At 46.7% G+C, this 141,395-nt stretch overlaps 7 protein-coding genes across 15 annotated transcripts; 4 read left to right on the top strand and 3 right to left on the bottom strand.

The window, feature by feature from the left end:
• Positions 1-11,719: 11,719 nt before the first annotated feature.
• On the bottom strand, positions 11,720-31,248 carry LOC129406073 (cytosolic phospholipase A2-like). The gene is made up of 5 exons (XM_055143848.1): positions 31,245-31,248; positions 30,520-30,762; positions 24,955-25,139; positions 13,743-13,938; positions 11,720-11,886 (listed from the first exon to the last, which is right to left on the bottom strand). The coding sequence occupies exons 1-5, from the start codon at positions 31,246-31,248 to the stop codon at positions 11,720-11,722; spliced, it is 795 nt and encodes a 264-aa protein (XP_054999823.1).
• A 26,673-nt stretch (positions 31,249-57,921) lies between these two features.
• On the bottom strand, positions 57,922-80,994 carry BET1L (Bet1 golgi vesicular membrane trafficking protein like). Of its 5 annotated transcripts, none has more exons than XR_008630664.1 (6): positions 80,267-80,422; positions 79,137-79,228; positions 78,799-78,855; positions 78,550-78,649; positions 59,951-60,038; positions 57,922-59,852 (listed from the first exon to the last, which is right to left on the bottom strand). XR_008630664.1 is itself a non-coding variant. In XM_055141714.1 (6 exons), the coding sequence occupies exons 1-6, from the start codon at positions 80,827-80,829 to the stop codon at positions 59,773-59,775; spliced, it is 615 nt and encodes a 204-aa protein (XP_054997689.1). In that variant the 5' UTR covers positions 80,830-80,984; the 3' UTR covers positions 57,922-59,772. The 5 variants fall into 5 exon arrangements, 4 of the variants coding, with proteins under 4 accessions (XP_054997689.1, XP_054997690.1, XP_004602949.1 ...); XM_055141714.1 differs by lacking the exon at positions 78,550-78,649 and adding an exon at positions 80,720-80,984 and having other exon boundaries at positions 80,267-80,454; XM_055141715.1 differs by lacking the exons at positions 78,550-78,649; positions 78,799-78,855 and adding an exon at positions 80,720-80,994 and having other exon boundaries at positions 80,267-80,454.
• SCGB1C1 (secretoglobin family 1C member 1) lies at positions 68,567-69,905 on the top strand. Its single transcript, XM_004603155.2, has 3 exons — positions 68,567-68,621; positions 69,143-69,342; positions 69,805-69,905. Exons 1-3 carry the CDS (start codon positions 68,567-68,569, stop codon positions 69,835-69,837), a joined length of 288 nt encoding a protein of 95 aa, XP_004603212.1. The 3' UTR covers positions 69,838-69,905.
• ODF3 (outer dense fiber of sperm tails 3) lies at positions 71,879-74,595 on the top strand. Of its 2 annotated transcripts, XM_004602893.2 has the most exons (6): positions 71,879-71,987; positions 72,176-72,376; positions 72,832-72,933; positions 73,110-73,231; positions 73,820-73,960; positions 74,506-74,595. In XM_004602893.2, the coding sequence occupies exons 1-6, from the start codon at positions 71,879-71,881 to the stop codon at positions 74,593-74,595; spliced, it is 765 nt and encodes a 254-aa protein (XP_004602950.1). The 2 variants fall into 2 exon arrangements, with proteins under 2 accessions (XP_004602950.1, XP_004602951.1); XM_004602894.2 differs by lacking the exon at positions 73,820-73,960.
• A 77-nt stretch (positions 80,995-81,071) lies between the features above and the next one.
• On the top strand, positions 81,072-86,455 carry RIC8A (RIC8 guanine nucleotide exchange factor A). Of its 2 annotated transcripts, XM_004602891.2 has the most exons (10): positions 81,074-81,330; positions 81,539-81,586; positions 81,677-82,264; positions 82,701-82,792; positions 83,233-83,383; positions 84,237-84,332; positions 84,423-84,567; positions 84,654-84,798; positions 85,190-85,309; positions 85,806-86,455. In XM_004602891.2, the coding sequence occupies exons 1-10, from the start codon at positions 81,247-81,249 to the stop codon at positions 85,924-85,926; spliced, it is 1,590 nt and encodes a 529-aa protein (XP_004602948.2). In that variant the 5' UTR covers positions 81,074-81,246; the 3' UTR covers positions 85,927-86,455. The 2 variants fall into 2 exon arrangements, with proteins under 2 accessions (XP_054997686.1, XP_004602948.2); XM_055141711.1 differs by lacking the exon at positions 84,237-84,332 and having other exon boundaries at positions 81,072-81,330.
• Positions 86,456-87,033: 578 nt separating this feature from the next.
• On the bottom strand, positions 87,034-118,258 carry SIRT3 (sirtuin 3). 3 transcript variants are annotated; one of them, XM_004602890.2, is made up of 7 exons: positions 118,099-118,258; positions 110,214-110,405; positions 109,901-110,133; positions 107,839-107,939; positions 96,845-97,006; positions 91,903-92,112; positions 87,034-88,917 (listed from the first exon to the last, which is right to left on the bottom strand). In XM_004602890.2, exons 1-7 carry the CDS (start codon positions 118,179-118,181, stop codon positions 88,897-88,899), a joined length of 1,002 nt encoding a protein of 333 aa, XP_004602947.1. In that variant the 5' UTR covers positions 118,182-118,258; the 3' UTR covers positions 87,034-88,896. The 3 variants fall into 3 exon arrangements, with proteins under 3 accessions (XP_004602947.1, XP_054997688.1, XP_054997687.1); XM_055141713.1 differs by having other exon boundaries at positions 117,857-118,227; XM_055141712.1 differs by lacking the exon at positions 96,845-97,006.
• A 104-nt stretch (positions 118,259-118,362) lies between these two features.
• PSMD13 (proteasome 26S subunit, non-ATPase 13) lies at positions 118,363-131,247 on the top strand. The gene is made up of 13 exons (XM_004602888.2): positions 118,363-118,666; positions 119,562-119,640; positions 121,729-121,763; positions 121,845-121,900; positions 122,099-122,142; positions 122,333-122,419; positions 124,907-125,078; positions 127,172-127,251; positions 127,328-127,453; positions 129,097-129,159; positions 129,735-129,815; positions 129,949-130,065; positions 130,785-131,247. Exons 1-13 carry the CDS (start codon positions 118,572-118,574, stop codon positions 130,878-130,880), a joined length of 1,131 nt encoding a protein of 376 aa, XP_004602945.1. The 5' UTR covers positions 118,363-118,571; the 3' UTR covers positions 130,881-131,247.
• The last annotated feature ends 10,148 nt before the right edge of the window (positions 131,248-141,395 follow it).

The raw sequence follows: 141,395 nt of genomic DNA, 5'->3' as shown, positions 1-141,395 counted from the left end.
TGAGTTGGCAGAAACAGCCTCCCAGTGACCCTTTCTTTTCTCTTCTCTTCTTGCTTTATGTCCTGCTTATCCTCTGTTTCGAAGGCTCCTTCAGTCTGTGGGGATGAGGCCACCCCCATGCAGGGGGCTGACTCCTCAAATTCTACCAGTATAGACTCTGACCATCCTGCTCCCCTACCTGAGCCCTCCCGCTCAGAGGTGCATCCGAGGCTTTATCCTGCGGTTTCTGGCATCCCCGATCCCTCTCTTCTGGCACCTGAACCCCTGCCCCTGGAGGATAGGGCTATCCTGGAAGATGAGGTGGCGAGGTATCAGCCATCAGCCCCTTGGCCCCCGTCAGGAAAACAGCCACCCCCTTGTCTGTCCCATGCCACTCACTGCCTTCTTTAATTCCCCACATGACGCCAGTGAGGCATCCCGCCAACTTGCCCAGGACACTGACGCCTAACGCGCAGTCCTCCAACAGAAGCAGGAATATGTCCAACTTGACTCAAATAAGGCAGCTGGATAAGCTGGAGAAGGCCCTGCAGCCTTCTATCCTCTCTCAAGGACCTAGTAAGAAAAGCTCAGTCTCTCTCCTTCATCCCACCACACTCTAGCCTTATACATTCCGTTATGCTCCGATGTCGATCCCACCACCCAAAAAATAGGGCTTACTATAGGGGCTGCCTTCAAACAGCTTGCCATTCAACCAGCGAACCCACTCCTTCTCCCATGACTGGGGCACCTCAACACACCCATTTTTCTTACAAAAAAGAAAAACAGCAGTTAGCGACTGCTACGGGATCTACGAGCAGTAAATAAAACCATGGTCATTTTCGGGGCACTTCAACATGGACTGCCTATCCCCAGGAGCCATTCCTTCAGAAACGTATAAGACAGTACTCGATTTAATAGACTGCTTTTTCTCAATTCCCTTGCATCCTGATGATCGCCCCTGCTTTTGCTTTTGCCTTTAGTTTGCCAGCTACCAATTAGAAAAAGACCAATGTACATTGGAGCAAACCCATTGTCAGGGGGATAAGACCAAAGATGACATGGACACCCATAGGGCAGGTTGGGGAGTCTTAGTGTGAACGTGGTGCAAGGTGTGCACCCGCATGAAAGAAGGACCGGTTCGAGCGAGTGCAGGAGTGTGACTTGTGTGTGTGCCCTTAGCGTGTGTGTATTTGTCTTGTAGGAAGCCAGATGTAGGGAGCCATTTTATAATCCTGACTCTTATGTTCAAGTAAGACAGAGCCTGGCTCTTCTCAAACAGAGGCTTACTTAAACTTCCTGCCATTGCTGACCTTGCTGACCTTACTGCTTCGCCATTGTTTACCTATAAATGGACATGTCATGATCTATGATTGACTACTACCTGTACGGGGGTCCAGGCACGTATACCATACCACTGCCTCCCAGCAGGCAAGTATAAATGCTGTAGCTGCCAGTGAATAAACTCTCTCTCTCTCCTCTTTCTTGTTGCTCTCTGCGTCTGCATCTGTTCATTCGGCTGTGTCCCCTCCTCAGCCCCACAAAGGGTCCTACCTGCTGGACAGGGCGGGGCCCCCACAAGCATTTGTGTATTTGTCTCATTATCTTTCTTAGTTCTGCTTATTATTATCAGCAGAGAAGGCAGGAAAATGCAAGATCATGTGGTTAAGAGTTTAATAATAAGAAGATACTAGTTCCCAGCCTCAGAACTAGTCTTGACCAAGAAAGAAAAATGCTAGCATCGGACCGCTTTAGGTTTCAACAACTTTGAAAAGGTTTTGCCGGCTTATATCAACAAAACCATTTTCTTTTTTTTTTTTTAATTTATTTATTTTTAATTAGAGAATCACCGTGAGGGTACAGTTACAGATTTATACACTTTTGTGCTTATACTTCCCTCATACAAAGTTTGGGAACCCATCCCTTCACCAGTGCCCATTCTCCACCACCCGTAAACCCAGTGTCCCTCCCACCCTCCCCAATCCCATCTCCCCCCCACCCCACCCTGCCACTGTGGCAAGGCATTCCCTTCTGTTTTCTCTCTCTAATTAGCTGTTGTGGTTTGCAATAAAGGTGTTGAGTGGCCGCTGTGCTCAGTCTCTAGCCCTCATTCAGCCCGCAACTCCCTTCCCCCACATGGCCTTCGACTACAATGTAGTTGGTGATCGCTTCTCTGAGTTGACCTTTCCCTGGAACGTGAGGCCAGCCTCGAAGCCATGGAGTCAACCTCCTGGTACTTATTTCTACAGTTCTTGGGTGTTAGTCTCCCACTCTGTTATTCTATATACCATAGATGAGTGCAATCTTTCTATGTCTGTCTCTCTCTTTCTGACTCATTTCACTCAGCATGAAACTTTTCATGCCCATCCACTTGACTACAAAATTCTTGACCTCCTTTTTTCTAACAGCTGCATAGTATTCCATTGTATAGATGTACCAAAGTTTCCTCAACCAGTCATCCGTTCTGGGGCATTCGGGTTTTTTCCAGATTCTGGCTATTGTAAACAGTGCTGCGATGAACATACATGTGCAGATGTTGTTTCGATTGTACTTTTTTGCCTCTCTGGGATATATTCCCAGCAGTGGTATTGCTGGGTCAAATGGGAATTCAATATCTAATTTTTTGAGAGTCGTCCAAATTGTTTTCCAGAAGGGCTGAACCAGTCGGCATTCCCACCAGCAGTGAAGAAGGGTCCCTTTCTCCCCACATCCTCTCCAACAGCGGTTGCTTTTGTTCTTTTGGATGTGTGCTAGTCTCTGTGGTGTGAGGTGGTATCTCAAAGTTGTTTTGATCTGCATCTCTCTGATGATTAGTGATGCAGAGCACTTTTTCATGTGCCTTTTGGCCATTCGTATTTCTTCCTTGGTAAAGTTTCTGTTCATTTCTTCGCCCCATTTTTTGATGGGGTTGGATGTTTTCTTCTTGTAGAGTTCAACCAGTGCTTTATATACCATTGATATCAACCCCTTATCTGATGGGTATTGTGTAAATATCCTTTCCCATTCTGTGGATAGTCTTTGTATTCTGGTCACTGTATCTCTTGCGGTGCAGAAGCTTTTTAGTTTAATGTAGTCCCATTTGTTGATCTCTGTTTTTACTAGATTGCTTAGTTCCGTGTCACCTTTGAAGATACCTTTATCTTCAATATCGTGGAGGGTTTCGCCGACCTTGTCTTCAATGTACCTTATGAAAACCATTTTCTTGACCCGTTTTTAACAAGCAGGAAACTGGCTGATCAGGCAGAGAAATGGGGAGCAATGCTCCCAATTGGCCGACAGGGCTCACTTTGCCCTGGGGACTACCCCCTCCTTTCTCAGCCTATCGCTAGGTGCTGTGGGAAAAGGCTGTGGTTCCAGACTGCGACCTTCCCCCTGCAGGGTAAGGCACAGCTTCCACCGCCCTTCGGAGCACAGGAGCCAGACGGTCTCTCGGGACTCAGCACAGTGACGCAGACCAGGGAGGACGGCCGCAGCGCTGGGGAGCAACTTGGCTCCTTTCCGGAAGGCAGCTGTCACCTGCCCAGAAGCATGTGACTTGCTTTGAAGGTACCACCTGGCTGCAGGTTCGTCTGCTAATGTCCTGTAACCCTCGTCACGGGGATACGTGCTCTGCCCAGAGCTAGACCCTCGCTGAGAAGCTGGCTTGGTGCCAGTCGGTTTCTCCCCTTCTCTGGGCACTCACTCAAGATACAGCAGCTCCCTCCGTGCTCCGCGAGTGCTTTTCCCTCTGCAACCCCCTCCAGTGAACTGGCGACTACTGCACTGGAAAGAACTTACTGGGCAGGGAGTGGTGGGGGGTGTGGGGGGGCGCCCTGTGCCCTGACACCCTGATGGCAACAAGTGCAACAGCTCGTGAAACAAGCGACAAGAATCCAGTTCTCTCATTGCATAAAGATTTCTTTACTGCATATACGTATATGTGCACACATAAATAAAAAAATAGTGTTGTCTCAGAATATGAGTAAGTCCAGCCAGTGAACATCATTCACACACGAAACAGTCTTACTTTCTCAGACTGCAACTGTTAATTGGTCTACAAAGAAACCACATTTTTAAAAAAAAAAAACAGGATGCATAAAATACTTGATAAGGAATGTCCTGGAAAAAGACAGTGTATGGCCCTAACTTCTGCCTCAGGAAATCTGTACTGACAGAAAATGCAGCAAAGTGTATTTTTACATAATCAATATCATTTGTCTGCATGCCAGGGAAGGGAATTCTCTTCACGCAGAAGGAAGCCACTTCTCTTCAGTCAGTCTGGTAAGTACTGGGGTGAGTACTAGAGTAGTACTAGGGTAAATACTGGTGTGGGTACTGAGGCAGGTACTGGGTTGGGCACAGGGTATTAGTATGGGCACTGGGGTGGGTACTAGGATGAATACTAGGGCAGGTATGAGGTGCGGACTGTGGTGAGTACTGGGCTGGGTGGGTACTGGGGTCAGTGCTGTCTTTTCAAATCCAGTTGTCAGGCATTTTGCACCATCCCGCTGGGCCCCGGCGCTGACTAGGCGAAGGGTTTGCTCAGAGAATCCTTGTTGAAGAAGAGTCTGGCCTCCACGTTGCTGAGGGACACGGAATAGCGAGAAGGGTTCTGCCTCCTGTAGGAGATGCTCTCGGCGATGGCTGTCTGGATTACCTGCAGACAGTAAGCACAGGAATGAGGGCTGCCCGGAGCACAGGGAGCTCAGGGTCTGGCTCAGCAGAAGCTAAGGGCACCTCCCCAGACAGCCAAGGCTCTGCGCCTGTATGTGGCAGCGCTCCCCTCAGGGGGTCCCGTCCAGGATGGCTCTGGGAGTACACTGGGGTACATTCAGGCACCTGGTGACCAGCCCCTGTTCTGTACCGCCTGGGGAGGAAGGCACAGTGCTGACAGAAGTCAACGCACTCTAGGATTCTCCTCAGGGTCAGTGGAGTAGAAGTGGGGGACCTCAGGGAGCCAGATGAGGCGGGGACGGTGCTGAGGAACTTCCCAATTCCCAGTCAGCAGTCAGTCAGAAGGAAGGATGCCTGCCTGGAGAAGGCCGGTCTGACCCAATGGGGCTGAGATGGTCTTGGGGAGCAGCCACTGCACCCGGGGTGAGGTGTCAGCACATCTTCTGAGACCCTTCTAATTCCATAGGCCAGAAAGACTGAGACTGGCCAGAGGAAAGACAAAGTTATGGAGGTGCTCAAGAGCCCACAGACCTGAACATGGACTGGCCCTTTGGCTGGGGTCACGGTGGCCAGAAGGGGGTGCAGGGAGGAAACACAGCAGACCTCTGGGAGTGAAGGACATGGGTCTGCGAGTAAGCTGCTCCTCAGTGCAGATCAGAGACTTCCTGCTTGGGGGCCCTGGATCATCTTTGGATCTTCGTCTCTGCGTCACTGTGCCATTGGGCACCAAATGTCACGGCAGTCTGGGCCACACTGACCCACTGCAGAGAGACACTCACGTACAATCAAATCAAGTACATTCCAAGTACTTGGAGAATGTTTTCTTTCGTTATTTGGTGTCTGGACCATACCTGGACCATACCGTACTGCTCCTAGCAGTACATGGGGACTGGACCCAGGCTTCCTGTCTGCAAATCTGACCGGTCGTTGGAGTTAATCTCCCGGGCCCAAGTCCATGGGGAGAAGGCAGAGATGAGGACCGATGACTAGGGGACCGACTGGGACGGGACCGTGACAGGTGTTTCTAGCGAACAGGCCATTATTACAAAAGAAAACGAGTACTTACCTTTGTAAACGGAGAATGCAAATGCAATTAGACAGTGCCATGTGACAACTAGGTGGCAGTGTAGCATTAGGAAAACGACCATCGTTTTCAAGTTACCGCAGAAAACACCCCTTTGTGTTGATATAAATAAAAGATGCTAAATCCAGAGCTACGTCAATTGCCCAGTGTGAGTTCAAACTGTGGGTGCGTGATGCGTGGTCAAGAGCCGCGTCCACACCTCAGCCAGCCGACAGCAACAAATGAAGGAACGGGGCCAAAGCGGGCTGGTAATCAGTAACAGTTTTTTTTCTGTCTTACAGTGCCAGTTGCTAGTTATACAGAAACCACGGAGGGTGGGGGTACACATAGGTGTGGCTGAACATTATCATAACAATAAACAGATATAAAGTCCTTCCCTTCAGACGAGGTTCTTCTAGGAGATTCAGGACAAACTCTCATCTGGGGGTTCAGCATTCTCGAGTACTAGGATATCCACTCGAGGGCGAGATACCACCTAAGGTGTAAGGGTGTACTACTTTCTCCTTTCCTTAGCTAATGATTTATTTAAACAAAATACTACATTTACTCCTTACTAATATTTATAGTCATTTTATATGAACAGAGCAAGAAATATATTAACCTTAGGGGCTGGAGCAATAGCACAGTGGGTAGGGCGTTTGCCTTGCACGCGGCCAACCCAGATTCGATTCCCAGCATCCCATAGGGTCCCCTGAGCACCACCAGGGGTAATTCCTGAGTGCAGAGCCAGGAGTGACCCCTGTGCATTGCCGGGTGTGACTCAAAAAGAAAAAAAAAAGAAATATATTACCCTTACACAGTAGCTCTTCCTGGAGGCACCTGGCTTCAAGGATTACAGTTAGGGTTTATACCCCAGACCACAGTCCTCAGGTCAGGTTAGTCTTTCCTAACCCTAGCAGGGTCCTTGCTGAGTTACTTCTTTTTGGGTTCTGACAGAGTTTGTCCATGACTCTGCTCTTAACTTAGTATACTCCTATGGTGCTTAGCCTGTCCCTTTTCATGCCAGGGTGGCCTGAGTCCATCCAAGTCCTTCTCAGGACCCTCCTTTTGGGAGTGTTAGGAAGAAAGGGCAACTGAGGCTTGAGTCAAGTAAATATGATGGATGCCCAGGAGTCAATATTTTTTTTATAAATTTTATTGAATCACCATGTGATTACATAGTTCTCAGGATTATGTCAGTTATACAATACTCAAACACCCTTCCCTTCACCAGTGCCCATATTCCATCACCAACCACCCCATTATACCTGCCGCCCCCTCCCGCCTCCCCAGTCCCCGCCCTTGAAAGTGATAAATTTCACTTCGTTTACGCTTTATCTTGGTTACATTCCATGTTTCAACACATAACTCACTATTGTTGCTAGGGTTTCCCCCCAAAAAAGAAAAGACAGTCCTACTGTCAAGGAAGCATTTGATAGCTCTCCATTGCTGAGAATGTAGAGATATTAAGTCCCGCTGTTTGTTACATAACTTTTTTATTTTTCCCCCCTCGTCCCACGCCGAGTTCCCGCCTGTTTAGTAATCACCACGCTGCCTGACAAAGGGAAAAAAAAACGAAAATGATGGTTATTTCCCGTCATCAGCCGGCGTGGGGCTCTGGCTTAGTTGATAGTCTGGTAGAATGTCTGCCAGCAGTTTCTGGAACCAAAAGTAATACACTGGTATCGGCCCTGGCTCGAGATTCCACCAGCATCCCGCTGTTCCAAGTACATAATAATTTATTCCCTTGTATCCCATTCCCACGCCACCAGGTCCGTGTCAGCTTTTTTTTTTCTTTTTGGGTCACACCCGGCGATGCACAGGGGTTACTCCTGGCTCTGCACTCAGGAATTACCCCTGGCCGTGCTCAGGGGACCATATGGGATGCTGGGATTGGAACCCGGGTCGGCCGAGTGCAAGGCAAACGCCCTACCCGCTGTGCTATCTCTCCAGCCCCTCCGTGTCAGCTTAATGGACATCATACTATGGTTAACGCCATGCCGCATTTCTTCCCAAGAAAGAAGGATATTTCTTCTCAGCCGGCGTGGGGATATGGCTTAGTTCAGTCTATAGAGATGGCTACCACTTTGATTGCCTTCAATATTTCAGCAAAAGACTTACTATTCTTGTTAGGATTTCCCACCAAAGTCCAACCAGTTAAAAAGGAACCATTTCATATTGGTTATGATTAAATGACATTAGGTCACGCGGCCATGGCAGCGGCCTTGCGGCTTTGAATTTCTGTATAAAGTCCAGGGAAAGTACAGCCAGAAATTACACGTCACTACAAACTTTAATCCTATTATGGTCCCCCCAAAGTCCAACCCGTTACAAAGGAACCATTTCATATTGCTGATGATTAGATGACATTAGGCTGCCACGGCCGCGCGGTTTTGAGTTTCTATATAAAGTCCAGGGAAAATTCTGCCTAAGATTCTATCGCTACAATCTTTTATCCTTCAACAAAAAACTCAGTACTGTTGTTTGGAGTTTCCCCCCACGGTAAGCCCTGCTAAAAAGGAACATTTACACGTTGCTGACAATCAAGAGATATTAGGTCGCGCAGCTGCTATCGCAGCCACGCGGTTTTGGATTTCTATGAAGTCCAGGGAAAATTCTTTTGGTAATTGCATCACTTGCTGGCGGCGCCTGGGCCAGTAGCTCCGAGCACACAGTTTGGAGGCATTTTGGGGGCGCTGCTCGTGTCCAAAGTGGTTCAGTTGCCTCTGGGGTCGATCTCGCGTGGCGGCACAAAGGAGCGTACCCACATGGCTCTGTGCTTAAATATCATCGGCACAGGGCGGATCCGGAAGTCCCGCCCCATCAGCTTTCCCGGGCTTCCTGCATAGTCTAAAAACCGGCTGTTGCCTCTCTGCGTTCAAAAAGAAAGAGTTGAGAGAGAAAAGACCATACCCCGCTGGCAGCGCCTGGGCCAGTAGCTCCGAGCACACAGTTTGGAGGCATTTTGGGGGCGCTGCTCGTGTCCAAAGTGGTTCAGTTGCCTCCGGGATTGATCTCACGCGGCGGCACAAAGCCAGGAGTCAATATTATTGGAGTCAATTAACTCCCATGTTATAAAAGCACGGCATCAACTGTCTTCTGTGTCTATACAGAAAGGACATTGGTCTAAAGCAACTAAGCAAAGAACATAAAGAGAAAAAGCAATATAGGATTAAGAGTATTGGGACTGCCTGATGGAATTGGGTGTGCCCTGGGAGCACTTTGAGGGGTGCACTTTGAGGGATGCATCTCAATAAACCTAAGCTCCCTGCAGGAGAAGACACATGCACACAAAGATGCATACACATACTCAGACACAGACAACAGAAACAGAGACACACAACAGAAACAGATGACACTCAGACTAACACAGAACATAACACATATGATAGATATGCAGAGATACACACAGACACAGACACACACACGTGACACTTCTCCCCCGCAAGAATGACAGCACCAAGTTCTAATGTTCATACAGCCCCAGGGAAGCCCACCTTCACTCAGGGGATCTTTGCTTACTTCCCTACAGGCTTGTCTTGGCACCTGCAGAGGCGTGCAGGTGACTGGGCACTGCCGAGAGCTCGGCCTCTACCCAGGGGCCTGATCACGTATCGCCTGGTGACAGGTGCAAAAAGGCAGTCGGAGCTCCAAGCTCTTCCTTCTACAGCTGATTCAGAGCCACTCAGTGGCCCTCTGGGATCTTGCCCGGAAGTGGACCCTGGCCCGAGCTCCACAGGCAGTGCCCACAGCATTCTTGGGATGAAAACCTGCGTGGCGAAGGGGGTCTGGGAAAAAATAGCGACTGATGGGCTATAAGACAGGAGAGCTATTCTGCAATTGCATATTTTTGTTCAGGCTCCAGCTCAACCTACTTTGGAGAATGTAAGTATGTCAACAGAATGATACTGCATTCTTTGGAGCAAGTAGCTTAGAATGCTTTAGATAAACCAGGACTGAAAGCAGTTAGAAGCGCTATTGCGTGTTGTATACACATTCATCGACTGTAGTCAACATATTATATACACGGTCAAAAGAAACTTACATAGGTGTCTATGTGTGTACATAAACGGATGTGTGTGTTCTTCTATTTTCCAAGTGTTATTGGAGATTTATTTTTTTAAATAGCCTAAATATTTTTTTAAAAATAGCCTAAATCTATTTTTCTTTTCATTTAGGAACAAGTGGTTTTACTGAATGTCTTTTAGCTCACAGGATATATAGTTTTGAGTTTATTGGCTTCACATAGATATTATCACTTAGGTTGCTTCCTTTTTTATCAGTACTGTCACTATTACTGTCATCCCGTTGCTCATCGATTTGTTCGAGTGGGCACCAGCAACGTCTCTCATTGAGAGACTTATTGTTACTGTTTTTGGCATATCCAATACGCACGGGGAGCTTGCCAGGCTCTGCCACGCGGGTGAGATACTCTCGGTAGCTTGCTGGGCTCTCCAAGAAGGGCGGAGGAATCGAACTCGAGTCGGCCGTGTGAAAAGCGAACACCTAACCGCTGTGCTATCGCTTTATCAGCACAGGATAACTTAAAACACAAATCTATTCTGAGACTTTCTCCCTATAAATCATAAATCAAAATACTATTTGTCTCAATATTCTTTGCATTTTCACCATCACCAAGGAAACACATAACATACTGATTTTACATGTCCTTCGCTAGTAAAAGAAAAGAAAAAAATATATTTATAAACTGGTATAGGCCATAAACTTTCAGAAGAAGCATGCTTGCTTTATTTATCTATTTACTGCTTTTTGGGTCACATCCAGCGATGATGCTTGGGGGTTAATCTTGACTCTGTGCTCAGGAATTACTCCTGGCGGTGCTTGGGGACCGTATGGGATGCTGAGGATTGAACCCGGGTTGGCCGCATGCAAGGCTAATGGCCCTACTAGCTGTCCTATTGCTCTGGCCCAAGAAGCATGTTTTAAACCCTGGCTTCTGAAACTGTGGGTCACAACCCCATAGAGATCATGCAACTTTGAAAATTTGCTTTAAAATAAAATTATTTATGGGGCTGGAGGGATAGCACAGAGGGGAGGGCATTTGCCTCGCATGCAGCCGACACAGGTTCGATTCCCAGCATCCCATATGGTCCCCCGAGCACCGCCAGGAGTGATTCCTGAGTGCAGAGCCAGGAGTCAGCCATGAGCATCACCGGGTGTGACCCAAAAAGAAAATTAAAATAAAATAAAATAATTTATGGTTTATTATCAGTAAATGACCTGTGTACCAATTTTTTAATGTTCCTCTCTAACTGGGACTATATAAAAATTCATTAGATAAAACGGACGAGAGTGAAAAAGAAGTCCCCTTCTCCTTGAACTGCCATGTAGAATTCTGAAATAAAGTCTGACAAGAAAGTATGAGAGAACCCTCTGCCCAGGCTGTGCACTGTGGTGCCAGAGGCACAGGCCAAGCAGAGACAAACCGCTCCCCCTCCATTTCTTTCTCTCCGCCTCAACTCTTTTCCCAGTGTGCACACCCAGCTGGGCCAATGAGCTTGGCCTGGACAAGCAACAGAGCTCTGTGGGAAACTGATGTGTCCATCCCCAAGGCAGGACGACTGCGAGTACCCAGTGCAGTCCCTGGCTTCAAAGAGAAGAGGTCCCAGGATCTCAGCGCAGACTGACCAGCAATAGCAGTGACAGGAATGACTGACACGGGGGCGGTGACTTGTTGCTGGTTTCTAAAGCAAGCCACAGAGCAGGGGCAACATGAAGGCGTGAGAGCAGTGAGAGTCTCAATTTTTTCTGGTTAACAATACTTCTTACACCCCCTCTCTTGTAGAAACCCTTTAAATTACTTTTCTTCTTTCAATTTATCGTACAGTGGATACTCTAGATACTTAAAGGGGCTAAAGGCTAACCAAGCTATCAAAGAGAAGGATTAAATATGGACTCTGCCAATTCAAAGCCAGAGGGTCACACCAGTGCCAACATGTTCAACAGGAGTATGCCCTGTCTCGCAACGGGAAAGTGACGGACGTGGTCGATGACCACAGGAAATACTCACGTCAATGTTGTTGAGGGTGTTGAAATCCTTTCAAGAGGATCGTGTAGCCTCTTGAAAGCCTGATTCGGATATTGGAAGTTGAAGGCTGAAAATGGTGATTCTGGGTCATCAAAAATATCAAAATCTGCTATTTCTTTCTCTTCCTCGGTTTCTCTGGGAACACCTATGTACCAAAAGTCTCAGATGGAGTTGACTGGAAAAGCACCAAGTTTCTCTCCAATGCAGGGGCTACAACCAATGGCCACTGGGCAGTGGTGGACCCTGCAGTTCCCACCTTTCACACTCTGCCAGTCCCCATGTCCGGCACCCACTGCTAGAAGTCTCCCTCTGCACACGGTTATTCTCCGGCTCTTTGCTCCCGAGCAGCAGGTCCTGTGTTCTGTGCCTGTGACCCCAAACTCAAGAACGCTGGTGAGATTCTTGTGGCGGGGGCGGGGGGGAAAGCAGAACTCTGGGCCGGAAGTTCTGCTCCATGTCCTCATTTCCGGGTGTTGACTAGGACAGCCTCCTGCCCCCCTGCACACCGCCCCCTTCCCTCTTCTCAGACTCTGGTAAACCTGTGCCAACATACTATCTACTTGCCTCGGTGCCCCAGGCATCCCACTGAACTGGCCTCTGGGCAAGTAAGTTCCAGACTATTTTCTGGGCTCCAGCTCCACAGAACTCACAATGCCACCAGTTATGCCTTCCTTGGGTGACATTCGACTCCTATCACCTCCCCTGGCTATCAACCGTCATTCTTAGCTGTCTAGAACAGAGCACAAACTTTTCTTCATCGGCACATCCTCTCAAACCTTCTAGTGCTAGCTCTTCCTTTCTCACCTACATCATTCGGCACTAAAGTTTTGAGGCTTCTAGGCCTATCAGCATGTTGCCTGTCCAGCTCCAGATCAATGTTGCACCAAGTAGACAACGACAAACACCGGAACAATCCAGGGGCAGCAGCAGCCGCCTCTGGTGTAACTGCACGGTGGAGAGAGCTATTCTTTCCTATTTGTTCGTTTAAAGGTAGATTCCCAGGGGCCTGCTGAATAATTTTTTTTTCCCCCTGAGAAGGAGGCAGTGGACCATGTCTGTGTGGGTCGTCTGCTTCTTCCAGAACACAGAAACATTATGACTGTGCCATAAGCCAAAGTTTCAGGCTAAACATGACAATTAAAAATTTGTTTTTTCTTTTTGTGTCACACCCGGTGATGCACAGGGGATACTCCTGGCTCTGCACTCAGGAATTACCCCTTGTGGTGCTCAGGGGACCCTATGGGATGCTGGGAATCAAACCCAGGTCGAGGCAAATGCCGTACCCGCTGTGCTATTGCTCCAGCCCCTAAACATGGCAATTTAAACAGACTAGTCATAGGGCTAGAGCAATTGTACAGCGGGGAGGGTGTTTGCCTTGCAGGTGGCCGACCCAGGTTCGATTCCCAGAATCCCATAGGGTCCCTCGAGCACTGCCAGAAGTAATTCCTGAGTGCAAAGCCAGGAGTAAGTCCTGTGCATCACCAGGTGTGTTTTTTTTTTTTTAAAAAAAGACTACTCAGGTGCTTCTGTTGGGTTACATTAATCTTATGGTCAGTTGAAATTCCCAGTTAACCATAAGATTTTGGTCAATGATGAAAAAAGCTGAAAACAATTTAAAATACTTTAAGGGGCCAGAGAGTACAGTGAGTAGGGTGTCTGACTTACACATGGCTAACCCGAGTTGGGTCCCCAGTACCCCATACGGTCCCCCAAGTGGCCAGAAGCGATCCCTGCGCACAGAGCCAGGAGTAAGCCCCAAGCATTGCTTCACGTGGCCCGAAAACAGAATAAGTCTCTTAATTTCATTTGTATTGCCAAGGAGGACACCTCGGCCCACCCGCAAACATGAGCTCTCCTGCTCAGCCACCTGCATGGCCCCTAAAGAACTTCTGCATGCTTGTTGCAAAGGAGGCCTCCCTACCAAGGCTGACAGGCAAAACTGCAAAACACGCAACAGCTCCACTGACTCATGCTCTCTGCAGATTTCCACACCACACCTACCTGGAGCTTTGTACTTCCTGAAATTGATGTTGGCCAGAACAAAGTGGATGATGGTGGGGCAGTCTGTGTCCATATCAGGGTTCTTGGGCTTGAAGACATAGCACTCCTTCAGTCCTTCCCGATCAGATACATAAGGGTCGATCTTAGGAAAGGGCAGCTTGTACATTTTAGCCCACTTTTCTGCAAGAAGAAGTTCCTGGGCGGGAGAAAGAAAGGAGCATTGGAGAGCTTGTCTTCCTTTTTCCTGCAGGGCTCAGGAACTGACCATGCGCCAACAGCATGCGCCCACTACCATCAACCCAGGGAGACCAACAATAGGACAATGGGGAGGGCGCTGGCCTTGCATGCGATCAATCTGGGTTTGAGCCCCAGTACTCCAAGAGTGAGCTCTGAAAACAGCTGGGAGCCTGAACACAGCATGCGCATGCATACACACACACACACACACACACACACACACACACACATCTTGGGGAAAAAAATCAACAGGAATCCTGATGAACAATCTTCAAAATGTGTGAAAGGCGATCTGAATGCCCCTCAACACACTCATTACAGCATGCCCATTCTTGGCTGAGGGCCTCTGTAGGAGACATCTGAAAAATGACTGATTTAATAATATATTATTAAATAATTCCATATTCAGACATTTTATAAATGTAAAGGACAGATCCCCAGTCACTGGACTGCAGCTGCTGCCAGGTAACATGACCAGGACACATGTGCACGGTAGGCCTGAGAGGGCAGGACCCACAGTGCACATGTGGCCTGCACAGCGGTCTGCATAGTGGCCAGGCAGAGAGTGAGTGCAGACACGGGCTTACAGTGGCGGGAGAGCTGATTTCTATTTCAGTGTGGCCATGTGAAGCAGGACAGGAGCACAGACCATCTTCGGAAGTGAAAGCCGATTCCAGCCTTTCACGGCCAGAGTGAGCCATGGAAATAACAGTGCCTGTCTCACAAGACTGCTCCTAGAATGCCGGATGCAGCACAGCTACCAGAGTTGGCCCCACGCCTGCCTCAGAATTTGTGTGTAGGCACCACCTTCCCCAAATGGGCAGGAAGTCTTTTTCCATGATGTCTAGAGGCCAGTGACAATACGTGTCACCCTGGCATGTACAGCCAAGGTCCAGGGAGGCCCCTGCGCCTCAGAAGAGGCTTTCCAGAACCTTTAAGAATGCAGATCACCAAGTTCTAAGGACAGAGCTGCAAATAACCTTCTAATCAGAGAAGCCATCTCCACAGGGGCAAGCATGCAGAAGCAAGGTCTCAGACTATGAAGTCATCCTTGCTCTCCTGTGCACCCCCACATCTCTCCTGATGCCTTAGATCCTCATTCCATTCCTTTGCTAAAGACATAAACCGCCCCCCCCATTCTGTGACTCAACTTCACTTCAGATTCATAAGCTTGGAAATTCTCTACGTACACATGCTGTTTGTTCTTTACAAATCTGTATGGAGTTAAGGCCTTCCTCATCCAGTCTGAGAAGAACCCAGAAGGGTGAAGGGATGTTTCCCTCACCTAACCATGTGCTATATAAATGTCTGATGCATACTTGGAAAGAGAGGCATAAGGGGGTTGAAACACAAGCAAAGAAGAGGGGGGGGGGAAAGACAGAGAAGTGGGGACAGGGAAATTGCTGAGAGAGGGTGCTTTGGACAAGCAGTCAGAATGACTATTTTCTTGACAACCCATATCACTACACTGCCTGTGTTCTCATGAATGACGACCTGAGTTCCATGTAAGGAGCCGGAGACATGAAAGCAAAACGTTTGCTGTCGGAGATTTATAGCCAGGAGGGTGAGGCAGTTGTCAAATAACTCTTCAGATTTACATATGATAAATGCCATTTAAAAAAGCATTCCCCCTGAGTTTTACAGCATAGCTGGAGAATCTATGCATGTTCAACAGTTTTTGTGGAGCATCAGAGGAAGCTGTTCTTGAACCCTGGCAGGTCAGAGAGATCACCACAATGCGGCAGGCAGAGAAGCCGATGGCTTAGTCACACACAGAGCTCGGGACTCTGCTGCTGGGTGCTCACAGCGTGCTGGGCAACTCTCTCTGCAGTAACCATCCCGACAGGCCTGAGGTCTCTAAGTTACCACAATCACACACCAGTGTGGTCCAGGCAGTTCCCTCTGCCTGAAACAACAGGCCCCAAGTCCACCTCATCTCCATGGAGCCTGTTTCTACAACTCAGCAACTCAGAGGCCATGGAGACTTGGATGACGGGCTCATGGAGTGACAAGCTATGGCAGGCCACATGCTGCTCTGCCATTCTAGGGACCAATGTGCGGAGTATGAGGGGACTGTGCTCAGTGAATAGGGCATGACAGACCCCTACTGGAGACGATTTCACTCATACATAGGACATCAATCACTACAGCAAGGAACCAGCCCAACACAACGAAACTTAATCCTCAGTTGGGTGAGAACTATGGTGGTGAGCGGGAGGACAGTGAAGGGGAAGGAAAGGATGAGGCAGGGTCTTCTTGCTGGTGGAGGGCACCAGAACATTGGGGGTGAAGGAAGTGACAATTACACACATGAGAAGTGTGAATCTAAACTCTTAAAATGCCTTATGATTGCAAACCAATGATAAATCAGTGGTGGGAAAAAAGCACTATCTCCCTACCACTGCAGTAAAGATAAAATTGAGATAGTGTGGGATATGCATTAAAACCTTTCAGTATCTGTACTGCAAACCATAATGCAGAGAGAGAAAGGGGGAGAGAGAGAGAGAGGGAGAGAGAGAGAGAGAGAGAGAGAGAGAGAGAGAGAGAGAGAGAGAGCCTGCTAGAGAGGTGGGAGTAGGGCGGAAGGGAAACTGCAGATGTTGGTGGTAGGAAATGAAAATGTGCACTGGTGAAGGAACAGATGTTGGAACATTGTAGGACTGAAAATCATGAACAACTTTGTAACTGTGTACATCATGATAATTCAATTAAAAAATTTTAAAAATAATGTATATTTAAAAAAATCTGTGGGGGCAGAACACTAGTATAACGAGTAGGGCACATGCCCTTGCATGTGGCTGACCTGGTTTCAATTCCTGGCAACCCATATGGTCCTCCAAGCCCTGAGAGGAGTGATCCCTGAGTGCGAGCCAAGAGAAAGCCCCGAGCACCACTGCGTGTTGCTCTTCCCCATTAATAATAAGCTTAAATAATAATAAACTTAAAATTCTGTAATTTAGATTTTAAAAAAATATTTTAAAATACAGCATCTTTTCGCACTCATCCGTGGAATATAAACTAACAGAATGGGAGACTAACGCCCAAGAGTAGTAGAGACAAGAACCAGGAGGTCTGCCCCACAGCTTGGAAACTGGCTTCACATGCTGGGGAAAAAGGCAGCTGAGAAAGAGAAGGGAACACCAAGTAGAGGATGTTGGGACGACCCATTAGGGTTGAAAGATGCGTGCCGAAAGTAGACTATAGACCGAACATAATGGCCACTCAATACCTCTATGCAAACTACAACACCCAAAGGAGAGAGAAAAAATGGAATGCCCTTCTGCAGAGGCAGGGTGGGGTGGGGGATTGGGGTGGGGGTGGTGGGAGGGATACTGGGATCATTGGTAGAGGAGAATGGGCACTGGTGGAGGGATGTAAACGATCACTGTATGACTGAAATGCAAACACGAAAGTTCATAAGTTTGTAACTGTACCTCACGGTGATTCACTAATAAAAAATTCTAAAAAAAACCCTTAAAAATAAAAATAAAATAAAATACAGCATCTTGGGACTAGCAAGCTACAATCTTGGCAAACTACCAAGAGGATCCCGCCCGCACGGCAGACCTGGCAAGCTACCGTGGCATATTCAATATGCCAAAAATGGTAACAAATCTCACAATGGAGACATTGCTGGTGCGCGCTCAAGCAAATGGATGAGCAACGAGATGACAGTGATACAGTGATTTGGGACCAGAGATATAGCACAGGGATTAAGGGGCTTGCATTCAAGTGGGCCCAATTCAATACCTGAACCAGTGGTAGCCCTGAGCACTGTTAGGGGTGGTCCAACTCTTCCAAATGAAATGAAATGAAATCATATCTTAAACTTAGATAATGGGCTAGAGTGATAGTACAGTGTTTGCCTTGCATGTGGCTGACCCAGGTTCAATTCCCAGCATCCCATATGGTCTCCCAAGCACCACCAGGAGTAATTCCTGAGTGCAGAGCCAGGAGCAACCCCTGAACATCGCTGGGTGTGACCCAAAAAGCAAAAAATAAATTAATTGAAAAATAAAAATATTGTTCTCATTGAAAACTTACAGTTGGATGTTTCTGGTGTTGAGTTTTCACTAGATCCCCTCAATGCCATTTAAAAGGGTTACACATCTGTTCTTACTCATGCATGAAAGAAAAAGGTTTAAGGCAGACAGATTCAATACTTGCTCATAACCAGCAAGCATTAAATATTTCGGTGGAAATTCCACATGCACATGATGAATTGCTTTGGCATATAAAAGAACTTTTATCACTCATACCTTTTTCCTCTCTGACTAGCCAAATTATTCAGTTAGTTCTTGGCAGCATTGTTCATAATTATTCACTCAAGATTATTCAACACCAAAACATAAGAGGAAACTTCACTCTGTGGACTACCTGCGTGAGAAGGAAAAGGAAGGAGCTTTCTAATGTTTACAAACATGACTCAGGGGATGACCACCATGTGTGGACTGTGGGGAGAGGGGAAAGGAATCACCTAGGTCGAGGCCAGGTTATTTTTACACAGAGATGTGACGTGGATTCAGGAAGCCACGGAAACTTTCTCTTTCCCTCTGCAACCCGGATGTGGAAAAGATTAAAAACTACTGATGACAGGGTGGAAAAACCACATCTTCTTTCATGTCTCCTTCCCAGTCCAGACTGAGAAAGCAGGGAGACAGTCAGCAGAGGAGCTGGTCTGAGACATGTTGGGAAGAAAAGGCAGGGAACCCGGCACAGACACACGCCACATACCACAGCCATGGGTGCTGTGAAAACACTCCAGGTGGGCCTCCTGACCTCCCCCAAACATCCCACTTTCACAGATGATCTCTCAATGCAGGTCCACAGTGCTCACTGGGACTCCTGTGGAACATCCTTGGAGGGGACACCTCTGCAATATTTGGGAGCTCTTCTTTTTCTGAATATTGAAAAGTGAAATAGTTTATCTTGAAATACTAATCTGATTAATATTCTTTAAAGAATAAGTACGCTACTGAAACAGAAGTTAGCCAAAAGTACAGACTGATGTTATCTGGTATATTTTTACTGACATCTTAAATTTTTTTGTCAATTTCTTCATATTTTATTTTTAAAATAACATGGGTTTCCGGGGGTCGGAGCGATAGCACAGTGGGTAGGGCATTTGCCTTGCACCCGGCCAACCCGGGTTCGATCCCCGGCATCCCATATGGTCCCCCAAGCACCGCCAGGAGTAATTCCTGAGTGCAAAGCCAGGAGTAACCCCTGAGCATCGCTGGGTGTGACCCAAAAAGCAAAAAAAAAAAAAAATAATAACATGGGTTTCCAAGATCGTATGTGTCTCAAGGATGTAATATTACCACATCAAACCCTCAACTAAGTTTCCTAGTTCGTTTTCGGGCATAAAATATTATTTTAATTTTTTTGACTCATAATTGAGAATATAGCCTTTCCTTAGTTTTAGATATATTATGGCATCATGACTTGATATGTGTGTGTTGCTTTATTTTGAACGGCTATACTTAGTGGTGTTCAAGACTTACTCCTGACTGTGATCAGGGATCACGACTGGAGGTGTTTGTATCACTTGTATCACTTGTCATCCTGTTGATCCTTGATTTGCTCAAGCGGGCAGCAGTAACGTCTCCATTCGTCCCTGTCAAGTACTAGTGAAGCCCAATGGTATCTGCTCACTCCAGGAACACAAAGAGCCTCAAACCGTTTGTTCAGGGTTTTGACCAAGAAGTCTGACCATCTCGTAGGTAGGCTGCCATGAGGTCTTTTAACGTCCCATGGAATCCAGTCGGTAACAGCTCTAGTCCAGTGGTCATCTCTAAATCGTATTACGTGTTCGATCTATCTGATTTTCGACGCCTTGGCAAATGAAACAGTGTCCCTGATTCTTGATCGTCGATGGAGGTCGGAACTCTGGATTCCTTCTCTCACTTGAGTGAAATGTGATATTCCAAGCATAGCTGTTTCGATTCCTCTTTGGGACACCTGAATAGCGTTTTGTATTTTCTCATCCTGTTTTCATAGAGCCCAGGTCTCTGAGGTGTATGTTAGTGCAGGAAGAACGGTGGAATCGAAAGGATATGCCCGGAGCCGGAGGTTCTTCATCCTCTTAACAACTTCTTCAATGCTCCTGAAGACGTTTCACACTGTTCTATTCCTCCTACACAGTTCTGGCACCAAGTCGTTCCTCATGTTGAGTTCTTGACCCAGGTACACATAGCAGCTGCATTCAGAGATGTTTGTTCCATTGAGAGCAAATGGAATGTCAGGAAGTAGTTCGTTTTTCATGAACTTTGTCTTGGTGATGTAGGTGTTTAGGAGATCATATATGGTGCTGGGAATTACACCAGAGCTAGCTGTGTGCAAGACAAGCACTGAAATCCCTGTACTATTTCTGATTTGATACTTATTTTCATATACTGTAGAATGATCACTACAATCACCACTCATGGTTAGTTTTTCTTCTCTTGGCAATTTTCAAATATAAACAGTATTATGAACTATGGTCACCACACTGCATAGTATTAAAATAGCTTGAAGGATAAGAAAAACCATGTAATAAAGAAATACAATGAAAACCTAGTGTGAAAGATATATAGATGCAATATATACATTTAAATACTAACATATATATAACATATATATATATTTCTCCTTACTAATTCTTTTTCTACGAGAACTTTTTTTTTTTTTGCTTTTTGGGTCACACCCAGCGATGCACAAGGGTCACTTCTGGCTCATGCATTCAGGAATCACCCCTGGCGGTGCTCAGGGAACCATATGGGATGCTGGGATTCAAACCTGGGTTGGCCGCGTGCAAGGCAAACGCCCTTCCCGCTGTGCTATCACTCCAGCCCGAGAATGTTTTTTTGTTCCCTACAAACCGGGGATATGTGCTTTCTTTTCTTATTGGGTGGAATGGGGGTGCAGTTTTGGCCACACTGGGTGGTGCGCAGGGCTTACTCCTGACTCTGCACTCAAGGATCATTCCTGGGGTGTTCAGGGGGCTATATGAGGTGCCAGGGATTGAATCTGGGTCAGCTATGTGCAAGGTAAGTGCCATCCCACTGTCCTATCTCACTGGCCCCAAGATATGTCCTTTCTATGCTATTTCTTATTACTCCAAATCTATTTTCAGATTTGGGAGCAGTATGCAGCATAAAAAAATTAAAACCTTGAGTCTGTAGTGACAGCACAGCGGGTAGGGCGTTTGCCTTGCATGTGGCCGACCTGGGTTTGATTCCCAGCATCCCATATGGTCCCCTGAGCACCGTAATTCCTGAGTGCAGAACCAGGAGTGACCCCTGTGCATTGCCGGTTATGACCCAAAAAGCAAAAAAACAATAATAATAATAACAAAAAAAATTAAACCTTAACGAAGCAACTGGGCTGGAGCAATAGCACAGCGGTAGGGTGTTCACCTTTCATGCGGCCAACCCATGTTTGATTCCTCCACCCCTCTCAGAGAGCCCGGCAAGCTACTGAGAGTATCTCGCCCGCACAGCAGAGTCTGGCAAGCTACCCATGGCGTATTGGATATGCCAAAAACAGTAACAATAAACCTCACAATGAGAGACGTTACTGGTGGCCGCTCAAACAAATCGATGAAGCAACTGATATAGGGAACAATAAATATTAATTACAATTCAGAGGTTGTGTTTTTTGTGTTATGGCCATCCTCCTCATGGTATCTGAATCTGGGTGAACTCGTAGTGGAAAAATGAGAAACTGACATGGGAAACTAGAGGCAGAACCTCTGAATGAACCATGCTAGAAGCTGGGCAAAGATGAATAGACCATAAATCATAAAGCTATGACCAAAACAAAACAAAGGCCAGATCGATCTGGCTGCCTGAGCAGGAACAGGATGGGGTCACATAACAATTAGGAAATATTTATACAGAACTCAGAAGCATTAGTGTAACAGCAACCATTGTGTGTGTTAGATGAGGACACCATTTCTTAGAATCTGTGTATCCTGCATCTCACCACACAGACATAAGTTCCAGGGGAAGTGCGCTCAGGAGGCAACGCATTTTGGTGTTGGCTAGGTTGAGTGGGCATGTGTAAATAAAACTTGGCTTTCTGTCCTGTTGCTCCAGTGCCTGTGTCTGATCTTGGTCAGATTTCTGTTAAGAAGCTTGATCACTTCACAGGTGTGGAAAGAATTTCCTCTCTTCAATAGTGTGCAGAATTCACAGAGCACTTTGCAGTTCTTGTTGTCAGCAACCTCTTCATTAAGAGGTCACTATAAATATTTTTTCAAAAAAGTAAGAAATTCATGTTGTCTCCATGACTGTACAAGTGTTTTGGGCTGAAATCAATTTGTATGTTTAAATACTTTTATGAGGAGGAGCGTAGGCCTGAAGAGCTCAGTGCTTGCAAGCCACCAGGCTATCCTGACGGTGCCCATGTGGAGGGCATTCAGTGCCAGGGACTGAGCCCAGGGCCTCACACATACTGGGTGTGTGCTCTACAAGTCACATCAAATCCCTGGTCCTTCTTGTCAATCTTGGGGAATGAGTGGATAAAGAAATTATGGGTCATATATACAATAAAATATTACATAGTTAGAAGAAAGGACAAAATCATGCAATTTTGCCACTAAGTGAATGAACTGGAAGGTATCATGCTGAGTGAAGTTAGTCAGAAGTAGAGACAGACACAGAATGATCTTGCTCATCTGTGAGATATAAAGAAACATAGTAAGGTCATAAACATAACCCCAGAACTGTTCTACAGAACTGAGTTTAACACAGTAGAAAGAAGAGGGGGAGGGGGAGGAAAGGTTGAGGAGGAGTGTGTGTGTGTGAGTGGGAACCCTGACACTGGAGGGCAACCAACCTTCTGGTGGACGGTGTGGTACTGGAATACCGAATGCATGAAACCTTATCGTTAACAGTACTGTAAACCACAATAACTAAAATCAAATTTTTAAAAAAGAAACACAATAGGAGCCAGACAGACAGCATAAGGACACTTGCCTTGCACGTGGCTTGGAGCCCAAACCCAGACCGGTGGCACCAGCACTGCCATCAGCCTATCCACTCCCAGAGCAGGCTGATCTGGCTTCAATCCCCAGTGTCATATGTGGGTCCCAGAGCATCACCAGGAGTGGTGCTCTGAGCACAGAGCCAGGTATGTCCCCCTAACACCTACCGCAAAGAAAAGGGAAGCAATGCAAAACAACAGCACCTCAGGGCACACAACAACACACACACAATGAAGAGAGACTAAATGAAAATGCCGATACACTGACAGCTGCAGTCTAAGAACAGAAGCACTTGAGGTGTATTCCAAATCTCCACATTTGTGTACAATGAGCTGAAATATTATGTTTATATTCTTCTATTCTTAATAAAAATAATAATAAACCAATGTGCATTTTAAAACTCTTACAAACAACTAAAATTGTTTTTAGAATTTTCTAGACCCTTCAAGCACCAGCTTGTGAGGGGCTTGGCTCTGACCCCTCTCTGAAAGGATGGCCTTGATACTTGATACTTCCAGAGGTAAATGAACAAGTTTCTGCCTGTGTGATGCTTACCTTTGAGTCACCCACTGATACTACTCAAGGGTCACAAATCTCCCCTGGCCCTGGGTAGCCCTCAATATCCTATGTTCTCATCATAGCAAATTTCTCTAGGCTTTCATCTTTTTTTGCCTGGCACTCTCTAACTCACCCTATTGCCCACTGTCAAGTTAATGATCCTAAAATTCTAATTCTATGAAGTCATTTGTCTGCTGGAAACAGCCCCACTGATGATCTATTTCCAATCATCCGATTTAATTTCTTTTTCCAGCCCTCCCACGGGGTCCTACTGTGCATCCCGTCTAATCATGGTTCCTCATGTGCTAATGGTCCACTCTGTGTCAATTTCACCCTGGAAGCTTAAGTTAGTCCATTCCAGGGCAAACCAAATCTCTTTAATATAATATACTTATATAAAACCAAATTAACTAATATAAAGTTTCTAAATTTCCTTCAAGTGGCTCTGGTGAATAAAAGTATTTCTCCCCTAAATGAAAACATTTTGAGACCAAGAATGACAATTTTATAAATGAATGCATAAATTAAACAGAGACAAATTCAGAATCATAAGACTAAGTTAGTGGTTACCTATTCTGTCCTTCATTGTCAATTGATCCTTCTGCTCAATTTGCCCCTTGCCCATGGCTGCTGATCTAAGAGTCTAAGAGTTTAGTTTTACTCATTCATTTTATTTCTCTATGTACCAAATGTGCGCAAAATCACATGGTGTGTGTCTTTCTTCATCTGACTTATTTCACCTGGCAGACTACCCTCAAGTTACAGGGATGGTTGGTGCAAATGGAAGGGTTTCAACATTTTGTAGAGCTGAGGCTCCCACCACTCCACCTGCATATTTCTGTGTCTTGTGCCTCATGCCCATGACTTCCTGGGGATTTGACTCCATCACATCTGTCATCTCTCCACAGTTCAGCAACACCTTCGGGATGACTCTTACAGACTTGAGTAAATCTGCTCAAGTCTCCTATTCATACACCAGCCTCCACACATTCCATCCTGTCCCCTGCAGAGCAAATCCATCTCTTTCCTTCCTGACATCTTTGAACTGTCATTTTTGCCCCCTAGTCTTTTTGGGCCACACTTGGTGGTGCTCAGAGCTTACTCCTGGCTCTGCTCGGGAATCACTCCTGACAAGGCTTAGAGCATCACACAAGGTGCCAGGGAGCGAGCCTGATCAGACCCACGCAAGGCAAACGCCCTGCCTGCTGTACTATCTCTGTGCTCAGGAGTCACTCCCGGTGGCGCTAGGAGATTCGGACGCTGGCATGCTGGGGAATCAAACACGTCAAACGCGGGTAGGCCACGTACAAGGCGGGACCTTTTCCTGCTCGGTCCCCAACTCCCGCCTGGTTCTGGCGCACTCTCCCCAGGGTCTGAGGCGCGGTGGGGCTGACCCACGCAGAGGGTGAGGGGAGCGCGTGTGTGTTCCCGGGACCCCCCTCCACTCACCTTGAACGGCGGGCTGGAGTCGCTGGGCCGGGCCGAGAAGTCGAAGGAGATGATGAGGTCCACGCCCCACTGCGGCCGCAGGATCAGCGGGTAGGGCAGGTTGAACGTGAGGCCGCTGTCCACCACGTGGATCTTCTTGCTCTTGACGTCCAGGGGCTCGTATATCCGCTCAAATTCGTCAGGGTCTCCGGGAAGGAAACGGAAAGGAACAGAGTGAGGGTTACAGGCCCTCAGGGCTGGCCACGGCCACGCTGGTGGCTCCCTCAGGGCAGGGCCGGGCGGGCCTGGGTCAGTCTCGGCTCCCTCAGGGTGGGACAAGGTGGGCGAGTCTGGCCTGGCTCCCTCAGGGAGGGACAAGGTGGGCCTGGGTCGGCCTGGCTCCCTCAGGGCGGGACAAGGTGGGCGAGTCTGGCCTGGCTCCCTCAGGGAGGGACAAGGTGGGCCTGGGTCGGCCTGGCTCCCTCAGGGCGGGACAAGGTGGGCAAGTCTGGCCTGGCTCCCTCAGGGCGGGACAAGGTGGGCCTGGGTCGGCCTGGCTCCCTCAGGGCGGGACAAGGTGGGCCTGGGTCGGCCTCGGCTCCCTCAGGACTGGACAAGGTGGGCCTGAGTCTAGCCTGGCTCCCTCAGGAAGGGACAAGGTGGGAGAGTCTGGCCTGGCTCCCTCAGGGAGGGGCCGGGTGGGCCTGGGTCCGGCTTGGGTCTCGCGGGTGGGCGCCATCGAGGGCCAGAGACCCCCGGCCGTTCCCTGAGGGCTTCTGTCAAGGGGGACCCCGTCACCTGGGGCCGGCGCCTCTTGGTCACGGCTCGTTCCCTCACTGCCCCGCGTTCTCTCGGACGTGTGAGGGGACAGACGGAGCGTGACCGATGATGCAGCGCCACACCGGACGTGTGAGAAACGCGGTACGTGCTTCCGCGCTTCCAGCGCGGCGAGACACGGACGCCGCTGCGCGTGCCCGTCTCGGCCTGACTAGCCAGGGCGGGGCTGCGCGTGCCCGTCTCGGCGACTGACGGTCTAGCCCCAGACTCCTGGGGGCCCGTGTCCACGCGAGGCGCTGACGCAGCCCAGCACTAGAACAGCCGATTACTGCCAACAGGGGGTGCAGCTGTGTTCCCAAACGTTTGAGCTGGAGCCTGAGGGGCTGTATAGCATCTGTCAAACACCACAGAGAACCTGTCGAGTGCCACCGTCAAGAAGCTAGAACAGCGGGAGGGCGCTTGCCTTCCATGGGGAGACTGAGGTTTGATCCCTGGCACCACGTGTGGTCCCTGACGCCCGCAAGAATGATCTCTGACAGCTGGTGTGGCCCAAAACAACAACAACAACAACAATAAGCCCCACATGATTCCCACCCTTTTGAAGGAGCGCTCGACTGCTGTGGATGCATGGGGATCTATAAGTGAGCAACATCTCATTAAGGCAGTATAGTTCTACGGATTTGTGATCTTTCGTAAATACCTCACACAGATTCCATTTTCAATGTACAATAGTACAAATATTTGGATACTTGTGTTTTGAACTCTGTCCCGAGTTGAGTCTTCATTTCTTATCCCAGATGGTAAGTATTAGAGAAGATACCGTCAATACAAAAACAGGAAAAAAGGTTAATGACTAATAGTCTTTTTGGATATACAAGGATTTAAAAATAGAGGACTAAGGATAACTTCATGACCTGGTAGTGTCTTCTGTTTTCAGAACACTGTTAGTAAGGTAAAGTCACAGGGCAGAAGTAATGCAGTTTTCTCATTTTAGATTGGTCTGATTCTAAGGTACTCCGATTTCCATCTCTGTTATTGTCATTTGATAACCCAAACGTAAGATTCCCCCAACCTAATATCAAGGTTAGAGAAAAGTCTCTAACTTTTGGCCTGGGAGATGCAAGAATAAGAGAAATAACCTTCAAACTAATATTTTGATTAACTGAGTACTTTATACGGTCCTTTGTTCTTTACAGAAAAAGGATTTTAAGACTTCATGACCGAGAGATAATAGTTAACAATAAGCCTTTTATATTTTCATTCCATATACCTCATTTTCTAACTTTAGAAAAAAGGAATAGTTTGAAAAGGGCCTTTTCTTTTTTGTTTTTTTTAGGCCACACCCAGTGATGTTCAAGGGTTATTTCTGCACTCCTGGAGGGCTCAGGGAACCATATGGGATGCTGGAGATCGAACTTGGGTTGGCTGCATATAAGGCAAGCACCTTATCCATTCACTGTATTCTCTCTCTGGCCCATGTAAAAGGGGCCTCTTTGGAGAAAGCACAGCCAGGTCAGAATATTCTGTGCAAATGCAGTCATTGTTAGCATCATTGGTCTGTGAACACCCTGCCCTGCTCATTCTCTGACTAAAATCAATTTGCCATTGTGTATTTTTCACTGGAGAAATACAAAGTGAGTGAAATCAATTTGTAAGGAGATACTAAGTAATAGACTGTAAAGTTCTTTCCAAATAGCACTACCACTGAAAACAATTTTAGATTAAAACACTTCAAAATGGCTTGAAGAGTTGGTGCATAAGCTTGATATATGCAAGTTAAAGCCCCAGGATCATGAAGGCCAGTCGAGCCCAAGCACTGGAGCTCTGAGCCAGAGCACCACACTCCCAGACCTGTACTGCGCCCTGAACCAACAGAATGGCCCCTATGAAGAATTTCCAAAGAGCTCAACAAAAGAATACTTAACTAGTGTGAACCTCTGGAAATAATGGCTGACATTTCTATTTGCTCCTGTTACTTTATGAAAATGGACTGTGATTCTTCCTTCTAAAGTATAGAATTAAATGATGGTATTTTTATATAAGATAGTTGTAGAAAGAGGTTACCAATTAATAACCTTGAGACACACACAGAGGCCTGAGATTTTTAGGTCACACTCAATGATACACAGTGGTTACTGTTGGCACTATGGCTCATGAATCACTCCTGGCAGTGCTGGGGTACCATGTGGGATGCCAAGGGTAGAACCCAGGTCGGCTGCATACAAAGCAAGCACCACACCCACTGTCCTATCTCTCTGGTCCTTGGTTTTATATTTTACTCTACTTTTCTATCATTGTGAACTAAAGTACTTCCATCATTCCAATAATCAAAACTCTGAGGCAGGGCCAAGATGGTTAACTTTCAGGAAGGTGTGGATTCCCTAGTGTAAGATAACAAAGCCTCAGGAAGTTTAGGTTGATTGGGTTCTTCCCACCACAGTGCTCCCTTTCCTCTGTGCTTATTTGTAACTTCTTTCTTTGTGCTCGGTTGACTTATAAGTATTGGTTTTCTCTTCTCCTTAAGTTCTTTGTATAGTATATTCAGAGCAATGTCCTTTTTGTATGGGCACAGGAAGAAAGTGGCCAATGCTATGCTTTTGTTATGTGGGAGTCATTTGACTGTAAATGATACTTTTCTCCTGGGCATCTGTTCTCTCAACCTAAGCCTCAACTGCCCTTACTTCCTAGCACCCCCTAAAGCAGGGTCCGGACAAGAGACTGGACGGACCCAGGGCAAGCTATGTGTTACCCTGACATCAAGATGGGCCTGGCCAAAGTGCCTAATGCTTGACTACAAGTTAAGAGCTTGGTCATGGACAGATGCTGTCATGATCCAAAAAGTAATAACTAGATTTGAACCCTGCTAGGGTTAGGGCCCTGCTAGGAATGATTAATCTGGCCTGAGCGCTGTAGTCTGAGTCTATGGCAAGATCTTCCCAGGAGAGCTGCTCTGCAAGCTTCAATGTATCCCTTACTATGTACATGCAAAAGTAACCCAAGGAGAAAAACACCTGAAGAGGTATTTTGCCCGTGGGCCGTCAGGAAGGGCTTCCTTATGTTGCTTTTGCTTCCTGACCAGGCGGAACTTGGGCCCAGAGGGCAAGGTGGAGAGATATAAATAGGGCTGAAGAGCGTTGTCAGGGGGTCCGGTCAGAATCCAAGAGAAGCAGCCAAGGGTCGAGTCAGAATCCCAGAGAAGTAGTGAGAGGCTGAGTCCGGAGAGTCTGAATCCAGAGAGCTGGGATCCAGGAATGAGGGGCAAGGAAGGAAGAATGTGTGAGATGGGAGAGAGGAGAGATTGAATAAACGGTAACTGATCAGCAACCAGCCTGGTCCTGGTTCTTCCTCCGCCTGCCCATTTCCTACAGCCATTCCGATCCTGTCTATACACAGTGGCTGGAGAGCACAGACCATGGGCGGTGAGAGAGCCGACTGGAGAGCCCCTGAACACACATCCCTCATGCTCAGGGGTAGTTCTTTACACCCTAGGGCTACTGCGTCCAGAGAAGCAAGACTTAGAAAAGTGTTCTGTGAATATAAGCCAGCCGAAGCCAGAGGCAGATGGGGGAAATAAAGCAACTGGAAGAAGGTAAAAGCAATGAAGGAGGCATACAGTTCCTGAGGCTACCAACTTGATCCAGTAAAGATCCAGGACTCCTCATTTAACTGGAATTTCAGATAAACAGCTAATACTTGCCAGGTCCAAGATCCCCAAAGATTACAGGGGCCACACTTTTAGGTGTATTCTACTGGAAGTTCCAACTGGGTGATCCAGGTTCTAGTCAGCAACCCCGACACCCCTGAATCCATACCAAATACCACAAATATGTCAAGAGGCTGTAAAAATTAAGAGCAGACCGCATGCAGGGCTGAGTGACACTTGCAAAACAATTGCATAATATGCAAACAAAGGACACGTCCATTTTTACAACAGCAGCAACTAACAGGAAGCCCACAGGAAAGGGAAGACTTCTGAGTCCAAGGCTGTACCCCGGGTCCAGCGCTGAACTCATTTTAGGTGGAGATGAGAATTCTTTTCTCTGATCTCCCTTTTTTTTTGTTTTGTTTTTGGGTCACACCCGACAATGCTCAGGGCTGACTCCTGGTTCTACACTCAGGAATCACTCCTGGCGGTGCTCAGGGGACCATACGGGATGCTGGGAATCGAAACCATACCAGCCGCGTGCAAGGCAATCGCCCGACCCGCTGTGGTATCGCTCCAGCCCCTCTCTGATCTCCCTTTTTATAAACCTAAATTACGGTGTAACTGGTCAGCTAAGGAAGGGGCCACCTCCTGGAGAGAGTGTGATTGGTCGGCTAAGGAGGAGCCCACTTCCTCAGGAGAGTGTTATTGGTCAGCTGAGAAAGACACCCCTCCCCAATGTGACTGGTGAGCTGAGGAAGAACGTGCCTCCTCTGAAGAGTGTGATTGGTTGGCTAAGGAGGAGCCCAACTCCCTGGTAAAGAGTGATTGGTCAGCCAAGGAAGAGTGTGCCTCCTCAGGAGAGGGTGATTGGTCAGCTGAGGAAGACCCACCTCCTTGGTAGAGTGTGACTGGTCAGCTAAGGAAGAGAACGCCACCTCGGAAGAGTGTGATTGGTCAGCTAAGGAAGAGCACGCCTCCTCAGGAGAATGTGATTGGTCAGCTGAAGAAGACTCACCTCCTTGGTAGAGTGTTACTGATCATCTGAGGAAGAGCAATCTCCTTGGGAGAGTGTGACTGGTCAGCTAGGGAAGAGCACGCCTCCTCGGGAGAGTGTGATTGGTCAGCCAAGGAGGCGCCCGCCTCCAGGCTACCGTGAGGCTCACTTGCTACGGCCGTGTCCAGCTCGTCTTCGTCCAAAGACTCCCGCGTGGCAAAGTCCCTCAGCGGTGAGAGCGGGTACGAGGTGTTGAGGTTGAGGCCCAGCATGAAGTTGTGCACCTTCCCGTCGCAGCCCTCCCTGGTGTTGAAGAGCGCCGAGTCACTAACCAGTGCCATGAGTATGCGCTGCACCCAGCTGGCCTGGCTGTCGCCCTGGAACTCCCTCTCGGCGTCCTCCCTCTTGGTGCCTGCGGAGGAGAGAGGGGATTCGAGGGGATTCTGGGCCTGAGGAGAGCGAGGGGATTTGGGGCCTGAGGAGAGGAGAGCGAGGGGATTTGGGGCCTGAGGAGAGGAGAACGAGGGGATTTGGGGCCTGAGGAGAGGATAGCGAGGGGATTTGGGGCCTGAGGAGAGGATAGCGAGGATATTTGGGGCCTGAGGAGAGGACAGCGAGGATATTTGGGGCCTGAGGAAAGGAGAGCGAGGGGATTTGGGGCTTGAGGAGAGGAAAGCGAGGGGATTTGGGCCCTGCAGAGGAGAGACGAGGGGCGGCCCGCGAGCCTTGCTATCACTATGTCCTCTCTACAGTGCTGGGAATTGAACTCGCACGTCAGCGAATGCTCTGGCCAGCCCACCCCTGTCCATTTCAAGAGCAGGTAATAAGGGGCTGGAGAGATCGTGCAGTGCACAAGGCCTCACGGGTGGCCGATCACGGTTTGATCCCCAGTACCCATCCCCCGAGCCCACCAGAAGGAATGCCTGAGCAGAGAGTCAGGAAAACCCCAGCACCAATGAGTGTAACAACAAAACAAAACAATCCAAAAAACCCAACATATGACCCCCTCACCATTCTAACCACCTCTGTCCAGGCTTCTGGAAACTTACATAAATACACATTCATAGAGAAACTGTGTGTGGAGAGAGATTTTCTTGTCAGAAAGCCCATGTTCAAACTTATTAGTCTCCAATATCTAATTAAAGACAAGCTTCTTGGTTGGTATCCAAAACAGTAGGAAACATACCACCCCAAAGTTTCTAGCTGCTATAGCAAATAAACCTGTCCAAACCAGGAAGTAACCAAATTTTCCGTAAATGAATAACTAAGCTGTGGTACAATCAGACAATGGCATATCCGTGCTACAAAAAAAAAAAAAAAAAAAAAAAGAGCTATAAGCCTGGGGAAAACAGAGAAGATCCTGCCAGGCACAGGACTAAAGTCAAGAAATAAACCTGAGAAGAACCCATAGGCTGCCATCACAAGTCATTCATGAATCATTCATGAAACCACAGAGCTATGGAGGCAGTAGCCCGGGTGTGGGGCCAACAGAAAAAGAAGGAAACAGGAATGAGCAGACCAAGGAGAGAGCATTTCTGGAGAGTGAGCCACCTTTGAGGGTGGCCAGAATCATGGATATGTGTCATTAGCCATTTGTGAAAACCTCAGAAACCCTGAGCATCATTGCGTACAGCCCAAAAAGCTGAGAGAGAGCGAGAGAGAGAGAAAGTGAGAAAGATGAGTGTATGTATGTATGCAGAAAATATAAAATATGTGGAAACAACTGTCTGCTCAGTTATGCTCTGAATCTACAATTACAAATGTCGATTGTAATTGCTCTGAATGCTCTGAATCTACAATTATCAAAGTCAACTTAAAAGGAAGCGAAGAATATTAAGGGCTAATGAATAATCTGAAAAAATAACCGTCCTCTCATCTGCAATGGTAGGAAAAACCAAAGCAGTCACAGTTAAAAGGTTCCTAGCCTTTGCAGTCTAATGATAACCAACCAGTGCTCGAGGGAGGATCCAATGTTCTGAACTGCTACAGCAACTTCCTTCAGAACTGGCAAGCCCTTTTGACGTTTGAAACCAGCATAAAATTATGTCTACAAATGCCACACATGCCTCTGCTGTTGGGCCTAGCTCGTTCAATATGAAGAGAACTGAACCACTGAAAAAATAGAACATTTAAGCTGAAACTGTGAAAAAGGTAGAATGAAGCTCAAAATCCTTCCCACCTAGAATCCTGGAGGCCTGGGCTGGTGTCCAAGGGCAAAGTGCACACCAAGAAACAATCAGTAGGCCAGTGGGGCTGGAGTACATTTGCTCTCCACGCCAGGCCACAGGCCAGCCGGGAGCTTTGTGCCCAGGGCTGAGTTTCCATGCATTAGTTAATGCCTACTCACCAGCCAACGACAAGCCTGTGATGCTGCGTTTTCCAGAAGAGAAACCTTTTTTGCAACTTACCCTGACTCACTCGGGAGCACAAGCCAGCTGAAAGGACTTTAACTTAGTGATGATTCCAGAGGAAGAAACGGGTTCTTCCAAGGTGGAGGAGGTGGCACAAGTGAAGAGCACTAGCCTACCGCATGTGAGGCCCTGAATTTGATCCTGGCACTGAGTGGCTACCCCAACCCCGTGGTTCCAGAGCACAGAACAGGCTGAGCTCTTCAGTATAGCTGGTGAATAGAAATCTTGAACAAGTATGGGCTGAGGATCTGGCTCAGGGGTCTAGAACATCTCAGTATGTATCAGACCCTGGTTTGATGGCTGGCATTGAGAAATATTTATTTTTAGTGTGGCGTAGGTTTTTTGGTTTTGTTTTTTGGTCCACACTTGGCGATGCTCAGGGCTCACTCCTGGCAGGAACCATATGGGGTTCGAGCGATCGAACAGGGTAGGCCACATATGAGGCAAGCATTTTACTAGGTGCACTATCTCTCCGGAGTGACAGTACAGCAGGTAAAGCACTTGCCTTGAATGTGGCTGACCCTCTGATCCCTGGCATCCCAAATGGTCCCCCAAGCATGCCAGGAGTGACTCCTGAGTGCAGAGCTAGGAGTAATCTGGTCTGGCCAGAGCACTGCTGGTGTTGGCCAAAACCAAAACATATATAAAATTGAAAGTATTTAGTGCCTTCTATAAACTAGGTCACAGCCAAACTGTTATACAGCATGTTCAACTTGTTGTTATAGAACTTTCTCTGTTTTGTCTCCATTTTGGGGGTTGTATTTATTGACTACAAATGGCACTTGTTTCTGATTTGCTTGTGTAAAAATACTATACAAAAGGTGGGGGAAACTATCAAAATGTGAAAGTCACTAACTTAGCTCTTAAATTTGCAATAAAATCGTAACCCTTACCTCTTCCCTGTTCCCATGCTATCACTATCATTATAACCATCCTCAAAACTTACATGGTTGATGGCCTGAGTGATAGTAGTGTTTAGTATGCTTGCTTGGCATGTGGTCAATCTGCATTTCACCCCCAGAACCATGCCAGGAGTGATCCCTGAGCACAGAGCCAGGTGTGGCTTTGTGGTAAAGTACATGTCTTATATGTTTGATGTGAGGAATCCCCTCAAAACACAAAAGTCATGGTAACTTTCAAGGTAAGTACCTCAAATAATTCACTTTCGTTAAAAAGTAATTGATGCAATAATTCCTCAGTAACACTACCCCATTTTATCACTGGCCTCTTCCTCAAAGACAGGTACTCGCCTGGGGAAGTAGCTCAAAGCAGTAAAGAGGAAGCATGCTTTACATGCGAGAGTGCAGAGTTCCAGCAGTAAAGAGGAAGCGGGCTTCAGGTTTTACATGCCAGAGTACAGAGGTCCATGCCCAGAATTTTGGAGTGAGCCCTGAACTCCAAGTCCGGAGCAGCAGCCCAAAACCACCCAGTGTGACTCCCCAAACAGGAGGGAAACACACAACACACACACACACACAACTGTCATCATCACTGTCATCCCGTTGCTCATTGATTTGCTCAAGCAGGCACCAGTAATGTCTCCATTGTAAGACTTGTTACTGTGTTTGGCATATCCAATATGCCACGGGGAGCTTGCCAGGCTCTGCAGTGCGGGTGAGATACTCTCGGTAGCTTGCCGGGCTCTCCGAGAGGGGCGGAGAAATTGAACCTGGGTCGGCCACGTGCAAGGCCAATGCCCTACCCACTGTGTTATCACTCCAACCCACACGCAACAACAATGAAATATCATCTCCTACCACAGAGACCAGCACACATCAAAAAGAACAAGAACAGCCAGTGCTCGAGTGGATTTGGGGAGAAAGGGAATCTCCATTGGTGGTGGGAACGCTGACTGGTCCAGCCTTTTTAGAGAATATGGGCATCCCTCAAAACACTAGAAATTGAGCTTCCATATGATCTAGCAATACCACTTTTGAGAATATACCCAGGAGTACAAAACACAACAGAAATGCCATCTGCACTTCTATGTTTATTGCAGCACTATTCACAATAGCCAGAATCTGGAAACAACCCAAGTGCCCAAGAACAGATGGCTGGATAAAGAGACTATGGTACATCTACACTATGTAGCCACCAGGAAAAATGAAGTCATGAAATTTGCCTATAAATGGATGGATAGAGAATATCATGCTGAGTGAACTGAATCAGAAAGACAGGGATAGACATAGAATGACTGCACTCATTTGTGGGACATAAAAAAACATAGTATGAGACTAATACCCAAGGACAGTAGAAACACGGGCCAGCAGGATTGCTCCACAGTTGGGAGCCTGCCTCACGTGCTGGGAAGGAAGGCAGTTGGGATAGAGAAGGAACCACTATGGTAATGATAGTTGGCAATGATCACTCTGGGTAAGAACTGCATGCTGAAAAGAATGTCTTAATGGCCCCTGCCAAAATAGAACAATCTTTAAACTGTTCCCTCTATAGATACTTTTTTTGTAGCATTTTCAGCAGTTTTTCATAACAAATAATACAAAATATATTATTTCAGTTTTGCTTTGGGACAGGGCTTGGGGCTTGGGATAGAAACATCCTAAATTTGGTGGTGGGAAGTGTAGGATAACATGGGATTTGTCCTTTTAGCCTTGCCTTAAGGAACATAGATTACCTTAAAACAATGTCCTTTCTGTATGGACACGGGAAGACAATATTGTGCTTGTAACTTGGGAGCTGATTGACTCCAATAATATTTACTCCTGGGCATCTGCTTTCTTAACTCAGTTGCCCTCAGTTCCTAGCACCCCAAAAGCAGGATCCCGACAAGGGACAGGATGGATCCAGGGCAAGCGGTGAGTTATGTGCTACCCTGGCATCAAAATGGGCCAGGCCAAAGCACCACAATACTCAACTATAAGTTGAGGGCATGATCATGGACAATACTGTCATGATCCAAAGGTAATGATGAGATTAGGATCCTGCTGGGGTTAGGAAGATTAACTTGGCCTGAGGACTGTGGTCTGGATTATATAGTGAATGTCCTCAGGAAGCAATAAACTTTAAGGATATATCTCTTACTGTGCTCATACAGAATGACATTGCTAGAAATATTAGTAGATTTACTATAACTATTTAAGTAGATTACTAGCTCACACCCTGACACACCCTTGTTTGGAATCACACCCTTGAGTAGATCTCCTTAGATGAGATTTCCTTAGATGAGATTTTGTTAATCTCCTCAAGAAATGGTTTTACCCTTCTTTGTTGATTTGTTGATGTTAAACTCACCTTTGTGTCACCACCCTATGTAATTTGCTATATAAACTAAGACTGTGGGGCACTGAGGGGAGATAGAAGAGAAGGGGGAGAAAGAAGAAAAGGGGAGACAGAAGAAGACACATAGGAAGATACAGAAGCAAAGAAGACACAGAAGCAGAGACAGAGCGGTTGGAAGAGACCAGAGGAGAGACTACAGAGACAGAGACAGAGAGACAGACAGAAGCAGGGGAGACACTGAAGGAGAGCTCAAGGCGAAAGAAGTGCGAGTGAGCCGGGGCGAGGGAGAGAAGCAGAACGGGAACGGAGATTGGAATAAACTGCGAGTGAGACCAACCAGCCTGGTCCTCGTTCCTTCCTTCGCCTGCCTCATCATTGCCATCAACCTCCCCGGGGTGGGGAAGCGGCGCGAGACTATCGAACGCGGGCAGCGGGAGAGATAGAGCCCCGCTGGGCTCCCTCTTCTTCTTTTGTGTTTTTACACAACTGTGTTTTTACACAGGGAAGGTGTGCTTGAATGTTGTCACTTGTCACTTGTCATCCCGTTGATCTTTGATTTGCTCGAGCAGGTTCCAGTAACATCTCCATTTGTCCCTGTCACATGCTAGTGTAGCCCAATGATATCTGCTCGCTCCCGGAACAGGAAGAGCCTCAAATCATTCATTCAGGGTCTTGACGAAGAAGTCTGACCATCTTGTAGGTGGGCGGCCACGCGGTCTTTTGACGTCCCATGGAATCCAGTCGGTAACAGCTCTAGTCCAGCAGTCATCTCTGAATCGCATTACACGTCCGGCCCATCTTATTTTTGGTGCCTTGGCAAACAAGACAGCATCCCTGATTCTTGACCATGGATGGAGGTCGGAACTCCAGATTCCTTCTCTCACTTGAGTGAAACGTGATACTCTCTAAGCATAGCTCTTTTAATTCCTCTTTGAGATACCTGAATAGCATTCTCATCCTGTTTGAGTAGGGCCCAGGTCTCTGAGGCATATGTTAGTGCAAGAAGAACGGTAGAGTCGAAAAGATGTGCCCGGAACTGGAAGTTCTTCCTCTTAACCACTTCTTTGACGCTCTTGAAGGCGTTCCACGCTGCTCTCTTCCTCCTGCACAGTTCTGGCACCAAGTCGTTCCTCATGTTGGGTTCCTGACCCAGGTATACATAGCCGCTGCATTTGGAGATGTTCGTTCCATTGAGAGCAAATGGAATGTCAGGGATTAGTTCGTTTTTCATGAACTTTGTTTTGCTAAGACTCAACTGTAGTCTGACCTTTGCACATTCACAGTTGAAGTCGGCCAGCATTTGTGCCGCTTGGCTAATGTTTGGTGTTATGAGAACAATGTCATCAGTGAAGCGGAGGTGGTGTAGTTGCCAACTGTCTATCTTCACTCCCATTCCTTCCCATTCCAGTCGTCACATGATGTTCTCGAGGGTGGCACTAAAGAGTTTTGGTGAAATGGTATCACCCTGCTGAATCCCTCTCATTATGTCAGTGATCACTTCCTTGTAGAATGGTGAGATCCTGGTGATGAATTCATAATACAGCTCGCAGAGGATCTTGATGTACTGAGTTTGAACGCCCTGTTTGGCTAGGGCTTCAATGACTGCTTCAGTCCCAACAGAATCGAAGGCCTTCTTTAAGTTGATGAACGTTAGACAGAGCGGCATCTTGAACTCTCGTGAAACTTCAATGAGTTTGGTCACCATGTGGATATGGTCGATCATGCTGAATCCTTTTTGGAACCTGGCTTGCTCACATGGCTGTCCTTCATAGTGTTCTGCCTATTCTATTCAGGATGACTCGAGTGTTTTAATTTAATTTAATTTGTGTTTGAATATTAAATGTAATAAAATATTGTTAACTACCTTATAAAATGAACTGGAGCAATAGCACAGCGGTAGGGCTTTTGCCTTGCACACAGCTGACCCAGATTCAATTCCTCCATCCCTCTCGGAGAGCTTAGCAAGCTACTGAGAGTATCCCGCCTGCACGGCAGAGCCTGGCAAGCTACCCATGGCATACTTGATATGCCAAAAACAGTAACAACAAATCTCACAATGGAGATGTTACTGGTGCCCGCTCGAGCAAATCGATGAACAATGGGACAACAGTGCTACGGTGCTACCTTGTAAAATAAAATTTAAAAAATTAATAAAAAATTAAAAAAATTTTTTTTGCTTTTTTTGAGTCATACCTGGTAATGCACAGGGGTCACTCCTGGCTCATGCACTCAGGAATTACCCCTGGCAGTGCTCAGGGGACCATATGGGATGCTGAAATTCAAACCCGGGTCGGCCGCATGCAAGGCAAATGCCCTACCCGCTGTGCTATCACTCCATATCCAAAAATTAAAATTTTTAAAAATTTTTAAATTAAAAAAAATAACTATGGGGCCAGAGTAATAGAACAGTAGGAAGGGTGTTTGCTTGCACACCACTGACCTGGGTTCATTCCCTGGCACTACATATGGTTCCTGAACCCCTCTAGAAGTGACCCCTGACCACAAAGCCAGGAGTAAGCCCTAAGCACCACTGAGTGTGGCAAACCCCTCCCCCAAAAGATCATTTATGCTAATTAGCTTATTCTATGAAAAATGGCAAGTCATTAACAGAGTAGCACTTGTTTTTAAAGGTGTGGAACCAGAGAGATAGTGCAGAGGTTTAAGCATTTGTCTTGCATACAGCTGGCTCCAGCTCTATACCCTGGACTGCACATGGTCCCTGGAATACCTCCCAGGAGACATGTGTGATCATAGAGCTAGGAATGAGCCCTGGACACACAAGACACATACACAGCGAACTGCTTAGGACATGGATAAGACACCTAGGTACTGAGTCCTTCCTCTCCCAGGATGGCAGGTGAGCTGACACATAAACATGGGAAAGGCTTGCATCATTCTGAATGTAAGGACCCCAGGTTGTATCCCTCGCTGAACTTATGTATGGGCGTGTGGATACCAGAGATCAGCCTCTCTATCTGAAAACCATATCAGCTGATAATGTCTACAAGGCCACATTCATTTGTAAACTGTCCACCAAACTCTTATTTTAGCCCAGTGCTAACTCATAAATGCTAGCCCAGTACCTCAGAGTGTGTCAAAATTTGGAGATGGGACACTTAAGAAGAAAATAAGATGAGGTCTTTAGTTGGGCCCAGATCTGCAAAGCTGGTGTCCTTCTATGAACAGAGTACAAATAGACACACACAGAGGGCAGTCTTGGGAGCTACTTACAGTTCTGTGATTAAGGGTCACTTTATAATTACAGTGCTCATAGAACCTTGAGGTGCTGTGGATTGAATTGAGGCCCTCCGCATCAAGGCTAGTGCTATCTCGCTAACCCAATATTTTTCTCTGTATCTCTCTGTCTCTTTGTCTGTCTGTCTCTCTGTCTCTCTATGAAAGGCAAACACTTTTTTAGGGGAGAGGGGCCCTGTAGACCACACCTGGCACTCAGGGCTTACTTCCTGACTCTGTTCCCAGGGATTATTCCTGGTGGGCTGAGGGAGACCATGCAGGTGCCGAGTATCAAATTCAAGTCAGTTGCAATCAAGGCAAGTTCCCTATCCACTGTATTATTGCTCCAGTCCCTGAAAAACATTTTCTTGTCCCCACATCTCTTTCTGGCCAACTAGCACAAATTTCCCACAAATCCCTCAGTGCTTGATGATCTCGGTAAAGGTCTCAAGCCTGAGACTCTGCCCAATTCTTTACACATTTTAATGTAACAAGACAGCTAAAACCACTATTTGCACTAATGAATTCTCCTTGGCAAAGTGAAAGATTACTTTAAAATTGAAATAGCCAGGACTGATACCCTGAGTAGAAATAATTGCAATGTATGCTATGGAATTATTAGAAATTTATAGTGGGATCAAAGGAAAACACCTTGAAGAACTTTTGAGTGTTGTAAAGAATGAAGTAATAAATTGGTATGTTTGATAATGAGATTGTTTTGGATTGTGCTTCCCATAGTTAGGATTTTTGTTTTATTTTTTTGTATTCCTTACAGAAAGAGAACCTAATTCCTTCCAACTAAACCATAAAGTTAGCACCCACTGATGAATGGAGCTGGTCTGCAAGCAGAAGCAAAGCAAAGGCAGATTGTCATCACTGTTGGGTAGTGGCATAGCAAGATGGGTTCTACCTTGAAAAGCTCATGGTGGGGGCTGGAGTGATAGCACAGCGGTTAGGGCGTTTGCCTTGCACGCAGCCGACCCGGGTTGGAATTACAGCATCCCATATGGTCCCCTGAGCACCACCAGGAGTAATTCCTGAGTGCATGCGCCAGGAGTGACCCCTGTGCATCACCGGGTGTGACCCAAAAAAAAGAAAAAAAAAAGAAAAAAGAAAAGCTCATGGTGTCCTTAGAATGACTGGAGTAATGACAGGAAGCTAGACAGGCACAGAAACCAGAAACATTGGTATCAGCATTCAACTTGTATAGGGATCACGTTACCTAATTAAGGATGAAAGGGGGCAGGATGAGGAGAGAATAGAGTAAATAGCACACATGAAATTACCCTGTACCTGGAACAAAATGAAGCCTTCAGGGCCAGAGTCAATGTACAATGTACAATGGATAGGGCATTTGCCTTGCCTTGCCTTTCACTGACCCAGTTTGATTCCAGGCAACCTGTTGGAATATAGCTCTAAATATTTTAGGCCTGACTTTGGTTTGTCCTTTCTCCCTTGCTATAAAGACTTTAGCTTTATCTGGTAATAATCTCTAAACAATTCTAGACTACATTGGTATGTCCTGCTCCCCTTGCCACTAGGGAGCTTAGGTATATCAGTCACGACCATCAAGGTGCTTCCTGAGTAACTCCCATTCCTTTGTTTGTCCATAATCACTTCTATGCTCTCTTCCCAAACTAGTTAATCAGATTTTCCCCTAATCAGACTCTGTTAATTTGTAAGGTCAGAACTTGCTAGGACAGTGAACTTGTATTGTAAGTTAATATTGCCTTGCTCCTCTCCTCATGTCTTTTGAATAGTTTACTTTAAAACAATGTCCTTTTTGTATGGACAAAGAAAGACAGTTGTTAATATGCTTTGGTAGCATGGGATTTAATTGGCTTCGAATATTACTCACTCCCGGGCATCTGCTTTCTCGACTTAAGCCTCAGCTGCCCTTACTTCCTAGCACCCCCAAAAGCAGGGTCCCGATTAGGAATGGGACGGACCCAGAGCAAGCGGTGAGTTATGTGCTACCCTGGCATCAAGATGGGCCTGGCCAAAGTGCCTAATGCTTAACTATATGTTAAGAGCTTGGTCATGGACAGGTCATGTCATGATCCAAAAGCAACGATGAGACTAGGACCCTGCTAGGGATAGGAAAGACTAATCTGGCCTGAGCACTGTAATCTGAGATCAAGATGACCCCAGGAGAGCAATTCTATAAGCTTAATGCATCTCTTGCTATGTCCATACAAAATGATTAATATTATGAATGCTTATATGTTAGTTGGACAAGGAGAGGAGGAACACACCCATGGGATTCTGCTCTTGGGCAGGTGTCCTGCTGAAAGTGTATCTGTTCTAGAAGAAGCATCCCCTGAGGGAAAGAACTTTAACCCTATTGATTGTGACCACACCTATATGTAAGCCCCAACCCCTCATACTTGGGGATTTAACTAGGCTGTAAGAGTGGGCTGGGGCAGGGGCGAGTTCCAGTGCCAGATCTGGAGAAGCCAGATCGAGATCCAGATCCAGAGGAGAAAGAGAATGAAGTAGCATTGGGGAGGAAGAAGCAGGAGGAGAATCAGAGAGAATGGAGATGGGAATTGAATAAACTGCAACTGAGACCAACCAGCCTGGCTCTGTTCCTTCCTTCGCCTGCCTCGTCATCGCCATCAACCTCCCCGGGGTGGGGAAGCGGCTGGAGACTACTGAACGCGGGCGGCGGGAGAGACAGAGCACCGCTGCCCAGTGCCCGCTGCTCATGTCCCCTTTCTTTCTTTTTTGTGTGTTTACACAGCAACCCATGTGGTTCCCTGAGTCCCCCCCACCCCCCCTGCCCAGGTGTGATCCCTAAGTGCAGAGCCAAAAGAAAGCCCTGAGTATCCAAAAAAAAAAAAAAAGTCATCATTAAAACAACAAAAGCACTGTCTCCTTGAAGACTCAGTGACTTTTCAGCCAACACTGTGAATTTGCCTCCTGACCCTGAAACATGAGACGGGGCCTAGAACCTTCCTTACTATAATCATTTCACAGCACCTCAGAGTCATGTGACCATAGAGACAAAACCTAGTCCGAAAATAAAGTGATTTCTAGGTGGTTTCACAGACTGGATGAAAGTCTGTCAATAATTCGAGGATGCAGTTCTAAAGATAAATGTGGACTCATCCATACTGGGGAGCTCTGATTTGAAATTGTTAGGATTATAGAAACTAAGATTACAAATACTTACTTCCAAGAGAGTTTATAAGTATTATTTATTAATGGAAAATATTGATAAGGTCTGTATTGAAATGATGATCTGGTTACAAATTGAATATAAACTCAAGGGGCTGGAGCGATAGCACAATGGATAGGGTGTTTGCCTTGCACGTGGCCGACCTGGGTTCGATTCCCAGCATCCCATATGGTCCCCTGAGCACTACCAGGAGTAATTTCTGAGTGCATGAGCCAGAAGTAACCCTTGTGCATCTCCAGGTGTGACCCAAAATAAGCAATATATATATATATATATATATATATATATATATATATAAACTCAATAAAATGTAAACCAGAAACATTGGTATCAGCATTCAACTTGTATAGGGAACACATTACCTAATTAGGATGAAAGGGGGCAGCATGAGGGGGAACAGAGTAAATAGCACACAGGAAATCAATCTGTACCTGGAACAAAATTTATTTACAGCAAAATTTGTTTACAATAAAATTGTAAACCATTAGAATGATTATTGAAACATTCTTATCTAGTGAAGAAATGTTTAAAAGAAGAAGTTATGTGAAAGAAGAACATGGAACTTCATAGAATATTTTACAAATAGTGAGAGTGAATGTGTTAAGTAGATATACATGAACCTGACACCACCTGACGTTGGTAAAAGGCACACTGCTACAGCACCCCACACCACACAAAGTCCAGCTTCTCCAATTAACTCCAGAATACAAGTCAATGGCCAACATTGTAAGAGACATGCAAATGTCCATGGGGTAGTCCTGAGGTCAGAATAGGAACCCAGATAACACTTTGTTCACTCACCATGGTGTTTCTTATTTACTACTGGAATGCCAAATGGACAAACAGTGACTGAAATGTCCACCCACAGACCATACACACATAACTTGGAGAGAAATCTACTCAAAGGGTTTGGTTTCACTAAAAGTTGACAAGAAAAGGCACAGAGTAAAATGAGAAAAGAAATAAACCCACAACTGAGGCTGCTGACCCTGACCTGGCTGTGCTCCTGCTTCCACCTTCCTACTCCCCTCTCCTCCTGCCACCCTCTTGTCTTGCTGGCCACAGTACACTGTCAGAAGGTCTCAAGATGCACACCCATAGGTTCATATTCTACTGCACAGCCTGGCAGAAAAAAGGACTAACCTCAGGAGCTTTGCCTTAAAAGGACCAAACCATGGCCCGGGGATGCCGCATGTGCACTACTAGGGGATCTTGGTGCCAGTTGGTCCAGGTGGGGCAAGAAGCATGGCACTCACCAGTACCGGTCAGTACAAATTACATAACCAAGATGCTACAATATTACTAAAGACTAAATTCTATCAAAGGTTCATAAGTCCTGTCCCATCCACCTCCAGTCCCCAGGGAAATCAGAACATCCTGGGAATGGATGGTGGGAAACTTGCGCAGCAGAGTGCAATTAAGAGAACAGAAATATATATTTAATAGGCTGGGGAGAAGCTGGATAGAACAGTGGGAAGGCAGCTTGCCTTGCACATGGTGAACCTGGGTTCAATCTCCAGCATCCTGTATGGTTCCCCTAGCACCACCAGGAGTAATGCTTTTTTAATTTTTTTGCTTTTGGGGTAACACCTGGTAATGCTCAGGGGTTACTCCTGGCTCTGCACTCAGGAATTACTCCTGGCAGTGCTCAGGAGACCATTTGGGATGCCAAGGATTGAACCCAGGTCAGCCGCGTGCAAGGCAAACGCCCTACTGGACATGCTATCGCTCTGGCCTGAGTAATGCCTTCTTGCAGAGTCAGTAGGGGAAGAGGTCTAGGGAGGGGTCAGTGAGAGCATAGTGGGTAGGGCAGTTGCCCAATGACCCAGGGTTCCATCCTCAACATCTCATGTGGTCTCCCGAACCTGCCAGGAGCGATCCCTGAACACAGAACCAGGAGTAAGTCCTGAGTACAGCTGGGTGTTACTCCCAAAACACCCTGGGGTGGGGGTTGGGGAGGTGTCTGGGGAGTGCATTGAACAAGCTGGAGCACATGCCTCTCATACAGAAGCCCTAGGTTGGAGCACAAGTTCCATCAGTAGCTCTGTCAGAACAGGTACCAGCACTCAGGTGCTTGTCCTCAAGCTGTCAAGATTGAAAGGGACTGGAGACAAAATGGTCGAATTCATAAAAGCCTGTATCAAAGGAAAGCGGAAGGATAAAGAAGGAAAGGAAGCTCCCACAGCATGGGAGGTAGTTTCCTGAAGGATCCCAGAACAAAGGCAAAGGGTGTTTCTCCTTCTACACCTTTTTTAGAAGGATGGGTGAGCATTTTTTTACTGAATTTAAAGAAGATGGGCTGATAAAACACAGGTGAGAATATTGAAATGATTGTTTATCTTCTGGTGCCCAGTCATCTACACTATTAAATCATCTAAGCTACTGGGCAGAGCCTAGGTCAACCAGGTTATTAGGTACCATCTAGGGTCACACTTGTGACATTCAATAACAAAAATTCCTCTTTTTCAGGTCCATCCTCATCCTTCCCGTCTGGTCCTCTTCTGTCCCTGTGAGTTCCACATAATCCTCTGGCACTGCCAAGAATGCCCCCAAGCATTGAGCGGATAGTAGTCCTGGCACTGCCAGGTATGGGGCAGGCAGGAAGGGAGGGAGGAAGGAAAGAAGGGAAAAATGGGAACAGAGAGATAGTGCAGGAGGTAAAGCCTTACACACAGTCAACCCAGGTTAGCGTCTCTGGTACTACAAATGGTCCCCAGAGCACAGATTCAGAAATAAGCCCTAAGCACCACCAGATGTGCCTCCCCCCGAAAAAAAAAAAAACACAACAGAATGGCTAAATTATTGACAACTTTTTTTTTTTTTGGCTTTTTGGGTCACACCCAGCGATGCTCAGGGGTTACTCCTGGCTCTGCACTCAGGAATTACCCCTGGCGGTGCTTGGGAGACCATATGGGATGCCGGGGATCGAACCCGGGTCGGCCGCGTGCAAGGCAAACACCCTACCCGCTGTGCTATCGCTCCGGCCCCAATTATTGACAACTTTTTACAACTAAAGGACAACATTGCAATTCAACTTTGTGTGTATGTACTAGGAAACAGGAACCAAAATAACTATGCTTAGGAATCTGTAATTTCTTGAAAAAAAGGATACAATAAGAAAAAAAGGATACAATATAGTGATGCTGCCGGCAGATATATGGCCCTGGTAATAAGTCTGGGGGAGAGGGACAATAAAACTAAGAATTGCCCTAGTCTATGTGAAAGCCTGAGAAAGAGCAAACACCATACTCTGGGTAAATAGCAGCACCTATGCGATAGGCCCTGTGGAAACACTTCCTCACTCCAATCAACCTGTCTGCACACTTATATATCCTTCTCATCTCCTTGCTCCTCCTCTCCCCTAGCTTTTTCCTCTGCATTCTTTATGCTCTGCCTGAGGCCACCAGGATTGTTTCAAGGTCCATTATCTAGTCATCTTCCATCAGCTAAAGTATCTGTCACTGTAGGATGGCATTGCTGTGTCCTTTCCCCCTTGCCACAAGGAGCTTAGGTTTATCCCAGTCACACCCATCAAAGTGCTCCTGAGTCACTCCCATTCCTTTGTTTATCTGTAACCACTTCTCTATGCTCTCTTCCCCAAACAGTTAATTAGCTTTCTCCCTAATGAGACTCTGTTAATTTGTAAGGTCAGATCTTTCTAGGACACTGAACTTATATTGTAAGTTAATATTGCCTTTCTCCTCTCCTTATGCCTTTTGAATAGTTTACTTTAAAGCAATGTCCCTTTCGTATAGACACAAGAAGACAATATTATGCTTTTGTAACTTGGGATTTAATTGGCTTCAAATATTATTCATTCCCGGGCATCTGCTTTCTTGACTTAAGCCTCAGTTGCCCTCAGTTCCTAGCACCCCAAAAGCAGGGTCCCAACAAGGGACAGGACGGACCCAGGGCAAGCGGTGAGTTATGTGCTACCCTGGCATCGAGATGGGCCTGACCAAAGTGTCTGATTCTTAACTATAAGTTAAGAGATTGATCATGGACAAATGCTGTCATGATCCAAAAGCAACAACAAGACTAGGACCCTGCTAGGGATAGGAAAGACTAATCTGGCCTGAGCACTGTAGTCTGAGATCGAGATGGCCCCAGGAGAGCAATTCTATAAGCTTAATACATCTCTTATTGTGTCCATACAAAATGATTAATATTATAAATGCCTATATGTTTGCTGGACGAAGAGAGGAAAAACACACTCATGGGATTCGCCCTTGGGTGGGTTGTCCTGGTGAAAGAGAATCTGACCTAGAAGCAGCATCCCCTGAGGGAAAGAACTTTAACCCTATTGATTGTGACCACATCTATGTGTAAGCCCCAACCCCCTCAAGCTGGGGGGATTTAACTAGGCTGTAAGAGTTGGGTTGGAGGGAGCTCGAGAGCCGGGAAAGAAGCAGAGAGAGAGACAGGAGTGAATGGAATAATCGGCAACTGATCAATCAACCGGCTTGGCCCTCATTTTCTCCTCCATCTGCCCCATGACCCTGGCCGCTCCCTTCCCCCAGAAAACCCGGGCACGGCTGCCAGGGCTCTCCCCTGGCCACTCCCCTAGCAGATGTTTTTTACATGTCACTAACACAGAGGGGTTTAAATAATACACCCATGGCTTCCCCGTACCACACCTGCAGTCTTCTTAGCAGTCTTCCCTTTCCCACCAACTCTCAGCTGGGAGTGAGGCCTATAGTCGGCCTGCATATGCATTCATTCCTCTGCTCTTTGATACCCAGGCAGTGTTACTCAAACCAAGGGGCAGAGGCAAGGGGAATGCCATAATAAATAAAAAAGTTCCATCAGGTGTTCAAGTCCCCACATCACCTGGCCCTGTGACCACCCAAGTATCAGAATATAATTGCAGAAGCTTCAGGAAATGGTGGGTGGGGAATCAGTGTTTAATGAATGAGTGTCAATGGGTGGAAAATGAAAGTGTCCTGGGGAGTGAATGGGGCAGATATTTGTAGAGAAATGCAAGTGTGATTAATTCTATAGAAATATACCTTTTAATTGGTGTAAATGAACCAGAGATAATACTGGGGTTAAAGTGCTTGATGCAGAAGTGGGAATCCTGGAGCCACAGACTAATGCCCATGTTGGAATCTAGAGGCAACTGATTAAGAACCTCTCAAGACCTACTCTCAGGTGTGGGTGTGGCCCTGGGACGCTGGGAAGTGGGTTGTAGATCCCCACAGCCATTCCTGCTTAATCCTGCAATGCCACACTCTCCCCCACTTCCTACACATACACACATACACACCTGGCCACAGCAGCATCTGAACTTTGCAAAGGATCTGATGGTGCTCCCTCTTTTTTATATGGCTGCAAGACTCCTTGGAGGAATTACTTTAAGGACCATTTATTCTAAGATTTAAGGGTGACTATACCTCGCTAGTCTTGCACTTCTGCAAATCACTTTCCCCTAAAGTAGTTCAAAGTCAACCTCTAAGCAAGGATGTGGCGCTTGGGATGAAGAAATATGCACCCAGTTCTTTAATAGTTTCACTGGAGTCTTGGTAACTGGGTGTGGGGGAAGTGTTGTTAATCTCTCGTTAAACACTTAGCCTAGGAAGAGGAAATAATTTCAGATCTTACCTTGTCTTATTGCATTATTCTGTGGAAAATAAGACCCAGCACACCACCTCACTGCAAGTCTCTGAGCAAAGCATGAGAAAGTGGCCCCTGCTGGAGCATATTTAATACTACATCCCATGCAGTATCCAACCTGCAACACCTGACCTGGTAGGTTCCCAGGTGAGTCATGGCACTATAGAAGGTACAGGAAAAGAAAAAAGATCTTTTCACCAAGTGATTCAGGAGATCTTGTATCATATGAACCCCATATCTAAATCATTTATGCTTTTATATTTTAAAACATGCCTACATGAGGGGGAGGTATACTATGATTCTTGGCGGTGGAATATGTGCACTAGTGAAGGGATGGGTGTTCAAGCATTGTATAACTGAGACTTAAACCTGAAAGCTTTGTAACTTTCCACATGGTGATTCAATAAAAGAATAAATTAATAAAAAATAAAATAAAACATGCCTACATAACAATTCTATATGTCTTCACCATAGGTCTTTGCTGCCTCACTGCAGACACCTCCTTCCTCATAAAGTATAGCCCTTTAAATGCCAACGATTAAGTCTGCTCTCTTTGACCTGGCTTCCCATTGGGGTAGTTTTGTGTCCCCCTATTCAGATCTATTTGAAAATTGTCCTCTGAGAACAGTCCCATCATGTGGTTGACTTAGCAGTTTCTCAACAGGCCACAAAAGGAGAGATTCATACTCAGTCCCACCAAGACTGGCAACCAAAACTGGTTGTGGTCTCAGTCTTTCCCAAAAGTGATGGACCAATCTTGTGTTTCTTGGCCAACACTAGGAAGGCCATGTGCATGATGAGTCCCATTGTCTCTTTTGAGGGAAAATGACCTTATCTAAATTATCTTTCATTTACTTTGCTAATAACTTTATATCACTTTCTATTAGAAAAAAAAACTTGAGTTTTCTGCAATTTTTTTCCAGTACCTTTCTACTTGCTAGAGAGGTGCCACTCATTTGTGATTTGTTTTGGAAAAGTATGATATATCTTTAAAATAAAATAATCTCCTCTTCTGTTCAATATACTCCAGAGAGCCCCGAGAGATGAACAAAATAACAGGAATTCTGGGCCCTACTTCTGGCTATTACTGTTCTGGCTGGAGTGATAGCACAGCGAGTAGGAGTCAAGGTCTGTGCTCCTGAGTTAAAATATAATAAGTTAAGTACAAAGAGATTCTGTCTTTTGAAAGGTTCCTACACCCAGGTATGAAAGTGACACAGTGGAGGTTGGTCCACTGTGAGCCCAACAATTTCCCCCTGAAGATCACTGTTTTCATGGAAGAATGGAAGAACATGACATGGGGTTGATCCTCAATAAGTCAGAGGTCTTGGGCCTCAAACTTCACCCTCAGTGTCTCAGTTTCCTAGTTATAAGACAGAGTGAATCATATCTGTGTTACAAATGAACTTGAAATACACTATCAAAATAGCTCATGCATCTCATGGAAATTATGCTTTATGCATTCATATAAGTGGACAATGGAAACATCACATTTTAAACCTGCAATGCAGGTTCAAAGAGATGACTGAATGGCCTAGAGTATATGCCCAAGGTTTGATTCCCCAACACTGCAGATGGTCCCTGAGCACTACTAAAAGTGACACCCAAGCAATTACCTGGGAGTAGCCCCTGAGCACTATTGTGTATGACCTCCCCAAAATGTAAACAAGAAACTAAATTAAATAAAAACAGCAATTCATAGACCACAAAGATAGCTTAATAAACTGAAGTACATGCTCTGCATGCAGAAAAACAGAATTCATGTCTTGTCCCTGTTCTCAGAGGGAAGGGTCTTAGTTTTTCCCCATTGAGGATGATGCTTGCCGTAGGCTTGTGGTAGATGGCTTTGACTATATTGAGGAAGGTCCCTTCTATACCCATTTTGGCGAGAGTTTTCATCATAAACGGGTGCTGGATCTTGTCAAATGCTTTCTCTGCATCTATTGATATGATTATATGATTTTTATCTTTTCTTTTGTTGATATGATGGATTATGTTGATTGATTTCTGAATGTTAAACCATCCTTGCATCCCCGGGATGAATCCCACTTGGTCGTGGTGTATGATCTTTTTGATGAGTTGTTGAATTCGGTTTGCTAATATTTTGTTGAGAATCTTCGCATCTGTGTTCATCAGGGATATTGGCCTGTAGTTTTCTTTTTTTGTGGTTTCCTTGTTTGCTTTTGGTATTAGGGAGATGTGAGCCTCATAGAAACTGTTTGGGAGGGTTTCTGTTTCTTCAATTTCATGGAAAAGCTTGAGAAGAACTGGCAATAGGTCCTCTTTAAATGTTTGGAAGAATTTGCTAGTGAATCCATCTGGGCCTGGGCTTTTGTTTTTGGGAAGACTTTTGATTACCGTTTCAATTTCCTTGATATTAATAGGACTATTCAGGAACTCCAGGTCTTCTTGGTTCAGCCTTGGGAGATTATAGGAATCCAGGAATTTATCCATTTCTTCTAGGTTCTCTTGTTTCGTGGCATACAGATTTTCAAAGTAGTCTCTGATGATCTTTTGAATTTCATTGGTTTCTGTTGCGATGTCCCCCTTTTCATTTCTGATTCGACTTATAAGTGTTCTCTCTCTCTCTTTCTTTGTGAGTCTTGCTAGTGGTTTATCAATCTTATTTATTTTCTCAAAGAACCAGCTCTTGGTTTCATTGATCTTTCGAATTGTCTTTTGGGCTTCCATGTCGTTAATTTCTGCTCTAAGTTTTATTATCTCTTTCCTTCTGCCTGGTTTGGGCTTCTTTTGTTGGTCCTTTTTTAAGGTCTTGAGCTGTGAAGTCAAGTTATTTATGCGGGCCCTTTCTTCCTTCCTGAGATATGCTTGCAGAGCTATAAATTTTCCCCTTAAAACGGCTTTAGCTGTGTCCCACAGGTTCTGGTAACTCGTGTCTTCATTCTCATTTGTTTCCAGGCACCTTTTGATTTCCTCCTTGATTTCCTTCCTGACCCACTCATTGTTCAACATCGAGCTATTTAATTTCCAGGTGTTTGATTTATTTTTCTGCATCTGTCCATGATTAACTTCTATTTTCAGTGCATCATGGTCTGAAAAAATAGCTGGTACAACGTCTATTTTGTTGATTCTGTTGAGGTATGTTGCGTGGTCCAGCGCATGGTCTATTCTGGAAAATGTTCCATGTGCGCTGGAAAAGAAAGTGTATTCCCTTTTTTTGGGATATAGAGCCCTGTATAGAGCTATTATCCCTCTCTCTTATATATCCACTCTCTCCTCTTCTGTTCAATATAGTACTGGAAGTACTTGCAATAGCGATTAGGCAAGAAAAAAGATATTAACGGCATTCAGGTAGGAAAGGAAGAAATCAAGCTCTCACTATTCGCTGATGATATGATATTATATTTAGAAAACCCTAAAACCTCTACCAAGAAACTCCTAGAAACAATAGACTCGTATAGTAAAGTTGCAGGCTACAAAATCAATACCCAAAAGCCCATGGCTTTCTTATATGCAAATAGTGAGAGAGAAGAAAGCGACATGATAAAAGCTATCCCGTTCACAATTGTGCCTCAAAAAATCAAATACCTCGGAATCAGCTTAACTAAGGAGGTAAAGGACTTGTATAATGAAAACTACAAAACGCTACTTCAGGAAATAAAAGAAGACATGAGGAAATGGAAAAATATCCCCTGCTCATGGATTGGAAGAATTAATATTGTCAAAATGGCAATTCTCCCCAAAGCATTGTACAAATTCAATGCGATCCCTATAGGGATACCCTTGTTATTCTTCAAAGAAATGGAGCAAGCGCTCCTGAAATTCATATGGAACAATAAGCCCCCCACAAATAGCTAAAGCAATTCTTGGGGAAAACAAAATGGGAGGAATCAACCTCCCCAACTTCCAACTCTACTACAAAGCTGTAGTCATTAAAACAGCTTGGTACTGGAACAAAGGCAGAGCGGCAGACCAATGGAACAGGGTTGAATACTCTGACACATCCCCCCAAATATATGACCATCTAATCTTTGATAAGGGAGCAAAAAAGGTGAAGTGGAGCAAGGAAAGCATGTTTAACAAATTGTGCTGGCAAAACTGGACAGCTACATGCAAAAAAATGGCTTAGGCCTCCACCTATCACCATGTACAAAAGTCAGATCAAAATGGATTAAGGACCTCAACATCAGACCAGAATCCCTAAGGTACATTGAAGACAAGGTCGGCAAAACCCTCCACGACATTGAAGCCAAAGGTATCTTCAAAGCTGACACGCCACTGGCCAAGCAAGTGAAAACAGAGATAAATAAATGGGACTATCTCAAACTAAGAAGCTTCTGCACCTCAAGAGAAACAGTGACCAAAGTACAAAGACAATCTACAGAATGGGAAAGGATATTTATGCAGTACCCATCCAATAAAGGGTTGATAACAAGGATATACAATGCACTGGTTGAACTCCACAAGAAGAAAACTGCCAACCCGATCAAAAAATGGGGTGATGAAATGAACAGAAACTTTCCTAAAGAAGAAATCCGAATGGCTCAGAGGCACATGAGAAAATGTTCCACATCACTAATCATCAGGGAAATGCAGATCAAAACAACCATGAGATATCATCTCACACCACAGAGACTGGCCCACATCCCAAAAAACAAAAGCAACCGGTGTTGGCGTGGATGCGGGGAGAAAGGGACTCTTCTTCACTGCTGGTGGGAATGCCGACTGGTTCAGCCCTTTTGGAAAACAATATGGACGATTCTCAAAAAATTAGAAATTGAGCTTCCATATGACCCAGCAATACCACTCCTGGGAATATATCCCGGAGAGGCAAAACGGTATAGTAGAGATGGCATATGTATTTCTATGTTCATTGCAGCACTGTTTACAATAGCCAGAATCTGGAAAAAACCAGAGTGCCCCAAAACAGATGACTGGTTAAAGAAACTCTGGTACATCTACACAATGGAATACTATGTAGCCGTCAGAAAACATGAAGTCATGAAATTTGCATATAAATGGATCAACATGGAAAGTATCATGTTGAATGAAATGAGTCAGAAAGAAAGAGACAGACATAGAAAGATTGCACTCATATGTGGAATATAATGTAATTGAGAAGTACAAGTTGGCAACGATGCAACTTCTGGCAAATATCTCTCTGGACTTAGTTACTAAAATACTAAAATACAGAAACCCAAACCCAAGAGGCTGCTAAGTGTGGTCACTCGACCTCATACCTCTTCATCCTCAGCAATGGAAAACAAATTATCTAATGCTTCCTTTTCAGCAGGTCTGACTTTAGGGGAGAGACTCTCCAAACAATAACAGTGAGTTTTGTTGAAATATTGTATGCAATCAAAGTGAAAGTAAAGTGAAATTTATTAGTTACACAGGCGGGGGGGCTAAGAGTGGGGGGGCTAGGGGCGTGGGGGGGTTAGGGGTGTGGGAGTGCGGGGTGGAGCTATACTGGGATTCTTGGTGGTGGAATATGTGCACTGGTGAAGGGATGGGTATTCGAGCATTGTATAACTGAGACTTAAACCTGAAAACTTCGTAACTTTCCACATGGTGACTCAATAAAAAATTTAAAAAAAAGAACTCTGATATAGGGCATCACAAAGAACAAAGTGGAGAAATGAGAAAAAAACCCTCTCAATTGTATGAAAATTATTAAAACCTTGGGTTCAGCCATCTGAAACTAGGTCTGTCCTTTGGATGTTTTGTAATAAAAATTACCTTTTTTGTGTGTAAAAAAAAAAAAGAAAAACAGAATTCAATCCCCATCACCACCAGGATCAATACCCAAGAACCAAGTCTGAAAGTAGTCCCTGAGCATCGCTAGGTGTGACCTCAGAATTGAATACATATAATACAATCCCCCAATTTTTTTTTTGCTTTTTGGGTCACACCCAGCGACGCACAGGGGTTACTCCTGGCTCTGCACTCAGGGATCACCCCTGGCGGTGCTCAGGGGACCATATGGGATGCTGGGAATCGAACCCGGGTCGGCCGTGTACAAGGCAAACGCCCTACCCGCTGTGCTATTGCTCCAGCCCCATAACCCAAAAAATTTTTAATAAATACACAAAAACTTCAATTCAGCAGTTCACAATTTTGGTTCACATTTTTTTAAAAAGGAAAGAAACAAATGAGTTAGATAGATACAGGCTTTTTCCAAAGCTTCACACTTATCACTCTATCACTGTAATCCCATTACTCATCGATTTGCTCGAGCGGGCACCAGTAACATCTCCATTGTGAGACTTGTTGTTATTGTTTTTGGCATATCGAATATGCCATGGGGAGCTTGCCAGGGTCTGTCATGTGGGTGAGATACTCTCGGTAACTTACCAGGTTCTCCGAGAGGGGTGGAGGAATTGAAGTCAAGTCAGCCACATGCAAGGCAAACGCCCTACCCGCTGGGCTATTGCTCTAGCCAACTTATGTATCTTTAAAAATAAAAACATAATGAGGGCCAGACAGATGACTCTTAGTGCTGGGCTTGCTTGAATTTGACTCTAGTTATCACACGGCCTCCCAAGCTATATCCTTTATGGACCCAAACACTGCTGGGCCGAAGCAGTATCCATGTCACTTGTCTTACCATTAAACTGTCTGATCTGATGAGCTGAATATCGCCAGAAGTTGTCACCAGGCTCCCTGAGTAGTGCCTAGGAGACCACCCCTTAAAAAAAAAACATAGTTTAGGAATAGAAAATAATTTTCTTGATAAATGCAATGTATTTAGGAATACAAAGGAATCTACATATAAATTATATATGTAAATATATATATTATTGCTGAATAAAAAAGTTTGCTAAAGAGGTCAATATTAAGTTATATATATGTTTTATTATATATCTCCTAGGATATAGAACATAAAGTGGCCAAAGTTTACAATACAGGAATGGCATTAAATTAAGCACATGTATCAGAATAAACATATTGGGAAAAGGCTGCCTTATAGTAACTGATGGGAGAAGCTCTGGATTCCTCCTCAGCAGAGTTGTGGCAGGATACATCCACTCTTTCTCATGAGGACAAGCCATGTGTCTTTTCCTTAGAGCCAGAAAACCCCAAACAAAGGGCAGCATGGAAATACTTATGCTCTGATGGTCCTGTGGCATTCATGCTGCAGACAAGCCCTACAGAAGAGTCCTGCCAGCAAAGCAAAGTCACCAAGAACAGGTGAAGACCTGGTTGATCACAAGTGTCCCTATCATCAGTGAACAGTTATTACAAGCTTGTATAACCCACGACTCAGCTCATACTAGTACTTAGTACTAAACACTAGTGACCATGCCACTGTGTTTACAAAGAGGGCCTCAGAGACCCAGACACTAGACCTAGAGATGTAGAAATATTGTGAGTTATGCAAAAATAATGCATTAGCACACCTAACATTTTGCTGGCAGAGAAACAGCCCATTGTTGTTAACTCCAGAAGAGCATAATACCACCAAATCTTCCAAGGCAGACTGGTCTGGGCTGAGAATTCTCAGGCCTTCTCAGAATGGGAACAGCCAGATTCCCTTTTCTGTCTGAAGGCACAGCAGCCCACAGCCATACCCAATGCCCTCCTACATAAAAACAGCTCAACTCCACAATTGAACCTCATCAAACTGCCAAGCCACACATTGTTACAGATTTATAGCTCCAGTACCTCGCTGTCACATACATGGCCACACAATACCTCCAAATTTCCTAGTACTATCAGCCCAGTAGGATCACAGTAAATCTAATGGGAAAGTAGCATAAAAGAAATCAAGCTCACTGAGCCTAAATAATAACACAGAAGGCTCACACCATTGTGAGATATGAACTGGAGTGATAGCACAGCGGGTAGGGCGTTGGCCTTGCATGTGGCCAACTGGGGTTCAATTCCTCTGTCCCTCCTGGAGAGCCCAGCAAGCTACCAAGAGTATCCCGCCCACACGGCAGAGCCCGGCAAGCTACCCCTGGTGTATTCAGTATGCCAAAAACAGTAACAACAAGTCTCACAATGGAGATATTACTGGTGCCCGCTTGAGCAAATCGATGAACAATGGGACGACAGTGCTATAGTGCTATTGTGAGATAGAACAATTATCACAAATTGATTCTTACTGACCCAGATAATCTCCTCATTGGCCACTGTCCAGAACTCACAGCTGCTTCTCCCAAAATGGAGCATAAAATGAGGCCTCCATAACCATGCCACCAGACTCTGTATCAGGCTATTTTCACTTGGGGCACCCTAGAGGGGGATGGGTGAGAGCCCTCCCTGTCCCAAGGGACCCAGCCCTGGCAGCCGATCTCCACAACCCAACCGCTGCCACACTCCAGGCCACTTTCCACATGCTCAGGCTGAGCTTCACATATGAGTGAACATATTCCTAAACTGTGTGGCCGCTTTTGTGGCCATGTGACACATCACAAGACACTCCTTTCACTAAGAAAATGATGGCTGGAGGAATCAGTCGGGATGGGAGATGTGTGCCGAAAGTAGATAATGGACAAAACATGATGACCTCTCAGTGTCTGTGTTGCAAACCATAATGCCCAAAAGTAGAGTATGGGGAATATTGTCTGCCATGGAGGAAAGGTGTGTGTGGGGGGGTATACTGGGGATATTGGTGGTGAGGAATGTGCACTGGTGGAGGGATTAGTGTTTGATCATTGTGTGATTGTAACCCAAACATGAAAGCTTGTAACTATCTCACAGTGATTCAATCAAATTAAAAAAAATAAGACACTCCCTACTCATTTTCCATAATTACCATACTATATATGATTGGAGGCAAGATGACGCCAACGCTACCCAAATCCCTCGCGCTCTCCCGAACCCAGCTCACCATCTTGCCTTAGACAGCGTGCAGCTCAGCATGCCAGGCATGGAACTCTACACGTGATCCCTGCTGGAACTCTACACATGATTTCTGGTGGACATCGCCATCTGTTATGCAAGATTCGGAAATAATGGCATGGGCAGGGCATGGAGAAACCACGGCAGTGTCCACAGCATCGCCACCTGCTCCGGCTGGGCTGAGTCACAGAACCATTGGACGTAGAGCCGTAGCAGCAGTGCGCATAGTGGCTCATCCACTGTGGGGTGCTGTCAGTCAACCACCGGGTGACCTGGGACTCAGCGCAGGTGTTCAACCTGGCACAGACCCTCCGCAATAGGGTCCTGCTCTGCCAGCTGCTCAACAATCTCCGAGCGCACTCCATCAACCTCAAGGAGATCAACCTGAGACTATAGATGTCCCAGGTGCTGCACAGAGACGCAGGCAGGTACATGTTTGTGTACAGATCATTACAACATGACAGTCGACCAAAAGCTTACATTTGGTAGACTGGGAACATCTGTAAAGGCGATTAGAGGCCTCCCCAAAAGCCTTTGTCCCTCTTGGAGAGCCTGGCAAGCTACCGAGAGTATCCTGCCCACACGGCAGAGCCTGACAAGCTACCTGTGGCGTACTCGATATGCCAAAACCAGTAACAACGACAGTCCTCATTCCCCTGATCCTGAAAGAGCCCTTAATATGCCATCAGGCTACACTAGCACGTGACAGGGACGAATGGAGACCTTACTGGCGACCGCTCAAGCAAATCGATGAGCAACAGGATGACAGTGATACAGTGATCTATTTTGATAATTTCATCTGCTTTTGTGTTGAAACAAACAATATGAAGAAAATTTATTTGTGCATGCTAAGGGGATAGACAGGGGTGGTGGGTGGGAAATGGGACACTGGTGGAGTTGCAAAACTCAGAAAACATTGCTATTGAAAACACTGAACACTATACTCATCTTGTCATGAAGAATGTCCAACATAAGATTCATGCTAGAAAATATAAAGTTCAGCTTAGCAACATTCATGGAACAGTTGATGCCACACTCGATGTAGAAATACAAGGTATTTTACTTTTGTTTACTGTACCTTTTATTTTTTTTCTTATTTATAGAATAGGCAGAACACTAGATGAAGGACAACCATGCGAGCAAGCTGGGTTCCTAAGGGGATTCAGCATGACAGACCATATCCACACAGTGACCAAACTCATTGAAGTTTCACAAGAGTTCAAGATTCCGCTCTAACATTTATCGACTTAAAGAAGGCCTTCTATTCTGTTAAGACTGAGGCAGTCATTGAAGCCCTGGCCAAACAGGGCATTCAAACTCAGTATATCAAAATCCTCCGCGAGCTGTACCAGGATCTCACCATTCTACAAGGAAGTGATCATTGATGTAAAGAGAGGGGTGCGGCAGGGTGATACCATTTCACCGAAACTCTTCAGTGCCGCCCTTGAGAATATCATGAAATAACTGAAATGGGAAGGAATGGGAGTGAAGATAGACGGTTGGCAATTACACCACCTCCGCTTTGCTGATGACATTGTTCTCATAACATGAAACATTAGCCAAGTGGCACAAATGCTGGCCTACGTCGACCACAAGTGTGGAAAGGTCGGATTGCAGCTGAATCTCAACAAGACGATGTTCATGAAAAACGAACTGGTCCCTGAAGCTCCATTTTCTCTCAGTGGAACGAACATTTCCGAATGCAGCAGCTATGTGTACCTGGGTCGAGAAATCAACATGAGGAACGACTTGGTGCCAGAACTGTGCAGGAGGAAGAGAGCAGCGTGGAATGCATTCAAGAGCGTTGAAGAGGTGGTTAAGAGAACGAAGAACCTCTGACTCTGGGCACATATTTTCGATTCCACCATTCTTCCTGCACTAACATATGCCTCAGAGACCTGGGCCCTACGCAAACAGGATGAGAATGCTATTAGGGTATCCCAAAGAGGAATCGAAAGAGCTATGCTGGGAATATCATGTCTCACTCAAGTGAGAGAAGGAATCCGGAATTCTGACCTCTGTCGACGGTCAAAAATCAGGGATGCTGTCTCATTTGCCAGGGCATCAAAAATCAGATGGGCCGGTCATGTAATGCGATTCAGAGATGACCGCTGGACTAGAGCTGTTACCGACTGGATTCCACGGGACATCAGAAGACCTCGTGGCCGCCCACCAACTAGATGGTCAGATTTCTTTGTCAAATCCCTGAATGAACAATTTGAGGTTCTTCCTGTTCCTGGAGCGAACAGATATCATTGGGCTGCACTAGCTCACGACAGGGACAAATGGAGACGTTACTGGTGCCTTCTTGAGCAAATCGAAGATCAACGGGACTACAAGTGACAAGTTACTGTACCTTTTACTTTCTTTTTTTATTATTTATTTAATTTTTAACTGAATCATAATGATACACACATTTACAAGGTTGTTCATGATTGGATTTCAGTCATATGATGTTCCAATACCATTGTACTTTTCCCACTACCAATCACTAATGGTTCCATTTCACCTCCTCAGCCCGTCCCACCACCTGCAACTATGGCAGGCACTTTCTCTCTCTCTCTCTCTCTCTCTCTCTCTCTCTCTCTCTCTCTCTCTCTCTCTCTCTTCCTTATACTTTCAAAGAAAAATATCATCTTGGGACACATTCTGAAAACCACTGTTATGTTTTCTCCCAACAGATAAACCAGACAAACCCACTGGGCCCATTGTGGTTGAAGCTCTATTGAAGAAATCTGTAGTGAAAAACTGGAAACCACCTGCAGACAATAGTGGCTCCTGGATCACCAACTATGTGGTGGAAAAGGTGAGGCTAAGGAGGGGGCTGAATGGCAATTGGTGTCTTCAGCCATCTTGGTGACAGCCTGTAGAATTGTGAACCTCACAGAAAATGCTGGCTATTTTCCGGTAGCCAAGGATTTCTTTGCCACCATCACAATTAGGTTTCTCCCACTTGTAGAGTGATGCTGTCTTTGGATATTGAAAGAATCTCAAGTTCTCCAGGTTGGCTTGGTTTACCTGAAAAATTTAAGACAGTTGAAGAGGGAAATCAGTTCACTGCTGACACAATAGAAAAAATACCTCTTTGATTTTCACCCCTTTTTAGCTTTTCTTACCAAATGGATCCTTGCAAACAACTGGTTCAGAAGCAGGGCTGGTCTCGCTTAAGCCAACATCATTCTGTGCAATAATGCGGAACTGATACTGGAGGAAAGATCACACTAATGGTGAAATTGGTAGTGGGACATTTAATGCCTGAAACAACTGTATTATCAACAACTTGGTAAATCACGGTGTTACAAAAAAATTAAATAATGCATTAATTTTGAGACTGTTATTTTGTGAAACAATATGGAAACCAGTCACAAACAACTCAAAGTCTTTTTACACTTAATATTTATCAGAAGGAAGTGTCCTTCTAAGAATTTTGGCTACAAAGGGGCTGAGAAGATAACTGAACAGGCTAGAGTACATGGTATTCCTGGTTCAATCCCTGGTACCACAGAGTCCCCCAAAGCGCCACCTGGAGTCATCCCCAACCATTGAGCTGGCATAACACTGAGTGCCACTAAGTGTGGCATAAAACACAACAACAACACCATCAACAAGCTATAAAATGAACTCAAGAAAATGTCTTTTTGGCCTTAGATCATTAATAAGAGTAGTCTGATTTGATTTGTTTGATATCAGTATTTCAATTTTTTCATATTTTTGTTTCTGTTTTGGGTCTACACCCATTGATGCTCAGGGCTTACTCCTGGATCTTCACTCAAGAATTACTCTGAGTGGGCTCAAGGGACCATATGAGATTCCAGGAATCAAACCCAGAGCAGCTGCATGCAAGGCCAGTGCCCTGCCCACTGTACTATTGCTCAGGCCCAAATCTTCACTATTTTAATGACCAATATCTTTCTGTGTAAGAGCAAAATGCTATGTATGTTCATTATGGCATGTACGATTCAAAAGCAAGGGCCAGGCATATAGACAAAATGGTTGGAGACAAAGTTTGCTCACAGGAGTCCAGGGTTAGATTTAGAGCACTATAGGGTCCCCCAGCAATGCCAAGAACAATCCTAGAGCATTGAGCCAGAAGTTACCCCAAGCACTGTTGGGTGTGGTCCCCAAATAAAACAGAACACACCAAAAGAAAAGTTTAGGTGAAGAATCCTGGCTGGTGGGCACACAATGCCTGAGAATGCTCCAGACCGCAGACTGAGCCCATAACACCAGGGTGCCCCAGATGGAGCAGGTGCAGTCTCCCCACCTGCTCCAGATGGAATCCCGGCGACCATGAGCTTCTACAAACATGGTCCGGTATGTGGGGACCAGGACTATTTCTCCAAACTACATGGGGGCACTGGAACTGGGCAGCTCCATCCCAGCCTCCATCCCACCCCTGACCCCAGAAGTCACACCCTCAACCCGCCCCTAGCACCATCTTGCCGCACTTAGCAGTGAAGAATCCTGGCCGGAAGGCACACAACGCTGGAGAATGCTCTGGACCCCAGACTGAGCCAATTACACCAGGGTGCCCCAGATAGAGCAGGTGTAGTCTCCCCGCCTTCTCTAGATGGAATCCCGGTGACCATGAGCTTCTACAAACATGGCTCCGGTATGTGGGGACCAGGACTATTTCTCCAAAGTGACTGCGCAACCTTTCCTGATATACAAAAAAAAAAAAAAAAAAAAAACACTCAGGAATGGCTCCTCCACCCCTGAACAGCCATGATCCCAGAGGCACACAAACTAATCTCAGAAATGCAGCGGCTGCTGGCAGAAATGCTCCTGGACTGTAAGCTCCAGCCCTGTGCCGCCCTGGGAGGGGAAGGGATTTTGTCCCTCAGCCTTTACCCTTTGTGGCAGCATGGCGAGCGCCACCTTTTAGAGCCAATTAGACAGAGAGGTAGGAGCTTGCAGTGATGGGGTGCACAGGAAATACTCACGATGGGGGAGGGGGAACCAGTTCTGCTCCCCACCCAGACGAGACCCCAAGCGGCTGCCCATGAACAGCTCTCCTGCTCCTGAATGGCCATGATCCCAGAGGCACACAAACCAATCTCAGAATGCAGCGGCTGCTGGCAAAAATACCTCTGGACTTAATTATTAAAATACCAGAATTCCCTTTCCACCGCTGCTACTGCACAAGCAGGATGGCGGAGGCCAAACGAACTACTTTGGACACCAGCAGCCCACCGAAATGCCTCCAGACAGTGAACTGAGCTTCTACCCCAGGCTGCGACAGCGGGGCAGGGATGGCGGAGGCCAAATGAACTACTTTGAACACCAGCAGCCCACTGAAATGCCTCCAGATGGTGAACTGAGCTTCTACCCCAGGCGGCGACAGCGGGGAAGGGTTTCTCTCTCCAGGCTTTTCCATCTTATGAGCACCACAAAAGGGGAGCAAAAGATTGCAGTGATGTAATTTCTGGCAGAATTTTCCCTGGACTTTTACAGAAATCCAAAACCACTGTCACGGCCACGCGACCTAATATCTCCTAATTGTCAGCCATATGAAATGGTTCCTTTGTAGCAGGTCGGACTTTGGGGGGAAAATCCAAACAATAATAGTGAGTCTTATGTTGAAACATTGAAGGTAATCAAAGTAGCAGCCATTTCTCTAGACTGTGAACTAAGCCATAACCCCACGCTGGCCGAGGAGAGGAAATATCCTTCTATCTCGGATCTCTTCCTTTTTTGGGAAGAAACGCGGCATGACGTCAGCCATATTATGATGTTTATTAAGCAGGGACGAACTTGGTGGCGCGGGAAGGGGAAAAAGGAAAAAAAATTATGTACTTGGAACAGTGGGACACTTGGGCAGTCTCGGGCCAGGGCCAATATCAGCGCACGCTACACCGAAATTCCACCCGGGTAGCCAGACTTTTATGCGGCCACTTAGCTGCTGATTTACCAGAACCCGGAAACCAACTAGACTACTTTTGGTCCCAGAAACTGCTTGCAGACATGCTGCTAGACGGTCAACTAAGCCATAGCCCCACGCCGGCTGAGGACAGGAAATATCCCTCTTTCTCGTTTTTCTTTTCCCCTTTGTCGGGCGGCTTGGCGTCAGTCATATTATGAGGATTACTAAGCAGGCACAAACTCGGTGGTGCGGGAAGGAGGGGGAAAAAAAAGAAAAAAAGTTATGTACTTGGAACAGCGGGACTTAATATCTCTTTATTCTCAGCAATGGAAAACTAATTATCAAAAGCTTCTTTGGCAGTAGGGCTGTCTTTTTTGGGGGGAAGCTCCAACAACAATAGTGAGTTTTGTGTTGAAATATGCAATGTAATCAAAGTAAAGAGAAAACGAAGTGAAATTTATCAGTTACGCAGGCGGGAGTGGGAGGGTCGAGGGGGTGGGAGGTATACTGGGGTTTTTTGGTGGTGGAATATGGGCACTGGTGAAGGGAAGGGTGTTAGAGTATTGTATAACTGAGACATAAGCCTGAGAACTTTGTAACCTTCCACATGGTGATTCAATAAAATAAATTTTAAAAATAATAATAAAATAAAATACCAGAATTCCAAACCAGCGCGGCTGCTGTTGCAGCCATGTGACATCATATGCTCTTCATTATCAGCAATGGAAAACAAATGATCTAATGATGCCTTTTCGGCAGGTCTGATTGTTGGGGGGAAATTCCAAATAATAATATGTGTAAAAACACAAAAAAGAAGAGGGCCCAGCAGGGTTCTATCTCTCCCGCTGCTGGCGTTTGGTAGTCTCCAGCTGCTTCCCCACCCCGGGGGAGGTTGATGGTGATGATGAGGCAGGCGAAGGAAGGAAGAAGGCCAAACTGGTTGCTCGATCAGTTTATTTCGTTCTCTCTCTCTGCTTCTCTCCCAGTTCTCGATCTCTCTCTGGATCTTCCTCTAATTCCCTTTCTGCCTCGCTCGCTCTCACTTCTTTCACCTTGTGCTCTGCTTATGTGTGTGCCACTGTGCTCTCTGCGTCTGTCTCTGCGTCTGTCTCTGCATCTGTCTCTGCGTCTGTCTCTGCGTCTGTCTCTCTGCGTCTGTCTCTCTGCGTCTCTCTGCCTCTGCCTCTCTGTCTCTTCTGTCTTCTTCCTCTGTCTTCTTCTGTCTCCTTCCTCTGTCTCCCTTGTCTTCTTTCTCCTATCCCCGTCTCTTCTATCTCTGCTCAGTGCCCCACAGTCTTAGTTTATATAGCAAATTACATAGAGTGGTGGCACAAAGGTGGGTTTAACATCAACAAATCAACAAAGAAGGGTAAGACCATTTCTTGAGGAGATTAACAAAATCTCATCTAAGGAAATCTCATCTAAGGAGATCCACTCAAGGGTGTGATTCCAAACAAGGGTGTGTCAGGGTGTGAGCTAGTAATCTACTTAAATAGTTATAGTAAATCTGCTTCTAATATTTCTAGCAATGTCATTCTGTATGAGCACAGTAAGAGATATAAAGTTTGGTTTTTCCTGAGGACATCTCCAGACCACAGTCCTCAGGCCAGGTTAATCTTCCTAACCCTAGCAGGATCCTAATCTTGTCGTTACTTTTGGATCATGACAGCATTGTCCATGATCATGCCCTCAACTTATAGTTGAGTATTGTGATGCTTTGGCCTGGCCCATTTCGATGCCAGGGTAGCACATAACTCACCGCTTGCCCTGGATCCATCCTGTCCCTTGTCGGGACCCTGTTTTTGGGGTGTTAGGAACTAAGGGCAAATGAGTTAAGAAAGCAGATACCCAGGAGTAAATATAATTGGAGTCAATCAACTCCCAAGTTACAAGCACAATATTGTCTTCCTGTGTACATACAGAAAAGACATTGCTTTAAGATAATCTATGTTCCCTAAGGCAAGGCTAAAAGGACAAATCCCATGTTATCCTACAATAATAGTGAGTTTTCTGTAAAAAATTGAACGTAATCAAAGTAAAGAGAGAGTAAAGTGAAAAATCATCTGCCACACAGGCAGGGTGGGGTGGGATAGGAGGTATATTGGGGTTCTTGGTGGTGGAACATGTGCACTGGTGAAGGAATGGGTGTTTGATCATTGTATGACTGAGACTTAAACCTGAAAGCTTTGTAACTGTTTTCATGGTGATTCAATAATTAATTAATTAATTAAAAAAGAAAAGTTTATAGGGCACAACTAAATGTACAAAAACTAAAAGAATGAGTTTCACCCTGGGTTTGAAATTTGGTACCAAAAAAAATTTTGTATTAATGAGTAATTTAGGGAATGTGACTGTGACTATGGTGTTGACGCCTCTGTGAAAAGTAGAACTAAACTCCTTATAAAGAAACAGAAAATGGTTGTGTATTATTGATGGAACATTTTTTACTAATATTTCCATCTTTCAAAAAATTAGAGACAGAGAGATAATACAGCGGGTAAGGTGCTTGTCGTACATATGGCTAGCCTGGGTTTGATCCCTGGAGCCCCAAGTCCATGAGGGGTGATCCCTGAGTGCAGGGACAGTAGTAAGCCCTGAGCACCACTTGCATGTAGCCCAAAAATAAAACAAAGGGTGAAAAAAGCAATTCAAGGCTTGAGACACAGCTGATTGAATTGAGTTGTATGCCTTGCTTGTAAAAGGCCAAGACTCAGTCCCTGCCACTGCATGGAACACTGAGCAACCCAGGACTAACCTTAAGCACAGAGCTATGAGTTGTCCCAAAACCCCCTACATACACACCCAAAAATAAATTTATATATATGCTGTGTCCCGCGCGGCCAACTTGAACCTGGCTGGAGAGGGGGAATGAAAGTTGAAACGGGCTAGGGAGGACTGCATGCAATATACGGCATACAGCAAGTTTATTATAATCCAAGCTGGTTTATATAGTCTTATTTTAGCAATGATCATCAGGTTATATAAGCTGCATAAACAATATTAATCGAGCTGTGCAAGCAACCTTATTTTTGCCAACATTACTTGTTTTTTGGTTCCTTCTTGTTTTTTGGTTCCTTATCTCAGCCCTGAGAAACAGGGAATGAAGATGTGGCTTTGGGCCTGGCCAAGGTGAACATGAGCCAATTCTCCCTTCAGCCTCCTCTCAAGCCCAGCTGCCAGAGCATGGTGGCCCTTCAGCTTTTCTCTCGAGGCAGGTCGCCAGAGCATGGTGGCCCTTCGGCCACCTGTCAAGGCCTGCTGTCAGGAGATGGCCCACTCTCACACAAAGTTTCTCCACACCTGTCCCTGTTTACAGGGACAGAGGCAGGGGGTGCCTAGGCCCGTCCCTAACACACACACACACACACACACACCCCTTAAATCCATAGATGATCCTGACATAAAGAGCCAATTCTAATGGAAAATATTTTGCCCAACATTTGTTTTCCTTCCTTCCATTCCACCTTCCCTTCTAACAGTGCTGGAGTGTTGACTAGACTAGAGGTGGAGTAGGTATTCCCTTTGCTGTATACCTAGAGCGATGTTTTTTCCTTCCAAAATCCAACCTCCTGAAAGCAGATACTATTTTCTTGTTATTTCTGAAACCTTCCCTTTTCAAAACTGTCACTAAATCTCAAGCATCTCACAGTTCCTGGGGATTGGAGCACTTCTGTGTTGTCTTGCTTTATTGTCTACTCTGGTTCCCATTTCAGATGATTTGACTATCCATAGTTAGTACATCTAAGTATACTGAAGCCTTGTCTCCTTGGCCTCCTCACTCCCATTTACTTTGTTCTTTGCTCACTCCAGTCAGCCACTTTCAAGGTAACTTCCATTCAACACACTTACACCTCTAATATGACTTTCAACACAATAGTTACACTCCCTTCTAAATGATGATCCTCTCTTCCTCTATCTTTGCTGTGCCTTAGCTCACTCTTCCAGATCCTCACAAACTCTCCACACTATACTCTAGCTGTTCCCTGGATCACACCTGCACTTCCCACCCCTCATCTCCTACCTTCTCCCTAACAAAACCCCAGCATGAATAACACCTACTCTTCATTCACAAGCTCAGCAGGATGTAGCTGAGCTTCATGCCAAGAGTGCAGCTTGAGCTGCGTGTTGCCCCAAAATTCTAGATACTCAAGGTGAATGTCTTCCAAGTACCCTTTTGGAGGGCTACTTGTCACACTACCCTTCCTGCTCTGTCCTCTGAGCTTTGGCTCTTACTTTACCTATCCCCGAATCTACCCACCTTCAGGGCTATCCTTCAATTCCAGGTATCCATTTATAGTCCCTTCATAGAGGGAAATATATATATGTATATATATGTATATATACATATGCATATATACATATATATGTCTTGGAGAGCCCAGCAAGCTACTGAGAGTATCCCGCCCGCATGGCAGAGCCAGGCAAGCTCCCCGTGGCGTATTCGATATGCCAAAAAACAGTAACAATAACAGGTCTCATTCTCCTGACCCTAAAAGAGCCTCCAATCATCGGGAAATACAAGTAAGGAGAGGCTGCTAAAATCTCAGGGCTGGGATGAATGGAGACATTACTGGTGTCCACTCGAGTAAATCGATGAACAATGGGATGACAGTGATACAGTGACAGTCCTGTGAGGGAAACATGATCTCATGCATATCAGAAATCTCTCTCCTCCCCTCACTACCTGTCATCACTTTTTCCTAAACAAGTTATTTGCCACCTCTTTGGCTGGTTGTTTTGGTTGTTTTGGAGTCACAACTGGGGTACCTAAGTGCTGTTACCAGCTCCAATGCCTGGAGTCAATCCTGGTGGTGCTTGGGAACTATATGGTACCAGGGCTCAAACCTGGGGCTCACATGTGCAAAGCAAGTGCTCCAGCCCTTTAATACCAGTGCAGGAGGCATCCTCTTGGCTCCTCAGACTTCCTTAAGCTTCACTCATCTTGCTTTGGGTCCAGTAGGCTCCAGGTCATTTGTTTTCAGGCTGAGTTTAGCAGGCTATAAGAGGGAGGTATAAAATAAAACCTACGTCTGTTAACTTTCTAGTCTTTGATAACCTCAGGGCAGATGTAAGTGAATGGATTGAGTGGCAGGATGACAGTGGCATCATGGTAACCAACCTGGTGAAGTCGGTCTGGTGGTGGCAGGTGGAGGCAGGTGCATGTCAGTGCTGATTTGGAACAAATCCTCCCTGAGAGCTGACTAGGGGGTGAATCCAGATGTCCTCACAGGGACTGTGCAGATGAGCAGGCTGATCCCATTGCACACTATCAGCCACCAGATGGCAGCAAGACACAGGGGAGTGGCCAGGCCTACATGGCAGGGACTAGGACTGCAGTACCTGGGGACTCTGCTCTTGGGGTTGTCTGATGGGGGCCCATATGTCTCAGGCCCCTTTCTGCCTTCTGTTAGGAAAATGTGACCCCAAACCTTGACTTCCCTAGGCTCGCCTGGCATAAAAGTAAGGTGTGTCTGAGACTGTAGCCCCATCCCCTTCTTACTTCCTGGGGTGACATGGTAAATCCAGCCAAACCTTCATGGCACCCCAGCTCCTCACCAACTGTCCTTCTCCAGCCCACGTTTCATATTCTGGAATGCTGTTGCCCGCTTCAGGCCTACCACTCATGTCTGCAGGTGTGAGAGAGTCTCTGGGAAGCCCCTGCACCTGCCCCAGGAAAACTTCAGCACTGAGTCTCAGAACCAAGGGCCCAGTGCAAACCCAGTGGGGCTGGGTGAGGACACACCCAAACTGTCGCTGCTCTCTCTTGCCAGGTCCTGTGGACAGGTCTGACCCGCCCCCTGGGCCAGGTGCCACCTGGGAGGCATAAAAACCAGCTGAGGCCGATCCTGAAAAGCCTCAGCTGTCTGCCATGAAGGGGAGCAGCGCCCTCCTGCTGGTGGCCTTCACCTTGCTCTGCACCTGTGGTAAGTTTATGTGCTGACAAAGCTTCCAGCACTTGCGGGAGTGGGGTGGTATGGGGAAATTAGGAAGTCAAAGATCCAAGCCCTGAGTCCCCAAAAGTGAGCAGATTCTGCTTCCCAGAAGCCCACCTGTCTCCCTCATAGAGTACAGGGATTGGAAATGCCCCAGGCAACCCCAACCCATCACAGACCAATCCCAACTGACCCTGGCCCCAGTCTTCACCCACCGGCTCCTACCCCAGCCCTGCCTGAACCTCACTCTCTACCAGGCTCAGAGTAGCCTTCGCCTGCTTTCCCCAGGGATCCCAGGGAACCTGGGATAGAGAGAGGCAGCAGGGATCTGAGAACAAATGGGGTTGGGATGTTATGAAAAAAAGCCTGGAGCAGATGAGGAGGGGTAACCGTGGAGGAATACCTGAGGAACTTACAGGGCATGGGTGGAAGTGTCTGGAGACGCCTGGGGTGGGAGCAAAGGGAAGGTCTGGAGACCCACCGACCTGGTGTCATCTTGCCCCATAATACAGGGCTGGCCACAGGGGAGGACAACAATGAGTTTTTCATGGACTTTCTGCAAACATTGCTGGTGGGGACCCCAGATGAGCTCTATGAAGGGCCCCTGGGCAAGTATGATGTCAATGCAGACGCCAAGGCAGCACTGTCGGAGCTCAAGTCCTGCATAGATGGCCTCCAGCCCAATCACAAGGCGGAGCTTGTCAAATTGCTGGTACTGTGGCTGGGGTGGGGGGCGGAGGGCACACCACCCCTTAAAGACCTGGAGCCCTAGGAGACACAGCCCTGCTCTCTAGGTCTTCCACCAAATTCCACTACCTGACCAGTGCAGCACCCACAGCCAACCACCCAACAGATAGCCCAGCCTGCCTGAGCCAGACCTCACTGCCCACAGAGCAACCCTCAGCCGACACCTACATACACATACATGTATATACACACAAGTGCACACACATTCATGCACACAAAATCAGAGATACACATACCGCTTTCCCAGCTATGAGGAGAAAATTGGCTACAATATGCTGGAGCACACCACACTCCCCTTTCCCCACCCTAAGATCAACCTGGGTCTGTTTGCCCAGAGCAAACAGCAAAAAGAGCTGTAGTTTTCCACCTCCTGATTACCAGGCACAGACCACTCAGTGCTCTTGGTTGACATGTTTCTGCCTTACAGGTGCAAGTACTGGGCAGTCTGGAAAACTCCTAGTGGACTGCCGACATGGCTCAAAGCAGCCATAGGATCAACAACAAAGAAGAGATGGCCACAGCTCCCCATTATCACTTCCCCATGTGTGACTGACCCTCAGATGGTTGCATCAATAAAGCCTCCTGCAGCTCAGGCTCTGACTCCTCTCTCTTCCCACACTCAGGGATACTACTATATGCGCATAATCACTTAAAAAGAATATGTTCCTAAGTGATCCACATAGGGGGCAAACCGGGTGAATGCCTGCATAGACAGGTATAAAGAGAAAACCAACCAGGCGGTAATGAGGATGTGGAAGGTGTCTGAAGAAGCAGGGATAGGATGCATGAGAAGTGGTACAGAGCAGGAGACAAAAAGTCCCAGAAAGGGGCTGGAGCGATAGCACAGCGGGTAGGGCGTTTGCCTTGCACGCGGCCGACCCGGGTTCAATCCCCGGCATCCCATATGGTCCCCCAAGCACCGCCAGGAGTAATTCCTGAGTGCAGAGCCAGGAGTAACCCCTGAGCATCGCTGGGTGTGACCCAAAAAGCAAAAAAAAAAAAAAAAAAAAAGTCCCAGAAAGAGGAAGAGATAGTACAGTGGGTGGAGCTCTTGCCTTGCATGTGGTCAACCAGGGTTTCATCCCTGGCATCCCATCTGGCCCCCTGAGCCCTGCCAGATGTAATTCCTGAGTGCAGAGCCAGGAGCAACCCTTATCATTTTCTGTATGTGGCCCAAAATGAAAAACAACAGAAAAGAAGAAGCCAGGATTTGGGAGTGGGAGGGTAGGGATAGACTGAGAGGTGGGTTCTGCATCCAGAGGTTGCCTTTCCAAGACAATGTCTACCCACAATAATCACAATGACATGGATCCAGGGTTAGGGTGGAATATTGAGAACAATATCTATCCCCAGACTCACCCAAGAAAAAGGCCCAAGATACAGGCCCAAGTCAAAGCCCTAAGAGGAACCCTGACATAGCAGAGAACAGAGTGCACCAGTTCATGAGCACACTCAGGGCCTAGCGGTGGGCATGACCATAACTGGCACCAGAAGGAGAGCAGGATAAGAGAGAGGTTCCACAGAATAGGAAAGTGGCAGTTCACCACACTGACCCCAACCCACCCACAAGCAGTGAAGACCCTTACCCTGGGTCTCAGTTCTCCAGAAGCCAGAGTCCTCCTGTGCTTCTGTTTCCCCAGTTCAGCAGTCTCTACTAAGGGCAGAGCTTAACCCAACCCTAAACCTCTGCCCTTCCAAGTTCACTTTGTGGTTACCTTGCTCTGGGCCCTATGTCCTCTGTCCAGGACCACACTGTCTCTAACCCTGCCTTCTGTACCTCTGTCCCACCATCACAAAAGGAACAAAGCAGAGTTCCAGATCTGTGCGGGGCCTGGGAGCAGGGATCCCTCAGGCATAAACCATTGTCTTCATCACACAGACAGTGATCTAGAACCTACCATCCCACATAGCCACATTCTAGAGCTTAGGGTTAAGATTCATCCCCAATTCTTGAAACCCCTGGGGGGAAGGAGAGAGGCGGAGGCCTTCCTCCCCATGCTCCTTTTTCAGGAAATCCCTGGCACCAACGTCGGTGCAACAGGACCACCTCTGAGGAGGCTCGGGCCATAGGTTGCTCTAAGAGCTGCTCTTGGACCCGAGAGGTAAGGCCCCTCCGAAGCAGCTCCACCCTGACCCACAGCACAGCCTTCAGGGGAAAAAAAAAAGGTCAAGAAATTCCCCCACTTGCCCAATGCCCCTTTACCAATCATACCCAGGGCCCCTACTCAAACCCTTTCTGGAGCCCACCCAGAGGCAAGGATGGTGGCCAGTGAGGGCGAGGAGAGACAGCTTCTCTGGGCACACACGCTGGGCCTGACGTCCCTCCACCTGGCACTGGTAAGGGCAGAGCAAACACACTGCTCTAGACAGAAATAACCACTTACCCCTCAGTCTCCAGCTCCAAACCTTGCTGGAGAGGGGGTGCCAAAAGCAGGGACAGGTGTGGGAGGTCAGGGCTTCCCAGCACCTGGTTATCCTCCCATCCATGGACAGAACCAGACATGGCGGAGGAGGTATGGGTAGGCAGCTGGAGGCCCCATCGCCCCCGGGGCCCCATCATGGCCCTCTACAGCAGCCCTGGACCCAAGTACCTGATTCCACCCACCACGGGTAAGCACTGTTGAGCCTGGGAGGGGCAGGTGGGGGTGGGGCCAGAGTCAGTCATGGGTAGGCCTGGGATGGGATTGGAGATGCCTGGAGCTCATTCCTGACTCCCTGGCCCCATCAGTCTGTCTGGGTGGACGGGGTGGGGAGAAGGGTGGGATGTGACTTCAGGCTACCCTGACCCCCATCCACAGGGTTTGTGAAGCACACACCCACCAAGCTGCGTGCACCAGCCTATAGCTTCCGTGGGGCCCCTATGCTCCTGGCAGAAAATTGCTCTCCAGGGCCCCGCTACAGCGTGAACCCCAAGATACTGAGGACCGGAAAGGACCTCGGGCCAGCTTTTTCCATCTTGGGGCGTTACTGCACCAAGACAACTCTGACCCCTGGTCCTGGTGAGCAACCCTGGCCCTGCCTCAGCCCTGCCCAATGTTGCTGGTAGCAGTGTATAATCTGGTAATGTGAGAGTGGGAGGGGGTACAACTGTCCTGGTCCTCTTGGCCCCTTTCTCCACTCAGGAAGCCCATCAAGCTTCAGCAGGAGAGCCGCCAACCCCATGGCAGTCTCTGATGCCCTCAAGCCCAACCCTTACCTGGACCTTTTGAACCACATCAGGCCAACTCAGATTCTACCCCTGTGCCTCAAAAACAACTCCTGTCCCCCAACCTCCCACAATGTTTCTATCCTGGACAACCTTGGTCCTGGATGCTCTCAGTCACCATTTGTGTAAGGGCCCAGAGGTTCAACATCTCAATGTTGGGGTCCTCCTTGAGCCACCCTGAGCCAGACCAGGCACATGCATGGACAGTCCTCTCCTTCTCTGTTCCCCTCCATTCCTTTCCTTCTCCAGGTGACTACTTTCCAGAGAAATCTACCAAGCATGTCTTTGACTCAGCACCCAGCCACTCTATTTCTGCTCGAACCAAGACCTTCCGAATGGATAGCACCCCAGGTCCTCATGAGCCAGATGGCCCTTAGCCAATAAGGCCAGGAATTCAGGGTGGAGTGGGTGAGGTAGGGAGGTCTTATGGGTGGTCCCCTGAAGAAGGTCATTGGGGGGGGAGACAGAGGAGACTTTGGACACAAGACCCCGTCCAGCAGAAGACTTGGTATCCTTGCACCTCGCAGGTCCAGCCGCATACATGTTGCCCATGGTGATGGGGCCCCAAACTGTTGGCAAGGTCTCTCAGCCTTCCTTCTCCATCAAGGGCCGCAGCAAGCTGGGTGGCTTCAGCGATGATCTACACAAGGCAAGGGTCACCAATTCGGGAAAGATGGACTACCTGGGCCCCTTCCACAAATCCCAGGATACCTGCCTGAACCCCTGCTCCTAAGGCCCCTGGTTCTTCATTCTCTAGGTGCCTGTGAGGTTTCATCCCTGTGATGAGGGAAGAAAAACAGAAAGAATTAAGAGGCCCAGGCCCAAAGACAACTTGATAAGGGCTCAGTAGGAAAGGGTTTTGGGGTGTCTGTTGGAGAGATGGAGAACTGAGGGCAGCATGAAAGAGGAAGACAAGAAGGAAAACAAACCTGAAAGTATTTGGGGGAGTAGGGTCAAATTGCATCTAAGACCCAAAGGTGCCTACAAGGAGCTTGAAAAGTCACAGTGCCCCTAACCCCACCCCACCTCCCAATGTCATTGCCTTGGCAAGGCTGAAATCAACAGGGACAGTCACATGAAGGAACCCAGCAGCACCAACTGTGGTCTCCTTAGGGTGGCTATTCATGGAGACAGAGGGTCCCCTGATGCAGAGTGAGGCAAGGCCTAAAGTTCACTGTCCAAAGCTAGCTCCCTGCCCTTTGGATCCCAAGCCCACCTAAACTTTTTCACCTCCCAGACCCCAGGTCCTGCAGCCTACCGCCAGACTGATGTGCAAGTGACAAGGTTCAAGGCTCCACAGTATACCATGGCTGCCCGAGTGGAGCCCCCAGGAGACAAGACCCTCAAGCCAGGACCAGGAGCCCATAGTCCTGAGAAGGTCTAAGAAGGGAATAGTCTCAGGGAGCGGGAGGGGGAGGGGAGACGGGACACTGAGTGAAGAGGGGTTGTATGTTCACAATGAGTGAACAGAGATGTTGGGTGGGTAGAAACAGAGAAGTGTATAGCTCTGAGTGGGACAGAAAGCATGGGCCAAGGGAGTAAGGTAGGATATAGGATAGGATGGAAATAGAAAAAAGAGAGGGGGAAGGGAGGGGGCTTGTCACAGTTGGGTAGAGAAGGGCCAGTGAACATACAAGAGGGCAGGAGATGGCAGGGTGGAGGATGGGCACATAGCCTCAGAATGTCATATTTCTGGGACCAGTCCTTTCCCCCACCTAGCAGACTGAGTCCTGAGACACCAGTGAGAGTTAACACTGCTCACCACATACTAAATTCTGGGTTCAAACTGGCAGTATGGCCTTGGTACCAGTCTCCTTAACTCGGGATCAGAAAGGGCAGCAAAGCTGGTCAGCAGCCCTGGACTACATTAGGGTGCAGGGTTGGGCAGGGGGCTGGTTCCTCTGAAAGCCTCTCCTTTTCCAGGTGACAATGACCAAGCCCTCTGCTCCCATCATCACCTTTGGCATCAAACACTCTGACTACATGACACCTCTGGTTGTGGACGTGGAATAAACCTGGCCCCCACCCCACCTATCTTTCCCATCCTAAGCCTCAGGACATCCTATTTCTATAAGAGTTCATATGCCATGGGCTGAGGATGCTGGGCTGCAACTGACCTGGCCCTACAGGACAGAGCATGCTGATCCACACGATTATGATGTTATTTTTTTCCCCCATTTGCTAATCTTATTTCCTACTGTGCCCAAACTTTTAATAAATCATGGATTTCATTTATTTCATTTATTTTTTTCCTTGGGAGGTGGGGAAGAAATCATGATTTTCCAAGATGAGAGGTCCCCATTGGCTCTAAGTACCAGCCCACATTAGGTAAATCCCAATTTCCAGTATCCATAGGCAGTGGGTGCAGGCAGAGAAGAGAGTTGAGAGAGTAAGATGGACATGCCTAATCTCCACTGATTCTTAAATCCTACCCTCTACTTTTAGGGAGTGGGATGGGGTAGGAGTGACCCCAAGTGTGATAAGGGGTCTGTGGGTCACTCCTGATAGCTGTCAGTCAACCAGGCCAGTGGTCCCATTCAAGAACCTGAGGATTACCCAGGTCCCCTGGTAGTGTTCAGGGGCCTCCACGGCTTCTCCTGGCAATACTTGGAGGGACACCACGTGGTGCCAGGAATCAAACCAGGATTGGCCATATGCAAGGTAAAGCCCTAACTCCTATACCATATCTTGGGTCTTCCTCACCTTTTCGTTATGCACTGCAGAGATGACAACACCTGCACCTATCAGCTCCCTGTAACTGACCAATCATCCCCCTGAAGAGGAAGGGTCTGGGGGAATTTCCTTGAACCTGAACTAGTCTATGACCATGGAGAGAAGTGATGCCTCATAACTGAGTCAGGTCATACAACATGCAAATGAAACAGCTCAAACCCAGAGAGCACCCCTCTATTCATTTTTAGCAACAGCCACCAGGCTATAAGAAAGCTCAACATGTGCTGACACATGTGAAGACCACTGGCTCAGCTGGGTCTTTGCTCATATCCGCAATAACCTCCGTATGTATGCAGAGAACAGCAGTTGTATCCTCACGTTTCCCATCCAAGCCTGACATGGTAGAACAAGGAGAGCTGCCCCACCATGCTAAATTCCAATCATAGTAACCATAAAAAATGAACTACTATTGCATTTTAAGTGGCTACATTTTAGGGTAATGTTATACACTAAAAGGAATGTAGAAAACACATGAGGGCCTAGGCTTCTCAGCTGGACTTGCCTCCACCTTAGAAAGAGGCTACTGGGACCACACTGCAGATGCACAAGTGTCCACAGCCACAGTACAGCTGCTGATCCTCAGTGAACTGTGACCATAGCAGGTCACATGTTTAAGCATCTCGTATTTATCCTTTACCCTTAAGAAAATGCTGTTAACTTTTCCACTTGAATTTTGAGGGGAGATTCTGGTACCTCTGGAGATGGGGAAGGAAATAAAGTCTAGAGCAATGTTTTTTCAACCCTTTTCACTTGTGGAACAGCACCCGTCCTGTATACCAGCTCTTGGACCAGCAGTTATAACCATGGCAGTGGTTTTCAAACCGCGGTTTTCATACTTCCTACACCTGTGAACTGGCACAAGTCCCTGGCTGGAGCATCAAGTGCCTATAGCAGGTCTGCAGGTCAAAGCCAATTCCAGACAAAACTAAATCAGGCTCCTATGGAAATGAAAACAAAAGACAATATACTTTGTCATGAAGTTGTTCAAAATTTTATTAAATATCTTGTCTTTAAATTATGGGATAAAGTTTGGCAGTCTGTCTTCACTGGGCACCCAGTCCTTTTTTGTTTTACTGGCCACAGGGACCAAAGTCAGCAAATTCCACTTATCCACAGGATTAGGCATTGAGTGTACCAGGCCAAGGAAGGAAGGACAGTGAAGGTCCCAGAGGAAACTGCTCTGACACAGTTACCACCAGAGTTGCTTTTCTCTACCATGGAACTGTTGTTCCTGACACAATGAGAACAGAAAACACAAAAGCCATAAAGAAACTAAAACCTAGTCCTTAACAGCTGAGAGGAGCTATGCAGGTAAGAGGGCAGAAAACAGACATGGAGAGAACACAGCAACCAAAGGTCTCCAAGATAATGGCAAAGAAAACTGTGAGGAGGTTACCCTACAAACTAAATTTGTATCATAGTCTGCATCAGCAAGAGAGGGCACAGCCTGATAAGAGCATCCAAAGGTATAGTTTGGCTCCCACACTTAGATCAGTCTCAGAAGTGAAGGTTAGAAACACACAGGGCAATGGGGGGCATGGAGCATAAGCCCGTGAACCTATGACAACTACATGGAGACAATGCACAGAGAGCAGTTTATGGAGCGTGGTGCCAGTAAACAAATCCCTGTGATGAGGTTTTATGTGAACTAAACAGCATGTACAAGGAGACTGGAGAATGGGAAAGGACCGTGAAAATCTACAAATGAACATCCAAGAACATGGAAAAGCCAGAAACAGCAAAGCTCCAAAATTATGGACACAGTAACCTTACTGAGTAAGCAATGAGCACAAGCCGGAGGAATAAGACAGAAGAGTCACAGTGTGGTAGATTCTCCTCCTGCAGAAGTCTGAGGGAGAGAGCCAGGTGGGGTGGGAGAGAGAAGGAAGTTTTGTGAGGAGACAGACTATGCCAGCTGGATGGAGAGGGAGGAATAGCAGCACCAAAAGGACCTGTGCAAGGTGGGGCCTCAGGAGCTAACGGGCACCAGACTGTGCCTGACATTTAGTTGATATGTGTGACCACACAGGGAGTAACAATTCAAGTGGGTAGGACACTGAACCTGTAGCCTTTATGGAGTATATGTTCCAGGAGGCAGGAAATATAAACCAAGACAGGAAAAAACAGTCCAGCCTTATGTGCTTCTATGCTAACATCAGGATAGGGTTGGAGAAGTGGGAAGGCGGTGCTGCTCTGGGTGAGCATGGCGCTGGCCAAGTGGGCAGTGAAGGCCAGGGAAAGATGGGTGGGAGGGCAGTCTACACAAACTGGAGATAAAGGTCATGGCTCACAGCTGCCTCAATGAAAAGGGAGACTCACTGTGGGAGGAAGGGCAGGGCTTGATGAAAGCAAAACAGTCCTGAGATCTTTGTGAGATGACTTTTGGGTCCTTCTGAAGAATCCTTGGAGATCCACATCTTTCTGTCTAGATGACAAAAAGGTCCCACACCCTGCCTGAATGAAATATAGATAGGCCTATTTCTAGAGTTTTGGTCTCCTGGAAACACATCTTTGGTGACAGGTAGATCCTGAAAATATTTATATTTCTGTTCCTGGATACACAGTCACACAATCCAGGGGTATCCGGGAAATGTAACTCTAGCCAAGGCTATAATCCACTTGTTCATTCATAATTCCTGTCCTTTGCAAGGGCCTAATTTCAGCCATGGTACAGAGGTCTGTGAGTGGGCCCCTCTGTTCACACTGCCTTGCCCATGTTAGGTAGTCCTAACAAGGAGGAACTGTCATTTCAGGATTAAGGACTGTTGGTCAGAGTAGATGGAGCTGATAAGAGGTCAATGTCACACCCTTTTTCTGTGTCACATTTATCCACCTCAGATGGCAGACTGTGGCATTATTACACAGGCAGGACAAGGCTGAGGGGTCCAAACTCTACGGTTGGGAGAAGGGCTAGCAATCACAAGTGGGTTAGGTCTGCTGGCACTGCAAGCATCGAGGTTGGTGGAAAACCTCCTGCACCTCTGGGGTCACCCAAAAAGAGCTCACTCAGAGACAGCAGTTAGCTTTCAAACTGACAGGAAGAAGATTCCTAACACGCAATAATCATTTGAAAGTATTTTGTAGGTAAGTCTTCAGGAGCCCAGGACACTAGGCAGGGGGAGACCTCGGTTGCCCCAGGCACCCACAGAAGCCAGCTCACATCAGCTCAAGTCCTTGCTCTTGACACAAGGTAGGAGAGAATGAAGAAGGCCACGATCAGGCCCACAGTCATACCGCATAGAAGCTTCCGGTTGTCTCGCCCAGACCGTGCCATTGTGGAAAAACGCTTCACACTCCCAGTGAGCAGGCCTGTCATGCTTGTGAAATCCGAGTCCTGAGGGAGGAATCCCAGTAGGGTCACAGAGGAGCAGTAACACCTCCAAGACCCACACACTGGAGCTGCAGAAGACAGAGGGGGACTTGCATAGCAGATGATGTGGGGTGGAGCTGACCAAGACATTGCTATACACTGCAGAACCTTACCATTCCATCCAAGTACCGGTTCTGGTTGTCCACATCCCTGTCGATGTCCAGAGCCAGCTGGTCAGGACACAAAGGAGGAGGCAGGGTCAGGCCAGGGTGGACACATTTGGAGACACTTGACCTTCCCCAAGACCAACAGACCTCAGCACAATTCCATCAACCACACACCAGCAGCAGAGGTCAGAGGAACCAATCTGTCATGTGGGTCTCACACAAGTGCAACTAGAGATGGTATAGGGGTGATGAAAAATATTTAAAACCCTTTCAGACCTCAACCCTCCCTCTGATCTGCGTTCCGGAGTATCAGGTGGAGGTGAAAATAGAGAAACAACACTGACCGATTTGAGCCTGGTAACTTTGGAGGCCAGATTGTCAGTCATCCGCTTGTTCTCCATGTCAAGAATCTCTTCCACAGCACCAGGGTTCTGAGCTGCAGGAGAGAGACGTTCAGGATTACAACCATGCACGACTCCTGCATATGTAAAGTCAATCCTTTCTAGTTTCTGGGTTCTCTGAATTTGAGGGTAATCTGGGAAGACGGGGTCCACCCATGTGTTTTATTTATTAGAGTTGGGGGTAGAATTAAGGGTCTCACACACTGAGCTACATCCCCAGTCCATTTCTGTCCAGCAGGTCCAGCCCTAACCCAGGATCTGCTACGTGAATTTCACAAATGTGACTGGCTGTATAAAAACTAGTATGTGTGAGCACTGGTTGCATTAAGTACATGCCCAGGCTATACACCTCAGAAGGATTCAGTCCAACCAGCACTTTCTGACACTGTTACAGAAACTGTGCCAAGCTCAGGGTGCTCCAACAGATGCCACCACAGGAAACTTCTCAGAGAAAACAGTGTATTCTGGCTTGTACGCAAACTTGAGAAAAGGCTGAGAAAAAAGGATCCAAAGAGAGAAAACACTAGTAAGGCTGTGCGCCTCCCAAAGAGTAAAGAGCGCTGACGTGGTAGTAAGTCCCAAGTCTGTTCACCCCGTCCTGCACGGGCCTTTGTATGACCTACAGGGCAAAGTGTATGCTGGCTCCCAACTAGGACCATAGCAGGTGTTTGGAATTGGTGAGTGAGAAGCACTCGGATGAGTGAGAAGAATCGGCTGAGAAGCTGCCGCTGCGCTGTCTGAGCAAGGCTACACCCCGAACGGCTGGCTTGACTGGTGGGCACTGCCTCCACCGGAAGTGGTGGGGTGGCCTCGACACCAGTCCGAGCTGGTGAGTTCCTGCACGGTCACAGCAGCCCACTCGGCAGACACAGGGGGCGCCCTGGGGATCAGGGAGGGAAAGGGCAGTTTGGGCCTCCCCCCACGCCCGGAGGCGGACTACAAGGGTCGCCATCTCGGCACACGGCACGGCAACCCCCACTCCGTCTTGGACTGCTTGGCCTCCTGCCGATCCCAACGGGGCCGGCCGACAGGGTCGCGCAGCGAGGTGACCCGGCCCGCTACCCAACGCTCACCCCGAGCCCAGTCAGCCATGGTGCCTCGATTTGGCCCCGCTCGGGCCCCTGCCTTGGCTGCAGCTCCGGCACCAGCCCGGCGCCTCCTTAGACGTGGCGCATTCCCGAAACTTCCGGATCCGCCCCTTCCGCCTCGAGCCTGTCGACTTCCGGCCGCGGGGCCTTGGGGTCGCCCCGGAGCTGGTGACCTGGGGAGCGGGGAGTGTCGGCTACACGCCGGCCGCCCGCCGACGAGTCTAGTGCTGCCGAAGCGGGCATGGCTCCCGGCACGGGGGTGCTCGGCCGGCGCTCGGGTATGACCGCGGCCCGTGGTGGGGCCAGGCTCTGCTCCACTCCCCGTCTCGGGCCCCGGAACGCCTATTTTCCTCCAGCCTTGAAAGACTCAGCCCCAGCCCCTTTCCCGACCCGTTTCTCGTTAGGCTCGGCAAAAGGGGCACTTCCTCGGACTCATACGCTGCTTCCGAGGCTCCTCCGCACCGACACCGTCTCGCTCCGTTTTTCCGCGCCCCAGGCCTCTCCTGCGGCACGCACTCCGCGGCTACCGGGCGCGCTCCCACACCCATCTCCCCTTCACGGCCTCCTCGTCCTGTGGGTGCCGGTCCGGGGAGATCCAAGCAGTTCAGAGACTGGCGCCGCTTGGCCGACCCCGAGGCAAAGGCCTCACGGGCCCGCGGTCGCCCCTCAGACTCGCCTCGCTTTAACTTTCCCGGCGCTCGCTCGGGCCCCGCCCCCTGGAGACGTCACGTTCTCTGCGCGCGCAGGCCACGCCCTGCGTTGACGCCACTTTTCCGCGCCCCGGCCTGCCCGGCACCCAGGCCCGGCCCGCGGCGGCTTTACGTTCCGCCCCGCCGCCCCCTCCCCCGGTCCGGCGTCCCCCGCGCGCCGAGCTGGGGTGGGGCGAGCGGACTCCAGCCCGGAACTGTGGCTCTAGGACTCCCCAGCCGCCCGGGCTGCGGGCTCGGGGTGGGCGTGGGGGCGCCATGGAGCCTCGGGCGGTGGTAGATGCTGTGGAGTCGGGCAAGGAAGACGTGATTATGGAGGCTCTGCGCACGTTTAACCGGGAGGTGAGCGGGAGTCGTCCAGTGGGATGTGGAAGGAGGAGGGGGTGGGCAGGTGGTCTCGGGGGCGTTCTGGAGGTAGGCACGTTACCGGGCAGGCGTGTGTGGGTCCCTTGTGCTCAGAGCGGTGCCTGCCACCCTAGAACCCCACCCACGGTGCTTGGGGCCTGTGCGCTGTGGTCTGTGGGGCCCTGAGCCTCGGGTGTCTTTACAGAACTCGCAGAGCTTCACGTTTGAAGATGCCCAGCAGGAGGACAGGAAGGTGAGTGTCGTCCCAAAGGTAACGGGACAGGGACGGGTGGTCCCTAGTAGAGGGGAAGGCTCATGAAACCGTTCTTCTCCACACCCACAGAGGCTTGCGGAACTGCTGGTTTCGGCCCTGGAACGGGGCTTGCCGGCCGCGGGCCGTGTGACCTGGCTGCAGAGCATACGAATCCTGTCCAGGGACCGAAGCTGCCTGGACTTGTTCATCAGCCTCCAGAGCCTGCAGGCACTTGCCCACCATGCTGGCATCTCCCGTTCCGTCGGGTTGGTCCCCGAGCCCTCGGATATGGACGTTGTGCTCGAATCTCTCAAGTGCCTGTGCAATCTTGTGCTCAGCAGCCCCCTGGCACAGGTGCTGGCCGCAGAGGCCCACCTGGTGGTGAGGTTATCTGAGCGAGTAGCTCGTTACCGGGAGAGAATCTTTACTCATGATGTTCAATTTTTTGACTTGCGCCTCCTGTTCTTGCTCACGGCACTTCGCAAGGACGTTCGCCAGCAGCTGTTTGAGGAGCTGCATGGAGTGCGACTGCTGACAGATGCTCTGGAGCTGACACTGGGAGTGACAAAAGAAGGACACCCTGAGTGCCTTCCTGTCCAAGAGACTGAGAGGGCCATGGAGATTCTCAAGGTGCTCTTCAATATCACCTTCGATTCTGTCAAGAGGGATGTGGATGAGGTGAGAGCAGACTTGAACCCAGGGCTGGGGCTCAATAGCTTAGTTGGTTCCTGGACCCTTTGCCAGCAATATCCCTATTAGTTCCTTCAAATCTTGGGCGCCGGGCTTGGAGTGGACAGGAGGCGGCAGGAATCCCTATTCTGGACAGAGGCCTTAAAGTGCTAGAGAGGTGGAGGAAAGTTCTGGCTCTTGGTGAGTAGCAGGAGGGCTTCTGGGAGTAGGGGCTGCAGGCTCAGGGCCAGAGCATGGAGTGTGATTTCATCCCAAGGGGCTTATTGTCAGTTTTCATCAGAGATCTCCCTGAATGACAGGCATGAAGGAGAACTGAGCCAGGTAGCTGGGGAGCTGGCATGAGCTGAGAAAGGGCTGTAGCAGCTCAGCAAAACTTCAGGAATGGGTGGGGCTCTCTCACAGAACCCTCTTTCTCTCTGGGCAGGAAGATGCTGCCCTTTACCGGCACCTGGGGACCCTTCTGCGGCACTGTGTGATGGTCGCTGCTGCTGGAGACCGCACAGAGGAGTTCCACGGGTGAGGGTGGGGCCCTGTGCTGGACATGAAGAATAGGCAGACAGCTGAACAGTGATTGTCAGATCCAGATGGGATCAGACGTCACACTGTTTTCAGGGAGCTACAAGTGCTTTCAACAAGTTTGGGGGATGGGAATGTGTTACTGGGCCATGAGGAGTGGCAGTAGACTATTTATCTACATGCCAATATAGTTGCTTACCCCCACTTTAGTGACCTGTGCCTTGGTAACTCCTGGATGTTCAGAGATCATATATGGCAACTGCTACTTATGCAGGTAGTAGAGCAAGGGGTTGGTTGGACTGCATCTCTGAACTCCAGTGAGGTTCCTCTAGATCCTGGACACGGGTTCATATTCTAGATAGCCTAAGCAGGGGCCCCCAGGTATTGTACCTGTACTGGAAGTCTAACCTTAACTCAGTCTCCTTTCCATCTTTACCCAGACATACAGTGAATCTCCTAGGGAACTTGCCACTCAAGTGTCTGGACGTCCTTCTCACTCTGGAGCTGAAATCAGGCTCCCTGGAATTTTGGGGAGTAAACATGGATGTGATTTGTGCCCTCCTCAGTTTCCTGGAGAAACGTCTGCACCAGGTGAGCAGTCTTCCTCCTCCCCACCCCTCCACCCAAGTAGAAAGAAGTTTCCAGAGTATAGCACAATAATCATTTTCTCTTATTTGCTGAGAAGTTCCCTTAGTCCTGGTCCTTGCTAGTGATCTCAGTCCTGTAGTGTTACTGTGCTCAGACAGCAATGACAAGCATCACCTGTCCATAGGCATGCCTATGGGGTCCTTGGGAATTGTTATCCAGAAACTGATTTCTGTGATTGCACCACAGGATGTTGGCAAACTAAGCTTCTACAGGAACATGATGTTATTCAGGCTGCAGTGTCTGATAGACAATAGATGCAGAAGACCTCTTAGAAAATCATATTGTACACATGCACTGTAAGCTGTATCACAGTGCCAGTCTAATGTTGGTTATACAGGTTGTGACTGTCCCTACCACTGCTTCTGCTGTTCCTTGGGTCTAAGGAAGTACTGAGCAGTAGGGAATGTTCTAGGGAGGGACAGCAGCTGAGTTTTCTGTCTGTGAAGATCAGAGAAAAAGGGATGTGTTCTCTGGCCCCCGTTGCATGTTGCAACTTTAAATAATGTTTTTCCCAAAACCTTGATGTATGGTGACAAGGTTAGACTCAAAGTAGTGGGTTGTTTGCCTCGTCACAGAGCATGCAGGTGGCCTTCTGTTAGGTTCTACCGCTATCCCTTTCAAAGTTCCTGTAGACCCTGGTGGCCTGCTCTTTGTCCCTCAGCTGGCTAACTACAGTGAGGCATCTTCTGAGTACCTGCTGCCAGGAAAGGCTGGTATATGTGTGCACCTTATTCTACCCCCACCCCCTTCTACAAGTTGGGAGGGGTACAGTTCAGGTAACAGGGCCTCTCTACAGACACACAGGCTGAAGGAGAGTGTGGCCCCAGTGCTGAGTGTGTTGACTGAGTGTGCTCGAATACACCGCCCTGCCCGGAAGTTCCTGAAGGCCCAGGTAGGTAAGAGGTAGAAGGTCTGTGGGATGGGTTCTGGTCAGAGACCTTGACTGATCTAGGCCAGGGCTGAGACTGGCTGTCTCCCCCAGGTACTGCCTCCACTTCGGGATGTGAGGACCCGTCCCGAGGTGGGGGAGCTTCTGAGAAATAAGCTCGTTCGTCTCATGACACATCTGGATACTGATGTGAAGAGGGTAGCAGCTGAGTTCCTATTTGTTCTGTGCTCAGAGAGTGGTAAGTGGAAGGCCCAGCCCCAGGCCTGTCCCCGTCCCCACCTCTGGAGCGAGGTTCTGCATACTTATCTCTTCCCTGCCCTTCAGTGCCCCGTTTCATCAAGTACACAGGCTATGGAAATGCTGCGGGCCTTCTGGCTGCCAGGGGCCTCATGGCAGGGGGCCGGCCTGAGGGCCAGTACTCAGAAGATGAAGACACTGACACAGACGAATATAAGGAAGCTAAAGCAAGGTTTGTGCCCCCACATTCTTGAGATCACCCCACTACTTAGGACCCCTGGAATGGGTGGATCAGGATGACAAAATGGTGAGTCCCTCCATAGTCAGGCACCTGGTCCAAAGTGATGAATATTCTTGGGATGTTTTATTGAGAAAACAGAAGCTTAAGGGAGTAGAGTAGTTTGGATGGTCCCACTGATCCAGACGAGCTGGTTAGCCGTTACTCCTGGAGGAAAGGACTTTCCTGTGTTTGCCTTGCCTTGGAAAATGGGTTTCTGGCCAGACCCCAAGCAGGAAGTTAGGAGACTCTACCAACATCATACATATACCCCCCACCCTGACCCCTCCTAGTGTCCCTAAAAATCGCTCACTAATGCTTTCTCATGCCCACCCCTGGGAAATAGCATAAATCCAGTGACCGGGAGGGTAGAAGAAAAGCCACCTAACCCCATGGAGGGCATGACAGAGGAGCAGAAGGAACATGAAGCCATGAAGCTGGTGAACATGTTTGACAGGCTTTCCAGGTGGGTGATGCAAGTGGCTAGAAGAAAGTGGACCTAAGTCCCTGGGAGGTGGGGCTCGAGGGAACAGGGAGTCCTCAAAAGACTTCATTTTCTTTTGGACCACACCTAGGTGGCTTCTCTGCTACTCCCAGCTCAGAGTTCCCTATGTGGTGTTCGAATGTGTGATGCTGGGCCTTTGGCATACGGAGCATATGCACTAGTCCTTTTGGCTTTCTCCCAAGACTAGTTATTAGTGTTGAAATCACCTGCCCAGGAGAAAATCCCTCCAGGGATGGATTAGGGCTAATTAAGGCGAGGGATGCCCGTTTTACAAAAGGAAACTGAAGCTTAGGGAAAACACTGAATTAGTTAGCGGTGTCTTTAAGGTTGATTAATACACACTCCCAGCCATACCTCCTCTATAAACGGGCAGTTGGCTGGCATGGAATGTTGTCAGGGTTGAACAGAACCCCTGCCTGAGTACTCCCTCCCCTACTCCAATCCCTTTCTTCTACAGACACAGAGTTATACAGCCTATGGGGATGAGCCCCCAGGGGCAGCTCACATCCTTGCAGGATGCTATGTGCGAGACCATGGAGGGACAGCTCTCCTCGGACCCTGACTCGGACCCTGACTGAGATGGCCACTCTTCTCCTCCCCCTTCAGAACCGGTGCTGCTTCCAGAGATGTCCTTGGGCCATGACCCCAGGAAGTCACATCCTTCCTCCAGCTGGGAGACCCCTTCCACTTTTCTCCCAAAAATCTGTTTATGCTTTGCCACTGGTCCAATCTCTTCTCTCTAGACCTGTGGGGGGTTTGTCCTGCTGTAACTGGGATGTTTGCAAATGAAATGTTTTCCTTTATTTGTGCTGAGAGGACTTTGCTCAGGTACTGCCTGAAGGCACTTCCATGGGGTGCACTGCTCTTTCTGTTCCTGCTAACTGCAGGGCTGAATGGCCTCATATATTCTCAGTGCTGGCATGGCCACTTGCTGTAGTGTCCATAAAGCCAGAATTCTCCAGGGGTGATAGTTGAATCTCAACTATCCACTGTGTGGACTGAGACCATAAACAATGATCTTGCACCACAAAAACATCCTAGAATAAAATTTTTAGTTCGTGTGCATAAGTGTAAATATAAAGGCATGTTAAGCAGAACTAGAAACTAGCTTCTTTGCAGATTGCAGCACTGTTGTGTCTTTTGTTCTTGAGTGAGGCCTCTAGTCCATCCTATAAGTAGTTTTGGGTCAATGAAATCTGCAGTGGGTGTGCTCCAGCAGACTGGAATCAGTGTTCAGTGGGAGAAGCAAGATGGCATGGAGGAGAATAGAAGGCAGAGATGAGTGCCTAGGATATACCCAGCCTGGCAGAACTTAACCAGTACAGGGCTAGAAAGTATAATACAAGTTCTTTCCTGAGCAGTGGTCTGAAAGCCCAGGAGCCAGCCAAGGTTTCTAAGTGAGAAATGGCTTCCATGTCTTGTAGGCCAATCCTAATGGAGAGGGAACAAGGAGAGGGCTTGTTAAGGGAACAAGTGAGTTTCTTGGGGACTGTGTGAACAGCATCACGTTAGAATCCACAGAATGATAGTGATAGGTAGTGGGTGCTCTGAAAGGCCCTTGCTAAACTCTAGGACTGATTTCAGTCCTTGTTCCAATTAGTCCAATGGGGGACCCACACATCCCACCAAAGTCAATGTCCCATATTCACTGTCAATTCTTAGATTCCCCTTGAAGAGACAAAAAATAAAAGACTGCTTCATTTTTGTATCAAACTATTTCATGCCAAAAGTACATGGCTGGGAGAAAATCCAGAGTCTAATGCTTGGGGGTAGCCGGCCCTTAGTGTTTATTCAAAAAATAAATTCGAATCCCGGGACTGGAGCGATAGTACAGCGGGTAGGGTGTTTGCCTCGCACACGGCCAACCCGGGTTTGATTCCCAGCATCCCATATGGTCCCCCGAGCACCGCCAGGAGTAATTCCTGAATGTATGAGCAGGAGTAATCCCTGAGCATTGCCAGGTATGACCCCAAAAAGCAAAAAAATTAAAACTATAAAAATTAAATTCGAATCCCGTGGCTCTCTCTCTTACCACCTGCATTCGGTGGTCTGGCGCTGCTTCCCCCACCCAGGACGGCCACTGGCCATGGATCGACGAAGGAGGAAATGAGGGCCTGGCTGATTGGGATCTGTTGCAGTTTATTCCAATCTCATCTCCATTTTCTTCTGATTCTCCTTCCCCTGATTCTACCTGATTATCTATTCTTCCTCCTCCTCCCGATTCTGCTTGATTCCTCCTGGATTCTTTCTTCCTGATTCTCCTTGATTCTCTCCTCTAGCACAGCGGTAGGGCGTTTGCCTTGCACACAGCTGACCCGGGTTCTATTCCTCCGCCCCTCTCGGAGAGCCCGGCAAGCTAATGAGAGTATCTTGCCTGCACGGCAGAGCCTGGCAAGCTTCCTGTGTGATCGAATACACCACACCAATCCTGTGGTGTATTCGATATGCCAAAAACAGTAACAACAAGCCTCAAGATGGAGACGTTACTGGTGCCCACTCGAGCAAATCGAGCAATGGGATGACAGTGACAGTGACAATGAAAATATCCCTACGAGGGTCAGGGTATGGCTCATAGTGACAGCATACTTGCCTGGCGTGTATATTAGTATCTGGGTTCAGACATCAGTAGTGCTAAAAAAAAAGCCCTACCAAGGTGATCCACATGCTGCATTAATTGGGACTGAGGACCATACTTCGGGACCTCATCAGCCTAAAATGGGATCTGTCTCAACAGGTAAGCCTTTCTGTATTTGTTTTGGGGCCACCACTGCCAGTGCACAGGCGAACCATGTGGTGCTGGGGATTCTGAACCCAAAGCATATGTTGACTGGGTATTTTTTGGCTTTTTAGGTCACAACCCAGCAATACACAGGGGTTACTCCTGGCTCTGCACTCAGGAATTACTCCTGGCGGTGCTTGGGGGACCATATGGGATGCTGGGGATCAAACTTGGGTCGGCCGTGTGCAAGGCAGACGCTCTGCCTGCTGTACTATCGCTCCAGCCTGATATTGCGTCTTTTATTTATTTTTGCTTTTTGGGTCACACCCAGCAATGCTCAGGGTTCCTCCTGGCTTTGCTGGCGGAACCATATAGGATGCTGGGGATCAAACCCAGGTCTGCCGCATGCAAGGCAAATACCTTACCTGCTGTACAATCACTCTGGCCCCAAGACTGGGTCTTTTTAATATGCTAAACTGTTCTTTAGATGGACCTGAACACAGCGGAAACATAAGTCTGGAATTCTGGTCAAAGTTAAAGAAGGACACCATCAGAAGAAAGCTTCCTGCATCAAGAGCTATAGCCAGGTGAAGAGTTAGAGGAGCAAATTGGCAGTCCTCTGTGACCTGGGTGGCCTTGGGCAAAGACAACTACAGCCAGCACAACTTGTTTCTAGAGAAGGAATTCCACCAGTGTTGCATACTGTAGTCCTCAGACCCTGGGATCTGATCCAGCCAATTACTGTGCATCTTCCCACATTGTTCTTGCACAAGATCTCAGAGATGGATTGTGACCCCATTTGTGGTGACAGGGAAGGCAGCCATCACTCTTATCTGTTCTGTCCGTTGAGCTGAAACACAAGAGGGAATTTTTAAAAACACTAGGACATGGGGCTGGAGAGATGGTACAGTGGGTAGAGCACTTGCCTAAAATATGGCCAAACCAGATTAGATCCCCAAGACCCCATGTGGTTCCCCCACGCCCATCAGAAGTGATTCCTGAGGAATGGCTCCGCTACCCCTGAGCGTCCATTATCCCAGAGGCACAGAAACCAATCTCAGAAACGCAGCAACTGCTGGCAGATACACTCCTAGACTCTGAATTAAGCTACTGCCCCGTGTAGCCCCGGAAGGGGAAGGGTTTCTGTCCCTTGGCCTTTTCCCCACTGGACAGCATGGCGACCGCCACCGTTCAGAACCAACTGGACAGAGAGGTAGGAGTGTGCAGTGATGGGACAGGATGCATGGGGAATCTTGCAATGGGGGAGGCAGAACCGGCCCTGCCTCCTGCCCAAATAAGACCCCGAGCGATTGCCCATGTACAGCTCCTCTGCTCCTGAACAGCCATGGTCCCAGCGCCACAGAAACCTATCTCGGAATGCAGTGGCTGCTGGCAGAAATACCTCTGGACTTAACACCAGAATTCCAAATCCAGGCGGCTGCTTTCGAGATCGTGCAACATCATATGCTCTTTGTTACCAACAGTAGAAAACATACAATCTAATGATGCCATTCCTACAGGCCTGACTGTTGGGGGAAAAACTCCAAATAATGACAGTGAGTTTCCTGTCGAAAATTGAATGTAATCAAAGTAAGGAAAGAGTAAAGTGAAAATCATCTGCCACACAGGGGGAGGGGGAGGGGGAAGGCGGGTATGCTGGGGTTATTGGTGGTGGCACATGTGCACTGGTGAAGGGATGGGTGTTTCAGCATAGTATGACTGAGACTCAATCCTAAAAGACCTGTAACTGTTCTCACGGTGACTCAATTAAAAAATTAAATAAAATAAAAAGAAGTGATTCCTGAGCCAGGAATAAGCCCTGAGCACAGCCAGGTGTGGCCCAAAAACAAACAAAAGAACTTTTTCTGTTGGCACATTATGCTCTTGTGCCATCATAAGACTGATGCTGGCAGATCTGAGAAAATTGGGTGGTTGAATGTAGAGCTAAATTCTAAATCAAGATGTACTGCAGCTCTGTACACAGAAGCATTCTCTACCTAGAAAAGTAACTCAACAAACCCACAGTTCATCTCAGTATGGAATAGCAGTCCCCTATAAGTAATTCCCTAAAATTAATCTACTTCACATAAATTGCAATGAAACGATATACAAAGGTCAGAACAGTTGGATCAAGATCGCCATTGGCCTGTGAACATGGCACTGTCCATACTTCCACTAAATTGGGATGTGTTAACTAGATTTCCTGCTTGTATGCTTTCACTAGCTGTATGGCTTTGTTAGTGGAAAATATATGATAGGGTAAATAGCACAAGCCTAAAACAAACTCTGGAATCAAAGAATAAAAATAACCATGACCAAATGTTTACTATGTATAATATAGACAGTAATACTAAGTTTCATATTCTTAATCTCTGTACTCATCTCTAGTTCAAATTTTTTTTTTTTCTTTTTGGGTCACACCCGGCTCTGCACTCAGGAATTAGCCCTGGCAGTGCTCAGGGGACCATATGGGATGCTGGGAATCAAACCCGGGTCGGCCGTGTGCAAGGCAAACGCCCTACCCGCTGTTCTATTGCTCCAGCCCCCTCTAGTTCAATCTTTGAAAGAAGTCAGGCTGCTGTCCTCTTGGGGGCCATCTTTTGTTTCCCAGGGGAGGTAAAAACAAGACTGAACATACAGAGTAGAGGTTTAGGTCCAGGGATTTGGCTCAAGTGATAGAGCATGTGCTTTACAAGGTGATGCCCTGAGTCTGACCCTCAGCACCACATGGACCCCAGAACTGCCAGGGGGGTCCCCTGCCTGCCCTCCATATACACATTTTAAAAGACTGGAGGTTTTCTGAAACAAGTGCTTTGGAGCAACTAAAAAGACAAGGCTTTCCAGTGAAATTCCTTTGGGCATTTGACCCAAAATTCCTTTGAGTTATTCTTTGACCACACCCAGCAGTGTTCAGGGCTTACTCCTGATTCTGTGCTCGTGGATTGCTCCTGACAGTGCTCAGGGAACCACATGGGGTGCCAGGGATTGAACCTGGCCCATGTAGCCTACCACTGTACTATCTCTCCAACCCCCTTTGAGTTACTCTTGCCTGTAATGAAAAAGATGCTTTGAGACAACTGGACATCCAGGCCAACACATACTACTCGGTCAACTTGGGAAACTGCATTTTCTGTAAGTTAATTTGCTTAAAATCTTGAAATCTAGAGTTATCAAGGCCCATGGCTTTCTGCTTTCAACAGGCTATAACAGGTCAAATCACTAGTATGGCTTCACTTACACAGGTAGAGAGAACAAAGTCCCCAAACTTGTATCATGTCAGATTTGCACACTAGGCCTTAGCTGGGAGCAGTTTGGTGCTGATCTTTTAAGAGTGCCCAGATTACCTGCTCTGCCACTTGAGAATACTTTCACCTCCAAGTGGATGTAATAAGAAACAATATTAGGCCCATCAGCACACAGTCCTGGCAGTCCCTGGTATAGAATTAATGCAAATATTAACTATTACTGTTTTTGTTTTGATTTGTTTGGGGTGGGGGGAGCTGGGGTAGGTGAAGAGGCTCCTGTGGTGCTTAGGAGTCGTGGAGCCAAGAAAGAGTCCAGTAGAGGGCCCTAGGATGTGCTCAGCTCTATAGTGCCAGGAATTATCCAAGTTATCCAGTGATGCTCAGGGCCTCCAAGGGCCATAGCAATGCTGGAGAACCATGTGATGCTGGGATCAAATCTGGGTCTGCTGCGCTCCAGACCTGCATCTTAACCTCTGTATTCTCTCTCTCTGCTACCTCTGTCAGTCTTTTAGACAAACAGGGCTCCACCTTAGACCCAGAACAGTAAAAGAGGGAGCATAGCTCAAAGAACTATGTTCAGCAGTCAATACCTTTCCGGTTTCCTGCTGGATAAGGTTCCGCAGCTCTTCCGTCCACCCCAAAAGCTCCACCAGCTTTTCCACACTCTGAACCAAATCTCCCAGCTGTATCACATCTTTGCTTCGAGGACCCCAAGCAAAGGACCCCACCACGTCCTTGTTGATGAGCAATCGGGGCACTGATCTCCACACAGCCTCAGACAAACTGGCAAAAGGTTCCACCTGAAAAATTGCACAAATGTGAGAAGCACACTGTCTGCCCTGGAAGCCTCCCACAGCACTTCATGCCACAACCCAAGGGACACAGAATGAAGGTGAACTCTTGCTTCTAGAGAACACCCAGACCCATTTACTTTCCTCTAATTGTGCCCACCAACCTGGTTTCCTCCTCCTCCAAACCTCCCTCTGGTGCAAGTCTATGGCTCACATCTCTCTGCTCACATCTCCTGGCTCCTGTGGTTTCCAGGTCCGTCCAAGCTCGATTCCTTGCTGCCTGTTTTCCAGGAAGTAGTCCCTCTCGGTCTTCCCCATGCTGTCATCTCCTAGCATGCCACACTACTGACACAACATTAAGTACCAGGTCTTGCAGGAAAGGCCAACACTAAGAGGTCTGATGAGCCCATAGACTGGGTGGTTATCCCATCTCTCTGTAGACTTTGCCATCCAAACCTGCAGATGTCTAATTCTGGCACTACATATAGTACTCTCAGCCCTGCCAGGAGTGATCCCTGAGCACCACCAGGTGTAGTTAAAAAACAAAAAACCAAAAAAAAAAGGAGAGGAATTTCCCTTTACAGGAATGAAAAATCTGATGTTATTTAATAATAAACTACGAACTTATTTAGATGGGGTAGGGGTACTTATCTCCCACTAGTGGTGCTCAAGCACCTATAGGCCTGCACACTGTGATGCTCAGGGTATTAAGTACTGCCAGGCACCTTCTTTGGGCCACCCCAGACGGAAGCAGGTGCTGTCCCTCCACCTATTCCCCAGGAAGCTCAGTGGCTGCCATGTTCCAGAACACAATGGAAAACCCAGGTATGGACCAGCAGTGACAACACACACCAGGCCTCATGGGGTAGGGGAGGAGCAGTCCCTCTCCTCTCTGGCCCCAACAAGACCCTGAGATGATGCCCATGAACGGCCTGTGGCTACTTATTAAGCTCCTTAATGGCCATGATCCCAGAGACACACAAACAAATCTTGGAACTGAGTGGTTCTTGGTAGAAATCTCTCCAGACCCTTGGGGGCTGGAGTGATAGCACAGCGGGTAGGGCGTTTGCCTTGCACGCAGCCGACCCGGGTTCGATTCCCAGCATCCCATATAGTCCCCCAGCACCGCCAGGAGTAATTCCTGAGTGTAGAGCCAGGAGTAAGCCCTGTGCATCGCTGGGTGTGACCCGAAAAGAAAAAAAAAAAAAACAACAACAGAAATCTCTCCAGACCCTAATTACTAAAATTTTAGAATTCCAAGACCGTACGGCCGCTCCCTGGGGTTTTTGGTGGTGAAAAATGTGCACCGGTGAAAGGATGGGTGTTTGATCATTGAATGACCAAGACTCAAACATGAAAGCTTTGTAACTGTTCTCACAGTGATTCAATAAATAAATTTTTTAAATTAAAAATAATAATAATAATAATAATAAGGGCTGCCAGGGATCACACCAGGGTTGGCTGCATACAAGACAAGTACCTTAATTCCTATACTATCTCTCTGGTCCCTTATTTTAATGAATCAAATCTCTAAAAAAAATTTTTTTAATTGTAAATATATGAAATTGGTGAGGATGTGGGAAAACTATACACATATATTTTTGGCAGCAGTAATAAATGTATCTTTCTGGAAACCATGCTCAAATTTATTTACTATATAAGTAGCCACACAAGTATGCAAAAATGTACACACATGGGTATTCACTAAATTTTCTTTATTTCATTTGAGCCACATCCAGCAATGCTCAACGCTCATTCTTGGTAGTGCTGGGAGACTACAGTGCCAGGAATCAAACCCAGAATGCCTGCATGCAAGGCCTGCACTTTACTGTTGAGCCACATCACCTCCCTTACTTTATTTTTTATTTTTAGGGCTTTATTTTTTCAAGTTTGGGAGCCAAAGAGATAATACAGGGGGTTAAGGTGCTTGCCTTGCATGCAGATGAACTCAGTTCAATCCCTCAAACTACATACTACTGCCATTAGTGACACCTAAGCAATAGAGACAGAAGTAGTCCCTGCGTATCAACAAATGTTGCCCAACCCCTCCTCCAAATTCTTTTTAATCTTTTACTTTTTGGGCCACATACTATGGTGCTCAGGAGCTACTCTGGGTCAGTGCTCAGGCAGTGAAGTGGGGAGCAAACCTGGGTATCCCACAGACAAAGCGTAAATACTGAACCTACTCTTTTTTTTTTTTTCTTTTTGGGTCACACCAGGCAATGCTCAGGGATTACTCCTGGCCCTGCACTCATGAATTACTCCTGGTGGTGCTTGGGGGACCATATGGGATGCTGGGATTTGAACTCGGGTCGGCCGCGTGCAAGGCAAACGCCCTACCCACTGTGCTATTGCTCCAGCCCCTGGACCTACATTATTTTTAACATAAATCTGTTATATATTTTTGTTGCCTATGAATAGGAACTTGTGTAAATAAATTTTAGTATAGAACCACTATCTTTTCTGGGGCTGGAGCAATAGCACAGTGGGGAGGGCGTTTGCCTTGCATGCGGCCGACCTGGGTTCTATTCACAGCATCCCATATGATCCCCTGAGCACTACCAGGGGTAATTCCTGAATGCAGAGCCAGGAGCAACCCCTGTGCATCGCTGGGTGTGACCAAAAAAGCCAAAAAAAAAAAAAAAAGAAGAACCACTATCTTTTCTTAAAACTCAGAAATTGGGGATGCAGCTCAGATGTAAGCACATAATTGACATGGGATGAAGCTCCAAATTTAGTCCCCAACTACAAACAAAAACTCAAGTCTGGTTGTATTTCAGAATATTTAATTTTTTTTCTTCTTTTTGGGTCACACCCAGGGATGCACAGGGGTTACTCCTGGCTCTGCACTCAGGAATTACTCCTGGCAGTGCTCAGAGGACCATATGGGATGCTGGGATTCGAACCTGGGTTGGCCGTGTGCAAGGCAAATGCCCTACCCGCTGTGCTATCGCTCTAGCCCCAAAATATTTAATATTTTTGAGGATCACGTGATTAGTATTCGCCTCGCCAAGACCAGGAAGACTCCCTCATTAAGCTCACTGATACTTCTTCCAGGTAGCACACATAGCAATATGTGGTCCATGCCAAAGACTGTTGAGTGCTGGTGCCCACAAAGAGCCCTCTGTTTTGGGCCCCAAAGTGGGACAATATGTCTTTTATCAGTGAGGGCTTCTCGGGATGTATGCTCATGTGTTAGAGGAAAACTGCAAGTTGTAGGTCAGAATGTGCTGCTCCCTTTTTCGGATTAAAGACCAACTCATAACTGTTTGTATTTACAAAAGAAAACCCTGAGAGAATGTAACTGTTGATAGAATCGAAGTAGATCTTATCGCTGTCTGTCACTGTCACTGCCATTCCACTGCTCATCGATTTGCTCGAGCGGGCACCAGTAACTTCTCCATTGTGAGACATGCTATTACTGTTTTTGGCATATCAAATACACCATAAGTGGTAGTTTGCCAGGCTCTGCGTGTGGGCAAGATACTCTCGGTAGCTTGCCGAGCTCTCCGAGAGGAGCAGAGGAATCAAACCCTGGTCGGCCGCATGCAAGGCGAACACCCTACCTGTTGCACTATAGCTCCAGCCCAATCACTGTCTGATAAACAAGCATATGGGGCTGGAGAAGACAGCTCATCAGGCTGAGCACATGCAAAAAAGGCCATCAACACAGTTTGGCTTCAAGGGTCCCTGAGCACAACCAGAAGCAACCCCAGAGCAGAGTTGGGAGTAGCTCCTGCTCCCAACCCTCAACACTGCCTGATGTAGACAATAAATAAATAAATAAACAAACAAACAAACCAAAATGAGTCCACATTCAGTGACTGGGACAGATTTAACAGTGTCACTGCCACACACTGCAACCTCCAAGGTCCCTGATCCTTCCAACAGCCCACTTTCACCACTTAGGGCCTTTCCTGGTACTCCCTACTCCCATAGCTGTTTCCCTGGCCTAGAGACAACACAGTGCCCAGAGAGTCACAAGTTAGCCATCATTCTCTGTACCAGTCCTGATGCCCTTTGCACAATTGGACCTATGTGGCCTGTGCAATGCTCCCTGCCAGATAAACTCTAGGGTCAATGTCACCTTCCTGGTGGGGCATATACAATTCAACAAAGGAGCAGTTGCCAGTGCCGCCAGCCTTTCGAGTTTACAGTTTTCCCAACAGCATGTATGTAAATCTCACAAATTTGAGATTTACTTATGAACAACTTCCTGTCTGTCTAAACTACTAGGACAGGGACTATATACACAGAAGGCAGATTTGCTAAGTGAAACAAACAACTCTGGCCTCTGGGTCTGGCTGGGGAACACCAAGTGCAGGGCTCCTTTCAGGCCCTTTTCTCTAGATGCCAACATCTGATCACTGCTGCTCATGTCATGGTGTCATTTCCTGCTCTCATCACACCCTTTAGAAATTCTCTGTGTTTCAGATCCAGATGTAGAACAGATCACTGTATGCCCCCCAGGCACTTCAAACATGTGTGGGAGCTGCCCCTGCCTTCACACATACCTTGCACCAACCACAGCTTTAGGACCTCCTAACCTCTTTGCTATTCTCCCACCCATGGTGCATTCCCTAGGCCCAGATCCTGTTCTCTCATTGAATTCACTCATGTTACAATAGTCGGGAAACTGAATGTCTTTTAGGACCTGAATCAACCCTAGAGGCCCCTCCTCTGCCCCATCCTTCCAGCTCCTCCCCATATACTCCAAACATCACTGGGCCCATAGACAAACCTCCAGGGATGTCCCAAGAATGATAAGAAGATCTGCCATAGGGAAGTCAGTCACATGCAGGAAGAACCTCTGTGGCAGCTGCTCCCCAAAGAACACAATGTCCGGTTTTATGACGCCAGTACAGATGGGACAGTGGGCAATCCTGTCTTGTAGCACATCGGCCTGGTGTTAACACAAAGAGAAAATGATCCCTAGGTACATCATAAAACCACTTTAAAAGGAAAAGTCAAACTTAAGACATTTTAAAGTCATTCACAAAAATTGAGAGAAGTAAAATGTACCTAACGTAACCGACTTTAGTAATTACTGACATTTGGGGGATAGGAAGATAGTACAATAGGTAAGGTACTTGTCCTACAAGTGCCTGACCCAGGCTTGATCCCTTGCTTCCCAAATAATCCCCTGAATACAGCCAGGATTAATTCCTGAGTGCAGAGCCAGGAGTAACCCAAGCATTACAGGAATGACACTGAAACTGAAAAAAAAAAATTAATGATATGTTCCAATTTTGATTCATGTTGTTCTCCTTCTCCCAAAATGTTTGGGGAAGAGACATACAAATGAATCTCAGAACCAAGCAGCTCTAGGCAGAAATGTCTCTGGATTTTTCATTAGGCCACCTTCTCTGGGCCACCCCAGATGGGGGCAGGTGGCTTCCCTTGGCCTATTCCCTGGGAAACCCAGCAGCTGCCATCTTCCAGACCTCATTGGAAAACCCAGGTACAGGCCAGCAGTGACAACACACACCAGGCCTCACTAGATAGGGGAAGAGCCGGTCCCTCTCCTTCCCCAACCCCACGAACAGCCCCCGGCTACTTATTAAACTCCTTAACAGCCATGATCCCAGAGACACACAAACGAATCTCAAATCTCAGAACTGAGCGGTTCTTGGTAGAAATCTCCCAGCCCCTAATTATTATAATTTTAGAATTCCAAAACTGTGTAGCTGCTCCTGTGGCCACACATTATATGCTACTCATAACCAGCAACACAAAACAAACTGTCTAATGTTGCCTTTTTGGCAGGTCTGAGTATTGGGGGAAAATTCCAAATAATAGTAGTGGGACTGGTGTCAAAATATTGAATGTAATCAAAGTAGAGAGAGTAATGTGGAAATTATCTGCCACACAGGCAGGCATAGGGGTGGACTGAGGGGTATACTGGGGGTTTTGGTAGTGGAAAATGTGCACTGGTAAAGGGATGGGTGTTTGAGCATTGCTTGACCAAAACTCAAACATGAAATCTTTGTAACTGTTCTCACAATGATTCACTGTCACTGTCATCCCGTTGCTCATCGATTTGTTCGAGCGGGCACCAGTAACATCTCTCATTGAGAGACTTATTGTTACTGTTTATTGGCATATCCAAAACGCACGGGTAGCTTGCCAGGCTCTGCCATGCGGGCTCTATGCTTTCGGTAGCTCGCCGGGCTCTCCGAGAGGGGCGGAGGAATCGAATTCAGGTCAGCCGCGTGAAAGGCGAAAGCCCAACCGCTGTGCTATCGCTCCAGCCATACAATAAATAATTTTTTAAAAAAAATTTGGGGAACTAAAAGTATTTGAAAGCAGATGCTGGGGCTGGAGGAATAATGTTGTGTCTTTAGAGCACTACCTTGCAAGCACATCGGCATGAGTTCCAAACCTTAGTGGCCACAGGCACCAAACAAAACCCCGGGAGCTCAGCAGTCTGTGATTCTGTATGGCAGTTATTTCCAGATAGACCACAGCCAGCTGTATGTGAGTACCAGAACAAAGGGTATGGTCCCTAGCAAGCACTTAAATGAAAAAATGTGCAGATTCCATGACCAGGAAATGCAACCCCTGGTAAGCACATGCATGAGCACCACAGCAACCCATGGCGAGCACCACAACTGTGGCCTTTGTGCCTCAATTAGTGCAAATCCTAGTAAGCACATGTGGAGGCATCATAAACCCTGATGAATACCGTGGCCCTGTGCAAATGCTGTCAAGCTACAGTCAGGCATACATGCAATCCCCGGATGGCACAACCTCAACAACAGAAACAATGAAGGAGAGGAACAGGGCACTTAAAAAGCAGATTCTGGGGGCCAGAGCGGTAGTACAGCAGCTAGGGCTTGCCTTGAGTGTGGCCAACTCAGGTTCAATTCCTGGCATCCCATATGGTCCCCAAGCTCTCCAGGAGTGATCCTTGAGCAGAGCCAGGAGTACACACTCAGGTGCACTGCTAAGCACTGCTGGATATGGCCCCCAAAACAAAACAAAACCAAAAAAAGCAGATTCTGTTCTGGACATCATGTGAGTTTCAAAAGAAAGGCATGGGCACGCATGACTCGAGCATTTGGTGGCTGAGAGCCATTCCCCTGGCCAGCCCATGGCTGAGAGATGAATGAAGGACTGGGGGAATGGAGAAACAGGGCCCTGGGTTTGTTGGTAGTTTATTTCTCTCTCCTCCCCAGTGTAGTCCAATCTCTTCCCTTACAGCACAATCATAGTCATATTTTTGGTCATAGTCCCAGTCATCATAGTTCCATCATGCTAGTCTCCTCGTAGACCTCAAAGTCCTCTCTTCTCAATCCTCATCTTTGTCTTCTCTCTCTAAATTGACCCCTCTTACCCCATACAGCATAGTTAAATAGAAATCATGAAGGGTGAGGGTACACATAGGTGGGGTTGAACATTGTGATAACAACAGAGGTAAAGCCACTCCTTCAGGGGAAGTTCTAGGAGATTAACTCAAGGACTCATCTGAGGGTTCAGCACTCCAGATTACTAGGAGATCTGCTCAAGGCTCAAGGGCAGGATTCCATCCAGGGTGTATTGCTTTATCCTTTCCTCATCTAGTAATCCATTTAAACAATCATAGTAAATTTACTTTTTATAATATTTCTAGTCATTTTGTAGGAATGCAGTAAGAACTATATTAAACTTAAAGGTCGTCTCTTCCTGGGGACATCTCTCTACATATCCCAGACTACAGTCCTCAGGCCACGCTAGTCTTTCCTAACCCCAGAAGGGCTCTTATTCAGTTACTTGTTTTTGGTTCATACTTCCTTTTGAGTTTGTTCCATGACCATGCTCTTAACTTACCATACTTCTTACAGCACTTAGCTTGTTCCCTTTCAATACCAGGGTAGCTTTCAGCTTGCCCTGGGTCCATCCAGTCCCTTCATCAGGAACCTGCTTTTGAAGTGCTAGGAACTAAGGGCAATGGAGGCTTAAGCCAAGTAGATATGGATGCCCAGTAGTAAATATTATTTTGGAGTTAATTAACTCCCATGTTACAAAGCATAGCATGAACTGTCTTCCTGTGTCTATACAAAAAGGACATTGCTAAACCATGCAAGTGACATAAAGGAAAAAGAAAAGCAATACAGAATTATTAGTGCTTAATGGAATTGGGTGTGTCTCAGAGGCACTGTTGTGGGAGTTACTCAATAAATCTAAGCTCCCTGCAGGAGGAGCAAGAACAACCCAATATTATCCAATAATATCACATGTCACTTAGCATAGGAAACGAAATGCTGATATGTGGGTGTCTATCAGAGACCTCAAGTGCTAAAGAAATTCTCAGTAGATTATAATACCCTCAGAAGGTACTCCAGGACAGCACTTCTTAACCAGGGAATTCGGGGGCGGGGGGGGGGCGGCGGCTACAGCATGAGACTGGGGTCAAGTGGTAGGACAGAGAGGCCATGGGAAGGAAACATGGTCAGAGGGGACCACGGTCTAAAAAAGGCTGAGAAACACTGCTCCAGGAATGGGCCTATATTATAGGGGGTACTAAAGGAGAAAAGTGGTTTTGCTAAAGTGAGCATGACAGTACCACAACCCCGGAAACATTCAGTTATCTTCAAGCAGGACTCACTAAAGCTGTGAATACCATCCCCATAGAGCTCCTCTTCACAGCCAAGAAGCAGCAGATGCACATCATGGTTCTTGCCCTGTCATACTTCCATCACTCAATGCCTGGACACTGAAGGAGAAACCCTGAGGAAGATGACATCTGGCTTTCTAAGACAAACATTTGCCTTCATGATAATGGGATTATTTTAGCAGTCAAAAGATCCAGGAGAGCTGCACAATACCAAGGGAGAACGAGGTTGGGACTTACTACGAAAACAAGAAGGGGAATCAGGATGCAGTGCCTTTTCCTGACACAGCAGCCACTGATATGGCACATCCCCATCTCTCAACAAAGCATCCCCAGATATCTCCCTAACGGCAGGGGGCGGGAGGGGGGTGAGGGGAACACTAACAGCGAAGTGGAAAAGAACTACTTAGACTACTGAAAGAACTACTAATGGTAAAGCACAGATCCTCACCACAGGAAATGGGCAAAGACTGTAATACTGAGGACTCAACCAGTAATCACCCCATATATATTCTCTCTAAAAAGGAACTCAAGGGCCGGAGCGATAGCACAGCGGGTAGGGCATTTGCCTTGCACGCGGCCAACCCGGGTTCGATCCCCGGCATCCCATATGGTCCCCCAAGCACCGCCAGGGGTAATTCCTGAGTGCAAAGCCAGGAGTAACCCCTGAGCATTGCTGGGTGTGACCCAAAAAGCAAAAAAAATTAAAATAAAAAATAAAATAAATAAATAAAAAGGAACTCAAGAGTAGAAATACACAGGCTGTTTAGTGAGCTCAAAGAAACAAAGGAACAGACAGCCAATAAAATACAAGATGATATAAGAATACTACAAACAGGAATGACAGAACTGAAAAACATGGTGGTTGAAATGAAAAACTCACTGGAAGGCCTCACCAGCAGAGTAACAGCTGCTGAGGACAGAATTCATGAGCTCCAAGCCTGGCACTCATTCCTTCCTTTGCCTGCCCATCGCCATCAGCCTCCCCGGTGTGGGGGAGGCAGCGTGAGACTACCGAACTCGGGTGGCGGAAGGGAGATAGAGAGTTGCTGCCCCCTTTTGTGAATACATAAATACGTGTGTATTTATGTATTTATGCATTTACAAATGCACACATAGTACATTTTGTAGAAGCAGAATGGTGAGTGGGAGGCAAATGGGTGAGGGGACATTGATGAAGGGAAGTGGACACTGGTGAAGGGAGCAGCGATTAAGCATTGCATGCCTAAAACCTAATCATGAATAACTTTGTAATTTCATGATGACTAAATAAAAAAAGTTTAAAAAAGAGAAAAGAAATGAAGGGGGCAAGAAAGATAGTATAGTGGGTAGGGTGCTTGCCATCCACATGGCTCACCCGGATTCAATCTCCACATATGGTACCCTGAGCAACGCCAGGAATAATCCCTGAACACAGAGCCAGGAGTAAGCCCCGAGCACTTTAGGGTGTGGCCCCAAAACAAAACAAGGAATAGGGACTGTGACACTGGTGAAAGATCAGGCAAACAGGTCAGTGGGACAAAGAGCTAGAAATTGAACCTGACTAATAGAGTCAACTTATCTCTAACAATCTCTCACAAAGGAATAAAAGTAATACAGTGAAGATGCTTTTTTTTTTTTTTGGTTTTTTTAACAAATGAAGCTTGGACATGTGGGTATCCATATACAAAAAAATGACTGCAAACCACATATCTATACCTTTCTCTAAAGTTAACTCAAAATGGATCACAGACCTACAGGAAAATGCAACCAACAAATTTCTAAACAATGAGGAAAAAATCTAGGGAACTCTGAGTTTAGCAGTAACCAAAAGCTGATACATGAAAGAAAAATGTATCTTAGACTTGATTTTTTAAAAGCAATTCTCCAGCAGGAGCAATAACACAGCAGATAGGGTACCTACCTTGCATAAGGCCAACTCAAATTTGTTCCCGAGACCACACAGGTTCCCCCGCCCCTGACAGAAGTGAGCTGAGTTGCAGAGACAGGAGTAAGCCCTGAGTACTGTTGGGTGTGATCCAAGCACCAAAAGAAAAAAAAAAAAAGCAAGTCTAATGCTGGCATAGGAGAGTAGGATTATATGAGTTGTTCTGTAAAGGGAACAACCTTTTAATATTACAGAAGAGTGAGAGTGATGTACAACCTGTTTCTATCATTCTCAACCAGTGGAGATGGAAATTTTTATACACCACATATCCCTATGGATGTGATCAGAGGAGAGAGAAGATGCAGGTCAACTTCATAGGGCAGGAGTGAGAAAGAAGAGTCAACAGGCACTTCTCAGCTGGAGTCCAGCACTGGTCCAGCCAGACCTGCCTCAGTCTTTTCTCCATACATCCCTCAGGCCATCATTAGGAACAGCCTGAGGAAACACAACTCTGATGTGGTACAAGAGGGCTATACCTTAAGATGACTACTTAAGTCCTGGTTTTCCTCAGGTTCCCAAAAGCACAGAGAAGAGACGAGGAAGTTAAGATGACTATAATTCTCTGCATAAATTTGTACTGAAGAAGGCATGGGAGAAACAGCCTAGTGTCACAACTCCACAAGAAAATGTCAACATGGAATCTTCCAAGGTAGACTGAGAACTCTCAGGCCTTCTCAGAATGGGGGAGGGAGGGCGAGGTAAATTCCTTTCTGCCAGAAGGCACAGTAGCCCACAGGCATACCCAACATCCTCCAACAGAAACAGTCCAGCTCCATAACTAAACCTCATCAAACTGCCAAGCCACCAAACTGTTCCAAATCTATAGCTTCAGGACCATGCGGTCATATACACAGCCATGCAACATACCTACAAATTTCCTAGTACTATCAGCCCAGTAGAATCACAGCAAATCTAACAGGAAAGGTGCATAGAAGACCACCAAGCTCAATGAGCCTAAACAATAACACAGAAGGCTCAACTAGCAGTAACCAGCACAGTAGATCCTCAGACAATGACATTAGTAAAACCATTGTGAGATATAACAACTATCACAAATTCACTCTTATTGACCTATGTTTTGATAATTCCATTTGCCTTTGTTCTGGAACAAATAATCTGAAGTAAATTTGTTTGTGCCTGCAAGAGGGCAAACAGGAATGGTGGGTGGTAAACTGGGGATATTGGTGGAGGGAAGGTCACACTTGTGGTGGGACTGAAGTTGGAACATTTAATGTCTGAAACGTATTTTCAACAACTTAGTAAATTATGTTGTTATAATAAAAACATAAAATAAAAACATCTTTAGCCTACTTCTCCCTCTAGGAGAAACTGGCAATCTTCTGAGAGTTTCCTGCCCCCATGGGACAGCCTTGCAAGCTCCCCGTGGTGTATGCATATGCAAAATCCAGTAACAAGCTGTATCTCATTCCCCTGACCCTGAAGAGCCTCCAGTGCAACATCATTAGGAGGGCCAAGTCGAAGTAGACTTGTAAGATCTCAGGGAAAGGACGAAATGAGATGTTACTGAGCCCACCCGAGAAATCGGTGATTAACGGGATAGTGATTGATTGTGATTGTGATAATAAAAACAATTTTTTAAAGGCAAGGAACATAGTTCAAAGGGTTCAGTACTATGCTTTGCATATGGGAGGTGCAGATTCCAAAGGGAATTTCATGCCCCCACCATAACACTGTCAGAAGTGATCCCTGAGCAAGATGCAGAGAGTAGCCCTGAGCACTTCTGGAAGTGGCATTCAAAACAGCAACAAAAAAAGTTTGTATTGAGAAAGTCTAGGGGACTGGAGGATAGTACAGTGGGTAAGGCATTTGCATTGCATGTGGCTTACCTGGGTTCAATCCCCAGTATCACATATGGTCCCCCAAACACTGCCAAGAGTAATTCCTGAGCGCAGAGCCAGGAGTAACCCTTGAGCATCGCTGGGTGTGACCACAAAAAAAAAAAAAAGAAAGCCTACGGCCAGAACAATACTATAGCGGGTAAGGCATTTGCCTTGCACATAGCCAACCTGATTTCAATCCCTGGTGTCCTGTATGGTTCCTCAAGCAATGCCAGGAGTAACTCCTGAACATCGCCAGGTATGGCCCCAAAACAACAACAAATAATATTCTAGCCTTTTATCCTTTTTCTGGGTTTTGGGCCACATCCAGCAGTGCTCAGGGATTACTCCTTGGTTTATGCTCCTGGTTTGCGACTAGTGGGGCGGGGCTCAGAGGACCATATGGGGTGCCAGGAATTGAACCAGGACAGCTATGTACAAAGAAAGTGCCTTATATGCTATACTATCCTTTCAGCCCCTCTACCAATTTTTTGGAAATTTTTTAAGTAAAAACAGGAGCAAAGACTATATAGGAAATAAGGCACTTGCCTTGCATGTAGCTGTTTTTGCCAACCCTGGCACCTCATATAGTCCCATGAGCATCACCAGGGCTCACTCCTAAACACAGAGCTAGGAACAATCACTGAGCACAACCAGGTGTTAGCCAACCCTCCCCCACCCCAATTAAAAACAATTTCATCTTTTTAGGATGGAGAAATAGCACAAGAGGAAAGATGTCTGCCTTGCAGGTGGCTGATCATGTTTCCAATCCCTAGTACTACATATGGCTATGGCTAGGCTCCGGAGGTCTTCGGCCGCCGGGAGCTCTGCTTGGGGCGAGGAGGGAAGCTGGAGCTCATCCCCTCCGAGGAGGCCCTGGGGAAGACAGCCAGGCGCACGGGCAAGAGACTCTCTGCGTCTCTCTCTTCTGGGAGCTTGCTTTTAAGCGTTCAGACAAGCCTCACGCATGAAGGAAACTTATAGCCTACTTCTCCCTCTGGGAGAACCTGGCAAACTACTGGGAGTTTCCTGCCCACATGGGGGAACCTCGAAAGGTCCCCGTGGTGTATTAATATGCCAAAACCAGTAACAAGCTGGGTCTCATTCCCCTGACCCTGATAGAGCCTCCTGTATGGCATCATTGGAAGGACGAGTAGACAGAGGCTTCTAAAATCTCAGGGCTTGGACGAATGGAGACGTTACTGAGACCGCTCAAGAAATTCAACGATCAATGGGATGATGATGATGATGATGATAATGAGTACTACATATGGCTTCCAGTGCAGTACCAGGGATCACTCTTGAGCACAGAGCCAGGAATAACCCTGAGCACCAATGAGTTTGGCTGTCCAAAAACAAAGATAAGATTTTATCTGTATCTAGCTTCTGTGAGAAATGTGAAACTTAAACTTCCTGTGTGGTTTGAACAGAAAGTATAGTGGGTAGGGTACCTGTCTTACAGGTTGTGACCCAATATGATCCCCAGCACCACAAAAGGTCCCCCAATCCCACCAAGAGTGATTTTGTGATCCTTAAGTGCAGAGCCCAGAGTAAGCCCTGAGCACAGCCTAGTGCAGCCCAAAACAAACACAGAAACTTAAATTTCCTTCCTATACTTCTTTTCTGAGCTCCAAGTTTTTCCTCTTCCCCTCGCCCTATCTCATCCTTAATTCCTGCAGCATCATTAAGCCTACCTCCTAGGCTTCTTTTAAGTCATCTCTCTCCACTGGTTAGCCCAGACCCTCACAAACTCTTACTCAACTGCCTGAAAAGCTGCCATATAAATGACCCCCTCCTCCCAGTAGCATTTTTTTTCAGTAATAAAAAGGAATAATAATTCAATCTTTAATGCATCCATACAATGAACACTGATTTTTTGGGGGGGTCACACCTGACGATGCACAGGGGTTACTCCTGGCTTTGCACTCAGGAATCACCCCTGGCAGTGCTCAGGGGACCATATGGGATGCTGGGAATCGAACCCGGGTCAGCCGCATGCAAGGCAAACGCCCTACCCGCTGTGCTATTGCTCCAGCCCCTGAACACTTATTTTTTAACTATAAAATAGAAGGAAATATTGACAAGACATATCATTGATAATCCATAAATACATTAACTACATTAAGAAGCCAGACGCTGATGGTTTCAGAGAGGTAGTACAACAGATAATGCACTTTCTCTGCAAACAACCATCCTGGGTTCTATCCTTGGCACCTGTGAAGCCAGACAATAAAGTTTACATATTCTAAAAGTTTACTTACATAAAATATCTGGAAAAGTCAGAAAGCAGATTGGTAGCTGCCATGAACTGGGATAGGAGGGGCAGGAAGGAATAGAATTGACTGGTCCACCATATACCATATTTTTAGAGTGATAAAAATGTCTTGCAAGGGGCTAGAGAGATAGGTGGATAGGGCATTTGCCTGGCACAAGTCTGACCTAAGTCTGATCTCTGGCAGACTTGTGCCAGGCAAATGCCCTATAAGTCACAATTTCATCTTTAAGATTCTATCCCATTTTAAGAAATACAAACTAGGGCCAGAGAGCTACCTCAACAGGTTGACTACATGCTTTACATGTGAGGGCCTACGTTTACTTCCCAGCACCAGATGGTCCCTCAGCACCACTTGGAATACCCCCCTGGCCCCACACACAAGCAGAACCAGGAGTAGCCCCAAGTATCACTGGATGTGGCTCCAAAACAAAACAAAAAGTATTTTTTAAAAACTTATTCAAACTACAGAAATATGTATAGAAAAACATAGGGGGAAACTGCTATGTAATTTTTAGTTGTAAAAATTACAAATATCAAAAACTATGCCACAAAAGAATAAATGTAATACTCTATACCTACTAAAAGAATACAGAAAGTTTTTATTCTGTTTGGTACACATCTGGCAGTGCTCAGGAGATACCCCAGATCAGCACTGCCAGGAAATCAAACCCAGACTCCCCCACATGGAAAGCCTGCACTCAAACCCATTTAAGATAGCTCTCTGGCCCAAGAGCTATACTTATTAATACAAGATCTCCAAAAATATTTTTGCTTAGTAACAGAGCAAGTTGTAAAATATTAAACTTAATGGTCCTGTCATTGAAAAATCAACAGTAACTCTGTAATAGGTGCCTGACAGCAAACCATTACAAAAGGAGGCCATGGGAAGTAAATGATGGGTAATTCCTTTTTTCCCACTGCCTCTTATTTGTTACAAGTACTTTTCCAATTTTACTTTTCCAATTTAAATAAAAAGAAAAACCATTTTCACACTATTACTCTTCTATTATCCTTCCAACCTGATGTTTACAAAACATCACCTTTTCAGATCACTCCCACTGTGAAATGCAGAAGAGACAGAACTGAGAGGATGCTGACTCACCCAAAAGTCTTGCCCTGGGAAGTTTCTTTGGCAGACCGTGCAGGTGGCAGTGGCAAAGGTTCCATGAGCTTCAACCAGCTTTGAGGCAGGGATGCCAGCCACTGAAATGTAAACCAAAACTAAGTGTTACCATCCCCAAGGTGGACACACAAGCACCCAAGTAGAACCTCTGGGCTTTACTGCCTTTGGGAGGAGCCACAGCCTCCAGAGGAAGCCTGACATCCCTGCCTCCATCACCCACAGATGATGTCTCACTGACCAAAATGAGCCCAGAGAGGAAGGCTTCGTGCTGGAGCATACCAACTAAAGCCTGACCAATTAAAGAAGGAAGGAAGGAAGGAAAAAAGGAAGGAAGAAGGAAGGAAGGAAGGAAGGAAGGAAGGAAGGAAGGAAGGAAGGAAGGAAGGAAGGAAGGAAGGAAGGAAGGAAGGAAGGAAGGAAGGAAACTATATTTACAACTTTGGAAAGTATTTTCTACTCTCCAGGCACCAACAAAAGTGAGGAAATAGTATAGATACATTTCAAAAAAATAGACAGAATAACAGATACAATGTAAAATGTCTGATAATAAGAGAATAAAAGATGTTAACTTATTATGAAAGTGATCTGTTCCTAATGTAACACCTGAAAGACTTTTGGGTAGGAGTGTGGGGGACCAACCCAGTCACAACTGAAAAGAGTTTTCACCACCCTTGTTTTCATTCTGAGTTTCATATGCCGAAACTTATAGCCAGTTGTTTTCTTGTTTTGGGGTCACATCTGGCTGTGCTCAGGGCTTACTGCCAACTCTGTGCTCAGGTATCACTCCTTGTGGGGCATAGAAGACCATATGAGATGCCAGGGATTGAACATGGGCAAGGCATATATATTAAGGTGCTGTACTATCGATACAGGCTGTTCTGGCTTTTTTTACTCAGCAGCCTACTTGAGTGGTCGCTAACTTGCTGAAAGTTAACATGCCAGCACTTGTCAGCATCCTGTATGCTAGAAAGAAACTCAAGCACACGCTTCTTCTCTAAGCCAGGAGTCAATGTGATCTGAGAATCACTGCTTGTAGCCACCATTTCTAAACATATTAAACACTGTCAATAAATCATCACACATGAAGTCTAATAGTATGGAATTACTTGCAATTACTTTGTGTGATAGATACCATGATGATGTTTTAAAAGTCTGCCTTCAAGAGATACCAACAGATGTATCCAAGCATTATTTATTAATTAATGATTAAATTTATGTTGTGATGAACTTTTTTCCAAAATAATCCCTGAGTTAAAGAGAGGACGGGCGGAGGGGAAAGATGAAACAGGGACTTTCTGTTGAAGAGGATTTAAGATTCATTATATTCTTCCCTTTATTTTTCTGTGCTAAAATATAATCCATAATAATTTTTTTAAAGAGACCATGTTGTGGTCTCTTATCATCAGAGAGATAATACAAAGGTTAAGGCACTTGCCTGCAAGTATCTCTGGCCAGAAATTTGGTTCAAATTCCCAGCACCACATTAAGACCCTCAGTACCCAGCACAACTAGGCATGATTCCTAAGCACAGAATCAGATGTGGCTCTTAAGCACCATACAATGTGATGCCACAGAAAAAAAGGGGGGGGGGTGGAGAAAAGAAAACCATAATGGAAAAAAAAAAAGCTAGAACTATAGTACAGATAGTACAGAGAGTAAGTCTTGTACATGGCTGACTGGGGTTCAATCCCCAGAACTTCATATGTTCCCCCAAGCCCTGCCAAGAATGAACCCTGAGCCCAGAGCCAGGAGTAAGTCTGGAAAACCAGAGTCTCAAAAAACAAACCAAAAAACAAAAGAAAACAAAACCCATCATCATGTTAGATCAGCGAAACTAGAAACATCAGATGTCAAACTTAATTCTATCCAAAAATTACAGTCTCAAAGATATTCTGGGAAAACAGCTCAAAAAATGAGGTCTCTGTGACCCTTAAATGCAATGAGGGCAGTTTATCTGGAAACAAAGGATGAGTGCAAGTACTGGGCTTCAGTACCACCCAGCAAACCTCTAAGCCTTCCCCACTGGACACAGGCAGCTCACCTCTCTCAAGCCCATCGATGTTCTGTGTGTACAGCCGCAGAAGTAATCCCTTGTCATGGAGCAGCCGGAGAAAGTAGTGAGTAACATTAGGCCTATAGTTCCCAGGATATAGCTCCTTGGCCAAAGTGTAGAATGGCTTGGGATTGTGAAAGAAGAAACTGAGTTCAAAAATGGCCTCGGGGTATGGGATGTCATACTTCTGGAGCTTGCTGTAAAGACCAATCTCTGGAGACCTACAAAACAGAAATAAGAGGCTCTGAGTCCTCAGATCAGAGGGTGGTCAGAGAGCTAGAGACATGGGGACTCAGGGTACCTGAAGTCTGGAATGCCGCTTGCTGTGCTGATACCAGCCCCTGCCATGACCACCACCCTTTGGCAAGCTCTGGTTTGAATGAGCTTAGCTATATCCTCCAGGAAAAGTTTCTCCTTCTTATTGTCACCTCCACTTCCAAAGAAGCTTGAAGCACTGGCAGAAAAACAAATGGACTTTCTTCCTCCTGAAACACTGACAGAGAGAGGAGAGGGATAAGTAAATGACCACAATCAAGTTCATGCTAGCCAAAATGAACAGTGACTGCCCTTCCACCACCCTATTGTTGATAATCACCCCCAAACAACCACCTTCTTATCATGAATAACTACTGGGCTAAAAAAAAGTCCAAGATTTCTCTGAGAGCAAATTTCATAAACTTGTGCTGATAGTAGAGAGATCCACACCAAAGGCTCATGCCAAAGCCATTGACATCCTTTGAAGGGATTTGGACAAGCTCTCTGTCAAGCAGTCTAAGAGACCTGGAATACCATAAATTAACAGTGACATTTACATAAAATAAAACTTCTCAAACTTTACAGCAAATATTATTAGAAATTGGGTTCTAGCAAGGATTCCAGAAAGAAACATTCACTTTTTAATTGCTGCAGACTTCACCTGCAATAGTTATACAACCAGGCAAACAGTCAAGGCAGTGGGTGGACTGGAGTTGGGGGCAAATCCCTAGACCACTTTTCAGATCATCACCAGAGGACAGAAGGTAGGTGGTCTTCAGTGGTGACTAAGAACAAGAAAAAACCATTTATCCAATTAAGAGCTAATAGCCAAGGTATATAAAGAGGGGTTAGAGAGATAGTACAGCAGGCAAAGCGCTTGCCTTGCACTTGGTCAACCCAGTTTCAATCCCTGGCATCCCATATGGTCCTTCAAGCCTGCCAGGAGTGAATCCTGAGTGCAGAGCCAGGAGTAAGCCCTCAGGGCAACGAGGTCTGGCCCAAAAAACAAATCAGAAAAACCAGGATATATAAAGCACTAACATATTCAGCAACAAAAACAACAACAACAAAAAAGGCAAAAAAAAAATGGGGAGTGAAGATTGATACTTCTTAGAAGAGGACATACAGATGGTTAGTCGTCATCATCATCATCATCATCATCATCATCATCATCATCATCATCATCATCATCCCGTTGATCGCCGAATTTCTCGAGCGGTCTCAGTAACGTCTCCATTCGTCCTAGCCTTGAGATTTTAGAAGCCTCTCCTTACTCATCCTTCCCAATGATGCCGCATTGGAGGCTCTCTCAGGGTCAGGGGAATGAGATTCAGCATTGTTACTGGTTTTGGCATATGAATATGCCACAGGGAGTTTGCAAGGCTCTCCCATGTGGGCAGGAAACTCTCGTAGCCTGCTGGTTCTCCCAGAGGGAGAAGTAGGCTATAAGATGTCGCAGCCTCTCAGTTCCGGGAGCTTGCTTTTAAATCTCTGGATGTTGGCCGTTGATGAGATTACAGGGCGCAGGGGGCAGTCCCTGGGTGTGACCGCCTAGCTACTGGAAAATGGGGAATCTGGGCGGAAGAGGCCCAGTCCCAATCTGAGCAGGCTTGGAGAGTCTCTGGCCCGCGCACCTGGCTGTCTTCCCCAGGGCCCCTCGGAGGGGTTGGGATCCAGCTTCCCTCCCTGGCCCCAAGCAGAGCTCCTGCGGCCGAAGACCTCCGGAGCCTTAGCCACAGCCATGCTCAAAACCCCTCTCCACATGTTCAGACAAGTCTCATGCATGAAAGTACCGACAGAGGAACCCAGGTGTGTGGGACCGGAGTTGAGACAGGTGGTTAGTAGGCATGAAAAAGTGTCATTGCCACTATCAGGGAAATGCAAATCTTAGTGACAAGATAGAATCTCACACCAGTGAGAAGTGTAGGATAACATTGGTTTATCCTTCCTCCCTGGACGCAGGGAGCTTGTGTTTTATTTGGTTACACCCATCACAACGCTCCTGGGACACTCCCATTTCTCTGTGTTTATTGGAATATAGTTCTAAACATTTTAGCTTTAATATTGGTATGTCCTTTCTCCCTGGCCACAGGGAGCTTAGGTCTATTGTGTTACACCTATTGTGTTACAACTATTGTGTTTATTGTGTTACTCCTGAGGCACTCCCATTCCTCTGTATTTATCTTTAATCTCTTTTCTGTGCTCTGCTTCCCCAACCGGTCAATCACCTGTATCCCTTAATCAGACACTGTTGACTTGTAAGGTCAGATCTTTCTAGGGCACTGGATTTATATTTGTAAGTAAAATAGTTTTTCTCTTCTCCTTATATTCTTTGCATAGTAACTTCAGAGTAATGTCATTTTTGTATAAACATAGGAAGACAGTGCTATGCTTTTGTAACTTGGGAATTAATTGACTCTGAATAATATTCACTCCTGGGCATCTGTTTTCTCAACGTAAGCCTTAGTTCCTAGCACCCCAAAAACAGGGTCCCAATGAGGGACTGGATGGACCCAAGGCAAGCTGTGAGCTACCCTGGTATCAAAATGGGCCAGGCCAAAGCGCCATAATACCTAACTATAAGTTAAGAGCATGGTCACGGACAAATTCTGTCATGATCCAAAGAGTAACAACAATTAGGACCCTGCTAGGGTTAGGAAAGACTAATCTGGCCTGAGCAGTGTAGTCTGAGGTCTACAATGAGATGTCCCCAGGAGAGCCACCCTATAAGCTTAATGTATCTCTTACTGTGTCCATACAAAATGAGTAATATTATTAAGAAATAGAATTAAGATGATTGTTTAAGTGGTTGCTGGACTAGGAAAAGGAGAAACGCACACATAGATGGCATTTTGCCCTTAGGCAGGTCCTCTTGCTGAATGAGAATTTGTCCTAGAAGCTTTTCCTGAGGGTATATCACCATACCTATGTATAGTTGCTACCCCAGCCCCTCATGATTTGGGACATAACTAAGGCTGTAGGAGTGGGCAGGGAAGAGGAATCAAGAAGAATCGGGGAAAGGAGAATCAGAAGAGAATGGAGATGAGATTGGAATAAACTGATACCAACCAACCTGGCCATCATTTCCTCCTTCATCCCCACGTCCACATATTGCCATCGGGCGTCCCAGGTGGGGCAAGCGGTCCGAGACTACCGAACACCACTGAACGCAGGTGGCAAGAGAGTGCCATGGACTTTGTATTCATTTTTTGAATACACAAGAAGGGCACAGAGAAAAAGAATGGAAACAACCAGTCTTGGGAGAGAGGTAGTGAAAAAAGAACTTCTTTCATTGTGTCTGGGAACGTTAGTCAAGCCTCTATGGAAAAGTCTGAAAATTCCTCTAAAAAAAATAACAGTAAATCTTCCAGAAGACCAAGAAATTCCACCTCTTAGTATCTAACCTCCCAATTTTTATTAAAAAACTGTTTCTTGGGGCTGGAGCAATAGCACAGCGGGTAGGGCATTTACCTTGCACGCGGCCGACCCGGGTTCGATTCCCAGCATCCCATATGGTCCCCTGAGCATGGCCAGGGATGACTCCTGAGTGCAGAACCAGGAGTAACCCCTGTGCATCGCCAGGTGTGACCCCCCCAAAAAAAAACCCAAAAACTGTTTCTTAATTTAAAAATAACTATGTTTACTGCAGTGCTTGCTTAGTACAACAATCAAAATGGGAAAAAAACCCAAATGTCCAACAACCGGAGAACGGATAAAGCAGCTGTGGGATATCTATCAAAAATGGAATACTATGCAATTGTAAGAAAACATGAAATCAGGGCCAGAGCAAGAGTACAGTGGGTAGGGCATATGCCTTTCACACAACTGGCCCGGGTTCAATTCCCAGCATCCTATATGGTTCCCCAAGCCAGGAGTAATTTCTGAGTGCAGAGCCAGGAATAAACCCTGAGCATCATCGGATGTGACCCAACCCCCCGCAGCCTCCCCCCAAAAAAATAAAACATGAAATCTTGCAGCTCACTGCAAGTTGGATGGAAATGAGCATATCCTGTTAAGCAAAGTAAGTCAGCAGGAGAAAGAGAAATACCAAATGATGTCACTCATCAGTGGCACACACAGGAACAAGGAAACAGACAGTATTTGGTAATGACAAACCCTTGACCTTGGATCATGTAACTGAGATCACCAAGCTAGGGTAGAGGGAGTGGGGGAAATGAAGAAACAGACATTGGTAGACAGCGATGGTCACCTGTGTGGTAACAACATCAAGATCATAAATATTAACACTATTGTAAACATGTTTCCTTCACTACAACAATTTTAAAAGCAAAGCAAGGGGTCAGAGCCATAGTACAGCAGATAGAGCGCTTGGCTTGCACATGGCTGACCTGGGTTCTACTCTGCCATTCCATGTGGTCCCCAAGCCCACTAAGTGTGAGTCCTTAGTGCAGAGCCAGGAGTAAGCACAGAGCAGAACACTGTGGATGTGGCCCAACAACAACAACAAAACTCAGCAAGACACACTGAGGCCTCAGAACTTGGTAAATGACTCAACACCCAGGAAAGCAATAGGACAAAAAATCCATACAAATAATACATCCTAGAACAATACCTAAAATGTCCCCTAGAATATGTATTTCAGGGCACACAGCTGGCCAGGAAGGCTTCCTGGGCCTGTAACCTTTGATCCTCACTTGGCACCTTCTCTTCACCTCCTGGCATCACATTGATGCCAGAGTTCAGGATCATCAGCCCCACTGCAAGCCCATCCTCACAACTCATAAGCCCCCAGCTACCGTGTCCTTCAGGAGCTGTCCTCAGGGGCTTTCCACGTCTCTCAGACTTGGATGGAGACCACTCCATTCTGCCAGTTTAAATCAAACTGACAGTCCACTCAAAGTGAATACAGACATAAAACCAAGGTCCAAAATACTTATTTTGCTCACTTTTTATACAAGCAATCAATAAGCATCTAGGCTTGCTCTTCCAGCCTCTGTTCTCCCTTGAACATGTATCTCATGTGTTTGTCTCAATGTTTCTTTGCTTACCTATTTCCACCCTAGAGAAACCTGTTTTTTTTTTTTTTTTTTTTTTTTTTTTTGCTTTTTGGGTCACACCTGGCAATGCACAGGGGTTACTCCTGGCTTTGCACTCAGGAATTACCCCTGGTCATGCTCAGGGGACCATATGGGACGCTGGGATTTGAACCCGGGTCGGCCGCGTGCAAGGCAAACGCCCTACCCGCTGTGCTATCTCTCCAGCCCCAAGAGAAACCTGTATTATCTCTCAAACATGTACTTCTCCTTCTCCCCCATATCATTCTAAATAAAACATATCCTGTTTCACAAATAAAGAAGACCCTAACAGCACATCTTGGATGTGTGTCAGGATAGCATTCTCTTATCTCCTAGAAGTATGACCTAACTCCCTCTCGTTTTTCTTTCTTCTTCCTATTTTTTTGTCTTCCTTGCTTGCTCCTCCTGTTTTCTCTTTCGCTCCTTAAAAAACCAACCCCCAAAATCTCTGCACTGACCAACCTACTTTAACACTGCTGAAGTTTTCTGCTTCATTCTGTTTCATTTCCCACAGGATCCTAACATCTTACAAATCCCATCTGAGGTGGTTTTTTTTTTTTTCTTTTTGGGTCACACAGGGGTCTCTCCTGACTTATGCACTCGGGAATTAGCCCTGGCAGTGCTCAGGGGACCATATGGGATGCTGGGATTCAAACCCAAGTCGGCCACATGCAAGGCAAATGCCCTACCCGCTGTGCTATCACTCCAGCCCACTGAGACCGTTTTAAGCCCTACATGATGCCCTCAAACTCACATACACAAAAGGACTTTAGCCACACAAAAGGACTCCCTTGTTCTTGTATATGCTCTAAACCCACCACCCTCTGCTTTTTTACAGGGAAAGGGTCATATTTGGCAATACTCAGGGGTCAAACCCAGGCATCCTGCTAGAATTCACTCCACCCCACTATGCTATCTCTCTAGCTTCCCCTCTGCTTTTGAAGACTTGCCTCCAACTCAACATGTCAAAATAACCAGCAGTCAAGAATCAAATGATATCTAGAGCCAGGAACAAATGCCACTTATGGAGTCACTTCACTTTAAGTGACAATACAATTCCCCATTTCTTTGGGGAGCCGGCCACTCTTTCCCTTCCTACAGTTACCCTACACAGGTGGCTTTTACTCAAGTTAGTACCACAGTCTGTATCCAGGGAGAGCACAGTAGGTAGGGCATTTGTGTTGCATGTGGCCAATCCAGGTTCTATCCCTGGCATCCCATATGGCCTCCAGAGTACCACCAGGAACAATTCCTGAGTGCAAAGCCAGCAGCAACCCCTGAGCATCACCAGCTGTAGCCCAAAAATAAAGATTAAATAAAAAAATGTCTGTCTCGACAAAAGCCTGAACTTCACCTGCCAAGGTCAAAAAGGAAAAGAAATGACAATTAATCTATCTGAAAGGATTTACAACTGTAAATCTCCCAAGAGAAGGTACTAGAAATACTTTAAGCAGACAAAACTATTGAGCCCCTCTTTCCATTCTCAAAAGTTCTACTGCCTCAAAAACTTGTATAAAATGACTTGTCAGTGTAGCTCTTTTGAGACCAAGCCAATAAAACCGAAGTTGTTTTTTTTTTCTCTTAACTATTTATCTGGCCCTGGAAGTTTTTTTTTTATTCTTTTTTGCCAAAAACAGTCACAAGTCTCACAATGGAGATGTTACTGGTGCCGCTTGAGCAAATCAATGAGCAAGGGGATGACAGTGATACAGTGACGATTTTAATAAAAACTGGTCAGGTGATCAGGAAGAAAAGACCAACCACAATTATTAAGTCCTCCACTCCATACAGTATTGAGAACCTATATTCCACCAATGGTCCTCACCCATTTCCTGGGCTACTCCTAAAATCAAATTATTTTCAGACAGACAAAAGAGAGCTTAAGAGATAGATCAAAAGACTGGAGAACATGCTTTGCACTCAAAAAGCTCAGATTTAGGGGCTGGAGTGATAGCACAGCGGGTAGGGCGTTTGCCTTGCACGCGGCCGACCCGGGTTCAAATCCCAGCATCCCATATGGTCCCCTGAGCACCGCCAGGGGTGATTCCTGAGTGCATGAGCCAGGAGTGACCCCTGTGCATCGCTGGGTGTGACCCAAAAAGCAAAAAAAAAAAAAAAAAAAAAAAAAAAAAAAAAAGCTCAGATTTAATTCCAGGCACCTCGTGGTCCCCAGAACACTTCTAGGAACCAACACCCTGCTAGGAGTAGACGCTGAGCACCACTAGAGGGTAGGAGGGGTGGAGGAAGAGAAGGGAAAGGAAGGAAGGGGAGGAAGGGCAGGAAGGAGGAGAGAGGGAAGAAAGGGTGGGAGAGGAAGGGAAGGGGAAGGGAAGGGGATGAGAGGGAGGGGAAAAAAGGGTGGGAGAGGAAGAGAAGGAGAAAGGAAAGGGAAGGCAAAGCTGAGGGACGGGGAGAAGCAGCAGAAGGGAAGGAGAGGTGGGGCGGGCTGAGATCAGGCCTGGGTAGGATAGCCGGACAGCTGCCCTAGCAGGAGGCTGACCCGACCAGATTCCCAGCACCACACGCGGTCCCCAGAGCCCGGCCTGGTGTGACTCCTGAACACAGAACCCTGGAAGCCCGAGCACCGCAGGCTGAGGCCCAACTCAGGAAATGCTTCGGGCATAAGAGCAGTTCCTTCTTATTCCTAACCCACCTAATCACCACTGGAGTCATGTCAAGGGAGGCGGTTTTGGAAGTCCTTACAGACGGGCGAGACGGCAGGTCGCGGGAAAGGCGGCCCTGAGGAGAGGCGGGCGCGCCCGGGAACCCAGAGGGACGCGGAGTGCAGGTGGGCTTCCAGGCCGGGGCACGCCGGGACCCACACTGGGCACTGACCGGCTGGCCACTCACCCTCCCCGGCCTAGCCCCCGACCCCCGGAGGGCACCAGAACCAACCGAGGCACACGGGCCCACGCCCGCTCACTTCCAAGGCCCCAGAGCCTGAGCACTGGAACCAGAGGCCGAGCCCACAGCGCCATGCCATGGTCCGCCACAGCCGGACGCGACCTTGTCCTCGGGGTCACGTGCCGGCGCTCCAGCCCCGCGCCTCGCCCCGCCCCGCGGGCCCGCCCACGCCCCGCCCCGCGGGTCCCGCCCCCAAGCTCGCCCCGCCCCACTCTGTCTTCTGTTGGGCCTAGGACTGGCATCTCCTAAACGCGGGGCCGGGTCTGGCGTCACATTTCCTGAGATACCAAGGGTCGCTGAGGCGCGTCGCGGCCGGGCGGTTGCCCAGACGACCCGGGCCGCGGGGCAACGGCGGCGCTCCCGGCCTGCCCCGCGCGGCGCCACGCCGGAAGTGAGTGAGCATTTCCGGCCCTGCTCCTCCCGGCGCGGCTTGTGTTGCTGAGGCGGCTCGGTGTCTCGCCGTCATGAAGGACGTTCCGGGCTTCTTACAGCAGAGCCAGAGCTCCGGGCCCGGCCAGCCTGCCGTGTGGCACCGTCTGGAGGAGCTCTACACCAAAAAGTAAGTGCGGGGGCGGGCCGGGCGCGCCGGGGAGCCGCGGGGCCCGCTGCTCTCCTGGCCCGCGGCGCTGGCAGCCCCCGAGCCCCGCCGTGGGGGCCGGCCCGCGGCTCCCTGGCCTCTGGAGCAGCCTCCTCCTGCCCGGCGTCGCGTGCAGTTCCGGCGCTCCAGGCTGGCTCTTTCCCGGTGCAGTTCTTACTGTTGTAATCTACATCCGTCCCATTTCGGCTTATTCGCACAAACCGTTTCAGGGCAATCGGGCTATCTCTTGCTGTTCGCAAAGACATCAGCACGTTTTGGTGGTGGTCAGCAGCTTCCTAAAAACTGCTGTTGGCAGTTTCTGAGAGACATTGTTTAGTATTTGGCAGATAACGGCTTGTGTTGCCTAACCTTTGATTTTTCAAAGCATTTTACTAACATTCTCAAAAACTAACGTGGCTACAGGTGTGTTATGTCACTGTTCTACGTTGTAATATATAGGTGGTTTGCTCTGTTAAGTCATTTAACCTTTCATCCCTTTCACAGATAAGGAAATAGAAGCTCAGTTTAAGCCCCTTCCCAAGATACTTAGAAAGAAGAGCCAGGAGTATCAGTGTAGACAGGTGATTCCGAAATCTTTACCTGCAGTCTTCTTACACAGTAACTTCACAGTAGCTCTTTGAGGTGGTCTAGAAAGATGTTCCCCATTTGTAGCAGAGAAGATCCAGTCTTAGGCATAATGATCTCAGGATGACATAACCAATCAAGTAACAGAATCTGGTGTATAGCCTACGTGTATCAACAAAAGTTTTTTTCTCACCACCAATAAAGATTTGTTAGTGTCTATTTGATAGGACCATTGGAGCTGAAGGTGTCTAAGAATATCCGTTCAGAGTTCTTACGGACTTAACGTTTTCAGGTTGTGGCATCAGCTGACACTTCAAGTGCTTGACTTTGTGCAAGATCCGTGCTTTGCTCAAGGAGATGGCCTCATTAAGGTAAATGCTTCATCATACTGGGTCAGATGTTATAAATGTGCACAAGGACTTTTTGAAATGTTGGCGGGGGGCTGGGCATGTAACTCAGTTGTAGAATGCATTTCTCATATGTGTGTAGTTCCTGAGTGTGATTCCAAATAAGTGAAAAATAGGTGACATTTATAATAATAATAATACAGTACAATCACTTTACTTAAGGTGATGTGCTGAATACCTTATTCTTCATAACAACATTGGGATATGAATAGTATTGATACTCTGTTGTGGTGCAGAAAAATATAAGTAATTTGACTCCGATGGCAGGTTATTTGTGGCAGAAGAGGATTCAAACATTGTCTTCTAAAACCCTTTGTAAGCAGATGGGTAGAGCATTTGCTTTGCATGAGGCCTACCCGGTTCTATCACTGGCACCTCATATGGTCCCCTAAGCTTCTCTAGAACCCATCTCTGAACACAGCTAGGAATAAGCCCTCAACTCTCTCAGATATGACCCAAAATATAAATTATAAACTCCCCCTTGTAAAAGATTGTGTCAGTAGGTTGGAGCTCGTGCTTTGCATGCTTTGCAAGTGGATTTCAGTACCTGACACCACATGGTACTCCAAGCACTGAGTGCCACTGAGTACTTCCCAAAACCACAACAAAAAAAGGTGTCGTATAGAAAGTTCTTTATCTCCTTGTTCAGACTGCAGATGCGATATACTTTTGGAAAGGTTATTCAGATACTGAAAGTTCAAAACCAGTTAAAGGATGGGGTGTGCTATAGATGAGGATTGCCATAAGAATGTCATAATAACTGCCAGAATGCCTCTTACCTTAACCCCCCAATCCTGTTTGCTTGCCACGATGCTTTTTCCTGGTACCATGGAAGAGAGAATACCTCTTGTGCTTCACTTATGGGGGTTGAAAGACTTGGAAGGGGAACCTGGCATAATACCACATTGCTTGCGTAGAGCAGTTTTTAAAAATTTTGTCAAGGGGCTGGAGAGATAGCACAGCGGGTAGGGCGTTTGCCTTGCACGCGGCTGACCCGGGTTCAAATCCCAGCATCCCATATGGTCCCCTGAGCACGGCCAGGGGTAATTCCTGAGTGCAGAGCCCGGAGTAACCCCTGTGCCAGGTGTGACCCAAAAAGCAAAAAAATAAATAAAAAATAAAATAAAAATTTTGTCAACAGAAATTTTAAAGATACACTGTTCCAGTCTTTCCCAGGTTCCCAGAAACACAGTCACAAATTCCAGAAACACACTCACACATTTGTTCAGATAGCTTCCTCTTAAAGGTCTTCTGTGGTGGAGTTAGAGATTATAGTAGGTAAGGCGCTTGCCTTGCACAGTTGACCCAGGTTTGAGCTCTAACACTCCATATAATCTGTTAAGCCCTGCCAGAAATAAGCCTTGAACACCACTGTGTGTGACCTAAAAAGGAAAAAGGGGAAGAAATTATTTCATAACATCTTATTTGATACCTTTCTTTGGATTTCAAATGAGTACAAGCTTTATGCCTGCATTACAGTTAAAATTTCATAGGAGCTTGATTAATTTGCCCGGGACACATTGTAGTCGGAGTAGAACTTTTCACCTCATGTGTCTTTGGGGCCTTAAGATTTTCTTTAGGCTTATACTTACTCATTTGACATTTATCACTCAAATGAACTTGTAATCCTCTGTTAGCCTTTAAATTTTAGTGGACGTTGTCCTCTGCATTGTGTGAAAATGATAAAGATGTCTTAATGTTTGTTCTGAACTGGAGCGATAGAACAGCAGGTAGGGCATTTGCCTTGCACGCAGCCAACCCGCGTTCAATTCCTTTGCCCCTCTCAGAGAGCCTGGAAAGCTACTGAGAGTGTCCCGCCCGTATGGCAGAGCCTGGCAAGCTACCTGTGACATATTCGATATGCCAAAAACAGTAACAAGTCTCAAAATGGAGATGTTATTGGTGCCCGCTCGAGCAAATCGATGAAAAACTAGATGACAGTGCTACAGTGTTTGTTCTGCCTTCTATCTGGTCACTGAAGTAGTATTAGACATTTTAATTTTGCTAAATGAAATACATCCTGTAATTATTCTCCATGTTTTGGTTCCACAGCTTTATGAAAACTTCATCAGTGAATTTGAACATAGGTAAAACTCTTTTGTCAGCTTTTTGAAAATTAATACATTGTCTTTGTTTGACATTTGAGAATCTGATGATTTTTATTTCAGGGTGAATCCTTTGTCCCTGGTAGAAATTATTCTTCATGTAGTGAGACAGATGACGGGTGAGTCTCACTTGATTCCTTGAGTTGAGCCAAATGACAATTAAAATATCTTGAAATAGAATTTAGTTGGACGTGATTTTTAAAAAAAGTTAGATCCTAACTTAAGTTTTTTATGTTTTATATGACATAGTCATTAGTGGAAACCAGCCTATAAAGATACCATGTTGGTGATTTTTCTGATTTTGTTCTCTTTTCTAGATCCTAATGTGGCTCTTACTTTTCTGGAAAAGACGCGTGAGAAGGTAAATGTGCAGTTTGAGCCAGACCTTTTGTTAACCTCCCAATCACAAATTGGAGTCTTAGAGTCTGTGCCTGTGCTCACTGCCCACACCTCCAGAGACCAGTGTTTCTGGTCACATAAGTCTAATGAGCAGAAGCCTTGCTTTGTTACTCTGTGCCCCTATTTCTGAATTTTTCTGTTTCTGGCTCCAGGTGAAAAGTAGTGATGAGGCAGTAATCCTGTGTAAAACCGCAATCGGGGCACTAAAATTAAACATTGGAGACCTACAGGTTACAAAGGTGAGATTGCCATCATGCAGATTTATCTTTGTTTTTCATAAGTTGTTTGAAACTGGAGTAGGAGGGAATAAGAGGGCACAAAGAACTTGCCTGCATGTTTTTTTAATGTGGGAACCTCGAGTTCAGCCCCTGGCATCATGTAGTCCCCTGAACACGGCCCAGTGTATCCTAAAGCGGGGGAGGAAGGGTCTTTATTTTTTGGAAGGAGGAAATGGGGCAACATCTGGTGGAACATGTGTAATGCTGAGGATTAAACCCAGGTCAGCCTTGTGCAAGGCAAGCACCCTACTATACTGTCTCTCCAGCTCCCTCTAGCATACCTTTTTTGTTTTTTAAGGTATCACTACTGTGCCCTGTCATTCTGTGTGTGTGAGTAGTTTTTTAGCCTTACTGGAGATTAAGTTGCTGATAAGATGACTGTTACCCTTAAACAAGAGTGCTTCTCTCTAAGACCAGCATTTCCATCCAGCAAGGAGTTCATGTAACTTCAACTGTCCATGTCTGTGGGTCTTGCTGCCTAACCAGCCTACTCACCACTGACCAAGGTCATGTAATATAATGCTCATCCTTCCTCTTTCTACCTTCTGATTACTGTGGGAGGGTCTTACCTCTTTTTACTGTGCATATTTTCATTCTAGTGTAATTTTAGAAATAGGTGTAGATGTGAGTGGCAGTAGACTTACATGATCCATTCACATTTAAATAAAATTTAGCTTTTTTAGGGCCATATCGATTACTGGTGTCCGCACGAACAAATCGAAGAGCAATGGGGTGACAGTGACAGTGACAGGGCCATATCCAGCTCAGGGCTTTCTCATCAATTTGTGCTCAGGAATCACCCCTATGCTATCTCTTCTGCCCCTCCAGATGCTTATTTTTACAAGATCTGGTTTGGTAACCAGCACACTAAAGAAAATATTGGGGGCAAGCTTTCTTGTTCTAAAACAAGAACTTTGGCTCAAAAGATACTTGGGGTTGGCGGGGGAGTGTGCCATGAGACATGAGATACCAGGGCCTTACATGTGTTCTACTTGAGCCACATACTTGCCCCTTAAAAAATACTTTTTATTGTTTCTTTGGGAGCAAGAGGGGAGCATTGAAATATACCCATTGGTGCATAGGGGCTAGTCCCAGATCTGTGCTTATGGGTTGCTTCTGCCACCCCTCCAGTGACCATGCAGTGCTAGGGATCAAATCAGGGTTGGCTGTGAGCAAGCCAAAAGCCTTGATTCCTCTTATCTCTTCTGACCTTCTTTCTTACCGCATTCCATTTCTAGTCCATATGTATGTTAAACTGTGTTTTGTTTAGCCATGTTTGAGACATTCATAGTAACTAACTCAGAAGAACGTTTTGATGGTACCTACCCTCTGCAACCAGCATAGGAGCAAAGGAATGCAGCAGAGTTGGAACTGCGCGTTCCTTCAGACCAATCAGCTCCCCCCCAGGATTGGTGTTGCTCATTTATTCCTTTATGCTTTAGTTGATGGGGATATATGTAACTATGATTGACTTGTGGTATTGTTTTAACTGATGGGCTTAATACTATGTTTGTGAATCCACATGTTCATACATATACCCAGTATTTTGTTTGGGGGCCACACCTGACAGAACTCGGGCTGTTCCCAGCTTAATGCTTCCTGGTAGTGCACAGGGAACCATGTGGTGCCAAGGATTAAACCCAGGACCCACGCATATAAAACCTGTGCTCTAGCCCTTTGAACCATTTCCCTGGCCCCAGGCCGCTTAGTTTTTATTGTTACATGTTATTTCATTGTACAAATATTTTGTTAACGTTTTTTATTTTTAAATTTCAAGCAGTGTTATTTACCAGCATTTCGGTGCCCTGAATCCCTGTGTAAATGCGCAGAATCTCAGGAGGATATACATTTGGAGCTATGGTCTCATTTTCTAGACATTGCAAGATATTTTTCGAAGGTGGCATATGTTCCCCACAGTACCATCCAAACCCTCTTTAAAAATTATGTAAAGTTGGGGCTAGAGCAATAGTACAGTGGGTAGGGTGTTTGCCATGCTTGCGGCCAACTTGAGTTCTGAGCACCACCAGGAGTATATTTCTGACTGCAGACCTAGGATAACCCCTGAGCACCTCAAGATGTGGCCCCAAAACAAAAAAATCTTTAAAAATTAAGGAGATGAATGTTAATCTGATTAAGGATTTCATTCTTGATAACTGGCCATTATTGACCTTTCCATTCTTATCTCCATTTCTATATGTTATTAATATTTCTTTGCCCTCTTCTCTGTGTTTGTTTGTGCGAGTCCTTTTTATTGTTCATAGTCCCATAATGGGCCACTTGGGCTCTGTTTTTTCCCACTTTATAGCTTGTGTTTTTTTGTGTTTTGGATGAACTGTAATTGCATTTTTGGTGAGTCTTTGACCCTTAAGTCTAGTGGTTTTTGTCTTGTCATGCTACTTTTCAAAATGTTCTAGTTCAAAGAAAGGAAACTTTGTTTCCTGCGTATAGGAAACAATTGAAGATGTTGAGGAAATGCTGAGCAATCTGCCTGGTGTGACATCGGTGCACAGTCGTTTCTATGATCTTTCTAGCAAATATTATCAGACCATTGGGAACCATGCATCCTACTATAAAGATGCTCTGCGGTTTCTGGGTTGTGTCGACATCAAGGATCTTCCAGGTAAAGGGGTGTTAAAGTTCCTGTTTCACGGGGAGATTCCCTCCTCAGCTCGTCCATGAGGTGCTAGAGGCAACAGGTCTCAGAAGCTACTCCTTTCTGAAGAAAGCCCATGTGGTGAGAGGGTGGGAAAGGTTGTTAAAGTTTTAGCCTCTGTGTTATATTGTTCTTCAGGATTAAATTAGAATAAAATGAGGCTGACTCCTTATAGCCTTTTTACTATTCTTCTCCATGACTTAACTGTTACACAAGGCTAAGACTTCACTTTTTTAACTGAGAGATAATTTATAATCTAGTTATACAAGTCAAACATTTACTTGGTAACAAGTCATAAAATTCAAGAATAAAATTTTGAGTGTTTTACGACCACTTCTGGGTTTACAAGCTATAGTTTAAGGAATTGGTATCTAAACCAGAAGTTTTTTTAAATTGTATCATTATTAAATATCTTTACTCCTTGCAGAATAAAAGGCACAGTGAAAAAAACCCTTACTTGAGTCTCTTTTCTTGAAAACAAATGTTAGCTCTGTGGAAATAAATTGCAAGAATTTCTCAAGGCTTTTGAGAGTGAAAAGAAAAGAGATTCATACTAACTGTGTGTGTGGTGGGTATGGGGTGCAAGGATAAGAGTTTAGTTAAAAAGTTTTAGCAAACTGGGGCTGAAGTGATAGCATGGATAGAGCACTTGCCTTGCACATGGCTGCCAACCTAGGTTCGATTCCTGGCATCCCATAAGTTCCCCTGAGCCATGCCAGGAGTAATTCCTGAGTGCAGAGTCAGGAGTAACCACTGAGCATCACTGGATGTGGCCCAGAGACATATATAAAATTAGCAGGCTTGAACCTGTTTCAGTGTTTTTCAAAGAGATAACCAGGTTGGAGGATCTGGAATGATTCAGGAAGGTGGTAGTAACCTTGGATGCAATTGAGGGGCTCCTTCTGTTTGCTTTGAAAAGGTAGATTTCCAGGTGGGGAGCTAGTGATTTATTTTTTCTGTGAAGGACAGTAGGCCATCTCAGTGTAAGAACCTCCACTTTAGGTGATTCTCATAGACTACTATATGGGGCCATTTCCAGAGAGATAGTACAGTAGATAAGAATAAGGTATTCACTTTTCAGGTTTGATCCCTTGAATCCCGTATGGTCCCCTAAAACAGCCAGGAGTGATTCCTGAGTGCAGAGCCAGGAGTAACCTCTAATCATTTGCGGGGCATGACCCAAAATTAAAATGTTCAATACCAGGGAGAGGACACAAGAAGAGTGGAGCATATGTGTAGCTTATAGGAGCCCTAGATTTGACCTCCAAGCACCACTTGATTTCTAAGCACCACTAGGTAGGGCCTAAAAATTAAGCAATGAATGGATATGGATAAGTTGATGGGTAGATTTCCAACAAAATCCATACATTCAGTTGCTAGTCAAATATATTAATCCTTTCTCTCTCTCTCTATCTCTCTCCCTCCCTCCCTCCCTCCCTCCCTCCCTCTCCTTCCCTTTCTTCCTCCCTCCCTCTCCCTCCTTTTCTCCTTCCCTCTCTCTCTCTCTCTCCTTCCCTTCCTCTCCCTCTCTCTCTCTCTCTCTCTCTCTCTCTCTCTCTCTCTCTCTCTCTCTCTCTCTCTGTCTCTCTGTCTCTGTCTCTCTCTCCCCTCTCATTTTTTGGCCTCACCCATTGGTACTTGGGGTTGTTTTCAGCATGCTTAGGACACCGTGTCATGCAGGAGGTCAAGCACTGACTGGCTGCCTCCATACAGACCACATTAACTCTGGGAGCATTTCCCTGCCCTCCAATTCAGAACTTTTTTTTTCACTTTCTGTCATTGTAACATAGCTATTACAGAGAATACTTACTTTGAGGTAGGGGTGTTGGGCCACACCTTTTAGTGCTTAGGGGCTTCTCCCAGCTCTGTGGTTGGTGGTCATTCCTGGTGGTGCTAAGGAGACCGATCTGGGGTCAGTCATATGCAAGGCAAACACCTTAACCTCTTCCTCCTCCCCATACTGTCTCTCGGCCCTCTTTACTTTTTTATGTGAAATGTTTAAAACCAGAAGGACCGATTCTCATGACTGGAATGTAACTGGAAGTGTATTATTGCTGTAGTGTCTGAGCAACAGGAGAGAGCTTTCACGCTGGGACTAGCAGGACTTCTTGGCGAGGGCGTTTTTAACTTTGGAGAACTAGTAAGTGGACCCTGGGCACAGATTACTGACAAGGGGAAACTGATATTTTATCCGCTGACCATTTCCATCCTTGCAGCTAATGCATCCTGTACTGGAGTCGCTGAGGGGCACTGACCGCCAGTGGCTGATTGACACACTTTACGCCTTCAACAGTGGCAACGTTGAGAGGTTCCAGACTCTGAAGACTGCCTGGGGCCAGCAGGTTAGTTAGAGTGGGGAAGATTTGAGTATTCCCCAATCACACCTAACCACAACCCCAAATACTAACTCTACAAGCTCAGATTCTACCCGAAGGGGAAAAGAGAGGTAGTCTTGTTTTCGCGAGTAGCTAGTAAAGGGGCTGGTTAGTTAATAAAGCAATTACCTTATAGCGCTCATTGCTACAGATGCAGAATGGGATGTCAGAGCTTTGTCTGAGCTAGGTAGAAGAGCTTGCCCAAAAGGCTGCTTGAAAGAAATTGTGCATTTCATATGACTGTAGGAGTCATGCAAAGAACAGAAGTCAAGAGAGCAAATCTAGTTTTTCTCAAAATTCAGAATAAATTCATAGAATTAACACATAAAAATACTTGAAGAAGGAGCTGGAGAGAAGAATTAGAAAGCAGATCTAGCCAGCCTAATCTATGTTCTGATGTTGCAAAATGGGAGAAAATGTGCTGTTAGAGAAATGGCTAATTCTGGAAACATAAAGAACTTGGAGGAGTTCTTGCCATCTTGTCATCTCTGTCTTTCCAAGCAGCAGGAGCTTCTCAGGGTAATGAGCCTTTTTAAGACTGACATGTTTAGTACCTTTGGCAGAAAATGTTCCCATCAGGGCTGTGTTGGGGTATTTGTTACTAAGATTATATACAGGTCAAACAGAGGGTTATTTTGGTTTCATGACGGTATTATTATTCATTGTAAGTTAATAAGCTGCTCTTTCTGTTCAGAACAAATCTTTGGAACTTTCAGTTGCCCACTTACACTGAGCTGAGCAGGTATTGCTCCCACACCTGCTTGGCATAATGTCAGTGGTGGAGCTGTGCGTATTCTATGCTTTCTTATGTCAAGAATCTTTTTTAAATGCCTGCATTCTGTGTCTGCCCCTTGGACAAGGGTCTTTCAGTAGGCAGTCTACTGATGAGTTTTAAGAAAGGTGAAGTGAAAAGGATTTGAAGCTAATAATGAACTTTAGTGATCAACAATGGAAGATGTTTGGATTGCCTAGTTTCTTTTTTTTTTTTTTTTTAATTTTTCAGAGGTGGGGGGGCCTATACTCATCAGTGCTGAGGCCTTAGTCCTGGCTTTGACTTCAGGGATCACTCCTGGCAGGGCACTGGAGTCCATATGTGGTGCTGAAGTAAGGACCTAGGTTGATTATGTACAAAACAAGTGCCCAGTCTCTTCAGCCCCTTTTTTCTTTTTTTTTTTTCTTTTGTTCTTTTGGGGGTTTTTTATTTTGTTTTGTTTGGGGGCCATACCCAGAGATGCTTAGGGCTTACTCCTGGCTCTATATTGAGAGATAGGGCTCAGGGGACCATATGGGGTGCAAGTGATCAAACTTGGATGAGCTGCATCGAGGCAAATGCCCTATCCTGCTATACTATTGCTCTGACCCTCTCTTTCATTTTCTAACTGGGACCAACCCTGTCTGTGCCCAGCTCAGCAGTTTGTGCCTGCACTGCAGAGGTCTATGCAATGCTTGGGGGCAAACTAAAACAAACTATGCAGTGCTAGGAATTGAACTCAGGACCTCACACATGCAAGGCATGTGCTTTCCTACTGGGCCACATCCCTGTCCCCCTGTTTATTTTTGTTCATTCTGCTGTCAAAGCCTAAGGTAACAGGCCTCTTTCTGTTTTATAGCCTGATTTAGCAGCAAATGAAAACCAGCTTCTGAGAAAAATTCAGTTACTGTGTCTCATGGAGGTAAGCAAGCATCCTGAAAACACATTGTGACCTAAGGCCCTAGTGTGCAGGGGTGCCTCTGGTTCCTGCTGACTCCAGGTACCTTTGAGTGCACTTCAGACTATAGTGCTGCTCTGTACCCACTTTCCATCTTCCATTTTCCCTTCCATTAGTTTAAACCTTGTATTTGGAATCTCAGCTTTGATGATGTCTCCTCAGAGGAATTTTCCAATCATCTGAGTAGACTTGAAACTTCATTTTATTGCCCTCTATCATTCTTTGCTCTCACATTGTCTCTGGTAGAATTTTATTTTAGACTTCTTGAACAAATAGGTCTTAAGTTTCTGTGGCTTCGGATTGTAGAACTGGCACGTGTCAGACAAAAGGACTTTTTCAGGAAAGTGATGATTAATATTATTTCACCTTATCCAAGCATGAAAAATTTGTTCCACATAAGAAGTAGGATTTGATATTAAAATTTAAGTTAATGGGATATTAACAAGATCTGTAATTTCAGAATACTGACAAAAGTATCCCTGTCGATCAGTTGCCTTACTACTTTTTATTTGGAAATATAATTAATATAATTTTTTCAGATGACTTTCACACGACCTGCCAACCACAGACAGCTCTCCTTTGAAGAAATTGCCAAAAGTGCTAAAATCACTGTAAATGAGGTACAGTTCTTGGACTTGGGATATTGCAGCAGCAGAACTGCTACACAGAGGGATCAGGATTTTGTGTGAGCTGCTCCCTCAACTCTGGTACCACAAAAGAAATAGTAGCTTACAGTGGCTCCTCTCTGCACAGGTAGAGTTGCTGGTGATGAAGGCGCTATCGGTGGGACTGGTGAAAGGCAGTATTGATGAAGTGGATAAGCGAGTTCACATGACCTGGGTGCAGCCCCGCGTGTTGGATCTGCAACAGGTGAGTGATAGGATTGAACTCCATGGGTCACCTTTAGAGGTGCTTTTGGTTGTATCTATGATGCCTTAGTTTTATTTGGAGGGAGGCCATTTAGGAAGAAAGCATTAGTAATTGAGAGATTTCAGAGATGAATTACTACTGTAGGAACTAAGTTTTTCAGAGAACCTAATTTAATGCAAGCCTAGGATTTGAACCCTGCATTTAAAAGCTTATGGAAACAATGCTGGTTGTGCTGATGATGCTTCTTAATCTTAAAATTGGTACTCTGATCAAATATGTTCCTGGTTCTAGGATTTGAGCTCAAATCCATCTTGTTCATATTTGTTGGAAATTTAATCCTGTGGATTTCCTCTATTCTTGCCTATTTTCTCTTTTGAAATGTCCTTGTGATAAGAATTGACTGGAATAATCCTATTTCACACATTCCACTCTCAGCTCTTATTATTAAGGAATTAGCTGGGCTGGTGGGGCTGAAGTGATAGCACAGTGGGTAGGGCATTTGCCTTGCACACAGCCAACCCGGGTTCGATTCCAAGCATCCCATATAGTCCCCCAAGCACCACCAGGGGTAATTCCTGAGTGCAGAGCCAGGAGTAACCCCTGTGCATCGCTAGGTGTGATCCAAAAAGCAAAAAAAAAGAAGAAAGACAAAAATTAGCTGGAAGTGAGAATGGATTCCCAGAAGTTTTAATGCTTATGTCACCCTGGCTTGCTCTCAGATCAAGGGGATGAAGGACCGCCTGGAGTTCTGGTGCACCGATGTGAAGAGCATGGAGATGCTGGTGGAGCACCAGGCCCACGACATCCTCACCTAGTACCCCTCCCTGTGCCTATCTATGGGTGTTTCATGACTGAGGAACCTGGCTGCTGAGAAGATGTGCATTACATCAAGGGTGAGGGTTGGGATTCTGTTTAGAGTAGTGACTGTCCTTGCTGTAAAAGCTAGGGAGCGTGGCCAAAGGGAGACCTTCCTTCATGAGAGTCTCTGTAGCCTGAAGACCTGATGGGAAGGATCCACCAGGTCTCAGGTGATAAGGCAGGCAAGGGTGAGGGTGCCTCAAGAAAGACCCCGGAGTACGCAAAGAACATCTACTCCAAGGTCGTCTCCAACAGATACACCTCATGAACATCTTTTCCAGTGTGGCTTCAGAATGTTCCTGTAATAAACATCTTTGCTTTCTCCTTTTTTGTTTTTTTGGTTTTTTCTTTAGACTTAGCTTCCATGTCATTCAGACCTGAAGAGATAAAAAGCATGAGACTGGCCACATGTCTCCCCCTTCCTTAAGGAAAGGCACACACACAGACAGACTCCCAGAGACATGCTTTGAGAAATTTGGAAATTAGGGCCCAAAATGATAGTACAGTGGATAGGGCGTTTTCCTTGCACATGACCAGCCTGGGTTTGATCCCTGGCATCCTGTATGGTCCCCCAAGCACCACCAGGAGTAATTCCCGAATACAGAGCCAGGAGTAACCCCTGAGCATTGCCAGGTATGATCCAAAAAGCCAGAGGGGGTCGGGGAGAGTCGGGAATGGAAACTAAACTTCAGTTTCCTTCTCAGAACTTTTTCCCTAGTCATCCTGTTTCCTAAGGCTGAATCAGCTGACTGGTTGGAGACCAGTCCTTGCTTTTGACGTGAGCCCCAGTGCTTAATGAACCCTAGAACAGGACATTAATGCTGCATTGAGATCTGTGCTGCTTCTAGCTGTGTGATCTTACAGATAGTTTTCCGGACTTTGGGTAGTTTATGTTGAAATCAGAGATACTTGAAGGTTAACTTAGGAGTGAATTTTCATCTGTTTTTATTGGCTCTTCAAGAGCCAACTCTTCCCCCTGAACATGAAGTTGGAATATACACAAGAGTCCTGAACTCAGTCATTAGCCTTCACCATTTATGAGTGAGCCCCTTGCCTGCTGGAGACTTTGGAAACCTGGCTTTCAGATGTGTACAAGTTCTGCTGGAGTGGACACCAACAGTGGTAGGACTGAGCCAGCAGAACTAAAAGAAACCCCCTTATCCCTCTAAACGGGCCTGGCTTTCTGCATTCTGCCCTTAAACCCACCTCTTTTTGAGAATGTCTCAGGATTGTCTGCTTCTCTCTAGTCAGGCCTCCTGCTGCCTTGGAGGTCACTTACTACAGGAAAAATGGGTGCGCTGCTGCCTTAGCAGAGAGAGACCGATGTACTTTGGGAGCCATCCTAGACCCTGGGGTGTGGAGAGACAACCTCAGCATGGTGGTTGAATGCAGCTCCTTGAGTTCTAGCTGGGTTCTGTGCATCCTCTGGAAATTGGGGCTTTTATGAATTAGGAGTCAGCAGCAGCTGTTTCCTGTCACAGGGCTTGCTTGGCAGAAGGATGGGTGTTTGGAATTGGGGGTGAGCCAGTACAACAGCGGTCTTTTTCACTGACCCCTCTGACAAAGGGCAGTGACCTGCCTGGTGGGAGGTGAGACTTCACCCTCTCTGGGGAGGGCATTCACTTTGTGAAAAGAGCTATAACAAAGAGTAAGACCAGGACTCAGGTACATGCATGTGAGGGGAAGAGTGATGATTGAAGGATAACCCTTAAGGCTCAAAGGGCTGAAGCAGCTGCTTTGCATGCAAGACCTGCAGGTTCATGCCTGGCACTGCATGAACCCCCAGCACTGCACTAGCACTAGCCTCTAGTGCTGCCAGCTATGGCCCCAAAAAACAAAATGGTACCTGGGTTATAGATCTCTGGATGGAGCCATGAACATTCACCCTTGTTTCTTTTCTGTGTTTTGGGGCCACACCAAGTGGTGCTCAGGGAGCTACTTAGCAGGGCTGTGGGCACATGCAGTCGAGGGGTGGAACCCAGGGTTCCCACATACAAAGCCTGCATTCCAGCCCATGTTCTTTCTTCCCTGGAGGAGCAGGGAGTATGGAGCACTCAGTGCCATCAACCCAGTACTTGGTGCATGGGTACATTCAGTACATGGATGCTGGGGATACTCCATCACAGCCTCTGCTCTTGCAGGTGCCACAGACCTGGGGTATCCTCAAATGTCCCTTGTATCAAGACCCACATCAAGGACCAAAGGTGCCTAATCAGTGCTATCTGGCTGAGCGCAGACGCTGCTCCACGCAGCCCAGCTGCCCTCCCGCAGACGGGTTACTTGTCTTCACATCACTGTTGGAGAGCTTTGCTTTCCGGCTGTCTGAAGAGCTGAGCCACTCCTCTCTGCAAACCTCACCTGCTTTGAGAATCTTCAGAGAATGCAGCAAGAAATGGACCCCAAAGCCCACTTCCAGTCTTTGTACTCTGTCAGAGCAGTGGGACCCTCTCTCCTTGGGCTGTCTGTGTACCCAGACCTCCCTCCTACATGCCAGATTCAGTGTCCCTGTCTTCTCCAGCCATTCTCTTGGCTGCCGAGCCTTTTCATCCTAACCCCACATGACCTCTTCTCTGTCCACCTCTATGGTCTCTCTCAACTTAAATACACACAGCTCCCTTATTGGTTATGATATTTAGGGTGTTTTCAATGCTACCCTTCCACTTGTGGTGAGTGGCTTGCCCGCCTTTCCCTCCCTCTCAGACCAAATGTCTGAGCCCCAGCCTGTCTTTCCCTCTCACACTCATACTACACCCAGTCCCTCAACATTATCATGCCCCATCGGAGTGACTCACCACCCTCTCCTGATCCGACTATTAATGCATGGGACACTTCATGTCTGTTCCACAAGTTGCCAGGACAAAACTCAAAGAAAAACCCAGTCTTGTCCCTGCATCGGTTCAGTAGTCTCCACTCACTTCCTCCATGTCATTGCTTCCAAGAGACAAGTAATCTCTCCATGTCTGCCTGCTCCTCACCAGCTCCCCTGTACTCCTCCCTGAACTTCTTTGCCATAAACACACCATACTCCCACCCCTATGGGTATCTACTTGGATATAGCCTTTCCTTTATGTTTTATTTAATTTTACTTTTCTCGGGGGGCAATATGGGATGCTGGGAATTGAACCCGGGTCGGCCGCATGCAAGGCAAACACCTTATCCGCTGTGCTATCTCTCCTGCCCCTTTATTTAATTTTATTTATTTTTTTTCTTTTTGGGGGGTCACACCTGGCGATGCACAGGGGTTACTCCTGGCTCTGCACTCAGGAATTACTCCTGGTGGTGCTCAGGGGACCATATGGGATGCTGGGATTCGAACCCAGGTCGGCCACGTGCAAGGCAAATGCCCTACCCGCTGTGCTATCATTCCAGCCCCACCCTTTATTTAATTTTAGATTGTGCAATGTTCAGATGACATTGATACTTCTTGTTGATTGCTTTTGTAGCTGAAATATAAGCCCATGAGGCAAGAATTCATGTTCACCACTAATCTTTAGGGCCAAGAGCAGCATCTGATTTAGCAAGTTTTTAGTGTTGGATATTGGAGAGAGGGAGGGAGGGATACATATCTAAGTGGATGGCCTGATCAGTGGATGAAAATGATTGGACGAATGGAGTGGGTGAGTGGGTGGGCTCTTTCATACCAGGCACAAGGTTAGGTTTGAGGGAAGTGGGGTTGAGTCAGACATGGCAAAACTGCATAGCACACTCCACCCCCAGCCTGGCCTAGAGACCAGTTGGCAGTGATGAAGCCACAGCCCAGAGTACTTGTCTTCAGACCAGATCAGTGGTGTAAGCCAGGAGCTAAGAAGCAACAAAACACCCATTTGTGTCTGTCCTGAAGCCCCCGTGCTCATCTGTGTTCACTGTCATCTCTAAGGTTGATCACACCCCAAGGCAACTTGTAGAAAAACAATCAACTGGGGATATGAGTACACTCCCAGGGAACTTGATTTACTGTTATTCTTCCCTGGAAACTTTACTTTTCTAAATATAAGATTTATTTCTGGCCTCCTGCCCACCTTCCAGGGCCCAGGCCAGCCTTTCTTCCTGTGAGTTGGTCTCCCAGGAAGGTGCCAAGTCCTGGGAGGCCCGTGGAGGAAGGGTGTCTTGAATGTTATCTCCAGTGACTTTTGGTTCCTGATGCCAGCCTTAGACCGTGGGGGGCTCTGTCCCTCCTCAGTAATAATCCTTCCGCTTGAACCTTTAATTATAGCTTTGGGGTCCAGTTGGGGCTAAGACTGTGGATCAGAGGTTCAGTCACAGAGCCTTCAGTGTTTCTTCTTTAACAGATAAGGCCAGTTGTCCCCAGTACTCAGGCCTGCTGTTAAGGGGGTCCTCCTCCCTTCCTGGCCCAGAAGCGAATGGGGCCAATAAGTAACATATGGCTGTCCAGAACTTCAGCTCTACCCCTGCAATAAGTGCCTGGCTGGCCCAGTGCTGTATGGAGGGCCCAGGGAAGACCAGAGCAGCAGCCCTCCAGGAGTAAGATAGCCAGGGCTCCCTTATGCCTGTCTGTGAGCTCTCTGCCGGCAGCCTTCAGCACCTTCCCACCTGGCCTCAGTAGTCTCTGCTTTCTGGTTCCTCAAGTCCAAGCCTCTTTGCTCCCCTGTTTCAGTCTCTGGAGGCTCATGCAGCCTTCGATTCTGATCACGCTGACCTCATCTTCAGTCCCCAGAAACATTTTTTCCAACCAAATTCTACAGAGATCCCTGCATTGCCTTCACCCAGTACTGAAGTGCAGACCTTGGGAGTTTTGCCTGGTTTCTCTTTTCATCACCCTGAGGCCACCCCAGCCATCCCACTGGGCATCCTCTGTTCTGGATGAACAGGTCTCCAAGATCTGCCTTTTCTGGAGAAAGGCGTGCTTACTAAGTGAGTTGGGGGTAGGGGAAAGGAGAGGCCCCAAGGAAAGGGTGTGTTGAGGAGGGCTGAGGGCACCCCTTTAATGGGCAATGAAATAGGTATGTGTGTGTTTGGGGGGACAGGGAAGGGGTAGGGCCTAAGGCTCCAAGACAGTCAGGCCTATACTGTCTGTGGAAAGGCACTGGTGGACAAAAGTAGCACAGCTGCCTGAATCTCCTCATCCCCTTCATCCACCCACACTCAGAGCATCTCTCTTCGTCTGCCCTTGACCAGTCTCTGCTATCCCTGGGAAGTGGGCTGGGACAGATCCTGCGCACCTTCCCTCACAAAGCTGCAAGCACTGGAAGTGTGGAGTGAACACTATGGGCATGTGGCACCACCTTGTGTCCAAAACTGGGAACCACACAGGTTGCTGGAGACAGCAGAGGTGGTCCAGGTCTGCCTTCTGCCACAGACCCTCTTGCATTAGGGATCCAGAATTAATGGACGTGTGTGCAAGCATGTGCATCTTTGTGGGGATAGTGGGGAAGCTCCCTGAAGTTCTCAGGGGTTACTCCTGGCTCTACAGTCAGGAATTATTCTGGCTGGGCTCAGGGCACCAGATGGGATACCAGGAATTGAACCCAGGTTGGCCGTGTGCAAGGCAAGCACCCTACTTGCTATATTATCTCTCTGGTTCCTCTGTTTCTTTTTTGTTTTTGGTCCACACCTGGCAGTGTTCAATACTTGTTCCTAGCTCTGTGATCAGAGATCACTCCTGAAGGACTTGGGGGACCATATGGGATGCCAGAGATCAAACCTGATTGGGCTGCATGCAAGGCAAACACCCTCTGCTGTACTATCTCTCTGGCTCCATATGTATGTCTTGTTTTAGTGTATTTTCTCCATGAGAGTGGCTCTCACCATGGCTCCTGAACCAGCATCAACATCATCTGGAAAGTCTTAGAAATCCATTAGAAAGTCAGGGGATCCTGTCACCTGCTACCACAAGCTCCTCATGTTCTGATGCACAGTCAAGTTTGAGAGTCATTTGTCTCATACAAAACTTGAGACTTCATACTATTTCATTTAGAACTCAATGACCACTTCCAGAAAGTTTAAAAATCACCCAAGTTGCAAAACTCAACCCCTCCTTTACCTGCAAAACCACACTTCTAAGAAGTTGTTTTGTTTTGCTTTGTTTTTTTAAGATTCAACAGGACCTACTGATATTTGGGGCCACAGATAGGAGGGGTCCTGTGGAGAGTACAGGTTGTCATTGCTCTACCCCTATACACTCCCCTTCTCAGAAACCCAGGCACAGCCAAGGCCTTTTACATCTGGTTCCCAGTACAGAGATGCTAGTGCCTACAGAGTCAGACTCCTCTAGAACCTTCACAGTGGGGCTGGAAAGATAGTCCAGCGAGGAGGGCGCTTACCTTGCATGCAGCCCAACTAAGTTCAAGCCCCCCAGCATTCCATATGGTCCCCTGAGCCCCACCAGGAGTAATTCCTGAGTGCAGAGCCAAGAGTTACTCCTAAGTTGGGGCTGGAGCCATAGCATGGTGGGTAGGGCATTTGCCTTGCACGCGACCAACCCAAGTTCGATTCCCAGCATCCCATATGGTCCCCTGAGCACCGCCAGGGGTAATTCTTGAGTGCAGAGCCAGGAGTAACCCCTGAGCATCGCCGGGTGTGACCCAAAAAAAAAAATAGAGTGACCCCTAAGCATCTCCAGGTGTGACCAAAAACAAAAAAGCCTAACAACAGGACCTCCACGCTTATTTTGGAGTGATGGTTTGTTTTGATTACCAGCATAAGTGAGCCATAAGACCCAACATTAGGTCAAACATTTTTTTGTTTGTTTGTTTTTGGGTCACACCCGGATATGCATAGGGATTACTCCTGGCTTTGCACTCAGGAATTACTCCTGGTGGTGCTCGAGGGACCATATGGGATTCTGGGTATCGAACCCGTGTCAGCCACATGCAAGGCAAACACCCTACCTGCTGTGCTATCACTCCAGCCCCTCAAACATTATTTTTTATGTTTCCATGCATGTGACTTTGGTGCAAGATTAATATTTAAACTGGTGGACTTAAATAGTGCAAGGCCCTTCATGACTTGGGCCTTGTCCAGTCACCTGAAGGCCACCTGCAGGATCTCAGCGACAGCCCAGCTCTTCTTGAGTCTCCAGCCTGCTGGCTTAGGTCTTCACAATCATGGCATCCAGCCCCTTAAATAATTTCCCTCTTCTCCTCTCTCTCCCTCCCATACATTAGACTGATTCTAATTCCCAGTGGGCCAAATCGTTTCAAGAGTTGCTTCCATTGCTTTGTCCATTCACCTTTAGTAAAAAAAATTAAGTTTTGCTAAGCCTTCATGTTTACCATGTTAAGAGATGCCCATTAGAACAATATAACTGACATGTCATTGGTCATAGTAGAGAAATAACTTGGTGCCTCCTTACTTCCCCAATGCTACATTTTCTCTTACTGTCCCAGCTTCCCAAGCCGGGCAGCCGGAGCAGCAGTTCTCACCTGCAGCATCTGAAGTCATATTCTGGGGACAGGTTGCTGGTCCTCTGCTGGGACTTGCCTGGCTGACTGACATTGCAGGTTGCCAGACCAAGTCACTGTACCGTTCTTAGGTTCAGGGGCCTTCTCCAAAGCCAGTGCCTGTGGCAGAATTCACTTTTACGCTTTTGGCTAGTGCCAGTAGACTTTTGATACATGGCTCCCCCTAGAGGTCGTTCGCAAAATATGTTCCCCAAAATGTGTCCCCAAAAAGAGGCCAAGAAGAGAATGTCTCTTTTGGGGGATGGGTGGGAGGAGGGGAAACTTGGTTTTTTTGTTTGTTTGGGGGACACACATGGAAATGTTCAGAGGTTACTCCTGGCTACACTCAGGAATTACAAATTCCCTACCTGTTGTACTATCTCTCCAGCCCCCAAGAATGTCTCTTGTCTCAAATCTTCCTGTCATTAAAAAAAATTGGCTTTTTTTTATGATTTGCAGAAAAGCAGTCTCCAATTTACAAAAAAAAAAAAATTATGAAAATGGGGCCAAAGCAAAAGTACAGCGGGTGAAGCATTGCCTTGAACATGGCCAACCCAGATTCGATTCCTGGCATTCCATATGGTCCCCAAGCATTGCCTAGAGTAATTCCTGTGTGCAGAGCCAGGAGTAACCCCTGAGCATCATCTGGTGTAACTCTTCCCCCAAAAAAATGTCATTAAACTAATGTAAAGAGCTTCCATAGACCCTATTCTCAGTTTTTCCTATTAGCATCTTGCTTAGGTGTGGTGTACTCATTAGATGTAATGAGCCTTTATTGACACATCACTGCATGTCCATACTTTATTCAGATTTCCTTAATTTTTCTGTTTTTTTTTCTCAGTACAGCAGTTTTTGGGAACACTGCCCACATGATGCTGGGCATCAAGTCTTGGCCTTCCTGCATGCTGATGCTTTTGAGCCATCCGCTTGTCTGTATTAGCCCTTATGCCATTTCCCCAGTCTCCACACCTTCTTACATTTTACCAACAGTCCTTGTCCAGGAGTCACATGACGTTTTGTATCTGTAACCTTTCTGAGGCTCTGTCACGAAGCACCATGGCACAGTCTTGTACTGCATGTACAGTCAGCTCTTCACACAGGGAGTCTGAGTGGAATACACACCCCCAAGGAGAGGGCCGAAGGTGAGGAGGCTGACAGCCTGGGTCCTGCTCTCAGGCCAGCTAGTGACCACTACCCCCAATAGCCACTCCACCTCCCCCAACATCTTCATCCTAGCATCAAGGAAAAAAACTGAAAGACCAGTATCTCATCTTAGATTCATGAGGCAAATATGGCTACTGGGCAAGTCATGGGCTCCTCTTTGAAGAAAGCCACAGCAGAAACTTTTGTGGGAGCTGGTTCTGAATGATGACTGATAAATGTGTGTGGTTCACCATGAGCATGAACAAGTATAAAAGCCAGAAACTCATTAGAGAGGTCAATCCTCAATGATTCTCACAATGATGATCAGAGGAAAGTCCTTCATATCCCTGGAATGTCCCATGTTCCTTCAAGTTCCTTCTGACCCACAGGGGCTGAAATGATAGAATAGCGAGTAGGGCGTTTGCCTTGCACACAGCTGACCCGGGTTCAAATCCCAGCACCCCATATGGTCCCTTGAGCACCACCAGGAGTAAATCCTGAGTGCAGAGCCAGGAGTAACCCCTTGTGCATTGCCGGGTGTGACCCCAAAATCAAAAAGAAAAAAAAGTTCCTTCTGACCCAACAGGATATATTTATACACCAACTAGAATGAACAGCACCCAGGGGAGAACTCAGTGGCAAAAATAACCTGCCTTGCAAGCTTGGGACTGTGGGTTTGATGCCTAGTGTGACCCAGATGCATCCAGCATGATCCTGATAGCTCCGTTATTTGGGACCCTAAATCAGCCAGGTCTGGGAAGCACCACATCTAGAGCATGTCATCTGCAGTGGCCACAACACCAGGTGCACGAACACTAAAATAATAGAACGTAGTTTAGCCACAGCCACTGTACAAGCACCACAACTAAAAGCATGCAAACTCCAGGGAGCACCAGAGCAAAGTGTGCATGTGTGTGACTCCCAGACATTGCATCATCAACAACAAAGGAAGAAAATATAAATATATAAATACTGTTATCCCCATTACTCATCAATTTGCTCGAGCAGGCACCAGTAGCGTCTCCATTGTGAGACTTGTTGTTACTGTTTTTGGAATATGCCACGGGTAGCTTGACAGGCTCTGCCATGCAGGCGGGATACTCTCAGTAACTGGAGTACTTTGGGTATTTGTAGGATGACATTACTTTGCCCTTTCCCTCCTTGCCACAAGTAGCTTGTCCTGGTTTTACCCAGAGTTTAGGCTTACCCCAGTCTCACCCATCAAGGTGTTCCCGAATCTCTCCCATCCCTTTGTTTAGCTATAATCACTTCTCCATGCTCTCTTCCCCAAAACAGTTAATCCACGGCTTTCCCTTAATCTGACTGCTAATTTGCAAGGTCAGAACTTCCTAGGATACTGAATTTATATTATATAAGTTAATATTGCCTTTCTCCTCTTCTTGTGCCTTTTGAATAATTTACTTTAAAGCTATGTCTGTTTTGTATAGACACAAGAAGACAATATTATGTTTTTATAACTTGGGAATTAATTGGCCTTGAATATTATTCCCTCCCGGGCCTCTGCTTTCTCCACTTAAGCCTCAACTGCCCTCAGTTCCTAGCACCCCAAAGTAGGGTCCCCGACGTGGGACGGGAAGGATCCAGGGCAAGTGGTGAGTTATGTGCTACCCTGTCATCGAGATGGGCCTGGCCAAAGTGCCTAATTCTTAGCTATAAGTTAAGAGCTTGATCATAGACAAATGCTGTCATGATCCAATAGTAATTATGAGACTGGGACCCTGCCAGGGATAGGAAAGACTGATCTGGCCTGAGCACTGTAGTCTGAGATTGAGATGGCCCCAGGAGAGCAATTCTATAAGCTTTAATGCATCTCTTATTGTGTCCATACAAAATAATTAATATTATGAATTCTTATATGTTTGCTGGCTGAGGAGAAGAGAAACACATTCATGGGACTCCGCCCTTGGG

Source organism: Sorex araneus, chromosome 6 (assembly GCF_027595985.1).
Source record: "Sorex araneus isolate mSorAra2 chromosome 6, mSorAra2.pri, whole genome shotgun sequence".
Taxonomy (NCBI): domain Eukaryota; kingdom Metazoa; phylum Chordata; class Mammalia; order Eulipotyphla; family Soricidae; genus Sorex; species Sorex araneus.
The sequence above is the reverse complement of the archived record's forward strand: the minus strand, read 5'-3'. Positions and strand labels throughout refer to the sequence as shown.

Bases quoted from the DNA above. Each gene is read 5' to 3' on its own strand.
- SIRT3 (XM_004602890.2), bottom strand. From the start codon at position 118,181: ATGGCGCTGTGGGCTCGGCCTCTGGTTCCAGTGCTCAGGCTCTGGGGC. The intron at 107,940-109,900 runs GTGAGCTGCCTG...TTTACATTTCAG, and splicing joins CATCGATGGGCTTGAGAGAG to TGGCTGGCATCCCTGCCTCA. The intron at 88,918-91,902 runs GTATTGACTGCT...CTTGTGTTTCAG, and splicing joins TCCAGCAGGAAACCGGAAAG to CTCAACGGACAGAACAGATA.
- RIC8A (XM_004602891.2), top strand. From the start codon at position 81,247: ATGGAGCCTCGGGCGGTGGTAGATGCTGTGGAGTCGGGCAAGGAAGAC. The intron at 81,331-81,538 runs GTGAGCGGGAGT...GTGTCTTTACAG, and splicing joins TGCGCACGTTTAACCGGGAG to AACTCGCAGAGCTTCACGTT. The intron at 84,333-84,422 runs GTAGGTAAGAGG...TGTCTCCCCCAG, and splicing joins GGAAGTTCCTGAAGGCCCAG to GTACTGCCTCCACTTCGGGA.
- LOC129406073 (XM_055143848.1), bottom strand. The intron at 25,140-30,519 runs GTGAGCCTCACG...TCCTTCCCGGAG, and splicing joins GCTGGACACGGCCGTAGCAA to ACCCTGACGAATTTGAGCGG. The intron at 13,939-24,954 runs GTGAGTGGAGGG...TCTCCCGCCCAG, and splicing joins ACTCCAGCCCGCCGTTCAAG to GAACTTCTTCTTGCAGAAAA.
- PSMD13 (XM_004602888.2), top strand. From the start codon at position 118,572: ATGAAGGACGTTCCGGGCTTCTTACAGCAGAGCCAGAGCTCCGGGCCC. The intron at 125,079-127,171 runs GTAAAGGGGTGT...TTATTGCTGTAG, and splicing joins CGACATCAAGGATCTTCCAG to TGTCTGAGCAACAGGAGAGA. The intron at 129,816-129,948 runs GTACAGTTCTTG...CTCTCTGCACAG, and splicing joins CTAAAATCACTGTAAATGAG to GTAGAGTTGCTGGTGATGAA.
- SCGB1C1 (XM_004603155.2), top strand. From the start codon at position 68,567: ATGAAGGGGAGCAGCGCCCTCCTGCTGGTGGCCTTCACCTTGCTCTGC. The intron at 68,622-69,142 runs GTAAGTTTATGT...CCCATAATACAG, and splicing joins CACCTTGCTCTGCACCTGTG to GGCTGGCCACAGGGGAGGAC. The intron at 69,343-69,804 runs GTACTGTGGCTG...TCTGCCTTACAG, and splicing joins CGGAGCTTGTCAAATTGCTG to GTGCAAGTACTGGGCAGTCT.
- ODF3 (XM_004602893.2), top strand. From the start codon at position 71,879: ATGGCGGAGGAGGTATGGGTAGGCAGCTGGAGGCCCCATCGCCCCCGG. The intron at 72,377-72,831 runs GTGAGCAACCCT...TTCCTTCTCCAG, and splicing joins AACTCTGACCCCTGGTCCTG to GTGACTACTTTCCAGAGAAA. The intron at 72,934-73,109 runs GTCCTCATGAGC...TGCACCTCGCAG, and splicing joins CCGAATGGATAGCACCCCAG to GTCCAGCCGCATACATGTTG.
- BET1L (XM_055141714.1), bottom strand. From the start codon at position 80,829: ATGGGTGTGGGAGCGCGCCCGGTAGCCGCGGAGTGCGTGCCGCAGGAG. The intron at 78,856-79,136 runs GTCAGTGTTGTT...TGTCCTGACCAG, and splicing joins AAGTTACCAGGCTCAAATCG to CTGGCTCTGGACATCGACAG. The intron at 59,853-59,950 runs GTAAGAAAAGCT...TAAATTTTTCAG, and splicing joins TGTTTGCAAGGATCCATTTG to GTAAACCAAGCCAACCTGGA.